Source organism: Cibotium barometz, chromosome 48 (assembly GCF_041138505.1).
Source record: "Cibotium barometz isolate CiBa-2024 chromosome 48, ASM4113850v1, whole genome shotgun sequence".
In the NCBI taxonomy this organism is placed as follows: domain Eukaryota; kingdom Viridiplantae; phylum Streptophyta; class Polypodiopsida; order Cyatheales; family Cibotiaceae; genus Cibotium; species Cibotium barometz.
The window spans coordinates 25,997,628-26,102,200 of NC_141093.1; the positions used below are offsets into that span (position 1 = coordinate 25,997,628).

General features: G+C 41.0%; 4 protein-coding genes across 4 annotated transcripts; 1 reads left to right on the top strand and 3 right to left on the bottom strand.

Annotated features, from left to right (window-relative positions):
* Positions 1 to 30,014: 30,014 nt before the first annotated feature.
* Positions 30,015 to 67,541, bottom strand: LOC147611006 (uncharacterized). The gene is made up of 3 exons (XM_086785651.1): positions 66,862 to 67,541; positions 65,712 to 65,940; positions 30,015 to 30,583 (listed from the first exon to the last, which is right to left on the bottom strand). The coding sequence occupies exons 1-3, from the start codon at positions 67,204 to 67,206 to the stop codon at positions 30,186 to 30,188; spliced, it is 972 nt and encodes a 323-aa protein (XP_086641777.1). The 5' UTR covers positions 67,207 to 67,541; the 3' UTR covers positions 30,015 to 30,185.
* Positions 37,540 to 38,621, top strand: LOC147611007 (uncharacterized; the record flags this gene model as incomplete). Its single annotated transcript, XM_086785075.1, has 3 exons — positions 37,540 to 38,004; positions 38,098 to 38,259; positions 38,355 to 38,621. Coding segments are annotated over exons 1-3 (855 nt in total), but the record flags the coding sequence as incomplete, so codon positions are not given.
* Positions 39,783 to 40,504, bottom strand: LOC147611008 (uncharacterized). The gene is made up of 2 exons (XM_086785650.1): positions 40,373 to 40,504; positions 39,783 to 40,284 (listed from the first exon to the last, which is right to left on the bottom strand). The coding sequence occupies exons 1-2, from the start codon at positions 40,415 to 40,417 to the stop codon at positions 39,829 to 39,831; spliced, it is 501 nt and encodes a 166-aa protein (XP_086641776.1). The 5' UTR covers positions 40,418 to 40,504; the 3' UTR covers positions 39,783 to 39,828.
* Positions 40,618 to 42,688, bottom strand: LOC147611009 (uncharacterized). The gene is made up of 2 exons (XM_086785077.1): positions 41,109 to 42,688; positions 40,618 to 40,975 (listed from the first exon to the last, which is right to left on the bottom strand). The coding sequence occupies exons 1-2, from the start codon at positions 42,629 to 42,631 to the stop codon at positions 40,618 to 40,620; spliced, it is 1,881 nt and encodes a 626-aa protein (XP_086641203.1). The 5' UTR covers positions 42,632 to 42,688.
* Positions 67,542 to 104,573: the final 37,032 nt, after the last annotated feature.

Sequence of the window (104,573 nt, forward strand, 5' to 3'; positions counted from 1 at the left end):
TTCTCGCACATGCTCTTATGCATGCCTTGGAAGGCCTTTATAACATACTTTGCGGTATGAATATTTAGGCTTTGTGCCCAATGAAATAAACATGAGCGTTCCCGACCTTTCATTTCTTGTTCCGCGTCATTGTAGACTTCTCTAATGGCATTCCAATTTGCTTGGGCTTCATCTGCCACCATGAAACCAAAGAAGTTTGCCTTTTCAAATCCGTGTGCCATCATGACATTATTTATGTACTCCCAAAACAATACTTGGGAAGTCTTATCATCCTCTTTCATCTCGTAAATTGCAATAGTTAGAAGCTCTTGCAGGTTGCAACTAAAAGTAATATGCTAAAATAGATAATAATTAAAAAAAAATTTAACAACAAGCCATTGTTACTACCTTGGATCATAAATGTGACAAGCCATTGTTACCCAATCCATGATGTGTTTAGTGTGGTGAAACTGGGTCCAAGCTCTTCTTAGATCACCATTCTATGAATGCCTCATTCTATTGACGAGCTCGACACATGAGGTTTGTCCTTTAGTAGACATCTTGAAAACAAAACAACGTTCAGTTTCATTCCCTTGACCTGAAAATTGGCTCCCATGGAAGAAGTCATAATTGCAATCCCTCTTTAAAATAACGACAAGCCATTGTTACTACCCTGGATTATAAACGTGACAAGCCATTGTTACCTAATCCATGATGCGTCTAATGTGGTCAAATTGGATCCAATCTCTTCTTAGATCACCATTCCCTGAACGCCTCATTCTATTGACGAGTTCGACACTGCTGGTCCCTTAGTAGACATCTTGAAAACAAAACAACATTCAGTTTCATTCCCTTGACCTGGAAATTAGCTCTCATGGAAGAAGTCGTAATTACAATCCCTCTTCAAACGTAGCAAGTCATCATAGCCAAATGATGACTTACGTGGTCCTTGGCGTGCGCGTGCTATTGACCTTCGAAACCTAAAAGAAAGCAAATTTTAATCATTTTGTATATATGGCGTTAACAAATGCTTCTCTAATTTAACTCACCATTTCTCCAACTAGCGGGACGAGTTCTTCTAGCACATTATTGAACTCTTTATCACCAAGCTCATGTCCTTGATCTCCTTCTTGGACTAATGAAGTTAACACCAACTTCTTGGCAACACACATCTGCATCTTCCTTGGACCAGTACTTGCATCTACTGTAATTACTCTTTGAACCATTGCTTTAGTCTTATCAAGCAATGCCTTTGATGTTCCAGCTTGGACACCATGTGAATGAGTTCCGGTGTGTATTAAAAGCCGTGTTAGGCTATCATCACTAGGCATGACATAATACACATAGCACGCACAAGATTCCTTTTGCAAGTTGCTGGCTTTTCGCAATAGTGACAATTGAGCTTTCCATCATTAATGGCTAGGACACCAACTGCACAAGTTTTCTTTATGCACCCTTTGAAATTAATGTCATTTGGGAAGCCATTGTTCAAATACCAAGGGCATGTGGTGTGCAAACAATGCATTTCACCAATGTAATGGCTTATCCTACACACCCCTGTGGAAAGTTGACATTCGATGTAGCTACCTTTGTCCACATGTGGCCATTGTACTTATGATCCATACCATCCATGCCTGCTGGGTGCTGCAGAACCCATGGTGGCAGGAAACTCAAATATTACATCCCCATCATAGAACCTAGGAAGCTCATTCACCTTAAACACCCGTGGTATACGCCTCACCAACATTGTCAAAGTGTTTTCTTTCCTCATGTTCAATAAGAACTCTACAGTGCTTTTGGATATTTCAAAGGTGAAATTACTACATGGTTGGGTAACTGGGTGTATAGAGGCATTGCATGATGTATTGGCTTTTGAGCTTACACATACCTTATATGTAAGAGATATCAGGTCATCAAGGAGGTAGAGCTCCTTGCCTTCTATATCTTGAAGTGGAACAAGGGCAACACATGTCTCTTTATCTTATGTGATTGTGATTGTCTCTAAACCCTTGAATTGTGAAGGTAAACATTTTCGCATAAGAAATTATTTGTTCACAAAGCCTTTGCCATTGCTCAAAGGCACCCTCATCTCTAAAAAGAATGTGGGGGAGAGGGAGAGCTTCAAACCCTAGCAAGCAAACACACACACACACAAGACACACACAAGACACACACACACACACACAAGACACACACAAGAGAGAGCAAGACACAAGAGAGAGATGGATAGCTAAATTTTCTTCTATCTTCTTCTTCTCTACTCAACCAGCATAACATAAAGATAAGAGTACACACTATATGGGTTAGTACTCAACTCCTACAATATACAAGGGTCGGTCCATAATGTGAATCTGATTAAATGATGTGTGTATGTGATGAAAATGGATGTGAATGTGTATGTGAAGAATGGATGTGGATGTGTATGTAAAGAATGGATGTGGATGTATGCGAAAGAATAGATGTGAATGTGTATGTGAAGAATGGATGTGGATGTGTATGTGAAGAATGGATGTGGATGTGGATGTGTATGTGAAGAATGGATGTGGATGTGTATGCGAAAGAATGGATGTGGATGTGTATGTGAAAGAATGGATGTGGATGTATGCGAAAGAATGGATGTGAATGTGTATGTGAAAGAATGGATGTGGATGTATGTAAAAGAATGGATGTAGATGTATGTGAAAGAATGGATGTGGATGTGTATGTGATGAAAATGGATGTGAATGTGTATGTAAAGAATGGATGTGGATGTATGTGAAAGAATGAATGTGGATGTGTATGTGAAAGAATGTGATGGATGTGGATGTGTATGTGAAAGAATGTGATATGATGTAAAGAAATGTGATGTGACATGAATATATGTGGATGTGAAGTGATAAATGTGAATGTATGGATAAATGTGGGTAGTCGTACATGTGAACGATTGGATGGATGTGGATGAATGAAATGAGATGTGTATGAATGAGACATGATGTGGATGTGATGTGGGTGGGATGAATGAGATATGATGTGGATAGATGTGATGTGATGTAATGTGGATAGAATGTATGTGATGGGATGGTGATGAGATGATGAACGTGATGGATATGAATAAATGTGATGTGATGGATGTGAATGGATGGAGATGATGTGATGTGAAATGGATAGATGTGAGTGAATGAGATGTGATGTGAATCGAGATCTGAATGAATGAGATGTGATGTGAATCAGGATCTGAATGAATGAGATGTGATGTGAATCAGGATCTGAATGAATGAGATGTGATGTGAATCAGGATCTGAATGAATGAGATGTAATGTGATGTGAATCGAGATGTGAATGAATGAGATGTGATGTGAAATGGATGTGATGAGATGTGACGGATATGAATGGATGATATGTGATGTGAAGATGAATGTGATGTGATGTGATGTGAGACGGGATAGATGTGAATGAATGAGATGTGATGTGAATGGATGAGATGTGATGGGAATGGATAAGATGTGATGGGATGTGAATTGGGATAGATGTGAATGAATGAATGTGAGGTGATGAGATGTGGATATGGGTAGATGCGAGTGAACGAGATCTGATGAGGTTAAATGAGGAAAGATGTGATCAGATGGAAAATGATGTGATTGAAAAATGATGTGATTGGATGAGAATGGGAATACATATGAAAATGATGTGATTGAAAAAATGATGTGATTGGATGAGAATGGGAATACATATGAAAATGATGTGATTGGAAAATGATGTGATTGAAAAATGATGTGATTGGATTAGAATGGGAATACATAGGAAAATGATGTGATTGGAAAATGATATGATTGAATGAGAATGGGAATACATATGAAAATGATGTGATTGAATGAGAATGGGAATACATATGAAAATGATGTGATTAGATGAGAATGGGAATACATATGAAAATGATGTGATTGAAAAATGATGTGATTGGATGAGAATGGGAATACATATGAAATGGATGTCAATTAAGTAATGTGGATTGATGTGGAACAATGTGGAAAGACGAGAGTTCATTATAGAAATTGTATTTATGACCTATTTTTAAGTGACTGTTTTATGTCAAGAATGCTGGGGAAGCATTTTGACCATCTTGTGAATGAGGTCGTGGAGACCTAACTAATAAAGTTACAACAGCTGACGTAGAATCAACGGAGGACGTCTCGCGTAGCAAGGTTGGCCAAGGTCTTGACCAGCCTCGGTTCGATTTAAATGGTGAGCTTCCGGTACGGTGGATGAGGGACCAAGGAAGCGGCCTATGAGTGAAGCGCTAGGTGACCTGCGAAGGATCCTAGAGGGTGCTGACCATACGGTGCTCGGGCTTTGGGTCACCGAAGATACCCACGCATGTGTTGTGGAAGATATTGGAACAAGGAGTAAGAGTTGTTTTCTAAAACCGGGCATGGATCTGGTTGATTGACCTTGCTGGTCCTCAACGAATGAGTCCATGGCTCTTTTATATGGATTTGTTGGTTGATCTTGCTGATCTTCAATAGAGATTCCATCTTGATTTTTATAAGTGAATATATTGCCGGGTACTATGAGCTAGGAACTATCGAAAAGGCCCCTGAGTGGATAGGTGGTTTGAGCATTCTGGTTACCAATGATGCCATAGGTACACCGATGAAGGAATGAGTGGAAATTAGGATTCAACCGGATATTTGGAGAATTATGATCAATGACACTATGATTTCATTAAATGATTATTTTAAAGACAACTGAATCTGTGAAAAATGAAATTTCATATTGGGTGTGTAAGTGGTGTGACTAGCTTTAAGTTTGCATGAATATCCAGCTAGGGGGCCTCGGAACTCTTTTCCCTGGTACCCGGGACAAAACCTAAGCAAATTCCTGATTGGATCCCATCACTACAATGGTTGGGCAGTTAGCTAACCCATGGGACTGGATGGGGTTAGGCTGGACTGATGGATCCGTAAAATGAGACTCAATTCTGTTATCGTACGATAGATAGTAAATCTCGGATAAAAATTGCTCTATGGAAAAGAATCAACGGTTGTGCCTCTTAATGAGGAAAAAAGCATTGGTCTCTATGATCCAAGTGCAAGTTTCTTCCTCGATCTGACCGAGTGTCTTTGTATGTTCAGTCGGATCAGTTTGGTTAGTGATGACCTTGACTATGTTAGAGTAAAAATATCCGTGGAGGAATCGCCCGTGCTTTTCGGGCGAGGGAAGTTTTTTCGGGTTCGATTTTGGAAGAACCGAGGGATTAGTCTCATGTCCAGATATCCGTGGGGCGAGGCCTCGAGTGAGGGACCCTGCCCCATGCAAGAAGTGCTACTCCCGCTGCTAGCACCCCCCCGAATTCATTGCGCGGAGGGGACAGGGATCTTTCATGTGAGTGAGGTGCATTGAGCAACAAATCAAAACTTGTTTCATCCTCACTAAGTGACGTACTAGAACTTGTTTCATCTTCTGACTTTCCTTGGATCATCAGGTTTTCATTATGTTTGTCCATGATGCGACAAGAACAAACTTGCTTTCAGGCTTTTGTATCTTGTGTCGCACATATCTGAGCATTACATGTGGCATGCCACATGTAATGCCACGTAATACATAAGGCATACCACGTGTGTTGCCCAAGCATGGCCATATGTAATGCCCCAATGTGGCATTACACATGCCAATGATGTGCAAGCCATGTGTATTGCCCACATTTAGGTAATACACGTGGCTCGCCACGTGTATTGCATGGCAGCGCCATGTGTATTGCCTGGGTTTCGGGCAATACATATGGTGCTCCCATGTGTATTACCCATGCTCAGGCAATCCACGTGTGTTACACATGCAACACACGTGGAAATGCCATGAGTATTTCCACGACCTCAGGTAATATACATGGCGCTGCCATACCACGTGTATTGCATGGTAGCGCCATGTGTATTGCATGGTAGCGCCATGTGTATTGCCTAGGTTTGGGCAATACACATGGTGCTCCCACGTGTATTACCCATGATTAGGCACAATACACGTGGTGCTCCCACATGTATTACCTATGATCAGGCAATACACATGGTGTTTCCACGTGTGTTACACATGCAACAAACATGGCAGCACCACGAGTAATGTTCAACCTCGATTAATACACATGGCACTTGGTAGCATGGGAAACACTGCTAAAACGTCTCTCTCTCCCCCATTATTGCGCAACCACCCTCTTGCCCTCGAGCCACCCTCTTGTGCCCAGTCACCCCTCTTGCACCCTCTACTCTCCCCTATCACACTTTCAAGCCCTAATCTCCCTCTCCTCTCCCACTTTCAAGCCCTAATCTCCCTCTCCTCTCCCACTGGTGCCCTCTCCCTCCCACTAGTGCCCTATCCTCTCCCCTCTCATCCTCTCCCTCAAACACTTTCCACTCTCACCCTCTCTCCCTCAAACTCTTCCCACTCTATCCCTCTCACCCTCTCAAATACTCCACATCCCCTCAATCCCTTCATCTCAAACCCTCTCCTCCTGCTGCCTTCTAGCACATATTTTGAAACCCTCTCTTGTACACATTCTCTTTCACTCACAATCTCTCTTGGCATAGCAAGAAAGTAGCATAATGCCTCCCTAAACTTGTTTACAATCTAAGGGCTTCACCCAAAAATCCAGACAAGATTGCACTATCTTAGGATATGGGCATATCACAAGTTGCCACATAAAGCAACATGACCAATACATCTAGATTACAAGTTTTAAAACGAGGCCTGCTTCTACAATGCCCAACAATAATTGTGCCACTAGAGCAGTGCCACACTTAAAGAGAAACCCATAAAGGATAATTTCAGCCACACTTAAAGATCGACACATCTCCACAAATTGGGTGGAGGATCATTTGGTTGATGATCAACACCGTCTTCCTAGAGTACTTCTATGTCACCTCCTCACAAACTCTACAATCTGTATGAACGAGGATTGCATTGAAAAAGGATTGATTAAAAGCATGGAAGAGAGCACCTACCAAATGTCAATTGTCTTGGAGAGCTTCCCGTCCCCAAGCACCTATTCCATTCGATCATCAAAGTGCAATTGGCCCCAACCTATCATTGTCTGAAGAGTTTGATAGGGTACTAGAGCAAGCAGAAGGATGGCAACACATGGTCGGGATGATATTTGTTGTCTAGGATGGCAATGTTTGTCTCAAAGCTTGGCAAGAATGGACAAAAACAACACAAGCTAATAGAGACAAGGATCCAAACGTGAATTGCATGGGTAGAGAAAGTTCTTACGCATCAGGGGACCTAACAAATCTAAATGGGTGAAGCTTCCCATGTAACTCCTCTCTCAATTGGTGTTCAAGGTATGTGTGTGCCTCATAAACACCCTATAATAAGGTTATATTTTGATTTCCATAGATGTTTTTTCTAAAACAAAAATGTATTATAGTCTAAGTTTAATGCACATACCAAAAGAAGGTCAATGGCTTCTGTGAGCAAGGGAGTTAGAGAGTACAATCAAAATGCAAACATGTTCGATAAGAATTACAAAGACATCCTCAAGGAGACGGAGGTGATATTTACAAAGAGAGGACATGAGCTAGCACAAATAGCCAACCCCGACTACAGTAAAGAGTTCTTCAAGAAGGTGATTTCTTACCAGGTTTACGTTGAAAAGGCGAGTCGATTGACTACTCCCAAGCTAGTAGAGATTGCTCGTATGCATATTCCAAATGCAGAGTAAGATCACACATTTTGTCTTGATGCATTAAACTTTTTTAATATGTAGCAAGACACATAAAGTTGGTTCACAATGCAAGAAATGTAGGCTCATGGACATATTGGCGAGTGGTGAGTTCCTAATGAGAGACGCCCAGATTCCTTCTTTGGACAGAGCATTCTTCGGGTGGATACATCGCCATGTATACTGGTTCCAATTGATCGAGTGCACGCTATAGCTCTATGCAAAGTTGGAGGATACCTCACCCGCCATAGCAGACATGCACGAGAGAGAGAGAGAGAGAGAGAGAGAGAGAGAGAGAGAGAGAGAGAGAGAGAGAGAGAGAGAGAGAGAGAGAGAGAGAGAGAGAGAGAGAGAGAGAGAGAGAGAGAGAGAGAGAGAGACAACTCTAGAGGTGGGTATCGTGGATGCCTTGAGTGGATGCCTTGAAAGCTTTTAGGAAGATGTGTTTGAAAAGACATCCTAAGGTGGAAAGGGAAAATGTGTGCCACCCTAGACCCTGACCAGTAACCACACTTATCGTGCATAGCACGGCGCCTGGTATATAGGTATGTAGTAGCATAATCGATACTGTGTGTCTTATTTTATTGTTAGTCTATGGTATTGAAAGAGTATTCGAATGTTTTTATATTAGGTGGTGGAGACATTGTGTGTGTAATCGGATATGTATTCCCAAGCACCATTAGACGCATGGTGCACAATCCGAGAGAGAGGAGACGGGATTGTACCTTGAGTATTAGATCGATGAGATATGGGGCAAGGAGACATGGACATCTTGCCCACGGTGGATAGACTACCCCAAGGGAGACTTTTCTCTTAGGTGAGGCTGAGGAGTTTTAGAGTAAGTATCATTGTACAATACAAGGAGTTTATAATTGCTATATAAGTTGGATGTAGGAGCAAAGAAAGGTAAGAAGCTGGCCATCAAGTAGCAACTCAAGGATAACAGCAAGAAGGCGGCCATACACATCTCCATCATCCACGGCCATGACAGAAACGGCCAAAAAGAGGACATGACTAGAGTGGGAAGGGAAGACGATGATGAGGATGTTGAGGATAGCACCCCTCGATGTTGAGGATGACAAGAGCGTTGGTCGGTGGGAGTCCCATGCCAAGGGGTGATGAAAAGATGATCCTAGAAGGTGAGAGCAAAGAGCAAGGGACGAAGAGTCCAAAAGAAGATGGAATAGACCTTTTGGGATTGAATAAGCCATCTTTGTGTTTTAGTATAAGTTTATCATGGGATTGTTGATGAGGATGGGAACCATGGATGCTTATGATAGCCTTGGAGGCCTACACTTGGTGTGGGGAAATTTTACTACAAATCTTGCTCTCTCCAAGTTCGAGCATGTAGTTCCACGATGGAACATGTCTAAGGAGGTGCGTGTGGAGTTATCCTTTATAGAATTGAGATTCTACATGCCGACAGCACTATGGTTTGTCCTCTACATGCACATCACTTGGGGATTGCAGTGCGAGAGGCAAAAAGTTACAATTTAACATTATGTAGGACTTTGTTCATGTGCCTCCCGCCGCAATACATGTATATCATGTCAAAAGATGGATGAGAAGAGGTGAGTGAAAGAGTGTATTATACTCATTTTATTTTTAAGTGAACCACCATGATTTCCCTAACGTAGTTACATATGTGTGCATGTAGGTCACTGTTTTGGTCATCGCCATCTTTACGCACCCCCATTGCACTACGTCTAGTCAACCAAAGTATGATAGGCGAGGAGGTGAGGTAGCTATTGATCATCCAAGTTTTGAGGTGGATGACGATGCCTTCATAGAGCCTACACCACTAGAGGAAACCTAGCCATATATGTTCGATGTGGACGAGAATCCCATTTGATATGTTGTTGAGCGTAGTGAGGCTTTTGTAAGGTAAGACGAGCTTCGTTTGTGGCATTCACTTCATTGCAATTTGTTTCAAGTAGTATAATCATTCTATATTCATTGGCTTTTATATTTTTATTCATTCATATATATATGTATGTAAATGAAAGAAGCGTGTATGGCCGATGGTTACTCGGGACATTCTCACTAATCGTCGAGGGGATGTAGTTCTAGATTTCTTTGCTAGAACTGGGACCCGTGCTAGAGCATGCAAGGGACTATATCGGCATTGCATTAGCATGGAGTGGGATGAGGTGTGCTTTAGTTCTTGTATAAGACCTCTTTTGCACATTTTCGATGATTTAGGGTGATAATATTTCAAGGGACACATCAGTGATTATGCCCAATGGGAGCAGCAGAGGGACATGGGGACCTCATCTCCACACGTTTAACACCACCCTCCTCCACCCATCACATTACCCATGAGTCCAACAAGGTCTAGTGCCCACTCCTATATTGACCTCTTATGCCACATATGTCCCCCATGGTTCTTCATATGATGCCCTCATCATGGGCACAACGTCGTGAACTAGCGAGGCCGCTATTCCCACCTGTACTATTTGGTAGAGCTCCCCATATGAAACCACCTTACTTCCATCATCAGCCATGGTGTGCCCTCTTTGATGTAATCCATCTCTTATAATGACAAAAAAATGATTTTTACTACATTATTTTGATGCAATTTTGTACACTTAACTTGGTGCTATGACATTATAGTTGAAGTTGCTATATAATTGTCTTAACAATAGTGAGAAAGATGGAGAGGGAGAGAGAGAGAGAGAGATTGAGTGAAAGAGAGAAAGTTTGAGTGAGAGGGAGACTGTGTTGTTATCTTTGTACGTCGTAAGTCGTGCATAGACATTCGATATTTTTATATGCTTTCAAAAGTTATTTTATATTATATTCTGAAACCTTATAAATAGATTAGAGATTATCATGTTCCACTACATTTATTTGAGAGATACATCCCACCCCACACACCCCTTATTTATTTATATTGTCATAGGTTGGGCATATACTCTATTTTCATGGCTTCATCCACCAATCCTCTAATAGTACGATGTTTGCAAGCATCTTAATTAAATCTCTTGCATCTTTCATGCACCTCAAAGAAAAAGAACTAAGAGATCAGATGCCCTTTTGGAGGCATGGACAACAACGTCCGAAGTGTACACAACAGAGAAGGTGGTAGACCTTGTAGACAAAAACATGTTAGAGGTGAAAGCGGAAATAGCCATTAGAATGTGGAGAGCCTTTAACATCATTAAAGAGTAAAAAGAGGCTCATCTTCAAGGACAAGTTACCACTTCATTGTAAACTTTGGGTAGTCAGAGTAGTCAAAGATGATAGTTGAGGCCCAATAGTATTATAAGGTCTCATGTATTGTTTCTTGTGTCAACATCTCGTAGGTGTTTGTTATAATATGCTGAAGTCTTGTAATTTTTCTTTGGAATATAATGGAAGTTTCATCTTTCTATGGTGTCTTAGTTAAAAAGTAGCAACAATGAAGTTGTAGTAAATTGAGGGAAGAGAGAGAAAGATGATAGCTAAGTCCCAATAGTATTACAAGGTCTCAAATGCTTTCTTGTATTGTTGCTTATGCTCACAAAATCTCCTAGGTGGTGGTCATAATATGAAAAAGTCTTGGAATATATTGGAATTTTTATCTTTGTATGGTGTCTTTTTAAAAAATCATGCTATGAAATTGTATTAAATTTAGAGAGAGAGAGAGAGAGAGAGAGAGAGAGAGAGAGAGAGAGAGAGAGAGAGAGAGAGAGATCTCACCTTAAAACCAAAAAGCGCTTGCCAAAAAATGCTTGCCAAAAAAATAGACCAATTTTCAACTTAGTAGACATTAATTTGATATTAAGAAAGAGGTTACGTGTGATACCTTCATATAATCTTAGAAATTCCTTTATCTATGGGTTTAGTTCTTAAAAATAATTATACATATAAATGTGCATATTATAACCATAGTAATGTTTAGATTTTACTTCATTCAAAGGGATTTTTGAATATTAAAGAATGTTATGAGAAGAAAGCATGTGGCTTGAACACAACTAATACTTGAAAACCTGAGGGGGAGTGTATTATTATATAACCTTGAGATCCAAAATTGTACAAGATTCTAGAGAGAGATGAAACTCTAGAAATAGAAAGTCAAGTTGTAATAATTAAGAATTAGAAAAATCAAGGTCAGGTTCAAGCTTTAGAGAAATAAAAGGATTTATGACCTTGAGAGAAGAATAAGGACTAATACAAATGTATGTTTAGGCCTTCGGGAGAAGAATAAGGACTAATACAAAAGTATGTTTAGGCCTTAGAGAGAAATTTAGAGCAAAGCCCATTTATAAGTTAAACCAATGCTATCATATAGTAAATGAGGAGAGATTATCCTAGATGGATTCTCTCCTAGATTTTAGGAATAAATAATGCAAGAGAAAGGTCTTAAAGAAATAATAACAACCCCAAAGATCTACTTTGGAAGCATCAAGTTGGTTGAAGAGATCGAAGCTTAAGATCCTGAATTCAATACCTCAGCATTAAGATTAGAGAAAAATGACTAAAGAAACTCAGTTGAAACCTTGGTGGAGAAGTAAGAGAAGCTTTATGTCGGTCACAAGACTCTAGTGCAAACGTAACCTAGAGTGTCCATGCCTTGGGAAGGATACTCCTTTGAGCACTTACTCATCTGAGAACCTAAGTCACGACCCCACCTTGATCCACCTATGTATTTATTGGTTCTTCTCAATCCAGAAGGACCAATGTTATTTGTGGTACTTTAGCGCGCGAGTGAGGGAGAGTCCATGCTTATTGTAGCTTGACTTCAAGATTCTAGGAGAATGTTATAATGACAATGATTCTCATGTGGCTCAGAGCGCGAGCTATTACTATGTTCTACTCTTAATCCAAAACGTGTTCTTGTTCTTTAGCATAGATTATATAGATTGCTTAGGGACTATATACCCCCAGATAGGATAGTTATTCATGTGGAAGACACAAAGTTTGTACAAGAATATTAAGTCTATAACCGACTCCACGTTGTATTTACATAATTTATATATATATATACGATGTTTTTCTAATTGTAAAAAATATCTTTGTTTTCTTCTTCCTTGTTTTCAAATTGTTTTGTTAAATGAAGTAAATGAAAATTGCAAAATGGTGTGACAATTAACCTAGCCTTACTTGTCCAGTATATCGAGGTTGTCTCGAGAAGATGACATAATAGCATTTGCATTTGAATATCTTCTATCTTCTAGAAATCGACACAAAAGTATCATCTTAATGCATCATTTTGAAGAGCTCTTCTTTCTAACGTGGCACAAATAGAGACAACAATGGTGTATCATTAATGACACATGTTCTAGTACTGTGTCTATGCTTGTTGCCATCAAGTCGGGATAATAAGTATATATGCATCTATACACCAAGATATCTTGTAACTCGGACACATTTGCAAGGCTATTAGTTTCTTTATCCCCAAAACCTAGATCTTTATCTCTCCAAATTTTAATAGCTGCAAAGATGGCATTATAGGAAGAATTGGAGTACTTAACCCAAAATATATTTGAGGAAACAAAGAGACATTGTTGTACAAAAATAAGATTGATATACAAATAAAGCTTTCTCCTTTGTTTAGTAGTGTCTTTAATTTCAAAATGTTAACTATATAGTTGTGTGTGACGTAATAATGGCCCATCATCAACAGATCATTAATCATGAATACCAAGTTTTTAGTGTTGCTTTTCAGTATATAATGAATGATAAGACAAGGATGGCTACATAATATCTCTCGAGTTTAGAGAGTATAATTTTTTACATCCTTACCAGGGACTTCTTATGTGGCCTCATCGTTGGGTTGATGTAAGGAAAATTTTATTATCATCAAGATTAGCTTGGATTTTTTTCCTTTCTGTGCTTCAAATCTAAATTTATCCATGACTACCAAGAAACTCAGTTTAGTAAAGGAATAGAGGGTTAGAGAGGACGGATTCAGTACTTCTTAAATGAATATTTGTCTAGGTTAAAGCATCTAAGCTTGTATCTAACTTATCAAAATTTTGTAATTATGGGATAGTATCAGAAGTTTTTCTTTGTTTGGAATAAGGGATTAGACTTCACTATTGCAATGTAATAAGAGCTTTTGATTGAATAAAGATATCTTACTTTTACAAGAGCTTTTGAGTAAATAAAGATATCTTACTTTTACTCAAGTCACTATCTCTAAGATTTAAGTGTGTAATTATCTTTTTCAAAATTTTCATCATGAGTCGAGTAGGCAAATCTTCCCAATCGGTGGAAAAACTTGATAGTGATATTCGTGAAGCCTTGCACAAACCTCAACCAGGACCTTTTCGAGATGAAGGAAATAATGTGGCCAAAATTGTTCGTAATAACTGGGTGGACACAATGTGGATAAATATTTTTATATTATTGGTTACAATTAATGAAGTAAGATGGCTTTGGCCCGCCGTCTTAAGATCACTGGTCCAACTCATTGATGTTGGAAGAGACTCATGTCAAGGAAAACCATCTAAATCAAGATCAGCTCTAAAATGGGACGACTTAAAGGTGTATCTATTACGAAGATATTGCCCACCAGGATATGAAGAGGACAAGATGAATGAATTTTTAGAATTATCCCAAGATGGAAAATCTATCAATGCATACCATCAAGCCTGTGTAAATCTAATGTGATTCACCCCATTGACGAGATAATACCATGTTGCTTACTAGGTTTGTCAAAAATCTTAATTCACCTATGTTTGTAGTGCGTATAGCAAAAGACTTCGCTAAAGTTTTTCACAAAAAAAACCCTCAATCTAGAAGAATGTTAAACCAGGCTCTATAGTAGAAGCAGTAGTGCATATAGCAGAAGACTTCGCTAAATTTTTTTTAAAAAAAAACCCTCAAGCTAGAAGAATGCCCCTGATTTCTCGTCCCAAAAAGATCATCTGGCCTAGGTGAGAACCAAAATCTACATAGGTCAAAGAAAAATAGAATTCAAAATTTAAACCAAAATTTCCAAAATGTGGGACCAAGAAGAGGGAGCTCCCAAGTATGTGATGTATCCCTACAATAGATCATCAAGAAAGATGTTATCAATGCCCCACCAGCTAGAGCATGTTATGAGTGAATGTCCCAATACCTCAAATATGAATTATTCAATGCAAAGAGCTATGGGATCTCATTTTTAACGACCAGCAGCATCTATCCAAAACAACCAAAGATCTGTTGCTCCCACCCAAAGTTATCAAAGCCCTCCACTCCAAAATTGAGGAAATCAAAGAATGAATTTTTGAGCTCAGCCATTTGCTCGCACTGTCATTGTTGTCAACTTGGAAGAAGATAATAAAGGTAGAATTCATGCGACCATTGGGCATTAAGACTGAAATCACCAATTTTCAATCATTCGAGCACCTCCACAAATTATTAAAATAAGTATTTGAGCTTTTGATTGATTCTCCAAGAAGCACTCATTCTTTCGTCTCGTCTACTTGTGAAATTTAGAGATAGAATAGAAATAAGGTAAACTATTGCAAGTCAAATTGGCCAGTGGGAGACTTTTGCTCACATGCCATGAGACATACAAACTCAAATTTCCTCTAGATGGAAACTCCACTAAATGGAAATTCAATGGCCTACCTTTACAAATTTATAATGGAATTCTTAGAATGGATTGGCTTACTCAAATTCAAGCAGATATACATTGCCATAAGGGAACCATTTCTTTTCTGGATCTTCATCAAAATAAGGTCCAAGTTATTGGAGTTACCAGATCTCCAAAGTTAAAATTGGTAAAGCCATCCAAAATTATGAAGGGGCTTAGGAAGAAAGAAGAAATTTGCCTTGTTTCTTAACTCTACCAAGAAAGACTTGGGTTCATTTGATCCTGAAAAGTTGAGTGAATATGCAGATGTATTTCTTGAGGAATTGACTGAAATGCCCCCAACCCAAGAAGTGGATCATGAGATAGACCTTGTACCTAGAGCTGAGCCAGTTGTGAGAAGGGATTATAAGATGGTTGTACCTGAAGAAATTGAAATTAAGGAGTAATTAAAGTAAATTTTAGAACAAAATTTCATCAAGCCTAGTGTATCCTCGTGGGTGTGCCACTTCTCTTTCAAAAGAAGAAGGGTGGAACTTTGAGATTATGTATTGACTATAGAGGATTAAATCAGTTTACTGTCAAGAATAAGTCTCCCAAGATCCACTAGGATTGGCGAACTTTTAGATCAATTACACAGTGTGCAAATGTTCATCAAAATTGATTTGAAAACTGGGTATTATCAAATCTAGAACAAAGAACAAGACAGATTGAAGACACCATTCAACACCAGATATGGGCACTATGAGTTTACAATTATGCCCTTTGGATTAACCAATGCTCCTGCAACTTTCAACTGACTAATGCAAGATATTTTTAGAGAATATGTGGATGATTTTGTTTTAGTATTCTTTGATGATTTTCTTGGTTTACTCCAAGAATGCAGTTGATCATGAAAATTGTGTCCAAAAAGTCTTAAATACCTCAAGGAGGCACAAACTCTTTGCTAAGAAAAGTAAATACATTTTTTTCATTGATCGCATAGAATAATTGGGCTTTACTATGTCTAAGGATGGTATCTCAACTGACCCTCATAAAATACAAGTCATTATAGATTGGCCATAACCAAAAGTTGTAAAGAAAGTTTAAGGATATCTTGGATTGACAGGGTGGTATCGTATTCATCCCAAGATATGCCAAAATTGCTTCATGTTTGACGACTCTTCTAAAGAAAGATATACCCTTCATGGGATGCCGATTTGCTAGAGTGCATTCGATAAACTCAAAACTGCTTTGGTGGACCAACCTTATACATTGAAATTACCAAATTTTGATAAGCCTTTTGAAGTGATTACTAATGCAAGTGGCTTTGCAACAATTGGTGGAAGCCTTATGTAAGAAGGAAGGCTAGTAGACTATGAGTCAAGAAAGCTCAGGCCCCATGAGCGAAATTATACATTCCATGACTTAGAACTTTTAGCAGTCATTCATGCGTTGATAGTGTGGAGGCATTATCTTCTTGAAAAAAGATTTATTTTGGTAACAAACTTCAAGAGTTTAAAATGGATATTTACGGAGAGTGATCTCAATATGCATCAAAAGAATATGGATGCATATATTACAATAGTTTGATTTTGAAATCAAGTACAAATCTAGAAAAGAAAATGTAGCCATGCAGATGCCTTAAGTCGAAAAGTATCCTTGCTTGCCATAACAGTCATATCAAATCCCCTCATAGCAGAAATCAAAGAACAAATTGAGACAAATGTATTCTTTGCTCCCATTATATCTTATCAAGACAGGAAAGAAAAATTGTTCAAGAAATGAATAAAGTTCAAGGAGATAAATTTGAATATGGATGCTTGTATTTCAATGATCTTTTATGTGTACCAACAAGCGAAGAGAATTTCAAGAATAGAATCTTAATTTAGGCTCATGACAACCCAATTGCAGGACATCCTAGTTATGCGGAGACTTTTACATTAGTTAAGAAAAATTTCTTTTGGGCTAGGAATAAAAAAGGATGTATTGAATCATGTCCAATCAATGCCTTATTTGTCAAAAGATTAAAGCTGAAAGAGTCAAGCTACCTGGAGAATTGCATCCCTTGGATATTTCGACACTAAAATGGAAGTGCATTAGTATGGATTTCATCACTGGATTGCCTTCTAGCTCTGGCCAAAGGTGGTCTCAACATAGGTTTCACATCTTATACCAATAAAGAAGAGCTTCACTACCTCAGACATTGCCAGGATATTCTTATGAGAGATCTTTTATTTACTTCTCGATTCTGGATATCATTTTTTGACGCAGTTGGGACTTCTCTTGATCTTAGCACACCTTATCATACTGAATACGATGGTTAAACTGAAAGGTTAATCATGTTATTGAAGGAATCCTTAGAGCCTTCTGTGGACGTGAGCCAAAAAGATGGTTGAACTACCTACATCTAGTCTAGTTCACCTATAATGCCTCTTATCATCGAAGTGCTGATATGAGTCCTTCCAAAGCTCTATATGGTCAAGATTGCCTTACACCCTTGACTTGGTCTGTCCCTTTAATCAAGATAGATATTTTGAAGTAAATGCTTAATGAAATGGACAGCCAAATGTAGTCTATAAGGAAAGATATCAAAGTTTCTCAAGACATATAAAAACATTATGCAGATCCAAAAAGATTGAGTCACGTGTTTAAAGAAGGCAACATGGTTTTTCTTCATGTATGGCCCAAAAGGAGTTCTTAATCCTTAGGGAAATACAAGAAGTTATAACCAAGATTCTGTGGACCTTATGTTATTACAAGGAAGATTGGAGATCATGTTACAAGTTGCTTCTTCCTCCACATCTTAAGGTTCACAACATCTTTCATGTCAGTTTACTATGCTGAACATTGAGCACATCTGAACCCTGAAGAAGTATCATCCAAACCCTAAGCACATCTTAGAAGATGATCACATCGTCATGCCAACATAAGGATATATGAATTTAGAACATGAAGAGATCTTGGATGTTTGTGAGAGAGGTATACCAAACAATGAGCGAGCATCTTTTAATCAACCACAAGTCAAAAAGTGTTGATATATGAATCGACAGTGGAAAAACAAAAAGCATTAAAAGGTGCTAAACACAATACAATAGCACCACTACATCTAAGACATAGCCAATATTCCCATGCCATTCACAAATCCATACCAATAGAGTCACGGCAATCCACCCAAAAATGTCCTAATAGTAAATGAAATAGTAAAAATAGTGCTAGTGAATATGAGTGGAAGGTGCTTACTAGTCATATGGATTGCTCCCCACCCACTAGTACATCCACCATATCATTGCCAATATGTGAAGTACTGGCCTCCTCACCTCCACTCTATTCTTGATATGAAGAAGAGGCTACACATAAGACGTGATAACCCTATTGTCCACATCCATCGAAATGCACATGTGACAAGTGTGAAGGCATGCCCTCAGGATTGGGGCTGTGCCACAACCTAGCTCCACTGCTATACCACTGACGGCATAATAGCTCCAAATAGCAAGCCATGAATGTGTATGGCTAATCTCCATGCTTCCTTACCACTTAGCACCATTAGGTCCCCTAGCCCTTCTACTGCTGCTGCAGGTGGCAAATGATGGTATACAATAGACTCCAATGGCCGCATCTGAAAGGGACTCAAATAGAGGCGTACTATCTGACAAGTAGATAGGTGGATCCATCCCCCGTCTGTGCAGATCATAATAAACAATGTAGGTGTACTATACTACAAGGACCAAAACAAGACAAAGAACATATACAAAGCACAACATAGCAAAGCATCATTAAACACCAAAATAAGAGTGGAAATACCTCTATTGTAGATCCTGCAAGCTCCACATATCCATAGGCAGAGTGAGGCATGACAATAACTTGATGCCAAATCTTAAGATCAGATACATGAGAATATCACTCAATCCACCCTACAGCATGCCCTAAAAGAAAGCACCTAAATTATAATTTGATTCTTTGAATCACACCAAGGTTTCCCATGCAACAAGAAAAAAAGATCAATCATACCTCCATTGGATGCCATAATGAGTAGCCATCCATGATCAGAAAGCGAAGATTCTAGCACTGATATCCCATAGCGCACGTGCTTCTTTGTGATCATATTCCATGTAGGTCAAGGCAAAGGACCATAAAAAAATCCTCCATAAGGGGAGATCAAGACAAATAAAATATGTAGCCCACCCGACAGGTTTCCCCTTCCTCACACACTCTCTACCTTGAGGCCGATATCTCATGGCATGCTCATGAATCTCTATGTACATGGGATTCTTCTTGTTGCCTACAAAATCTACCCCTATGGGAATGTAAACACCAAGAATAGTTATACACCTATGCTCCATCCCATCATCCATTCTATGCTTAGGAACATAGACAAAAGTACTTCTTTTCTTAGAAATCACTCAGCAAGTGTTGTCCGCACTTTTTCTTGAATAGAGACAACCAATATAACTTTGTCTCATTGGAAATATCACACATTGCAAGCAAGTTTTGCTTCTCCAATGTGGCGAAGCTTTCACCCTGCCACTTCAATGCCAAGACTCTCCTCCACCACTCTTCCCCAAGTGAGGGATCAATAATATTCAAGATCTATCCATAATAAAAATAATTTTAAAAAACTAAAAATAAGATATTATAGCAATAAAAAGAGCAGGGCATATTGTTGAAAGACCCGATTTCCAAGTTGTCATAGAAAGTTACCTTTCTAATCCTGTCATTGTACTTTCTAGTCAATTCATCCATTTCCTTAATCTCTAACTTTCTCAACTCTTCCTTAGACAAAGAAGACCTCATTGGTTCTAGCTTCTTGTGTAAATTTTTGAAGAACTAAACCTATGAAAACCACATTATGCTATCACCAACACAAAATATCCAATTCAAAGAAGACCTCATTGGTTCTAGCTTCTTGTGTAAATTTTTGAAGAACTAAACCTATGAAAACCACATTATGCTATCACCAACACAAAATATCCAATTCAAAGACACTTGATGCTTGTTGCATATGCCCTTGTCTTATTGTATATTTAAACATCTTAAATGGTAAAGTTGCACATGTGAAAATGTCTTATAAACATCAAATAACTTACATTATATACCAATCTGCCCAAGTATAATGGAAACCAAGGCTCAGCTCCCTTGGTGTACTTCTTCCAAATTTTTGCAATGAGCTTGACATCCTCATCGAGAAAATCTTTCAAATAATCTTCTGGATTTGTCAAAAAAATGTTGGATGTGTTCATCAATTCATCCCTCAAAGAGGTGAACATGCACATCACAAAATCAAAATTGGGTTGACCTGCATTTTCTTGGTGGCATGGAGAGCTTGAAGTTCCTGGTCTACATCAAAGAGATGGAGAGATGGAGGGATGAAGAGCTAGGGTTTGTGAAGAGAAGGATTGCTTGTGTTCAGACCAAGGGCAAGAGAAGGGTTTGTTGCTTGCAAAGGACTGAGGGCAAACAACCAAAAAAAAAATCGAGCGCCCACTAAAAATTTAATAAGTAAAACATCTCTTCTCTCTCTCTCTCTCTCTCTCTCTCTCTCTCTCTCTCTCTCTCTCTCTCTCTCTCTCTCTCTCTCTCTCTCTCTCTCTCTCTCTCTCTCTCTCTCTCTCTCTCTCTCTCTCTCTCACACTTTCTTAAATTTTTTGGTGAGAAGCATTTCAAATTTTGTGGTGTGAGGATTTTAAATTTTAGGTGAAAAGCGCTACAAATTCCTTAAATTTTAATTATTTCATGATTTTTGTTGTGAGAAATCTTTTAAATTTCTTTCATTTTATTTAATTTTTTACATCAACATGGCCATCACTCTAAGCATAAATTGAGCCATCGTGTGATGAGATCAAAAGGCCATCTCTCTAAGGATAAATTAGGATTAAAAGGCCATTGTCTAACAATAAATTGTGCCATCATGATGATATAAAAAATAGGACTGAAATGCCATCACTCAAATAATAAATTGGATCAGCTAAGAATAAATTGGACAGTACGAGAGTTGTTTTCCTTGAATACATACCCAATCACACTTTCTAAATTGTTTGTGTGTTGGTCGTCCAGGGAGTTCTTTTTACTATGCCTATATCCTCAATATCTCCATGTTATTGTTGGCATTTTAGAAGTGGAATGATTCAATGTTGAGATCTGTTTGGTTCTTTTTCTTTTCTGTGTGTGTCTATATCAAACAATCAGTAATGCCTTGCTATGTCACAATATATGGACCTGCCAGAGGAACAATACTTGTCCTTTGCTTTAATCATCAATATTGCCAAGGAATATATTTCAGACCTACAAGAGCATTTGAACTGGGAGAAATACAGACATTCTCAATGCATCAATTGACACTAGGTGGTGAGAAAGGAAATATTAAGGTGCAAACTCTAAAGTCCTCAGAAGGATACATTCTTGATGCAGATATACATTCTTTTTACAAACTCCTCCTTGCTTTGGGTCATGATGTCTCGCCTATCGTTGTGGATGATGATGTGGCTATGGAAGAACAAAAACCAATAATGAGGAGAAGAGGAAAATTATAAGTGTATTTGACATGATTAAAGTTCTCCCACTTAATAGTAGCTTGCATGCTGCATTTACTAATGTGCAAGATAAACAGGCAGTGCAAGAGCCCCCATCTACATATGATGGCTATATTACCTTTGAGCTTCCACAATACTTGGGGGACTCCGCAATGATGGGGATGGAACACAGAAATGATGGTCATGTTTGGGCAGATTATGTAACATGTAGCTTTGACTGCTTTCTAGGTATTGTGCAATTGAGTAGATACACTGGTAGATTATGTAACATGTAGCTTTGACTGATTTCTAGGTATTGTGCAATTGAGTAGATACACTAGTCATTTGTGGTGCTACAATTTGGATTACCCTAACTTGTTTTACAATGTTCTGTTGTTGTGAATGAAATACACTAGTTAGGTAAGGCAAGAAAGGTGCCCGGTGGGGGAGGTGAAGGATGAATTTGGATCTTTGGTGTTTTCCTATTGTCGTTTACCACCAGAATGTGTGAAACAGTGCCATGATTCGTCTCTAGAGTACAAAAAAAGCTTGTTGAAGAGAAGGTAATGTCCCATGCAAGAACCACTCCTTATGCCACACTGAAGCAGGTTGAGATTGTTGTGGCGGCCCAAGACATGGTATTGGATTTGTTGCTTAAAGAATCACAGAATGCATGTGGTGAGTTCAGTGAGAACTATTGAGAAAGTGGTTACTCGATTGTCCCAAAGATGTTTGGAAGAGGACAAAAAAGGCTCCACTTATGGAGCCAAGGGGCTAGATGTAATTCTAAAATCTCAAGAACAGAATCATGTACCCATTTATTCACAACATTCTTTTCCCGGGTTAGCTCGATACAAAACTTCAACCTCATGTTTTCAAGATGTCGACACTCGGATCAGGAAGTTTCTTGGATTTGGTGAATAGGATGAGACCTGGAGAAAATTTTCAAGAAATGTGAGTACACTTTGACCATGTCCATAGGGTACAAGGTTGGTCCACAATGGGTGCTTATGTCTATGACCCATACCTCTGTGAATTGTTGACAATTGCTACTTGTGAGTTCAAAGTTGAGGATAGATATGCCCAAATAGAATTTTAAAAGATGTTAAATGCTACTGTGAAGAAGTGTGGATATGAAGTCCCTCAATTCAAAGAATTTATGGTGGCAGATGAGGCACATGCAAATTGGATTGCAATATGTAAAGTATACTTCAAAGGAAAAGAAATGCTTGACAAAGAGCAATCATGTTCATTTCATTGGGAGAGCAGAGTATGATACAACACACGAAAAAATGTATTAGGTGTTCTTCTCATGAAGAACACAATGTGCTTTGTAGAAAATGGAAAAATGCAACCGTGGAGGCTGTAAAGAATTGCAAACAAGAGTTGCAGCAATGGTGGAGAAAGAGACATGCCTTTAAGAGTAAGTTTCCATCCTTGGAGACATAGATTGCATGGTGGGAAGTGCGTGCATTCCATTGGAGTGCCTGTTTTTTGAAGCAAGAAGATGATGGGCCTTTTGTTCCTACCACTAATTTGGCAGAGAGTAAACACTCTAGTAAGAGAGCGGTTGTTGGGTATAGGAAGCACCTGACATTATTTGAGGCCATAGTCGTTGACTTCTCTATGGCGATCCTTCAAAGTGCACACTGCAATGCCCATCTCATTTTGGTGGGTATGCTAGAACAGGCCCAGGGTTGGAAGAAATCATGGAACTCTTTTACTCTAAGAAGGGTGGTGCCTCCTCTAGTAAGAAACTAGCAGACTTGACACACTAGACCATGGAGGAGGTGGGTTTTAATAGTCCATAAATGCAACATGTTCACCGTGAACAAAGAAGTGTCCGATGCGGAAGCAAAATATATGGGCCAGACCAAGTGCTATACTAGAAAATGATAGTCATAGACTAGAATATGTGATAGTCAACCAGAGGAAGGCAACACTTAGCATGCCTACACACAAAAGCGAAATATATGGGCTAGCCAAAGTGTTATACTAGAAAATGATAGTCATAGACCAGAATATGTGACTGTGAACCAAAGGAAGGCAACACTTAGCATGCCTACAAAGTGTTGAAATTAAAGCATTGTGATGAGCTATGGTGGATCAAACACTAGAATCAACATCATTAATAAAGTGATTAGTAAATAATTAAGACGTAATTAGTGGGTAATTAACAAATAGATTAATGTAGGTATGAATAATCAAAAACCAACAAATTCTCATTAGGGCAATGCCTCAATTTATAGCGTTTACATCAAGCATCTAATCCCACTGATTTCTCCATGATTCACTCCACCTCTTTTTCCTGATTCTCTCCACCTCTTCACTTTTCCCAGAATATCTCCACACTTCCTAAATCTTCTCACGCTACCCTTTATTCTCTCCCAATAGATTCTTCTCACCTTTTCACAGGTTCTTTCACATTTACACATCCTCTTTTACAGCTTCTAACCAAGGGCTTGTTCCCGCACACACCCTATTCACTTGTATATTTCAACACCTCCCCTCAAGTGAATACTCCTAGTACACCTCAAGTGAATACTCCTAGTACACCTAGACCCTATACCAAGTTTGCCTCCCCTTACTTGATAGTCCTACTTGTAGTCCGCGACTAGTGCCTACACCTCCCCTCAAGTTATCTTAGCACACCTGGACCCTGTATCAAGTTTCTTTCTTACTTGACAGCCCACGACCAGTGCCTCAAGTCCCTAAACTCCATAGTCCTTGACACACTCTCTCTCTATGTGTCCAAGGCTACTATAAGTGCCCGCGACCTTGACTAAAGTGCTCACACATACATCTACCACGTGGCCTACATCATCGGTGGCTCAGAGGTGGTTTTACTTTATTGGGGCAGGTTACATTGGGTTGTGGGGTCTCTCTCTCTCTCTCTCTCTCAAAGATTTTCACATGGCTCCTCACTCTTTGGAGCCTCACATCTTCTCTTGTCTTCAGTCTTCTTGTCGTGGCAGCTTCTCTCCACGCGTCCATGTCTTCTTTCAGTCTTCTTCTTGTGGCAGCTTCTCTTCTCGTGTCCATGTCTTCCTTTAGATCTTCTTGGTGTGGATCTTCCTCTTGGAAAGAGATATTCTTCTTCTTTCATGGCTGGGGCCATGAGCTTGTCCGTCAGGTCTTTTTGCTCCATGTGAGCAACATGTTTCAATGTTTTGTTGACAATTTCTTTGGGCTTTTGATGTTCATCTTATGTAATTATGCAATGCAAACCCAAATTTATGCGGGATGTCTTACCTCTTGCCTTATTCTGGACAAGGGCAGTGTCTGATCCCATATTTACACTGATGTAATGTGCCCAATACATAATGCATATAGCATCCATTCTTATGCACATTCCCAAATGCAACTCTGGCTGTAAATAATCTTGAATTTGAGTGTAATTTGCAGGCATTAACTAAGGGTTAAATGCAAAATGATGATTTTCACAAATTTATCAGCACAATTTTACCAGAAATTACATTAAATCAAGGGTAACCAAATTTATCAGCATAATTTTACCAAAAATTACATTAAATCAAGGGTAACCAATTTGTACGGGATGGTTGGAGTATCAAACCAACTCCGAATTGCAATCTAAAGTTATAGGGATCTGTATCAGATACCTAATGGTTAATTTAAACCCTCAATTGTACCAAAATATAGTGATTAGCATTGACTAATCACTGATTAGTAAATTAATCCATTGTTTTGTGTGCAAAAAACAGAGTATGCGGGGAGTCCAGATCTGGTGCCTTAGACTTCAAATGAGCTCAAATGCTTTCAAAGCCATCAATAGCAATGAGTCTAGTAGAGGAAATAACACAAGATTTGACCAAATATTGAAAGCTTAATCTCTGTTTTACCAAAGTCACCTGCAGATTTGATGAAGAGCTTGGATCTCACTGTAGACTTGATGAAATTGAATTTTGTCTTCACCAGCTTGTAGAGCATGCTTGAAAACACCTTGGGCTAAGAGGAATTAGAGTTATTCATCCTGAGTGAGTGTAGATCTGAGATCTTCTGCTGAAAAACGGAGTCTGCTAAAACAGCGATTTCTCCTTCATCCGACGGCGGTTTGCTACGTTGTTTGGATGAGCTTGAAGAGCTATGAGATACCTATCATGTGCTAGAAGGGTTTGGCCTAATTTTATGTGTGCAAGGAGAGGGAGCTCCTCCACTCGCTGGGGGTACAGAAGCTAGTTGAAAAAAGAGGAAAAATTATAATTTTCTACTAATCCTAATTAGCAAAATAATTAGCAAGATAATGGGCTCACAAATTAGCATGGCTCTGATACCATGTTGAAATTAAAGCATTGTGATGAGCTATGGTGGATCAAACACTAGAATCAACATCATTAATAAAGTGATTAGTAAATAATTAAGACATAATTAGTGGGTAATTAACAAATAGATTAATGTAGGTATGGATAATCAAAAACCAGCAAATTCTCATTAGGGCAATGCCTCAATTTATAGAGTTTACATCAAGCATCTAATCCCACTGATTTCTCCATGATTCACTCCACCTCTTTTCCCTGATTCTCTCCACCTCTTCACTTTTCCCTGATTCTCTCCACCTCTTCACTTTTCCCAAAATATCTCCACACTTCCCAAAATATCTCCACACTTCCCAGAATATCTTCACACTTCCTAAATCTTCTCATGCTACCCTTTATTCTCTCCCAATAGATTCTTCTCACCTTTTCACAGGTTCTTTCACATTTACACATCCTCTTCCTCTTTTCCATAAATTAAATCTATTAAAATTCTTCTTAAAATTACATAAAAATAACCATTAATTCCTTTAAGCTAAAAATTCCACTTTTCTCATCTAAACATTTGAATTTCAATATAGTGGGAATTCCTCTTTTATCAATTTAAACTTATCTATGCAAAAAGATAAATTTAACTAAATTTTTCTCTTAAAATTTAAATAAAAATCTCCATTAATCCCTTTACACTAGGAATTACACTTTCTTCATTTAATTAATTGGATTCCAATATGGTGGGAATTCCTCTTTCATCATAAAAATTTTTCTATACAAAAAGATAAATTTAACTATATTCATCAGAAGCAACTCTTGCCGATCTAGGATGCGAGCCTTGTGGACTCCTTGTCAAAGCGATAGCACACGTTGGAGTGCTCGGGCTCAGATAGGTGTGTATCTTCTTGGTTCAAGGAGTGGTAGGGTGGTAGCATGGCAGGCTAGACCCACGGGATTGGAAGTGCTTATGAATCTGGTAAAAGTAGAAATTAGATACACCACTAGAAAGTGGGAGGCAAATAAACTGATGCTTTCCAAACAAAACCCAAAAATTGTTTGAAAACTTAGTAAACTTTGATAAAACGAGATTTGTTTTCTAGAAGAGGCATTCCATGATCAAGGGATAGAGTGTCAGTAGTCTCTCTGAGTCATTGATATGACTTGTATCCGTGAAAATTATGGAGGGATATCCCTGGAGAAATCATACGCATTTCCTAGTGCGAAGTCTATTCCAGAACACTTACGAGAGAAGCTGTTGGAATAGCTCACATTAGGATAGTGTCATTGGAGGACACTTACTTGGAGGAATCATTCACATCTCCTAGAGTGAAGTCTATTACATAATAGTTACGAGAGAAGCAATTAGAATAGCTTACATTAGGATAATGACGCCCCGAGTGAGTTGCTCTACCCTTACGCTAGTCTTCCATGGGAGTTGTTATGAGTGTTGATAAGGAGTAGGGGTCTCACAATATGGTTCACATTTTCTTCGTATAGTTGTTTAAACAACATGGTATACCCAAGAGTATTATGAGGGATAGAGGTCATATAACAATTAGTCTCTTTTGGGGAGAATTGTTGGTAATATGGACACCAAGTTGGGCTTTTCCTATCATCGTATCAAATAGATAGTTATAGTGAAATAGCAAGTACATTTGTACTTGATATGCTGAAATTCTTTGTGCATGACCATAAATCAGCATGGGAAAAGTATTTGCCACCAATGAAGCTCACCTATAATAACATGGTTCATTCATCCACCAACAAACCATAGTTCGAGATCTTCCGTGTGGGAAAGCAATGCTACCACCCATCCTTATATCGAAGGATAAGATTTTTCCAACGGATGAGTACGTAACAGATCTTCTTATTGCACTACCTCAAGTGTGGATAGTCATGGAGAGATCTCAAGAAAAGCATAATAAGGCTCGCAAGCAAATCGATCTTAAAGAAAATGATTGGGTGTTTCTAAATTTTCAAAAACAATCAAGAAAAGACGTGATGTATCCAAAGTATGATGGACCATTCAACATCACTCAAAAGATCAACGTTATGGCTTTGAAACTTGAATTGCCCAATCATTGGAAGGTCCACAATTTTACACATGAGCTTCTTGAAGAGGTACGAGGGGCTTGAGATTATGGACTATCTAAGATCCACTAAAAGTTAATGATCTAACGAGGTTTTATTACTCAAGCATAATATTTTTCACAAGAAGCAAAAGCTTGCAAGTGGCTAACTTTGGAGGCCTTACCTTGAGAAGTTCAAGAACTATCACGCCATTCATTCTAAGTGGTAAAATGAAGCATAAATTAAGAAGTATCCAACACTCCTTGAAATGTACTTGGATGCTTTTTAGTTTAAGGAGAAGGCCAACAAGATGTCACTAGCTTAACAATGATCCCAAGATTATGGCTATGTAAGATACTCAGAGAATTTCGGAGGGTACATTGGAGACCATCCGTAGTGGTCTACTATGCCAGAGAATGCTCATAGTTGGTCCATCAAACACTGATGACCGTATTCCCACACTAGAGATAACTCATGTCTTGAATCCATGGCATTGGTGTATAAGATCTATAACCTTTTACCTACCACCTTCGGAAGCGAGGACAATCCACGACAGCATGGGAGGCTATTCTTCATTTTGTACGTGCCCCTTAGCATCTCTTTTAATCAACGCTGGAAACTGTATTACCAATATGATCACCCGTCCAGGCTTGCGAAATCATTACTCTCTTGCTACCTGTACCACTGTACCAGCTTCATTTTAATGTATGTCTTTCATATGCTTGCATAGACATGCACTCAACTCTGCTGCCTGATTTGAAGCTACGCAAGAAGACTTGTTGACTAGTAAGAGCTGCACCAAAGCTGCCTAAGACTTGAAGAACAGATTTGGTATTGCTCGGGATCAGCCGATCTTCAACACCTAATATGTTGCGGCATTGTTCTTGGTAACATTGTGCCATTTCGAATTACCTAGTTGTGTTTGATGAAGTTAATAGTTAAGTATTCCAAAATCCACTCTCCTCATTACACAAGTCAACTAATCAAGAGTTTACACTCCTCTACCAAAAAAATAAATGAAAGCTGATAGTCTAGGCAATGCCTTTAAGAGTGAACTTTAGCAACACCAAGATCACCTATTTAAATGCTGTCATAATAAATGAAACAGCTACCATAATCACCACACCGGCCTCACATCTCAACCCAACACTTTAAGATCAGTAACGACCTCATAAGGTCAACCTCTTATACTAATCTTTCTGTGTGTGAAAACCCAACCACTTCCATACCACTGGATAAGGTGCATTCAGCACCTGCAGAAGCATTTATTCTCACATGATTCATGTATCAGAATCGATGACTTTGCAACTCGTTCCTTGTAGCAGAGCAGGCACTAATGCCTAAGAAATGGACTGGCCTAAGCCATACCTGTAACAAACCAACACAGAACCATGAAGGACAACCCCTTACACTGCTCTCTTCTTTTGTGTACAAACCCACCCATTTCCATTCGACTACATAAGGTGCATTCAGCACCTGCAGAGGCAATTATGCTCACATAGTTAATGTATCAGAGTCGACAACTTTTCCATTCATTCCTTGATACAGCAGACCAGGCACTACTGCAAATGGGAAAGACCTCTAGTCCTATATATCACGCATCAATCTCCCATAAAACACTAAAACCAGTTCCAAAACCACCAGGTAAGACCTCAAGTACTGTAAATTACTCAGCACAAATTCCCAAAGGAATCAACCGAATGAATGCCTTACTTCCAAGGCCAGTCCCTAATAGACAGCTTTTTGGTGCCAATTTGCCAACAAAATCAACCAAATAAATGCCTTACTTTCCAAGGCAAGTGTAAGCTTTGGGTGCCAACTTCCAAAGAATTCAACCGAATGAATGCCTTGCTTTCCAAGGCCAGTCCTAAAATGCAAGCTTTTAGGTGTCAACTTCCCAAAGAAATCAACCAAATGAAGGCCTTAGTTTCAAGGCCAGTAAAGTCCTAGAACGAAGGTAAACCACAACAGACTTACATGGGCATTCAATTCAGTACAGAGACCATGATAGTGGGATGACATGTTCTAAAACAAGCTTTTTAGCTCTCAAGCAAGCTATTGTATTGAGACAGCATTGTATGTTCACATTGAGCACATCATTTGGAAACTAAGGGCACACTCAGTAGGAAATCTGTTATTTTAAACTCTCCTTCCAAACCATTCCTAACGTTTTCAACGCCTACACTCACTCTTCACCTGACAGGCTGTTGGTTATAGTGGCTCTTCTCTTTCTTCTTTGCAGCAGCAAGCTTAGCTGCTCTTGCAGCAGCCTCAGCTGAAGCTGCTTTGGCAGCCGAATCCCCTTCTTTAAAGGATTTCTTCTTCTTCATAGATGAAAGCTTTTTCAAGACTTCCTTTCGGTCTGCAGGCCCTGCATTGCCCTCTGCATCTTCAATGGCCGGTTCATCTTTGGACACCCCATTTGTATCCTGGGCACCCTCTTCTTCCTTGCCCCCTTTGAAAGATTTCTCTTTTTTCGCCTTACGCCTTTTAGAGCTTTTGCTTTCAGCCAGAGCTGGGCCACTTTCTGCTTGGCCGTTGACTTCACCATTTGCATCATCCTCCTTGACTTCAGCTGCTTCCATAGAATCTGCAAAAAAAGACACAGAGAACACACAACATAATACATTCATGAAAAGATCTTTTTGTACACGTCTGAGTTGGCACAACTATAAAACCTCCTCCCCTTGCCACTTCAGAGAGGGTAGTGCATATGTAAAATCCATACCAATTGTGTATGCTACTTCCAAAAATCATCAATCAAACAATTGATGACGTTAAGTATCATATGTATCCATGGAGAATTCATGTTACTTCATCAGCCTCCTAGACTCAGAGTAAGTGTAGATTTACGAGTAAGGATACTAACACCTTAGTGGGCAAACCTACATGCATGCACAATCATGCTAAGTTTCTACCACCTGTCTTGAGGTAAACTGAATTGCTCCCTCAAAGGACCGACTTGTTAATTAAGCCCGTCTTTAGCACAATGTGTCTACTCGTCCATAAAAATTTGGCTCAAAATTGTACTGCTTCCCACTATAAGTTCTCCCTTTTACTAGTGGGATGTGAAGCCTTTCACCATCTAACAAAAACAGGGCCACAATGCACCGTTCTCACAAATGCTTTCATTCAATTATGCTCCCATTGTTGATTATGTCAAACTCCTACTTCCATTCAAGATCTCAAGCACAAAAAAACCACATGTGAGATGACGCAACGCACATGGCACATAGTGCAACAGACACTCTTGCATAGTCACAAGGAACATTTCATACATTTCGTCATTTCGTCGTTTTTAACATGTTTCGTTTCGTTTCATTTCATCTCTACAGATGAAACAGAGAGGTTTCAAAGTGACACACGTCAAATCAATTAAGGAAAAGTGAGAAATCAATGCGAACATAGGAAATTTCAACAATTGGGTATGAAATTACATGTGATAGAGCGTGAAGGTATGAAATTGGGATTTATAAATTAGGGACAGTACGAAACTTCAACGATTGGGTGTGAAATTAGGTGCCATCGAGATTGAAGTACGAAATAAGGATTTATAAATTAGAAGGTGAGAAATTGAAGAGCTAGTGGAACCAAAGAGGTTTCAAAGTGACACTTGTCAAATCAATTAAGGAAAAGTGAGAAATCAATGAGAACATAGAAAATTTCAACAATTGAGTGTGAAATTAGATGTGATGGAGCTTGAATTACCACGAGCAAAAAGCAATACAGAACACACTTGCACATAGTACTTGTGTTAAAACAGTATTTTTCCCAGCCCTAAAAAAGGGGTATTTTTGGTCTTATTTGGGGATTTTTGTCTTAGCTGTTGGGTATTGGACTCACACACTCACACACACAAACCTGCACATTAGGGTTAGGTGCAGGGTAGAGAAGCTCACACATACAAATGAGAGAGAGAGAGAGAGAGCCAAAAGTGTGGTATCCACAAAATGCAAGTCAACCCTTGCATGTGTGCCACATCCATATAATATAGAACTACAAAATATTATATGTGTCCTTTCACACTTGATGTCCAAGGGGAAAAACCACATGGGAAAAAGTGCCCTTGGTTAAGCCCTGTTCACACATAGCACTACTATAAGTGAGCATACATATGCCTACAAATCCCCCCTGTAGTGGAAGTGTGAACCTGTACAAGGGTAGCAGATCACTCTCTGTATGAGAGTAAGCCCAAAGCTTTGCGGAAAGCTTCAAACTTTTCTCGAGGTAAAGCCTTTGTGAATAGATCTGCAACATTATCCTGTGTAGGGCAATAAGATAAACTGATCTCCCCTGCATGTAGCCTCTCTCTGACATAGTGATAATGAATCTCTATGTGCTTGGTACGTGCATGAAATACTGGATTTCGTGCCACGGCCATAGCACTCTGGCTATCAGTGAGAATGGTGGTGGGTGTCTGCTGACACTCACGAAGATCAGCCAATAGTCTCCTCAACCATACACAATCTACTGTAGCTGTAAAGACTGCCCTGTACTCAGCCTCACAAGTAGATGTAGCAACAGTGGGTTGCTTTTTACTCAACCAAGATATGCATGAGCTGCCAAGAAAAAAACAATTCCCACTGGTGGATTGCCTGGTATCATAATCACCAGCCCAATCTGAATCACTGTATGCATAAAGCTGCAAGCTGCCCCCCCGAGATAGAACAAACCAAGATCTAGGGTACCCTTAAGATATCGAAAAATGCGTTTGACTGCTTGCCAATGCTTTGTGCCTGGGCTATGCATGAATTTGCTCAACAAAGACACCCCAAAAGATATGTCAGGCCTCGTGTTACACAAGTAAATGAGGCATCCCACTGCCTGGCTATAAAGGCCGGCCTCAAAAGACTCTCCAATATCATGCATAGTAAGCCGTACACCTAATTCTACTGGAGTAGAAATGGGCTTACATTCATCCATGTGAAACCTTTTTAGCAAACTTTTATGTACTTAGTTTGCTGCATAACAATGCCATCATCTGTATGCATAAACTATATGCCGAGATAGTAGTGTAAAGGCCCCAAATCTGACATATCAAATTCAGCTTTCAAATCAACTTTGAAATCTGAAATTTGTGCTTTGTTTGTACCTGTAATGAGCATGTCATCTACATACAAGATGACTATGAGAATATCGGCATTGGTTTTCTTCACATATAATGTGCTTTCAGCTGGACTATTCTCATAACCTTGGCTGGTTAGATGAGCATGTATCTTATCATACCAAGCTCTTGGAGCTTGCTTTAACCCATACAATGCTTTGTGCAACCTGCATACTTTATGTTCCTCACCAGGAACTACAAAACCAATGGGCTGATTTACATATACTTCCTCCTGTAAATCCCCATTTAAGAATGCAGTTTTGATATCCAATTGATGCACTTTCCATCCTTTATGGGCAGCCAATGCAATCACAAATCTTATTGTGGTCATTCTCGAAGTAGGAGCAAAAGTCTCTTCATAATCTATTCCCTTTTTCTGGGAGTAGCCTTTAGCCACAAGTCTTGCTTTGTACCTGTCAATAGTACCATCAGACTTTCTTTTGACTTTGTACACCCACTTTGTGCCAATTACATGCTTGCCTTTAGGCAATTCCACAAGATCCCATGTATTATTCTTCATGATAGAAGAAATTTCAGCTTGCATAACTTGCAACCAATGCTCATTTTCATGTGCTTCTTCATAAGAAGAAATCTTCCACTTCTTCCACAGAAGGGGGCTGAATGGCTGGCTGTTCCACATGTTCTACATGTGGATTTTCTTGTGTAGGGGCTGGCTGATCTGAATCCCCCCTAATTGCAATGGGTAAAAGTCCATCAAACATGTCCTGTATGCCTGTATCATTATTTTTATACAAGCTGACCATGGGCTGTTCTGAATTTTCAGCAAATACCACATCTCTACTGACAAAAATCCTTCGTGTAGTTGGATTATAAAGACGGTATCCTTTGCTCTCATTGCTGTAGCCCACAAAAATGCATTTAATTGCTTTGTCATCAAGCTTTGTTCGGAGTTGTTCTGGCACATGTGCATATGCCAAACACCCAAATGTACGCATATAATCCACTGTTGGCTTTCGGCTATACCAAGCCTCAAATGGTGTTATGGTTTTCAAAGCTTTTGTTGGACACCTGTTCAACACATGAGTTGCACACATTATAGCTTCCATCCAAAATTTGTGAGGCAACTTTTGTGCTTTCACCATGCATCTTGCCATCTCCATGAGAGATCTATTTTTCCTTTCAGCTACACCATTCTGCTGCGGTGTATAAGGCACAGTACATTGGTGTTTGATGCCCTTTTGAAGCATATAATCCTTGAATGCATTTGACATGTATTCTCCACCTCTATCTGAGCGGAGTGTTTGGACTTTACATGCACACATATTTTCAGCCATTGCTACAAAGTGTCGAAAGCATGTAAACACATCTTCTTTTGCTTTCAAAGGGTAAGCCCAAGCAAACCTGGAGTAGTCATCAATGAATGTGACGAAGTAAAGATGCCCCCCTATGGATGGTGTCCGCATTGGACCACATACATCACTATGTATAAGCTGTAATTTACTTTCAGCTCTAACAGCTCCATCTTTGGGGAATGGTTTCCGATGCATCTTTCCCAAAATACACCCCTCACATACATGTCTTGGCGGAGACTCAAGAGGCGGCATACTATCAACCATATGATGCTTCTGCAAAAGCATCAAACTCTGAAAATTTACATGCCCAAAACGAGAAGTGACTATTTCATAACCCTTTGATGGGTCTTTTACCAAACACTTCCCATCTTCAAATTCAACCTTTAAACCTTGGTCGTTTATGGCTGAGACGGAGAGCAGATTTTTCTTTATCCCTGGAACATACAATACATTTTTCATACATATATTGGCACCATTGGCTGCAATAAGTATGACATTACCAATTCCCTTTACTGGATATGTGGTATGATCTGCACATGATACAGTGCGGCCATTTGAAGCATAAACCAAGTGCTGAAATACATCTTTGCATGAAGTGATGTGGCTCGAAGCACCACTATCAAAATACCATGATGCATTCTGTCTGTCAGATGCAATGCAAGACATATCAGTGTCCGAAGCACTTGGTGTGTCACTAGTGCATGTGACCAAAAAAGTGTACTCTTCCTGGATTACATTAGCTGATTGCTGTGCTTTGTCATCCGAAGAGTCTGCTACTGCATTGCCTGCTTCTTTCTTTTTCTCTTTTGCAATCCTTTTCCTACATTCACTGATGTAGTGTCCAGGCCAAGGTTGATGTGTACGTACTGTACGTACTGTACGGTACGTATTTGTACATTGTTCCGTACAGATAAAATTTTTGTGTACGTAAAAATACGTACCATTGTAAAAAATATCAATCTATATGGCATTTCATATCAAAATAAACATAAAAAGATCCAAATACATTTTAAATTGTGAGAGAGACCTACAAGACAATCTAATAAGGTCTTTGCTAATACGCATTTGATTAGTAATCACAAAACCCTTACCAAGGTTGCATCCGTACGTACGTACGGATCGATCCGTACCGTACGGAACGTACTGTACGGATCCGTACGCGTACGGATCCATCCGTACGTTTATTTTTTTTTTTAAACCCCTTTTTGACCTTCACCGTGCGATTTTGGCCTTGTTTTGGAATTTCGCCTGTTTCGCCTACAGCGCTCTGTTTCGCTCCGTCTCTGCACACTGTGCACATTGCAACAAGGTAATTCACACGCTCTCTCGCTCATGGCCTTGGTCCCTCATGATGCATCTCTATCTCGTACTGTACTCTCTCTCTCTCTCTCTCTCTCTCTCTCTCTCTCTCTCTCTCTCTCTCTCTCTCTCTCTCTCTCTCTCTCTCTCTCTGCCAATGTACTACATGATTAATCTCGTCTCTCTCTCACTCACTCCCGAGTCCGGGGTCCCTCTCCCTCTCTCTCTCTCTCTCTCTTTCCTTCTTTGGAGTATGCTCTACGCTCTCCCTCTCTCTCTCTCTCTCTTTCTTCCTTTGGAGTATGTACTCTGCTCTAAGCTCTCTCTCTCTCTTTGTTTGTGTCACAGAGCTTCCAGGATCCAATATGCCGAAGCCATGCAACCCCTACTGGCAGGAGCACACGAATGTCATCCGTGTTATTAATACGCCGACCCAAGCTGGTTCTGGCACGCGTAGATGGCAGTGCAAGTATTGCAACTTCGAGCTCACGAGCACAATTTCTCGTGTCGTGATACACTTGACAGGTATTGGCACCACCGGCAATTGTGGTGGGTGCAAGCAGGTGCCGCAGGATATCAGAGACAAGCTCATTGCTGAGAATTCATCAACAGCAAAGGGTTCAAAGAAGGTAAGGGGCAGCCAGCACACTCAAGATGCACTTCATGATGCGCTTGTGGGGGAGATGGGTGATTCTTCCACACAAGATAGCCAGTCTACAGGGGGCAGAAAGAGGGCCCGTGTCATGCAGGAGGGTGATGAGGATGATGATGCACATGTGCTGAGACAGAGTACTTTGCCTTCACGTGTGTCATCTCTTTCGTGGGTGAAAGAGAGACAAAAAGTGGCTGAGATGGAGATTGCAAGCACTCTTGTGGAGTGCAACATCTCCTTCAATGTACTGAGGACTGATCAATGGAAGAGAATGGTGAGGGCCATAGCAGAGGTTGGCCACACAGACTCGTGGTCCGGGGTGGAGTATAACAAAATGCGTACCACGATGCTTGAAGAGCAAAAAGCCTTGATAGACAAGGCATTGGTACCTGTCAAGGCAAGATGGCAGTCTTTTGGGTGCACCATCATATCTGATGGCTGGAGTGATATGCGTAGACGACACATTATCAATATTTTGGTGTCCTCATGTCTTGGCACATACTTCTTGCGGGCTGTGGATGCAGGAAAGACAGGAGAATCCATCAGTGCTGAGTTTATTTATCACCACATCAGACAAGCAATTTTGGATGTTGGGCCAGAGAATGTGGTTCAAGTGGTGACAGACAATGCTTCAAGTATGGGTGAATTGGTCGAGGCAGAGTTTCCTCGCATTGCTTGGACTCCTTGTGCTGCACATTGCTTGGACCTGCTGATGGAGGATATTGGAAAGTTGCCATGGGTGCAACCTAATGTTGCAGATGCCATGAAGATTACTACATTTTTCCGAAAAAAACATCAGGCTTTGGCCATCTTCAGGAGCCATAGTGCACTTGATATGGTGCGACCCTCGAAGACCAGGTTTTCTTATATGTTCTTGGTCTTGCAGAGGCTTTTTAGATTGCGGGACCCACTACTACAGACTGTGGTGGACCCGAAATGGAGGTTTATGCACCATGCACAGACAGAGGCCACTAGATACATTCAGCGGAAAGTGCTTGACGAGGCCTTTTGGACAGAGGTACAGAGCTTGACGGTGGCATTGCAGCCTATCCATGTCCTCCGACGAATCACAGATATGGAGGGCTCTACTCTTGGACTGGTCTATCATCTCTTCATGGAGATGAAGCGCCATATTGCCACCTGTACGACATTGACGGAGTCTCAGTGAGTGTACACTTGGATATTGTTCTTGGTTGATTATATTAATATTAAATAATATGCACATTGCAACAATGAACAATATGTTTAAAGTTATATTATATAATGACTGTTGGAATGTTGGCTTGTCAATTTGTAGCCGTGGTGACATCCTGGCTATTGTAGAGTGGCGATGGACATTTATGAGCCGTCCCATTCATGGGATGGCTGCATTGCTTCATCCCTTCTACAAGAAGCCAGAGCTGTTTAGTGAGAGCACTCTGCTCACGCAGAAAGACCAGTACATCAACATAATGTACGACGAGGATGAGCAACTTGAGGTTGATGCAGAGATGGTGAGTTTTATGAACAATCTAGGACCATCCTTTGCTAGAGCGGTGGTTTTGAGAGAGGAGGCGACGAAATTTCCTCTCACGTGGTGGCAGAGCTATGGAAGACAAGGTCTTCCAAAGCTGACTCATCTTGCTCTCCGAATCCTCTCGCAGGTACTCTTGACTCTTTCACAATTGCATCCATCTTTAAAGTTTGATTCATTAAGGGTTTTGACTCCGAAATCGTATTGTGATTCTTGATCGTAGGATTGTTCTGCTGGTGCTTGTGAGCGCAATTGGAGTGCCTACTCCTTGGTTCACACGAAGATCCGCAATCGACTTAGTACCGCTCAGCTGGAGCGATTAGTGTATTGCCGAGCTAACATGAAGCTCGTGCGAGATTATCATGCTTTGGGGGCACCCAAGCAGGTATATTTAAGTTTTAACTGTCGTACGTCTTTTGACACATTTCAATATAAGTCATTTCTTGTGGTTCTGACTTGTCGGATTTTGCTTTTCCACAGGCAGATCCGACCCATGTGAAGATGGTGCCAACCTCTACTGAGGGCGACGTGGAGCAGCGTGTCAGAGACGAGCAGGCAGATATTATACGACTCCTTCATAGAGAGTTGGAGAGCATCGATCGTCGTGTCACAAGGTCACGCGCACGGGCTTTGGCGATACCTTTGCGTGAGGAGGCTGCAGATTCAGAGAGCGCTAGACGGAGGAGCATTGGTCGGGGGAAGCTGCCTGTTCGTACGCAGCGGACTGGGGCGAATGAGGCTGTTACTCTCATTCATACTCAGAGTGAGCCAGGAGATGATGATGTAGCACATGGATCTCATGATACATCTTTCACATCATCACATGTGCCCGTGATGGCAGAGCCTGAGTATGACGACGAGGGCAATGTCTTGGGGACTTGCTCTCTTCTGGTGCATCGTCATCATCATCATCTGATGAGGAGTTTTGACTCTTAGATCATGTTTCATTGTGGAGTCTAGACTCTGGACTAGCCCTTATGGGCCTTTTGAGGACATTTCTATGATGTAGTGTTGCAGCTTGCTATGTAGTATGTGCATTGTATTCAGTTTGTTTTGAATCTTGATGCATTTGCAGCCTTTTGACATGGATGAGAGTCGAGACTTTTGTTGTGTGAACACTGATTCATCAGTTTATATAGAGCTAACTTTTGTTGTGTGAACACTGATTCATCAGTTTATATAGAGCTAACTTCTAAGAGTGGTGATTGGTGATTGAAGATTGATCTCTGTCATCTGATTGAAAAATGGTTTTGGTATCTGATGTTTGATTTCTGAAGTAACAAGTTTTACAACATGCGGCAAGGGTTTTGTGATTACTAATCAAATGCGTATTAGCAAAGACCTTATTAGATTGTCTTGTAGGTCTCTCTCACAATTTAAAATGTATTTGGATCTTTTTATGTTTATTACTAATCAAATGCGTATTAGCAAAGACCTTATTAGATTGTCTTGTAGGTCTCTCTCACAATTTAAAATGTATTTGGATCTTTTTATGTTTATTTTGATATGAAATGCCATATAGATTGATATTTTTTACAATGGTACGTATTTTTACGTACACAAAAATTTTATCTGTACGGAACAACGTACAAATACGTACTGTACATTACGTACAGTACGTACACATCAACCTTGACCCTTACCGCATGTTGTAAAACTTGTTACTTCAGAAATCAAACATCAGATACCAAAACCATTTTTCAATCAGATGACAGAGATCAATCTTCAATCACCAATCACCACTCTTAGAAGTTAGCTCTATATAAACTGATGAATCAGTGTTCACACAACAAAAGTCTCGACTCTCATCCATGTCAAAAGGCTGCAAATGCATCAAAACAGACTGAATACAATGCACATACTACATAGCAAGCTGCAACACTACATCATAGAAATGTCCTCAAAAGGTCCATAAGGGCTAGTCCAGAGTCTAGACTCCACAATGAAACATGATCTAAGAGTCAAAACTCCTCATCAGATGATGATGATGACGATGCACCAGAAGAGAGCAAGTCCCCAAGACATTGCCCTCGTCGTCATACTCAGGCTCTGCCATCACGGGCACATGTGATGATGTGAAAGATGTATCATGAGATCCATGTGCTTCATCATCATCTCCTGGCTCACTCTGAGTATGAATGAGAGTGACAGCCTCATTCGCCCCAGTCCGCTGCGTACGAACAGGCAGCGTCCCCCGACGAATGCTCCTCCGTCTAGCGCTCTTTGAATCTGCAGCCTCCTCACGCAAAGGTATCGCCAAAGCCCGTGCGCGTGACCTTGTGACACGACGATCGATGCTCTCCAACTCTCTATGAAGGAGTCGTATAATATCTGCCTGCTCGTCTCTGACACGCTGCTCCACGTCGCCCTCAGTAGAGGTTGGCACCATCTTCACATGGGTCGGATCTGCCTGTGGAAAAGCAAAATCCGACAAGTCAGAACCACAAGAAATGACTTATATTGAAATGTGTCAAAAGACGTACGACAGTTAAATATACCTGCTTGGGTGCCCCCAAAGCATGATAATCTCGCACGAGCTTCATGTTAGCTCGGCAATACACTAATCGCTCCAGCTCAGTGGTACTAAGTCGATTGCGGATCTTCGTGTGAACCAAGGAGTAGGCACTCCAATTGCGCTCACAAGCACCAGCAAAACAATCCTACGATCACGAATCACGATGCGATTTCGGAGTCAAAACCCTTAATGAATCAAACTTTAAAGATGGATGCAATTGTGAAAGAGTCAAGAGTACCTGCGAGAGGATTCGGAGAGCAAAAGATGAGTCAGCTTTGGAAGACCTTGTCTTCCATAGCTCTGCCACCACGTGAGAGGAAATTTCGTCGCCTCCTCTCTCAAAACCACCGCTCTAGCAAAGGATGGTCCTAGATTGTTCATAAAACTCACCATCTCTGCATCAACCTCAAGTTGCTCATCCTCGTCGTACATTATGTTGATGTACTGGTCTTTCTGCGTGAGCAGAGTGCTCTCACTAAACAGCTCTGGCTTCTTGTAGAAGGGATGAAGCAATGCAGCCATCCCATGAATGGGACGGCTCATAAATGTCCATCGCCGCTCTACAATAGCCAGGATGTCACCACGGCTACAAATTGACAAGCCAACATTCCAACAGTCATTATATAATATAAATTTAAACATATTGTTCATTGTTGCAATGTGCATATTATTTAATATTAGTATAATCAACCAAGAACAATATCCAAGTGTACACTCACTGAGACTCCGTCAATGTCGTACAGGTGGCAATATGGCGCTTCATCTCCATGAAGAGATGATAGACCAGTCCAAGAGTAGAGCCCTCCATATCTGTGATTCGTCGGAGGACATGGATAGGCTGCAATGCCACCGTCAAGCTCTGTACCTCTGTCCAAAAGGCCTCGTCAAGCACTTTCCGCTGAATGTATCTAGTGGCCTCTGTCTGTGCATGGTGCATAAACCTCCATTTCGGGTCCACCACAGTCTGTAGTAGTGGGTCCCGCAATCTAAAAAGCCTCTGCAAGACCAAGAACATATAAGAAAACCTGGTCTTCGAGGGTCGCACCATATCAAGTGCACTATGGCTCCTGAAGATGGCCAAAGCCTGATGTTTTTTTCGGAAAAATGTAGTAATCTTCATGGCATCTGCAACATTAGGTTGCACCCATGGCAACTTTCCAATATCCTCCATCAGCAGGTCCAAGCAATGTGCAGCACAAGGAGTCCAAGCAATGCAAGGAAACTCTGCCTCGACCAATTCACCCATACGCTTGCAATTTGAAGCATTGTCTGTCACCACTTGGACCACATTCTCTGGCCCAACATCCAAAATTGCCTGTCTGATGTGGTGATAAATAAACTCAGCACTGATGGATTCTCCTGCCTTTCCTGCATCCACAGCCCGCAAGAAGTATGTGCCAAGACATGAGGACACCAAAATATTGATAATGTGTCGTCTACGCATATCACTCCAACCATCAGATATGATGGTGCACCCAAAAGACTGCCATCCTGCCTTGACAGGTACCAATGCCTTGTCTATCAAGGCTTTCTGCTCTTCAAGCATCGTGGTACGCATTTTGTTATACTCCACCCCGGACCACGAGTCTGTGTGGCCAACCTCTGCTATGGCCCTCACCATTCTCTTCCATTGATCAGTCCTCAGTACATTGAAGGAGATGTTGCACTCCACAAGAGTGCAAGCAATCTCCATCTCAGCCACTTTTTGTCTCTCTTTCACCCACGAAAGAGATGACACACGTGAAGGCAAAGTACTCTGTCTCAGCACATGTGCATCATCATCCTCATCACCCTCCTGCATGACACGGGCCCTCTTTCTACCCCCTGTAGACTGGCTATCCTGTGTGGAAGAATCACCCATCTCCCCCACAAGCGCATCATGAAGTGCATCTTGAGTGTGCTGGCTGCCCCTTACCTTCTTTGAACCCTTTGCTGTTGATGAATTCTCAGCAATGAGCTTGTCTCTGATATCCTGCGGCACCTGCTTGCACCCACCACAATTGCCGGTGGTGCCAATACCTGTCAAGTGTATCACGACACAAGAAATTGTGCTCGTGAGCTCGAAGTTGCAATACTTGCACTGCCATCTACGCGTGCCAGAACCAGCTTGGGTCGGCGTATTAATAACACGGATGACATTCGTGTGCTCCTGCCAGTAGGGGTTGCATGGCTTCGGCATATTGGATCCTGGAAGCTCTGTGACACAAACAAAGAGAGAGAGAGAGCTTAGAGCAGAGTACATACTCCAAAGGAAGAAAGAGAGAGAGAGAGAGAGAGAGAGAGAGAGCGTAGAGCATACTCCAAAGGAGGAGAGAGAGAGAGAGAGAGAGAGGGAGAGGGACCCCGGACTCGGGAGGGAGTGAGAGAGAGACGAGATTAATCATGTAGTACATTGGCAGAGAGAGAGAGAGAGAGAGAGAGAGAGAGAGAGAGAGTACTCAGTACAGTACGAGACAGAGATGCATCATGAGGGACCAAGGCCATGAGCGAGAGAGCGTGTGAATTACCTGGTTGCAATGTGCACAGTGTGCAGAGACGGAGCGAAACAGAGCACTGTAGGCGAAACAGGCGAAATTCCAAAACAAGGCCAAAATCGCACGTTGAAGGTCAAAAAGGGGGTTTTTTTTAAAAAAAAATAAACGTACGAATCGATCCGTACGCGTACGGATCCGTACAGTACGTTCCGTACGGTACGGATCGATCCGTACAGTACGTACGGATGCAACCCTGGTCCAGGCTTATGACAGTAGTGACATTTGCGCTTCTTTTTGGGCTTGTTTGCATCCCCTTTGTCAAACTTTTCACCACTAGAAGAGGGCTGTCCATGACCAGCCTTGCTAGACTGTTGTCCCCCATGCTTAAAGCTCTTTGCTTTACCCTTATCCTTGGCTGTAAATGCCTTTTCTCCACCACGGTTGCTCGATATGTTTGCTCTTGTTTGCTCTTCCTGCAAGAGTAAACCCACGAGCTCTTCAAAAGTGTTGGGATCACCACCTCCTCTCATCGACGAGAGGTTGAGAGAGGTGTGAAAGCCCAAGTAGGAAGGCGGTAAAGAATGAAGAGTGTTGGTGACCATCTGTCTGTCTGGGATAACCTCATCAATGTTGAGCAATTGTTCCTGCAAATCTTTCACTTTGGTGAGATGATCTGCCATGGAGTCACCCTCATCCATAGAAAGAAGATCCAATTGCCTCTTCAAGTAGGCAACTCTTGCCTCGTTGCGTACCTGATACATTGCTTCCAATGTGTCCCATGCAAGCTTCGATGTCTTGCATGAACGAATGTGCGGAATAATAGTCCTTTTCACTGAAAGGGCTATCAATGACATGGCCTGTGCATCTCTAGAGTCCCATCTTTTCTGCTCTTGTGTGGGAGCAGGATCTACATCAGGAGCTCTTTGAGCACCTCCCCTTTGAGGCGTGGCTGGTTGAATGGTATGTGGGCGTGTGTCATCACCACACACGATGCCCCAAAGCCCTTTGGCTACCAGCAAATTACGGATCATAAAACTCCAGAGGGAGTAGTTAGATCCATCTAGCTTGTCCTCCTGGGTGAGCACACCAAATACATCCGTAGCATTTTGTGCCATGTCAACAAAGTATAGCTGCAAGCAAACCAAGCACCAATGTGCACTGCCAGGCAACCAAATGTCCTGCGCAAATGTATGCATGCAAACCAAAGCAAGTGTAAACCTGCACCAAATTGTCCAATTACACTCAATGTGTATACATACGCGACAAATCGCAGCTGTAATGCCCAATTACATGCTCCAATCAGAAAATCCCCAATTTTTATGCACTCCAATCGCTTCAATGTGCATCTAATTGGCCAATTTTCACAAAAGCCCCAAATTTCTGCAAATGTATGAGCTTCAATTTGCCAATTTTGACCTCAATTTTTAAAACCCCCAAATTTTTGCAAATTAGAGAGGTTCAATTTGACCTCAATTTTAAAAAACCCCCAAATTGCAGGCAAAGCAACATGCCCAATTTTTTTTTTTTCAATTTGTTTTGAAATTGATAAATCCCCCAAATTTCTTGAATCCTGTACCACCTGCAAATTCAAATCTTCCTGGCAAACCCCCAAATTTGTTGAATCTGAAACACAGGTACCTGGGCAGCCGGGAAGACCTTGTTGAAGGTAGTCGTTGCAGGTGAAGGTGTTGGAGGGAGTTGTTGTAGGGAGTCGTTGCAGAGCACACTGAGTGCAGGTGTGAGCCGTTACGATGGCTGTGGGCAGCCGACGGGGAGAAAAGCAGACGGGCGCTGGCTAGCGAAGAGGTAGGCGGACAAGCGAGAGACCAGCGCTGGAGTCGCTAGCGAAGAGGTAGACGGAGTCGTGGGCTAGCGAGCAGGTAAGCGTTGTCATCGGCTAGGCATGCTGGAGTCGTGAGCTAACGCGAATGGCCTGTAACGGTCGACGGTGAGGACGGCAGGCGCGAACGGAGGGCGACTGGAGTCGGAGAAGCAGGTCAAAACGGGAAGCCGTTGTAGTCGCTGGCGGGAGCGAGACGAAACGGAACGGCAGCGCGAACGGGAGACGGTGAGGAGGGCAGCGCGAACGGGCGACGATGACGGCAAGCGCGAACGGGCGTTGGGACGGCCAGCCTGCAGCCGTCGACGGAATGGGACGGCTAACCTGTGCTGAGCGTCGACGGGCCTGGGCTGGACCACGGCAGCCGTTGAGGGCGGCGCCGCCCGCGAGCTGCGCAGCGGTGGTGGGCTCCCCAGTAGTGCCGCCCGATCCTGGCGGCCGGACGGCTGAGCTCCGACGGACGGAAACACAGCGGCGACGGAATCTGACAGACGGAAAAACGCAGGCGACGGAAATTGGCAGCCTGTGGACGGAATTTTGCAGAAATTTTTCCAGCAGCAGATTTCCAAGGCCAGCTCCCAGCTCCCAGCTCTCAGCTCTCATACCAAATGTTGGGTATTGGACTCACACACTCACACACACAAACCTGCACATTAGGGTTAGGTGCAGGGTAGAGAAGCTCACACATACAAATGAGAGAGAGAGAGAGAGAGAGCCAAAAGTGTGGTATCCACAAAATGCAAGTCAACCCTTGCATGTGTGCCACATCCATATAATATAGAACTACAAAATATTATGTGTCCTTTCACACTTGATGTCCAAGGGGAAAAACCACATGGGAAAAAGTGCCCTTGGTTAAGCCCTATTCACACATAGCACTACTATAAGTGAGCATACATATGCCTACATTAGCTGCTGGCCTACAACCTTTAGGCTGACCGACCAGCACTCCCCCTTGGTATATATAGCCTTGCCTCATCAATTCACCAAGAGTACCACTTCATTGCACATATCCGGTACCATATGTTGCTGTTGCTGCTGCTTCTGCCGGGCTCTACACATCACAGCTTCATCCTCCTCACCTGACATTCAGCACATCAGCGTTTCTGGTCTGGCCACACATCCGGACAGCAGCCCACCCTCTGCTACAGGAGCCCTCTCTGCTACATCCTTTACATCATCGTTTTACATCAGCCTTACATCAGCACTGACATCAGCGTTTACATCAGTGCTTACATCAGCATTTATCATCAGCAGATCATCACTGCTTACATCAGCACATCAGCGTTTTCTCCACAGCTCATGGGACAGCAGCCCCCTCTACTATACATAGAGCACTTCAGCGTTTTTGCCTCAGCTCTCACCATCGGGACAGCAGCCCACTCTTTGCTACATCATACCATCGGGATGGCAGCCTACTCTCTACTCATCTTCAGCATCGACATCTCCTCAGGTACGCAGCACCCGTGTCACCATAGCTTGCACCACTCGGGACGGCAGCCCTCTCTCCTCCTCACCTCCTTCAGGTACACAGCACCCGTGTCACTAGAGCTTGCACCACTCATGACGGCAGCCCTCTCTGCTCCTTAACACCTCAGGTACACAGCATCCTTGTCACCAAAGCTTGCACCCCTCAGGTACACAGCACCCTTGTCATCAGAGCCTGCACCCTTCAAGTCTTGCAGCACCCTTGTCATTAGAGCTTACTCCACCACCACCACTTGGAACGGCAGCCCTCTCTGCTCTTCATCTACCACCTCAAGTTCAGCAGCACCCTTGTCAACAGAGCCTGCATCACCTCATCTTCCGCTACCACTACCACCTCGAAGTGACTCTACTTCCACCGACGCAAGCCTTCGACATAGACTACCTCTCGGAGTGCTTTGCCTCACATCGACGCGAGCCTTCGTCATCGACCGTGCTTCAGCCCCGACATCATCTATGCTTCTGCACTGGTCTTTCTACTCTCAGTCACCTCACATCAGAGGGCTCTTGTACATATGTTCACTCACCATTATATGTAGACTCACTCACATATTTCATGCTGTGTTGTTTTGGTATGATCTCTCGTACATCTGGCCCTTTCGTCCTTTTGCCCTGACAGTAATTGTGCATTTTTTTCCTTAAACACACAATATTCATCCTCCCCCCCCCTTCCTTTCAATAGTGTACACCGGATGTTTACTCAATCTGCAAGTCTCAATTTCAAGCTCATTGAATCAACATCTCATCCTTCCAATCTGCCTATTTGACTTCAAAAACAGTTCCATCCTTGAACCTGTCACCATTGAGCTATCTAATGGTCCTCTTATCTTCTTGTGTGAGCTTTGGGCTCTGGATGAGCATACTCCGTAGTGGTGCTCCATCGCTGGGACTGGCACGGCGTGATTCGTAGTGCCAGGGAAGGGTGGATTGCACACGGTGTATGTTTCTGGATTACCACCGCTAGGACTGGCACGGCGTGATTCGTAGTGCCAGGGACGGGTGGATTGTACACTGTGTGTGTACCTGGAATTGACTTTCCGGTGGGCCTGTTTGTGCCCGGAAATGTCAAGTATTGTGCAAGTACATGAACGGAGATTATCCTTTAACAATGTTGCATTGTGCACTCATGTTTGCCTGCCTTTGAAATGTTTTCGCGTGAACTGGTTTCGTTTGCATGCTTGACATGTGTGTCTAGCTCAGGGTTCGGGGACGCCCTCCCGTGAGCCGTGGAATGCCTTGTCTTCTGACAGGTTTTGTGGCGTGTGAACAGGTGGGAAATCCTTATTTTAATAAGAGTTTTAAGTTATAAGTCTTATAACTTACAGGTTTCATACTTCATTAAAAGTAGGTGGACACTTTATAAGTGTGGGCACCTTCTTTTGGCCTGGGCACCCTTTTATAGCATGTGGGGTGGGGGTTGGCCACCTACCCCACCTACCACACCCAATCCTTTGCATGGGAGGAAGGCGCCTCACTTCCAGCCCTCTCCCTTGCATTTTGGAGGAAGAAAACACATCTGCTTGCTGGGATTTAGAGAAAACAGGCTGGAGCACTCATTATTTGCTGATTCTGGTCGTACAGCAGGTACAGCAAGTACAGTACTATCATTATTGATGGGGAGAAAACCATAATTAGGGTTAGAGTTCATTCATAGGAGACATACACAGAGAAGCAAGGGAGAGAGAGAGAGAGAGAGAGTTGTGGGGATAAGTCAACTCATGAGGCATGAGTGTGTGACTCCCCTATCACACATGTATATTGCACTAGTACACATAGTGCACTTAGTACATTAAAAGTACTAAGTGTACTATGTACTATAACTTATGGGCTTGTACACACTATAAGGGTGGGCATTATGCCTTTACCCCAACAACCTCCCACTTAAAGGCAAAGTGCCCTTAAGTAAAGGAAAAGAAAAAAAAATCAGCATGTACATGATAATATACAAGGCCATATCAAGGCTGAAAATAGCCTCATCCAATGCCCATCAAGTGTCTGCAATGAGCAAACCGCTCCGGAGGCAAACTCTTCGTCAACAGATCAGCCGGGTTGTCATCCGTGTGAATCTTAACAAGCTGAATTTGCTTGTTCTCTATCACCTCTCTGATGAAGTGATACTTCACATCCACATGCTTCGTCTTTGCATGAAAAACAGGGTTCTTTGCCAACTGAATGGCACTCTGACTGTCACAATGCAACAATGGAATATCCCCTGTATAACCCAAATCAACCACTAACCGAGATAGCCATAATGCCTCCTTGCAAGCCTCTGTGGCTGCAATATACTCGGCCTCTGTAGTAGATAAGGCTGTGCACTTCTGCATCCTGGATATCCATGACACAGCACCTCCTGTGAATGTAAACACATAACCGGTAGTAGACTTCCGGTTATCTGGATGACCGGCATAATCCGAATCCGTGTAACCATGCACTAATGCATCCTGTTTGCCAAAGCAAATGCACAAATCCTGTGTGCCCTTCAGGTATCTCATGACACCTTTCACTGCTTCCCAATGCTTCTTGCCAGGATTGGCCATGTATCTAGAAACCACTCCCACTGCAAATGCAATGTCCGGCCTAGTAGCAACCATGGCATACATGAGACTGCCACAAGCTGAAGCATACGGAATCTTGGCCATATCAGCCCTGTCTCTATCTGACTGTGGGCTGTCCATAGCACTGAGTTTCACATATGGAGGCAAAGGAGTACTAGCCTTCTTCCCCCCGTCCATATTGAACCTCTGCAAGACTTTGCCAATGTATTCCTTCTGAGACAAATACAACACATGCTGATTTCTGTCCCGAAGTATCCGCATACCCAAAATGTGATTTGCATCACCCAAATCCTTCATATCAAAGGTTTGATGCAGCCTCTGCTTCAAGGCATCCATCTCTTTACGAGATTTCCCGGCAATCAACATATCATCAACATACAAAATGAGAATCAAGAGATTGCCATCCAAAGCTTTCTTGGTGTACAAGCAGTGATCAATGTCACTTCTCCTGAATTTATGAGATTTCATGAATGTATCAAATTTATGATACCATTCTCTTGGTGCCTGTTTGAGCCCATAAAGACTCTTTTTCAGCTTGCATACAAGCTTCTCCTTTCCACTTACTGCATAACCCTCTGGCTGCTGCATATATATCTCCTCATGGAGATCACCGTGAAGAAAAGCAGTCTTCACATCCATCTGAATCAAGTCCAGATCATCATGCGCAACCAAAGCCAACACAGCTCTAAGTGTGGTCATTTTGACCACTGGAGAGAAGATCTCATCAAAGTCCACACCATATTCCTGCTTGAAGCCCTTAGCCACTAACCTGGCTTTGTATCTTGGCTTTGCATCTGGTGCAACTTTGAGCCTGTATACCCACTTGCATGGCAAAACCTTCTTGCCTGCAGGCAAATGCACCAACTTCCATGTTTCATTTTTATGCAGAGAATCCATCTCTGACTTCATGGCACGCTCCCATAGAGCTTTGTCTGCCCTCTGTAAAGCCTCTTTGTAACATGAGGGCTCCCCACAGTCAGTGAGCATCAAGTAGTCAACCCCTGGAACAAACCTGTCAGGGGCTCTGGAGGGTCTAGTGGACCTCCGTACCCAATGACCATCATTTGCAGGTTGCTGTCCAGCCTGCATATCACCCAATGGTGGCTCCTGTTCCATGCCATAAGGCTGAAAAATCATGCCCGGTATCTCCTCTAACTGTGGTATATCCATAGGGATATCTTCTGCCATATCTGGCTGTCCATTTGGACCATTTTCAGCACCATTTAAGGGCTGGTTTTCCTGCTGTAACGGCTGATTTACAGCCCTTTGTTGTTGTCCATGATGTCCATCATCATCAAAGATGACTCTACCAGGCTCCTGTTGCCTTGCAGGCTCCTTATACATGCATGTTTCATCAAAAATGACATCATTGCTGCGTATGATCTTTCTATTTATGGGATCCCAAAGTCTATACCCCATTTCACCTCTGTCACCATATCCTAGGAATATGCATTTATGAGACTTAGGATCAAGTTTGGTGCGCATTTCCCTGCGTATGTGCACGTACGCAACGCAACCAAACACTCTCAAGTGCTTGTATGACGGAGGCTTCCCTGTCCATACTTCTTCTGGCACTTTCCCACCAAGCCTCGTGTTAGGTGACCTGTTTATAAGGTGAACGGCTGTCATAACAGCTTCAGCCCAAAAACCATGAGGTAATGCAGCATGTGACAACATAGAACGGACCTTCTCCTGTATGGTCCTGTTCATCCTCTCTGCTGTCCCGTTTTGTGGAGGATCATAAGGAGTAGAGAGCTCCCTCTTGATGCCTTTAGCATCACAAAAGTCCTGAAACTGTTTGGACATATACTCTCCACCGTTGTCGGAACGCAAAGCCTTCAGTGTTTTGCCAGTTTGATTTTCAACAAGAGCAACAAACTTCTCGAACACTGAGAATGTATCACTCTTCAAACGAAGAGGATAGACCCACACCTTGCGTGTGGCATCATCTATAAAAGACACAAAGTATTTTGCCCCTCCCAAAGAAAGCTGAGGCATCTCACATACATCTGTATGCACAAGCTCTAACTGAGCATCTTTCTGTCCAAGAGCTTTCTTGTGGGGGCACTGTAGTTGCCTACCATATATACAATGCTCACAAAACTGAAAACTTGAAAACTTTAGAGAAGGCAAGTAACCCAAACGAGACAATTGCTCCATTCCCTTGACACTCATGTGTCCCAACCGGCTATGCCACATAGAAATTTCCGGCAGCTCGGTTGCATTTACATTAGCATGGTGACAAACACCTGCATGCATAAAGTAAAGAGTGTCCACCTTAGAGCCTCTGGCAACAACCAGTGAGCCCTTACTAATTTTCCACTTTCCACTACCAAATGTGGTAACATAATCAGCATCATCAAGCTGTCCAGTAGAAAGCAGATTCTTCTTGATCTCAGGCACATGCCTGACATCATGGAGCATAAGCTGTGAGCCATCTGAAAATACAAACCTCACATCACCTCTGCCAAGTATCTTGCATGCATGGTTATCACCCAAATAAACCACTCCTTCATTGCCAGCAGTGTACCTGACAAACAAGTCTCTGCAACCTGTGACATGAAAGGAGGCACCTGAATCAATGATCCATGAGTACATACCATGACCACCTGTAAGAAGTGAATGGGCATCAAGTGAAGAAGTAAAGAGGACCTCATCCTCACTGCCACCTGCATGTGACACATTGATTTCTTCGATCTTGACTCCACTTTTGCCCTTTGGCTTTATATCTTTGGCTTCATCTTTCTCTTTGTCTTTGCCTTTTCCCTTTTCCTTTTGATCATTTTTCCATTTGTAGCATTGCTTTTTGATGTGTCCCTTCTTGCCACAATAATGGCATTCCAAATCCTTTTTGGAGCGAGACTTGCTCCTTCCCCTTTCTTGGCTTTTCCCCCTTTGCTGGGATCTCCCACGTGCATTCATTGCATTGGACTTTCCAACAGAGTTGTTTTTCCTGTTCATCTCTTCTTGAAGAAGAGCACCCTCAACATCTGCATATGACAGCATAGCATTCGAATTGCTAGTGGCTGTCCTGAATGTGTCCCAACTCTCTGGCAAAGTGCATAACAAAAAAGTGGTTTTGAACTCATCGTCCATTGCCAACTTTTGATTGATGACCTGGCTGACAATACCATTAAACTCATTTAGATGGGCTGTCATAGAAGCCCCTTCCTTCATCTGAAGACCTATGAGTTTCTTCAACCAATACACTTTGCTTGAGGCACTTTGTTGGGCATACAAGTCCTGCAATCTCTGCCACATTCCCCAAGCTGTCTTCTCTTCACGAATGCTGAAAAGTAATGAGTCTGACACAGACAACATGATAGTAGATCTTGCCAGCTCATCCATATCTTCCCACTCTTCAGCTGTAAGAGAAGCGGGCATCACACCCCTTTCTTTGATAGGCTTGTGCTGCTTTTTCTGGAGCAACACATTGTAGCACTGGGTTTGCCAAATATCATAGTTATGCGAGCCTTCAAGCTTCTTGATGTGAAGCAATGAAGAGCTCTCACCTGTGGTTGCCATAGCAATATGCAACCTTTCAATGCCTGACTCCCTGCAAAATGTGCAAACACTGCACCAAAAGCACACAAAGTGCTCACAAATGTTCTCCCAAGCTTTATCTCCCACAGCGGAAGCAAGAATGCAACTTTTCTCCCACTTTTTGTGATGAAAACACCAAAATCTGGTTGCTGCAGATTTTGGACAGCACCTCAAATGTGCTCTTTTGCCCTTCCAAAGTACTGTACAGCAGTACTAAGTGCTCACCTGTAATGTACCAAACCTGTCCCGGCAAGTACAGCAGCTGAAATTGAACCTTTTGGTCACTCAAAACAGTGTACAGCCATGCCAAAACATGCACAAAGCTGTGCCAAATCTGTACCAGCAGGTACAATAGCAATAAATGCTCTCCTGGCTGTCCAAATGAGTGAAAATCAGACTTTTACAGTCCTGTACACTGCATACAACAGTCCCGAACAGAAATTGGGCAAAAACCCCTTGACTGCAAGCTGATTTTTGAGGATTCAAGGCATAAATGTCTTGCCTGCTGCTTTGCCAAGCTCAACAAGCATACGAACTTGAAAAGCCCCTTGATTTGAGATCAATTTCTGATCATGCATGGTACATTGGCGCACATGAAGGCATCCAGAGTGTTCACGATGCTTCCCCCTGGCCACATATACATCAAATACATGAAAGCCCCTTGATTTACAGGCACATTGAGTGCTTGTAAGGCATCAACACATTATCCACAGCATCAAATGCGATTGCCTGCATGCAAATCAACCAAATCGGCACAAAAGCCCCTTGATTTGCACTGCAATTTGCTGCAATTTTGCCCAAATGTGCGATTTTTCACATCATACAGCATGTATGAGTGCTTAATTGCACAATTACATCAAAAGCCCCAAATTTCGACATCCAATTTCCTGCAAATTGATCCTGATTTGACCAATTTCCTGCAAATTTATTCTGATTGTGACCAATGTCACCCAATTTTGCCAATTTTGCTCAAAAAATTGAGCAATTGGGCACCTGTACCTGCTCAATTGTTGATTGTACTTGCTCAATTGCAAATCCCAAAAAAAAAATTTGAGGCAAATACCTTGTAATTTCTGATTTTCCTTCAATTTGCAGGCTGTTGCAGGAAGAGGGGGCGTCGATTTTTGCTGTTGATGAGGTGCTGCACACACTGACTGTGTGGATGTTGAAGGTACTGCTGATGCGAGGACGACGTGCTGCTGGTGACTAACTCCTGGTTTCCCCTCTTCTGAAGAGCCTCAAGAGATTCCAAAACCCCAGCTTCGCTACTTCTTCTCCTTGCGATCAGCCATCCATTCGAAAACACGGTCTAGCGAGGAAACGGCGAAGTAAGCAACCCCGACCATGGCAACAAAAGTGTAGGTTCGCACCATCCTTGGAGCGCAGTGGAGAAACGTTGCCTCCTGATTTACGCCTTCGCTGTCTCCTTCGCCTAGCGCACACGTTCACACGCTGCTTTCGCCTAGCGCTGTGCGCTGGAACTTCACGTTCGCCAGCTTCACGCTGTTCGCCTGGGTTCGCTACGATGCGCCTTCGCTCGTGTTTGCCTGCGCCGTGTATTCGCCTAGCGCCTTCTATGCCCAGTTGGCCAGGCGTCTAGCGTTCAACGCTCAGCCAGACAGCACACGCCTCACCACGTTTAATTTCTCCACGTAACCAGTGATTACGTTGTGCTCGCTTTGTAGAGCTACCCGCTTAGCGCCAGTGGGCAGCCCGCCTGGCTGCTGGGCAGCCCTCGCTTCTGGCTGCTCTCTCAACCCACCTGCCTGCGACTGGTCACACAGTCGACCAGTAGCCAGTGCTGCACAAAGGCGACTCACAGAATGAGCAAACGATTCTTGATGAGAGGGAGGGGAACCTGGTGACCAAAGCTCTGATACCAGTTGATGGGGAGAAAACCATAATTAGGGTTAGAGTTCATTCATAGGAGACATACACAGAGAAGCAAGGGAGAGAGAGAGAGAGAGAGAGTTGTGGGGATAAGTCAACTCATGAGGCATGAGTGTGTGACTCCCCTATCATACATGTATATTGCACTAGTACACATAGTGCACTTAGTACATTAAAAGTACTAAGTGTACTATGTACTATAACTTATGGGCTTGTACACACTATAAGGGTGGGCATTATGCCTTTACCCCAACAATTATTTGCTGATTCTGGTCGTACAGCAGGTACAGCAGGTACAGCAGGTACAGAACCATCATTACTTGCTGATTCTGGTCGTACAGCAAGTACAGCAAGTACAGAACCATCATTACTTGCTGATTCTGGTCGTACAGCAGGTACAGTACCATCATTATTTGCTGATTCTGGTCGTACAGTAGGTACAGTACCATCATTATTTGCTGATTCTGGTCGTACAGCAGGTACAGCAGGTCAAACCAGTGGGGTTATCCGCGTGGATTTAGGACATACGCATTTCCTACAAGTGGCCCAGGTTGTTTCACTCTTCCTACTGGCTGTACGGTGGCTCCAGAAGATTTTCATCGCGAAGAATGAGGAGTTCTCCTGCTCTCCTATGTCTGGACTCCTCTTCCATTCACCGAGTCAACTCCGTGAGGGTGCCCCATCGCTAGGACTGGCACGGCGTGATCCGTAGTGCCAGGGACGGGTGGATTGCACGCAGAGTGTGACTCTGGAAGGTGCTATGGACGGGGCAGCCCTTGGTGACTGCAGACTCGGCATCAACAAACATGTTTGGGTTTGATACTTTGTTTTTTTCATCGTGCATTGCTTATTGGAAATCTGGCCTTGGGCCCGTGTACTTGTAACAAATTCTCCCAAGTAATAATAACAATCCTTGGGGGGGCCGGCCGTTCCGGCCTCAGTGTGGTGTCATCTATCTATGCTCAGAGTTGTTAATTACTTTTTATTGCTACTTTGTCTTGTGCTATTGTCTTTTAAGAGTGTATATTAAAGTGCTAACTGGAGAAGTGAGTCCAGGAAGGGGTGACCCCTGCTTGGGTCTCGTTTCAGTGGTATCAGAGCACGGATCTTCCTTTTTCTACATGGGGAGACGATCCAAAGGCTTCCTGACCACTCTCCATTAGTGACTTTACTCTTATTATGGCTAGCCAAGCAAGTAGCAAGGAAGTGCCAAATTCAAAGGGGCACTCCAGTGGAACTCAAGCAAGTGGACGGATGCCTTATGCCCGTGATCATGTATGGTTGGGACAGCCGTCCCGTGGCAAGGAGAAAATGCAGGAGCAAGAGCAAGAGCCAAGTGCCATCAATGCTGAAATTCAGCGTATGCGAGAGCTTCTCCATGCCAGGGAGATGGAATTGGCCAGCCTACGTGAGGACCCACACATTCAACAAGTGCTAGATGCAAAGAAAAAGGAGGCAACCATCTTTCAAGACTTTGAAGCTTTGGCTCGTGGATCAGGGTTGAAACCTTGTGAGCTAGCTCTTTCATTCTTAGTGGAAAAGGGTGATGTATTGCAGGGCCAGGATGGGGAGCTTGTTATAAAGAGATCTCCATTGGTGGACATGCCTGGGATAGCCTCTCCAAAGCTGAAATCTGCTGTCCACAAAGAGGAGCCTTCCATTACATCCCGACGTGATTCTACCTTATATGGGAGGCATAGCCATGCCTATGAAGGTAACATTACTTCTAGAGATGATCGTTACAAGCCTCATTCTTCATCATTGCAGGTTTCTCATGGGCTTAGAGAGCACCGACATCCCCGTACTACTACTTTACCTGTTGAACTCTCCCATGAAGAGCTATTTCTTCATGCTCCCATCTCCACATCCTCTCCGGATCATGCTTATGCTGCAAGAGAAAGTGGTGGGGCTACACACATGCATGCAGGTACAGCACATGGTTCACGTCCACGTATGCCACCTAAGTATGCAGGAGCATCTATGGATGCCAGGGCTGATCCACATGAACGTGGAATCAAGAGGACGCATGGGGATTATGAGCATCATGTTCATAAGCAAAAGGAATTCAAAGCCGGGGACAAATCCGTCAAGTTCGAGACATATCATGGTGAGTTTGATGCTTCCAAGGTTATGTCATTTGTTTCCCAATTTGACATTGCTTTTAGTGATGAGGATTTTTCAGAAAAGTCCAAGGTGAGGCATGCCAGCATGTTCTTGAAGGGCACGGCCGCTCATTGGTGGCTTGCCGAAAAGCTCTCAGGCACTCCCGTGGACACTTGGGCTGAATTCAAAACTAGATTCTATGTCCAATTCTTACCCCCTAATGCCAAGAAGAACATCCGCAAGAAGTGGGATTGGGTTAAGCAGAATGAAGGTGAGTCAGTTCATGCTTATGTATCCAAGTTTTGGAAAACACTCTTGGAAGTTTCCCCTATTATGCAAGTAAATGATGAGGAACGCAAGAGAAAGTTTGAATCGGGACTCCAACCGGTTTATCAATCGGGCTTGGAGTTGTACCCAAACCACACTCTACAACAACTCATTTCAGCTGCTTTGGCCACCGAACAATTGGAGCAAAAGCTGAAGCAAAATTATAGAGATGGACATGCTCAAAAGGGGAAGGACAAGGCTGTCCCAAATCTGCATAAGGGTGGACAGCCACCTAAAAGGGACTCCAATGAAGTTAAGGAAGCTCCAAAAGCTGAAAGTACCTCAGAGAAGAAGCGTCCCAACAAAAGGCCTAACTATGGACTTACTCCGGAACAAAGGGTGCAATATATACGTGACGGTAAGTGCTTTTCTTGTGGTAGTAAAGATCACATGGTCCGGCAATGCCCAAAGAAAGCAGGCAAAGAGGATGCAAAGGAAACCAAGGTTAATGTGCATATGGTGCCCGATGTACAAGGGGGACAGCCCATGATGCTTTGGATAGGATGGTATGCAAGGCATGGGGACAGCTCAAAGATCAACCCGCATTATTTATGTTTGATGATTGTGCCACGGACAACTTCATATCATTGGAAATGGCTACAGCATTGGGCATTAGTGTGGATGACATGGGACCGGAGATTGAGGCCGGAAGTGCATTTGTTGGCAAGAAAGTCAAGGTCACACCCTTTATTGGCAAGCTTCGCATGCATATTCAGGGATATTTGGACCATGAGAATTTCCTCATTGCACCATTAAATGGGTGTGATGTATTGCTTGGAAAGCCTTGGCACTCCCGTCTTGATCCTCGCAAGGCTTACAAGACCAACCGGATCACATTTATGCATAGGGGCAAAGAGCATGTTATTGATGCCGGTGTGGAAGGGAATTCTATCCCTATTGTATCCCACATTCAAATAAATAAAGCCATGAGAAAGGGTCTTTGCTCGTACATGATTTTTGTTCGTGATAGAATAGACCATGTTGATCATTCTCTTGATTCTCTCACATGTGATAGGCTGGAATTTTTGAAACAATATGCAGATTGCTTTACAGATTCACTTCCAGGGGAGCTACCACCACCACGGCCGGAGGATCATCGTATAGACCTTGTGCCTGGCAGTTCTCCACCAAATAGGCCGGCATACCGTGTGAGTGCATCACAGCAGGAGGAGATCATGAAGCAAGTCAATGAGCTCATGCAAAAAGGTTTGATCCGCCCTAGCTCTTCACCGTATTGCTCTCCCGTACTTCTAGTGCAGAAGAAGGATCTCTCTTATCGTATGTGTGTGGATTATCGGGCTCTAAATAAACTAACCATCAAGAATAGGTTTCCTATTCCTCGTATTGATGATATTTTGGATAGATTGGATGGCTCGGCATATTTCAGCCGAATTGATTTGAAGAGTGGATATCATCAAGTACGGGTAGTACCAGAGGATGTGCATAAGACCGCTTTCAGGACAGCATTTGGTTTGTACGAGTATCTTGTTATGCCTTTCGGTCTTACAAATGCTCCTGCCACTTTTAACCGTATGATGGACAGAATTTTTAGAGATCATCGATCGTTCACTGGAGTTTTCTTCGATGACATCTTGGTTTATTCCAAGAGTGAAGAAGAGCACAGAAAGCATTTGGCCATAGTCTTTGAAGAACTCCGAAAGCATAGACTTCACATCAATGCTAAGAAGAGTGAGTTCTTCCTCTCCGAAATTCATTATCTTGGGCATATTGTTTCTCAAGATGGCATACGAATGGATCCCGCCAAGATTGAGGCTATCAAGAATTGGCCTGAACTCAAGTCAGTACATGAGGTTCGTAGTTTTCTTGGGTTATGCTCATACTATAGACGGTTCATATGGCATTTTGCTTTGATTGCTGCCCCTCTTCATCAGTTGACAAAGAAGAAAGTCCCCTTTCAGTGGACTTCATTGGAAAGCAAAGCTTTCTATTCACTAAAGGATGCAATCATATCTGGGCCCGTGTTGATCATTCCTGACTTGCACAAGCCATTCTTTGTGGAATGTGATGCATGTGGAGATTGTTTAGGTGCTGTCCTAAACCAGGAAGGACACCCCGTGGCATTTGAGAGCCGCCGTTTGCGTGATACGGAGCTTTCTTTGGGGATCTATGAGAAGGAGCTATTGGCAGTGATTCATGCATTGACCATTTGGAAGCACTATCTTCTGGGTGCAGAGTTTATGGTGAAGACCGACAACCAAAGCTTACGGTATTTTCTCACACAAACTAAGCTCTCAGAGAAGCATATGCGGATGGCAAATTTCCTCTCTATGTTTCATTTTCAGATTGTGCATACACCGGGAAAGAAGAATGTGGTGGCCGATGCATTGTCTCGAAGGCCGTATGTAGCTTCTATCTCAATTGCCTCTCATGGAGACTTGTCGTCTATGCAAAATAAGTACCATATAGATGCTGATTTTTCAGATTTATGGGCTGATTTGGTGGCTGGTCATACTCATGCATCATATGTGATCAAAGATGGGTATCTCCTTAAAGATAATTGCCTTTGTGTGCTCACAGATTTGAGGCAAAAAGTGTTGGAAGAATGCCATGCTCCACCGTATGCAGGACATAGAGGTATTCTACCTACTACTCATATGGTTGAACGCTACTTCTTTTGGCCAGGGATGAGGAAGGACATTGAGGCTTATGTACGTGCTTGCCTCATTTGCCAAAAGGTCAAGTTTGATCGTCAGAAGTCTCCTGGATTGCTTCTACCATTGCCTATTCCCTCGCAGCCATGGGAGAGTATAGCTATGGATTTCATCATGGATTTGCCTCGCACTCAGCAAGGTAATGATGCTATATGGACTATCGTTGACCGGTTTAGCAAGCAAGCTCATTTCTTGGCGGTCAAGAAAACGATCAAGGCAGATCATATGGCAAAAGTTTTCTTATCACAGGTATTCAAGCATCATGGTATGCCTAAATCTATTGTGGGTGACCGTGATCCTCGAACTACCAGTCTCTTCTGGAGAGCACTTTTTGACAATATGGGCACAAAGCTGAATTTTTCATCCGCTTTTCATCCTCAAACCGATGGTCAAAGTGAAGCAGCAAATTCAGCCGTATTGGACCTTCTCAAATGCTATGTAGCTGATCAAAAGACTTTGTGGGAAAAGTATTTGCCACTTGTGGAGTTTGCATACAATAACACGGTGCATGCTTCTACTGGGAAGGCTCCCTTTGAGATAGTTTATGGCAAAGTGGTATTGCCTCCCATCCTACGTACTAAGGATGAGATTTTTGCTGCTGATGACTTTGTCAGGGACTTGGATGTTGCCTTTGCACAGGTACGGACAGCCATAGCCCGTTCTCAAGAGAAGCATAAGAAGGCTGCCGACAAGCATAGAAAGCATTTGGATGTCAAGGTAAATGATTGGGTATTGCTGAAATTCGAAAAAGCTAGACTCCGTAAGAGATCTGGTAAGGAGGGGATGTTTCCCAAGCTCTCATCCAGGTATTGTGGGCCTTTCAAGGTCATTGAGCAGATCAATGAAGTTGCTTTTCGTTTAGCATTGCCATCCCATTGGAAGATACATAATGCTTTCCATGTTAGCCTCTTACGAAAGTATGTGGGTCCGGAACCAAGTCTTCCTATCATTGAGGATCCACCAGAAGTGGATGAGTTGGAAGAGATTTTGCAACCAGAGCAGATTGTGTTTCATAAAGAGCGTAAGCTATCTGCAGGCAAGCTTGTAAGACGCTATTTGGTGAAGTTCAAGAACTATCTCCCCATTGATGCTAAGTGGGTTGATGAGGACTACTTCAAAGATTATCCGCAGCTTCTCCATGACTATTTGGAAGCTTTTCAGTTGCGGACAACTGTTTAGAAGACGGGGAGATGTCACCATTGAGCTATCTAATGGTCCTCTTATCTTCTTGTGTGAGCTTTGGGCTCTGGATGAGCATACTCCGTAGTGGTGCTCCATCGCTGGGACTGGCACGGCGTGATTCGTAGTGCCAGGGAAGGGTGGATTGCACACGGTGTATGTTTCTGGATTACCACCGCTAGGACTGGCACGGCGTGATTCGTAGTGCCAGGGACGGGTGGATTGTACACTGTGTGTGTACCTGGAATTGACTTTCCGGTGGGCCTGTTTGTGCCCGGAAATGTCAAGTATTGTGCAAGTACATGAACGGAGATTATCCTTTAACAATGTTGCATTGTGCACTCATGTTTGCCTGCCTTTGAAATGTTTTCGCGTGAACTGGTTTCGTTTGCATGCTTGACATGTGTGTCTAGCTCAGGGTTCGGGGACGCCCTCCCGTGAGCCGTGGAATGCCTTGTCTTCTGACAGGTTTTGTGGCGTGTGAACAGGTGGGAAATCCTTATTTTAATAAGAGTTTTAAGTTATAAGTCTTATAACTTACAGGTTTCATACTTCATTAAAAGTAGGTGGACACTTTATAAGTGTGGGCACCTTCTTTTGGCCTGGGCACCCTTTTATAGCATGTGGGGTGGGGGTTGGCCACCTACCCCACCTACCACACCCAATCCTTTGCATGGGAGGAAGGCGCCTCACTTCCAGCCCTCTCCCTTGCATTTTGGAGGAAGAAAACACATCTGCTTGCTGGGATTTAGAGAAAACAGGCTGGAGCACTCATTATTTGCTGATTCTGGTCGTACAGCAGGTACAGCAGGTACAGTACCATCATTATTTGCTGATTCTGGTCGTACAGCAGGTACAGCAGGTACAGAACCATCATTACTTGCTGATTCTGGTCGTACAGCAGGTACAGCAGGTACAGCAGGTACAGAACCATCATTACTTGCTGATTCTGGTCGTACAGCAGGTACAGTACCATCATTATTTGCTGATTCTGGTCGTACAGCAGGTACAATACCATCATTATTTGCTGATTCTGGTCGTACAGCAGGTACAGCAGGTCAAACCAGTGGGGTTATCCGCGTGGATTTAGGACATACGCATTTCCTACAAGTGGCCCAGGTTGTTTCACTCTTCCTACTGGCTGTACGGTGGCTCCAGAAGATTTTCATCGCGAAGAATGAGGAATTCTCCTGCTCTCCTATGTCTGGACTCCTCTTCCATTCACCGAGTCAACTCCGTGAGGGTGCCCCATCGCTAGGACTGGCACGGCGTGATCCGTAGTGCCAGGGACGGGTGGATTGCACGCAGAGTGTGACTCTGGAAGGTGCTATGGACGGGGCAGCCCTTGGTGACTGCAGACTCGGCATCAACAAACATGTTTGGGTTTGATACTTTGTTTTTTTCATCGTGCATTGCTTATTGGAAATCTGGCCTTGGGCCCGTGTACTTGTAACAAATTCTCCCAAGTAATAATAACAATCCTTGGGGGGGCCGGCCGTTCCGGCCTCAGTGTGGTGTCATCTATCTATGCTCAGAGTTGTTAATTACTTTTTATTGCTACTTTGTCTTGTGCTATTGTCTTTTAAGAGTGTATATTAAAGTGCTAACTCGAGAAGTGAGTCCAGGAAGGGGTGACCCCTGCTTGGGTCTCGTTTCAGAACCCAAAGGTTTGCATAAACTAATTTTCATGGACTTAAAAAGCAGCAATGTGACAATGGCTACGTGGCTAGAGAGTCGTTGTCTTGTTTGACAACAACAACACGAAGGATGTGGTCACAAAACAAGCTGCTCAAGCCCGTTTCTTGCTGACTTCAGTAGACAAGAAGGTTGAGGGTTTTCGCACACAAATGACGAGCATCAAGTTTGGAGCTCAAGGTGCTAAATTAGTGATTTAGGGCATAGAGTTTGTGCGAGATTTTATGGTTGCCCCTTTTGTAGGAGGAGGGGCAAACATAATTCTAGGAATTCAATGGTTTCACAAGTTCCAGTCAGATATTGATTAGGACACGCACACTTTTCAGACTGCCCGGAATGATGTGTCCAAAGCTCCATCAACCATTAAATGTGAGCCAAGAATTTTGAACTTTCCTCTTATAAGCCACTTGCAGGCTGAACGAAATCTCCCCCCCCCCCAAAAAAAAAAAATCCGAACTTTCCTCTTATAAGCCACTTGCAGGCTGAACGAAATCTCCCTCCCTCACCCCCAAGATAGACCTCCTCCAAGGCTCGGATCCCCCGAGCAAGTTTCCATACCACCTATCTAACGTAATGGAATCAAAGTTAGATCACCAACTCCAAGAAATGTAATCTATTTGAGGCATCGGAAACTTACTCTTGATAGTGAGCTTACTAAGTACATGATAATCGACACACAATCAAAAAGACCCATCTTTCTTCCAAATAAACAAGTTCGGGGCTGCAAATGGTGGCACACTAGGGCATATGAAGCCAGATTGCAACAATCTCCAGAGACTGAATGGAGCCAAGATGTTCTCAAAACTAGATTTGGAGAGTGGGTACCACCAAGTTAGGACTATTGAGGGGGACATCCCCAAGACAGCCTTCAATACGGAATGAGCTCGCTATGAATTTGTGGTCATGCCTTTTGGCTTTGCGAACGCCCCAACCACATTCAACCGCATGAAGATGTGGATATTCAAGTACTTAATTGAAAAGTGTGTTCATATTTTTGGACGACATACTAGTATTTTTAACTACGGTTGGGCAACATGACATTGATGTATGAGGGAGACATCCCCAAGACAGCTTTCAGTACGTAACGAGTTCACTATGAATTTGTGGTCATGCCTTTTGGCTTGACGAACGCCTCGACCACATTCAACCGCAGATGATGCAGATATTCAAGGACTTAATTGAAAAGTGTGTTCATATTTTTAGACGACATACTAGTATTTTTAGCTATGGTTGGGCAACATGACATTGATGTGAAGAAATTCCTGAAGGTTTCGGAAAACAACAAGCTCTATGTCAATGAAAAGAAGTCGTAATTTATTTGTTCGAGGTTCACTACCTTGGATACATAATCAATGTCAAGGACATCTGACTTGATCCGGCCAAGGTAGCCAAAGTAGTCAATTGGGAGAAACCACATACCGCATACAACATCCAATCCTTTGTGGGCATATGCCACACATACTCCACCCACATAGACAACTTCTTTGACCTCTCGACAGATCTCACGGATCTACTCAAGGATAGAAAGCAACGGATCCAAATGACTCCACGGGCGTTGGAGGCATTCAAAAACCTCATGGTGGCTTTGTCAGAAGCTCCTTGTCCAACGCTTGCCTCATGGAATGAGCCGTTCCAAGTAATCACCGATGCAAGTAACATTGCAATTAGAGCTATGTTATGACAGAACGGCCATCCCGTAGCTTACATGTCTCATAAGTTACTGCCCACAGAAAAGAATTACTCGGTCTGCGATCGCGAACTCCTAGCCGTAATTCAAGCCCTGAAACATTGGAAGCATTTCATTTATGACCGAGAATTTGAGGTTCACACTGACCATCAAGCATTTTGCTAGATTCAAACAATGCCAAGTGCACAGTGAAGTGACCGTCAGCACCTCTATAGCCAAATCTTCCAACAATTTGGTAGTATGGTCGAGTATCTTCCACGAAAGACCAACCCAATGGCCGATGCTTTGAGCACGAAGAAAACAGTGACCTTGATTCTGAACACTAGACTCGACCTTATTGTTACGGGACTAGACAACATAAAGCACACGTACGCGGATTTCGAGAAATTTGGAACATAGTGGAAGCAAGCATTGGATGCCACAAGACCATGCCACTTTTTGGTACAAGATGGTTGGCTTTTCTACAAAGGCCGACTTTGGGTCATGAAGTCATTCAAGCAAGCTCTTCTCCATGACGCCCATGACGCCATCACTAGTGGTCACTCACTGAGACATGAACTCGACTCTAGAGAAGCTAAAACGCAATATTATTGCCAAGAATAAGGCGAGATGTGTTCACTCATATGGAACACTGTGATGTTTATCAAAAAGTGAAAACTCCTCGTGGAAAGAAGATAGGAGTGCTACAACCTTTACTCATTCTCGAAGAACCTTTCCAAGATATATCAATAGATTTTGTCACAAATTTGCCTACCAGTCCAAGTAAGCGTCATACTTAGTGCTTAACTATTGTTCATAGATTTAGTAAATTTGTTATGCTTATTTCATGCAGGGCCAATGTGACCGCCGAAGATATTGCCCATTTGTTCATTCGGCATTGATACCTGATTGGCAGGATTCCTAGGACCATAGTGTCAAACTGAGATGCCAAGTTTACCAATCATTTTTGGCGAGCATTGTTTGATAATTTTGACAACAATGTAGAATTGTTAATCCAGGACCATATTCAAATGTCCAACAAAGCATAAAAATCCCCAAGCACTATTATGACTCCACCCCAATAATGAAGTAAGGAAAAATGTTGCTCCTTCTCAATGGTGGCCCCTTCTACCAACAATCAACCGAACTCTTGAAGTGAATCTCTTGTATCATTGTAGAGCAGCCGTTGCACTCCGCCAGTGGCATACTAGTACCCAACAAGCCACTAGAGTCTAGAACAGCACATTAGAATCATACTTTTCCGTTCTCATTTTTTGGCACGTTAGTTTGCTATCATCCATTAATTTACCAAGCCCCACGGAAGCCACTCGTCTTCTGGCATGAAATGACTTATATCGTGCTAGTTACAAATGCCACCATAAGACCCAAATTGGGGCTATCAACAGGGGATATCCCAATGCTTAAGCAAGATGTTTGAATCTGATCACATTATGGCTGCCTTAGCATTCTACGCTTTGCTTTGACTTCATTGAGAAAGATCAAGCAACATTATAAGCATCATGGCTGCACTCTGCGACTAATGGGATACCTCTAAAAGGTATCATTAAAAGTTTACTACTTTAGCTCCTATTGTCCAAAGGGTAAAGCTTCCTGGACATTCGGAAAATCAGGCTGGCGAAGACACATATGTCTGTACACACTAGAACGTAGGTTCAAACTAGATCCCAAACAGAGAAACCCTATTCCCTCTTCTTGTAATAATCAAAACTTCATTTAAAAATAACTCTTACAATCAGGAAAAGCTCGCAGGCTACTTAATCTCTTTGCTTAAGCCACCACCTAACATCTCTGGAGATACACACACCACACTCCCAACAAACCATTTAAACTAGCCATGGCATTTGTAGCTCAAAACCAGGAAAATAACATCACCTGTATCATCTTTTTGATTGAGGCCCAGCTCAGCCAAGACAGCTTCCAGCTCAGCCAGTTCTTTCTTTTTCAGCTCTTTCTTTGATAGCTGCCTGTCTGGCTCCCGTGCAGCCGCTGCTACAGAAGGGGCCACATTCACATCAGCAGCAGACTCAGTTGTTTCAATCTCTGGTTCTCCTTCATTTTCTTCATCACCTTCCTCCTCAACTTCTTCATCCCCTTCGCTTTCCTATTGCTCACACATCATAAGACAAACCATTTAGCACTGAACGTAAGCTAGAATTGATGAATTCTCCAGAATTTTATTTATTTAAAATCTGACAGTAGGAACTGGGCATGGAGTAGTCATTGAACCAGTAAGTCGTTTGCTAAATATAGGACATAATTACCAGCACTTTCTAAGCAAAGTAGCTACTCAATAGACTGATTACTTTGAAACGTCCTTAGCTTTAATCTCGGATGAGGTCAACAAGGGGCAGAAGTACATGGAGCAAGCCTATCTTTCATCAGAAACTTGGTAGAGTTCACAACAAACAAAATTAATGTGCATGCCCATCACCGTACAAGTAATCTGAGTCCAGCTTGCTTCACAGGTGTAACTGTCCCACCCAACATCAGAGACCTACTAAGTACCTTAGGCAGCTATGTTGACTATTAGGGGCATCCTTTTTTGGCCAATGTCCACACCCAAAAAACACTGTTTTTGGAGTCCACATCTCAAGTGCCTTACATAGTCAATGATTCAATCCTCAATTGTTTTGTTGGATGACCCATCAGCCTAATCAGCCGCCAGCATTACTTGGGGATCTCCACCCACCTAGCATAACTGGGAGATCTCAAGGTTCACCCTAATGACAGATAAAAACTAGCAGCTAGAATTCCCCTCAACACTTCTTCTCTTTGAAAAAAGAGCGTGTAGAGAGAGAGAGAGAGCTTGAGAAAAGACTTGCATAGCCAGGTATTCATTCCATGGCTAGAAAAATCCAGTGATTTCAAGGCATTATTAGATATTGATCAAAATCCTCTTTTATTTTAGCAGATGAAATGAGATTAGGTATTTAGCCTTGGATGGAAACCGCTGCATTCCCAAATAGCCCTGCGCCTCATGGTGCACGGTTATATGGGCAAGATTGGGATGAGCACAGCATACCTCTCCGTGGCTCAAATCGTCCTCCTCCTCCTCTGCTGCATCATGAGAAGTTTCTGCGGGTCGATCTGGGAGAGGGGGCAGCGCCGGCATGGCGAAGTAGTCATCATCGTCCTCGCAATCGGCCCAGGACGTCACAGACACCGGCGTGGGCGTCCAGACCTGAGGCGCAGGCTGCGCTTCCTTGCTATGTGAGGCGGAAAACGATGTAGAGTCCTTAGAATCCCCCTTCTCCTTGTCTGATCTCTTCTTGCTCGATCTCTTGCGGCGGCTCTCGAGGGCTGAAAAGATGTTGGTGCTGCTTATCGCCGGCAATCCATCGTCTCTCTTGATACCTCCTCCGACCATCCTAACTGTTTGCGCCCGGGGTGAAGCAGACGAAATAGCTGGAGAACACAGAAAAGATCTGAGTCAGGGTTAGAGTTCAGGGTGAAGGCAAGGAGGAGATAGGCGAAATGGAAGGTGTGCAGCGTTGAGGGAGGGTTAGGGTTTTGCAGAGATGACTATGTGGAAATTCCAGGTCAGGGTGTGGGTATGGGTTTGCAGAGCCTTGAGGCAAGGTTAGGGTTTGCAGAGGCTGGAGAGAGGATTAGGGTTGTGGTTGGAATGACAGACATGTATGTAACAGGAGCCCAAATAGGGCAAAGAGGAGAAGAGAGAAAACACCTAAGCCTATGGTATTGGGCTTAGAAGGGCACATAGATTTTTGTTAATTTATTGGCAAAATAATAAATAGTTTTGGAGTACAATCCTTTTCAAATGATAAGCGAAGCTGACAATTGGCAATTGACCCTTGGTGATTTCTCAAGTAAGTCCCCCCAAGGTTTAACAATTTTACCCCAATACTGTTTTTTTTTTGGGGGGATGGAGGAATACACACACAATTTCACCCCACTCAATAGTGTTTTTTTTTCTTGGAAGGAGAAATACACACAATTTCAGCCCACCCAGTATAGTTTATTCAACACAGTCATGTGCATTTTGTATCGCATCTTACTATGTGCTTTTGTAGGCTCCAATGTAGGTGGGCTACATACATGGCCGTGTTTTTGTTCTTTCGGAGATTAGAAGGGCATGTCACGAGGTGATGAGACTTGCTACATAAGGGTACATAACCTAATGGGTGCATAGGTCTCGATTGGGTTTCCTAGCTTGGGAGATTAGAAGGGCATGTCATGAGGTGATGAAATCCAAATGGGTGCAGAGGTCTCAATTAGGTTTCCTAGCTTTACTTCTACACTCCATAAGAGATAGGTGGTGGGAGGGTTCCAAAGTTGTAAGATCCCATATTAATTGACATAATAGAGTACATAATATGATTGATTATATAAAGCCATAAGCCTAGATGAATAAAGAAGCCGTTTATAAGTGAAGTATTCATTGAAATAAAATTGGCATATTTTTTGTATTTCGAGTATTAGAAATGTGCCCATATTAATAGGATTCCAACGGTTCAATAAACAGCTGTTTGGAGCTAGGATATTGTTTAGAATTCATTTATAAATAAAATATTAGATGGATCTCATCTTGGGTTGAATTTGGCTTATATAAGCATCTATAGATTGTTTTTAAAAGAATTTGGAAGAATATGCATTGGTTAATTTTACAAGAAAATGAAGATGAGAGATTCCTTTAGCAAAAAAGGTGGGTATAGTTTTGGATAATTAAGCAAGAAAATTGTTGGAAACAAGGTTGTAGGAATGCACACACACTTACACACACACAATGGAGAAGCTCAAGGGTGGTAGCACACAATGAGATAATAGATGAATGTGTGCTCTACAAAGATAATAAGTGTACCCCAAGATGGGTGTATACTAGCACAAGGGAAAAAACCTCCTAAAGAGAGAAAAAGTGCCCCGGTTGATCCTAGTGTGTTCACACACATCACTACCAAATATGGCTACAAAACCCCCTAGAGTGATGATGCAAACAAGGAGTGACTGGCACTAGAAGAATAGAGATGTGCCAGGCTCTTTGAACTATGGTATGGAGCCCAGACTAGTCCCCGAGGAAAGTAAGTTTAAAGCTTTGCGAAAAGCTTCAAACTTCTCTCATGGAAGAGCCTTTCTGAACAAATCTACCAAGTTGTCTTGTGTTGGCAATAAGCCACTACAAAGCATCTCTCCCTAACATAATGATAGTGCACCTCAATGTGCTTTATGTGAGCATGAAAAACTAGATTCCTTGCAACTGCCATAGCACTTTGACTGGTCAATGAAGATGATAGTGGTGAGGAGTCGCCAATACCCAAATCAGGTGACCACAGTGGGTTGGTTCTGTTGAAATTTGAGCATAATGATGAGCTATGGTGGATCATACCCTCAATTGCACCAAAGTACAGTGATTAGCACTGATTAATCACTGATTAGCAAATTAATGCTCTGGTTTGTGTGCAGAAAACAGAGTATGCGGGGAGCTCAGATCTGGTGCCTTCCACTTCAAATGAGCTCAAATGCTTTCAAAGGCATTAATAGCAATGAGTCTAGTAGAGGATTAAGCCAAGAAACACAAGATTTGACCAAATAATGAAAGCTTAATCTCTGTTTTACCAAAGTCACCTGCAGATTTGATGAAGAGCTTTGATCTCTCTGTAGACTTGATGAAATTGATTTCTGTCTTCACCAGCTTGTAGAGCATGCTTGATTACCCTTTGTGCTAAGAGGAATTAGCTCAATTTGATTTGATGGAGTGTAGATCTGCATTTTACTCAGAAAAAACAGCGCTGAAGAAAACGGCGATTTCTCCTAAACGCCTTCGCGTTTTGCTGCGCCGTTTGATGTGCTTGTAGCTAGATGTATTAGCTAGCTTGTGCTAAGAGGGCATAGCCTAATATTGATTGTGCATGGAGAATAGAGTCCTCCACTGGCTGGGGGTGAAGGGGAAGAGTGAAAGCTTACTAAAAAATTGATTTTTTGCTAATTATTTTACTAATCCTAATTAATTCACTAATGAGCTCATAAATCTGGTTGATTCTAGGCATGGCTCTGATACCATGTTGAAATTTGAGCATAATGATGAGCTATGGTGGATCATACACTAGAATCAACATGATTAACAAAGTGATTAAGAAATGATTAAGACGTAATTAGTGAATAATTAGCAGATAGATTAATGTAGGCATGGATACTCAAAAACCAGCAAATTCTCATTAGGGCTATGCCTCAATTTATAGTGTTTACATCAAGCATCTAATCCCTTTGATTTCTCCATGATTCACTCCCTGAATATCTCCACCTCTTGCCTGATTCTCTCCACCTCTTCTCTTTTCCCTGAATATCTCCCAGAATATCTCCACACTCCTAAATTCCCTCATGCTACCCATTATTCTCTCCCAGTAGATTCTCCTAACCTTTTCACAGGTTCTTTCACAATTACATCTCCTCTTTTACAGCCTCTATCCAAGAGCTTGTTCCCACACACACCCTATTCACTTGTATATTTCAACAGGTTCTTGTTGAGCTATGATATACATGAATCGCCAAGGCAAAAACAAAAACCACTCGTGGGCACGCATGTGTCGTAACATCCAGCCCATTCTGAGTCTAAATGCATGCAATTGATAAAACAACCCAAAGTGCTTGGTGCCCTTAAGGTAGCGCAACACTCGTTTGATAGCCTTCTAATTCTTTGTGTCTAGGCTATGCATAAATCTACTCAATATTGAGACCACATACTGAATGTCAAGCCTGGTGTTACACAAAAAGATAAGGCATCCAATAGCTTCTTGATACAAGCCAACATCAAAAGAGTCACCTGCATCTTCAAGACTTAGTCGTAAACTCGACTCCATAGGTATAGCCACAAGTTTACAATCTTCAAGATTGAACCTCTTCAACAAATGCATCTATGTATTTCCTCTATAGCATAATAATGTCATCATTACGCTGCCAAAATTCAATGCCCAGATAATAGTGCAACAGTCCAAGATTTGACATCTCAAAAGACTTCTCTAAATCAGTTATAGAAGCTAAAATATGATCATCATTAGGGCCTCTGAGCAGCATGTCATCAACGTATAACACAATGACTAATTAAACATCCTTAGTCCTCTTATATAGAGGGTACTGTCAGTTGGGCTATTGCAAAAACCATATGCAACCAAGTATGCATGTATCTTTTTGTACCATGCTCTGGGAGCCTTCTTAAGACCATATAAAGCTTTCTTCAATCTGCATACTTTTGATTCCCGACCTTTCTGAACAAAACCATGAGGCTGAGATACATAGACCTCCTCATGCAAATCTCCATTTAAGAAAGCAATTTTGATATTCAACTGACATACATTCTAACCTTTATATGTTGCTAATGCAATGATACTCCACATGGTAGTTATATGACATGTGGGTGCAAAGGTTTCACCATAGTCAATGCCTTTCTCTTGTACATAACCCTTTGCAATAAGCCTAGCTTTGTATCGCTCACAACATTGTCGTCCGCTCTACGTTTGAGCTTGTAAACCCATTTCGTACCAATGGCCTTCTTGCCCTAGGAGGCAAGTCTACCAAATCCAATATATCATTTTTTAATATTAAATCATACTCATTGCATAGCACTCATCCAATTTTTAGATTCCTTTACTTCATTAAAGGAGAGACAAATTCCTCTTCATTATATAAACTAGCAAAATAAGAGCATGTCCTACATCAACATGAGATGTGTGATGAGAACTTGCACATATTTTCCTAGGCAAAAGGAGTGGCCAATTTGATGTCACGTAGTGTTTGCACCAGCCATGCTGGCATACTTTTTGACTCCTCGATTTCCCTTCTTTCCTCATCAACTACATCCTCCACATTTGCCTCATCAATAGGCTGATCCGTGGGTTGAAAAACATGCTGATTTTTAACTTATGTGGGCTGATTTTCACCATTCTTCGAGTACCTAAATCAAAGGAATGCTCATCAATTTCCCTTCTTTTCTTATCAACTACATCATCCACATTTGCCTCTTCAATAGGCTAATATATGGACTGAAAAACATGCTGATTTTTAGTATTCCTTTGAGTACCTAACTACTCTATATCAATGTGTCTTGCATTGAACAATGGAAGGAGAGTGTCGAATATGTCTTACAAACATACATTTTGTTGTTTTTTATATGAAAGTAAGGACTGAATTGCATCTTCCACAAATACAACATCCCTACTCACAAGAATATGCTTAGTAGCAAGATGATAGAGACAGTAACCTTTACTTTCCGAGCTATATCCCACAAAAATACATTTAACAACCATGCTTATGTAAACACAACAAACTACCAAAGTTTAAGTGACCAAAGCATGCCACAACTTAGCATCACCCATTGCCTTTATGGACAGAGACTATACATATAGCATGATTTTGTCTTTTACATGCATCTAGCCTGTAAAGGCCATGAAACAAAGTATCAGAAGCAATAGGTATATTACCATCACTGCGATCATGAACAATACGTCTGTCATCCACAAATTGAACCACTAAGCCACCCTTAGTAATGGCAGAGTCAAATAACAAGTTCTTCTTGATCCCTGGTATATATAATACATCTGAGAACATGATTGTTCCACCATTTGCAGTAATGAAAACAATTTTACCAACTCCTTTTACATGATATGAGGAGTTTTTTACACATAAAATAATGTTTCTCAATGGAGCAGATTTAAGTGATGAGAACAAACTGCGATGAGAAGTAATATGCTTACTAGCACCATTGACAAAATACAAGACATGCACATCTGTAAACTAAAAGATACAGGGGAGAAGAGAGCTTGAGCTCTTGCAAGCACACACACACTCACAAAACCCTAAAAGAGAACACACAAGGTGAGAGACTGAAAATCTTCTTCTTCTTCACACAACACTCAACACACCATATACAAAGATAAGAGTACACACCATATGAAAAGGTACTCAACCAAATACATACTAGGGTTCTCTATAGTGTGAACCCAACTAAATTAGCTGGCGCTATAACTATGCCAGTCTCTAGAATGGCTGTCACACAGCCTGTCATCCCACTGGCCGCATATCACCCATGATCTCACCAACCATGCTAGTGGTGTAAGTGTGAGGCCAATCCCCCAGGCGGGTCATCAGTGTCCACCGCCTCACTAGACGAGCTCGATATCTCAACACTCCCTGTTGAGCTCAACTCCATCTCATGTACACCAAGCGAAGCCCTGAATCTACGGAGCTTCTCTGTACCCAATGCTTTGGTGAAGATGTCAGCGACCTAATCCTGTGTGCTGACATAAACAAGGTCAACGTCTCCTGCCAAAACCTTCTCTCTGACAAAATGGTAGGACCTCTATATGCTTCGTGTGAGCATGAAAAACTTGTTTACTGGCCAACTGTATACTTCTAATGTTGTCACAAAATATGACAACTTGTCTATCCACTAATTGACCCAAATCTGTAAGTAGCTTTCTCAACCAAGCTACCTCACATGCTGCCATAGCAGCACCTCTGTACTCAGCCTCTGTACTGGATAGAGAAACCATAGGCTGCTTCTTGCTGCTCCAAGTCACAGCAACACTCCCCAAAGAAAACATGAAGCCACTAGTAGATCTTCTATCTGAGATACTACCAGCCCAATCAGCATTTGTGTACCCATGTACACATATCTCTGTCCCAGTTTCATAAAATAGTCCACAATGCAAAGTAGACCTCACATACCTCAGTATGTGTCTCAAGCATCCAAATGCAGCTTCCATGGAACCTGCATAAACTAACTTACCAACCCAACAGCATAGCTCAAATCTGGCCTGGTGATCGTCATGTAGATCAAGCTTTCTACTATGTGCCTATACATAGTAGGATCCTCCAAAATCTCTCCTGAATCTGCACTCAACTTGCCATTCTGATCCAATGGCACTGAGATAGGCTTACAGCCTGTCATACCATACTTGGACAACATGTCCAAGCCATACTGTCTCTGCAGTAATCCAATACCATGTGGTGACCTAATCACCTCAATGCCCAAGAAATATCTGAGCTCCCCCAAATCCTTCATCTCAAACTTCTGTCTAAGCAAGATCTTTACATCAAAGATCTCTGCATCATGGTCCCCCATAATGATCAGGTCATCTACATAGATGACAACAAGCACAACCCCTCTATCATTGTGTCTCACATACAGCGAGAAATCTGCATTGGCTACATGAAAGCCAATAGTGACAAGATATTCAGAAATCTTGTTAGACCATGCTCTTGGTGCTTGTTTTAAGCCATACAAGGCTTTCTTCAACTTGCAAACATGCTCTCGGGGTGACTCACATCCTCATAACCAGGTGGCTGCAACATATACACCTCTTCTTACAAATCCCCATGCAAGAATGCATTCTTTACATCCATCTGATGTAAAGACCATTGCTTTGACGTAGCCACTACTGCCTATCACAACTCACTGTTGCCATCTTGGCAACTGGGCTGAAAGTTTCCTCATAATCAATGCCATATGTCTGCGCATATCCTTTGGCTACCAATCTAGCCGTGTACCTGCTTATGCTTCCATCACTGTTATGTTTTACTTTGTACATTGGAGTCCTGTTCATGATGTAAACTGCTATAGAAACAGCCTCAGCCCAATAGCTATGCGGCATATTCTTCTCTCCCATCAATGCTCGCGTAATCTCAGCAATGTGCCTGTTTTTCCGCTCAGCAACTCCATTTTGCTGTAGAGTGTATCTGCAAGTATACTGTCTCCGAATACCATTCTTCTTCAAAAATTCAGAGAACTCATTGGAGAAGTACTCTCCCCCTCCATCTGACCTTAGGCACTTTACATATTTCCCTGTTTGCTTTTCAACCATAACTCTGAAATTCTGAAAATGAGTGAACACCTCACTCTTCTCCTTCATGAAGTATACCTACACTTTCCTTGTGTAGTCTCATCGATAAATGTCACATAATACCTGTAGCCTCCCATAGACATGGTCTTCATAGGACCCCATACATCTTAATGCACAACATCTAGTGCATTTCTGCTCACATTTTTGTTACGTGGAAATACATGCTTTGTTTGCTTTCCAAATTGGCATGCTTTGTTTGCTTTCCAAATTGGCATGCTTCACATATTTTCTGCATACCTTCAACTTTAAACTTTGGCAGCCCTGTCACAATTTAGTCTGCATAGACTTCATTCTTTGCACATTCACATGTCCAATTCTTTTATGCCAAATGACTGTGTCTGCAACAATTCCTAAACCATTTGCAAACATTGCAGCACTCACTGCAGGCATGTTTACATTCAATGTAAACATTCTACCCACTCTATTGCCTTTTGCAACCAACCTGCACTTGTCTTTAAAGTCTTCAACATAACAACCATCAAGGTTAAACCGAACCTACAAACCCTGCTCAATCATCTGGCCAACTAAAACTAGATTCTTTGTTATGTTTAGAACATGAAGTACATCTGCAAGGTACTTCACTTTGCCATCCTGCATAGACAATGGCACATCTCCAACATGGGCAATTGGATGACCAATGCCATCCCCTGTTTCCACAAAACCTGGTCTTTCAAGGTTTTCCATCTCCTTGAGCCACTCCCCATGACTTGTCATGTGGTTCGAAGCACCTGAATTAACGTACCATACATCATCTTTATGTGCTGCTTCAACATTTTCAGACATGGCATTACCGATGCTGCATAACAAACAACCTTTCATTATCCTCATTGTTTCTGCTCGAGGATGCATAGTTATTTTGCTGTAATTTTCCATTTTGCATGTCAGCCGACTTCTTATAACAATCTGCCTGCACATGTCCAGGCTTACCACAATAAAAGCATCCACGTGTATCATTATACTGCCTTTGCCAATTTCCACGACCTCTTTGACTCCCCTGCCTCTGAATTGGCCTCTTCCACTTGTGTGTTGTTGTTGTTGTGAATTCTGGGACTGTTGTTGTTACTGCTGCTGGCCATAATTCTAATTACATGTTCGGCCACCTCCTTGGCTACGTCCACGGCCTCCTCTACCTGTTCGGCCACCTCCTTGGCTGCGTCCACGGCCTCCTCTACCTCGTCCTCTTCCTGAACTTGTGTAGAAGGCCTGTTGCTCTGAACTATTTTTGTTTTGTGAAGGCAGTTGGTCTTCACCCAAGCTCTTGTCTTCTATAATCAACATAAACACCAAATCTGTGAAATTGGGAATGTTTTCTCGAGTCTGAATAGACGTCTTGAACGCCTTGTATTGTGGCTCGAGACCACATAAACAGACTTCCACCTTATCATCATCATCTACTGAAACGCCAACAATAAATGCAAGGGATTCCATAATATCCTTGATCTTCAATGTATAGTCATTCACAGACATACTCTTTTTCTCCACAATATGAAGTTTATTCTTCAACAACTGTATCTTTCGTGCCTTGGTATTCATTTCATAGAGTTTTACCAAGGTGTCCCACGCCTCCTTGGGGGACTTGGCATCCTGTATGTGCCCAATCATGGTGTCCTATATACTGATAGAGAGCCAATACATAACTTTTCTGGCTCCTTGGTTCCAATCCCTTGAACTCTTTCACATCTGCAGAGCAGTCGAATTGATCTCCGGTGCCTCTTCATGCTCACCTTCTATATAGTCCCAGACAGTAACCCTTTCCCATCAAGAAATTTGTCAGCCTGAACCTCAAATCATGGAAGTTGTTCTTATCAAGCTTCTCAGCAACAATCTGGTTTATGCCATCATTTGACATCTTGCCAGACACACAAATTTACCAGAAACAGCACTCTGGTTTGTTCTGCACAAACTGTTGTATTTCATGCAGAGCGGTATTGTACTACACTCAAATGTCACAACCAGTGAGCTCAATGTGCATACATACACCCAATGGCAATTGTTGACCTCCTTGCAAATGTCTACACAACCAATCTGTCTTCCTGCAGTTCTTAAAACAGAGTTGTGTAGAGAATCGATGACTTACTCGCAGTGCTCAAAATCACCTGCTTTTTGAAAAACGGAGGTCCTAACTTGCCCGAAACGCGTTTTTGGCCTGAAAATTTGAGTCCAATAGGACAATATAGTTGCCCTATAGCTTTACTCCCGCGAAGAAAGGTCCTCAATCAGAGATCGTTTGCCGGTGCCTCCCGTAAAGCTCCCGACACAAGGGTGTAGTCGCCACCAACACAAATAGGGAAGAGTAAAATGAAGCTCTTACCCTCGTACCGCTTCTCTTGCTTCTCTTGCTTCTCTTGCTTGCAGCTCAGCCCTTAGCATGAACGAGGCTCTGATACCATAAAAAGATACAGGGGAGAAGAGAGCCCAAAGCACATGCTCTAAGAAAAAGCCTAAAAGCCAAACTAGTTTCTAAGCTTCCTACCAAGCCTAATCCAATTAATAGGGATTTATGAGTTTCTTTGGAGGTATTCCAAGATGTTTCCAGTGTGGTAGGTTTTGGCATTTTGCCAAACAATGTTTGGTGCCTAAGGAAGAGGGCATCAAGAGAGAGATTAAAGATACAAGGGAGAGTGAGCTAAGTGGCAAGGGGGATGGCAAGCTCACTAGCTAAAGACTCAAATTCTCTAAAAGAAGAACCGAACATGAATCCCTGACTATTGGGAAAGGTACCTAAGTACTCGAATAAAGAGAAAGGCAAGGCAAAATTTATTAGAAGCTGAGAACACTAGCAATGGGGAAGGGTACGTAAAATAAGGGGATCGGTAAGAGAAGGACTGAGAAGGTTGGTCCTAACTGGATGCAATATTTGGGGAGCATAAGGCAAAAATCACCAAGAAGAAATCTCTAGTGTCCTCTCCCATTTATTCCAAAAGAACACCTTTAATGCCCACTCTACAAAGAAGAGGAGAGTGATTACTCATCAACTCCAACAAAGATTTGATTAGAATGTTGACAAAATCTGAGTGTAAATACTTATCCGAGTACTTAGGTTGAGATGAGACATAAGATCTAAGTAAATCAACAATTGCACTATTTGTTACTTCAGTTAGTCCATTTGATTCAGGATGAAAGCAGTAAAGAAATCAAGTTTTGTTTCAAGATTTTCAAACAAAGTAGTCTAAAAAATCACTATAAAACTTTGTATCTCTATTAGAAACAGTGATCTTTGGTAAACTATGATGCACAAATGCTTGTTTAATGAAAGAATGTGCAACTTGATAAGTAGTCAATGTCTTTTTGCAAGTAATTATGTAAACATGTTTGCTAAATCTATCTACTATAGTCCAAATCATATCATTCTTGTTACTAGTCAAAGGAAATCTAGTAGTGAAATCCATATGTAGGAATAAGTAAAGGCATAAGCAAACCAAATTTCTTTCCTTTACGACTCTTAATCTTTTGACAAATAATACATTCACTAGGAATAGGTAAAGCAATAAGGAATACTTCTTTGTTTTGCAAGTAATTATGTAAACATGTTTGCTAAATCTATCTACTATAGTCCAAATCATATCATTCTTGTTACTAGTCAAAGGAAATCTAGTAGTGAAATCCATATGTAGGAATAAGTAAAGGCATAAGCAAACCAAATTTCTTTCCTTTACGACTCTTAATCTTTTGACAAATAATACATTCACTAGGAATAGGTAAAGCAATAAGGAATACTTCTTTGTTCCCATGGTTCATTAGAAATAGGTAAAGGCATAAGCAAACCAAATTTATTTCCTTTATGACTTAATCTTTTGACAAATAACACATTTAGACACAAACTTAGCAACATCCCTATACATAGTAGTCTAAAAGAAATCTTTGGCAACTATTTGTAAAGTGGATAAAACTCCTCTATGACCAACAAAAGGTGGTTGATGAGATTCTTCAATAATAAGTTGCCTAAATGGTCTAGTAATACACAACTTCTTTTGAAAGAAAAGAAAACCACATTTAGACACAAACTTAGCAACATCTCTATATATAGTAGGCTAAAAGAAATCTATGGCAACTATTTGCAAAGTGGATGAAACTCCTTTATGATAAACAAAAGATGGTTGATGAGATTCTTTAATAATAGATTGCCTAAATGGTATAGTAATGCACAACTTCTTTTGAAAGAAAATATCTGGCAACTATTTGCAAAGTGGATGAAACTCCTCTATGACCAACAAAAGGTGGTTGATGAGATTCTTCAATAATAGCTTGCCTAAATGGTCTAGTAATATAGAACTTCTTTTGAAAGAAAAGAAACCATCATCATAAGAATAATCCAAATGGGGTAACTAATCATTACCTTTCATCTTGTTGTATGTATCAAAAAATTAGAATCATTTTCATATGTTCTTTTATGTTATGAAAAGAAAATCCCTCAATAACATATAGATTATTAATGATACGTCTCCTAGTCAAAGCATCAACAAAACAACATTCTCATGACCAGGTATATACTGAATAGCTAGCTGAAAACTTTGAATAAAAGATATTCACTTAATATGTATATCCGATATTAAAGGTTGTAAAAGCAAATGTTTAAAACTTTGTTGATCAATCTTGATGATAAACTCAAGATAATATTTCCAAATTTTTAATGCATAAACAACATCAAATCGATTCTTTATCATCATAAGTACTATACTTAAGCTTAGATGGTTTCAATTTTCTACTTTGAAAAGCAGTTGGATGATTATCTCGCATAAGCATAGCACCAATACCATGTCCAATAGCATCAGTCACATCACTACCACAAAGAATGGTACAAGAAAACTGGGTAACATCAAAAAAGGTGCATGGGTAAGTGCGTACTTAAGTGCATTAAAAGGATTTTCATGCATGTCAATCTAATGAAAAAACTTTATCCTTTTTTGACAATTCAATCAAGTAATGTGCTTTAAGAAAAGTTTTTATTCGTAAGTTTGATAGACACACCCATAATACCAAAGGGGTTGTTTCTAACAACAATAATAATCGAGGTGCTTAACAACAACAACAAGAAGGGCGATGATGCAAAGAAAAAGTAAGATTCTATACCTAGAAATGTGACATGCTATAACTATCAACAAAAAGGACATATCACACCCAATTGCCTAGAGAGAAGAAGAAGTAATCAACTACATGAGTCAATCATGAGGATCGCGACTTCTCTCTTGAGGGAGAGGGTAATTTCCAACATGAAAATATCTCTGATTATCCATATATGCCTAAGAAGACCAATTCAGTGGTTAAGTTAGCTTTGAGATTTTATGGACCTTTCAAGATTACTACCAAGATAAATGATAATTCATTTAAGTTAGAGCTACCCTCTAATTGGCATATACATAGTTCTTTTCACGTTCATCTACTGAGACCTTTTAGAGGACCTAGACTTTCTCATCCTATATCAGATTAACCTCCTGAATTAGTAGATGAAGAAGATCTTATGTATGAGTCTATCATTGACCATGAGACCATCACTACACACACAGGTAATACTTATGTTAAGTATCTTGTGACTTTCAAGAATCATCCTATTGAAGATGCCAAATGGATGCTAGAAAAGTTTTCCTGTTCTTTACCAAAATCTCATCCACTTGTATATCATCCACACAATTGAGGTCAATTTGCAACCCGAGCAAGACAAAATGTTAGTCATAACCTCTATGGAGAATGTTAATCATAACCTCTATGGGGATGCCCGCTATTTTATTGAGAATATTTTGGGGATATTTTATTTTGGATGCATCTTTTATTTATATCATTTTCTAGGATTAATGTGTTTAATCAGTTTATGTGTGTTGTTATGATATAGTCAAGATTAATCTATTTAATCAGCTTTGTGCGCACTGACTAATATTATTTTAAATATAGGTGATGAGATTGAGTGGTGGATTATTTGTTAATCACATGAAGAACATTTGTTGGACCACAATGGGATATTTTGGAAGACATGTGAACACCTATTATGATTTCATATTTTGGCATTAATATTTTTGTAAGGCTAAGGCCTCAAACCTTTGTACATACCAATTAGTATTTATACTTTTAATAGGCCTAAGACTTTATATTTGTATCTTGCTATATTTTTGTAGGAGCTTTTATACGCTCAAAAACTCAAAAAGAACTTGTGTTGTGTTTTTGGAGTTATCTTTTTGAAAAACAAGCTTTAATACATATAAATATGGGTAAGTGGTATGATGGGCCATGCTCATCCAGGGGATATTCAACCCAATCTTGTGTTGATGGTGATTTATTTCTATTTTCAAGTTCTCTTGTTTGTGTAAGGTTAATGATTTTAATTTGTTCCTAGTCTATGGTTTGCTCTAAATTTTAAGCTTGAGAAATAGAATTCCAAGTGTCATAAAAATCTTGATAGAAGAGCGATGACACAAAGAAAAAGCAAGACTCTATACCTAGAAATGTGACATGTTACAACTATCAACAAAAAGAACATATCATATCCAATTACTCAGACAAGAAGAAGCAACCAATTGCACGAGTCAATAATGAGAATCATGACCTCTCTCGCGAGCAAAAGGGTAATTTTGAACACGAAGATATCTCTTATCATCTAGGTATATAAAGAAAGGAGACTTAAGTCCATAAAAGACCATTTAAATGGTTAACTCCAAGATTTTATGGACCTTTCAAGATTATTTCCAAGATAAATGATAATATATTTAAGCTAGAGCTACCCTCTCATTGGCATATCCATAATTCTTTTCACATTCATCTTTTGAGACCTTTTAGAGGACCTCTACCTTCTCATCTTATATTAGAATAACCTCCTGAATTAGTAGATGAAGAAGAACATCTTGTACTGAGTCTATCATTCACCACCATGAGACCATCACTACACATGCACAGGTAACACTTATGTTAAGTATCTTGTAACTTTCAAGAATTATCCTATTGAAGATGCCAAATGGATGCCAAAAAAGTTATCCCATTCTTACCAAAATCTCATCCACTCATACCATACATGCAATTGAGGTCAATTGTAAAACCCAAGCAAGAGGGAATGTTAGTCATAACCTCTATGGGGATGCCCATTATTTTATTGAGAATATATCGAGGATATTTTATTTTGGATGCGTCTTTTATTTATACCATTTTCCAAGATTAATGTGTTTAATTAGCTATGTGTGCTGGTATGATATTATTTTGGATGTAGGCGATGAGTGTGGTGGATTATTTGTTAATCGCATGTGGAACATTTGTTCGTGACCACAATGAGATATTTTGGAAGATATGTGAATTCCTATTATGGTTTTATATTTTGGCATTAATATTTTTGTAAGGCTAAGGCCTTGAACTTTTGTACATACCAATTAGTATTTATATTTAGTAGGCCCAAGACTTTAGATTTATAGCCTACTATATTTTTGTAAGAGCTTTTACGCTAAAAATTTCAAAAAGCACTTATGCTTTGTTTTTGGAGTTATCTTTTTGAAAAGCAAGCTTTAATACATATAAATATGGGTTAGTGGTATGAAGGGCCACACTCATCCTCCAGGGGAGATTCAACCCAATCTTGTGTCAATTGATGATCTTTTTGTATTTTCAAGTTCTCTTGTTTATTTAATTTTATTTATATAAGGTTAATGCTTTTAATTTTTTCCTAGTCTATGGTTTGCTCTAAATTTTATGGTTGAGAATTCGAATTCTTCTCAAGTGTCGTAAAGATCCTGATAGAATATGAAACCATAATAAGTGTTCACATGTCTTCCAAAATATCTCATTGTGCCACATGCTATTAACAAATAATCCACCACTCAATCATCGCTCACATCTAAAATAATATTAGTCAGCACACACAAAGCTGATTTAACACTTTTATCTTGACTATATGATACCAATGCACATAGCTGATTAAACACATTAATCGTCCGAAAATGATATAAATAAAAGGTGCATCAAAAATAAGATATCCCTGAAATATTCTAAATAAAATAATGGACGTCTCCATAGAGGTTATGACTAACATTCTGTCAAGATCTTTATGACACTTGGAGAAGAATTAATTCTCAAGAACAAAAATTAGAGCATAGCATAAACTTTACACAAATTAAAATTCATAAACCTTAATATATAAAGTTTAATAAACAAGAGAACTTGATAAATAGGAACAAAACACAACTCTCTCTCTCTCTCTCTCTCTCTCTCTCTCTCTCTCTCTCTCTCTCATTGGGTTGGCAAGAGTTACCAAGGAACCAAAGTCGACTGGGTGTGTGGTGGAAGAGGAACATGCATAACAACCAGCTCTCCAAAGTTCGTTCCACCTTCTCGTGCTCTCCCCGTGCTTACAATCGATGTAAGATTCCTCTCCAGCCTCTCAAGATGTCCAGCATCTTTCCCTGTAATCAAATCCCTCTTCAGAAATAAAAAAGATCTTGTTTCTACCTGTTTTGGCCTAGAGAGAAAAAATGTTCTAGAGAGAGATTATTCAGATTTTGAATATTTTTGATGGAAAAATATCTCTTCTTATTAAAATAAGTTTCCTCAAAACTGAAGTTCAAAAAAATTTTCAGAAGGTGCATTAGAAATCAAGTATAATATGTTCAAGAGGCCTTATCCTAGGAGTCCAGATTTTCTGAAAATTTAAAATTAAGGTTTTGAGGGACCAATCAGATTCATCCAAATGTGTGGAGAAGATAAATAGAAGAAATAAAGAAAATCCCCCCAAAAATGAGTAAATACTCACATAAGATGAAGAGTGGACTAAGGACCAAAGGAAATACTAAAAAAATGGATTTTTGACACCTCACAATGGGTGCCTACTTCACATGTGTGGTGGAGTTTAAAATTATCAAAAATTGAGATATTTCATCTCTCCTCTCTCCTAATTCAAGTCTAGTTTCAAAAAGTAAGCTAATTCATCTCTCCTCTCTCCTAATTCAAGTCTAGCTCCAAAAAGTAAGCTAAACTAACCTAAAAATGGTCAAAAATTGACCAAACTGATCTGGAAAATTCTAGAATCAGTTTGCTTCGTTAGAAGCTCACTACTTCGTTAATATAAAAGCCTCCCCCTTTGTTGAAGCTTAATAGTGTTTTATGCACTGTTACTCTACTCCTCCCAAGAGCCAAGAACTGTGAATTTCTTAATAATTCACTAGTTTTTGACCATTCCCTCTTCTAAAGAATTGGTGGCCACTCTTGTTGCAAACAAGAGTAGATCCCTCAAACCATCAAGCCAAAGGAAAGCTCCCAGAATTTCATGTAAGTAAGAAATGTTACTTTTTCATATTCTTTTCATGGTTTTCTAAATTGTTTGTTATCTTAAAATGATAAACAGATGCTATGCCTTCTTGGAAAGGCTTTCCCCCTCTCTCATTCTTAAAATCAGCCCTTCTTTATCCTAGTTAAGTGATCTAATTGTTCGAATTAAACTTTTCATATTGTTTCTCTCTTAAAAGTGAAAATTGATTAGTTTAGAATGTTTTAAACCAATTGGGGATAATTCCTAAGTAGATTAAGGTTAGAAAAATTAAAAAATGGTCAACCATACAAAGGAGGTTATGGCAAAATTTTCTAAAAATTTATGAAATAAATTTCATCTTTTATTAATCAAAAAGAGTAATCCCCATCGTTTGTGTATTCTAAAAGTGTCATTTTCATTCATGCATAGAAAGATGCATATTAATTATTATTTTTTTATAAAAGAGTGATTTTTAATAGAATTAAATTCTATGCATAGAAAGATGCATATTGATTATTTTTTATTATAAAAGAGTGATTTTTAATAGAATTAAATTCTATGCATAGAAAGATGCATATTGATTATTTTTTTATTATAAAAGAGTGATTTTTAATAGAATTAAATTCTATGTATAGAAAGATGCATATTGATTATTTTTTTAATTACAAAAGTGTTAATTTCATCAAAATGGATTTTATGCATAAATAGATGTATAAAAGAATATTTTTTTAATTATAAAAGTGTTACTTTCATCAAAATGGATTTTTATGCATAGATAGATGCATAAAAGAATATTTTTATTATAAAAGTGTTAGTTTCATTAAAATGGATTTTTATGCATAAAATGGTGCATAAAAGAAATTTTTTTATTATAAAAGTGTTACTTTCACTAATATTGATTTTTATGCATAAAATGATGCATAAAAGAAATTTTTTAACTGTAAAAGTGTTACTTTCATTAATATTGATTTTTATGCATAAAATGATGCATAAAAGAATTTTTTTATTACAAAAGTGTTGCTTTCACCAATATTGATTTTTATGCATAAAATGATGCATAAAAGAATTTTTTTATCAAAATAAGAGTTCACTTCAATCCTATGTTTAAATCCCATGAATATTGGAAAAATGAATAAGTAAATACTCAATGAAGAAAAAGTATACCGTTTTATATTCTCTAGGATGGTAATGAGAAAATTCAAAAAAACTATCGAATTCGAAATTTTAGATAAATGACTAATTTATTCCTCATAGGAATTCGTGTTTAGTTTTGAATTCAGTAAAGTGGTAATTGAAATATTACCTTCGAGAAAGATAGTCCAGGGAAAACCTTTCCAGACTCAAATCTTGAATCAAACTACTATGAGCAAGACGTAACTCCTTCGTCTGTTTCAAGAAACGACGATGTGACCAGTTCAGTAATCTACACTCAAATCACCCACCGAATCTGAAACTAAGTTGAGATCTTTGATTTTGATCCGAGGATCAAGATTACTGAATTCAAGGAATTCTGTTTGGGAATCCAGACCTGTGATCTAGAAGTCTTGGGATACGGAATTAAGATATACTCATTGTATTCAAAAGAAAATCAAATTTGAAAACTTGCATAGAAACCCTGTTTTCTTAAAGGACTGTCTTACGCCAGAATGCTGGAGGGAGCATTTGGTATATGTGTGTTCTAAGGGAAGTTCGGTTGTAACAGCTAGCGTGGGGAGTGTTCAAAGGACGGCTCACGCGGTAAAGCCTGCCCATGTCTTGTTGACCAGCCTCGGTATGGTTAAAATGGTGCGCTTCCGGTATGATGGACGAGGGCCGATGAAGCGGTCCCTGAGTGAAGTGCCAGGACACCTAAGGAGGATCCTGAGGGGTTCTGACCAGGCGATGCATGGGCTCGCAGTGCCGAGGACACCCATGCGTATGTCGTGGAAGATATATATGTATGATGATGAGAAACTTATTGTAATCTGTTACTGGATCTCGTTGCTGACCTGCTGGTCTCAACAGAGAGTCCAGAGTGATACTATTTTGTGAGAAACAAGGATTGAATGGAAATTTTGAGTTGTGACATCTATACCCAGTAATTGTTTGTCAATGGATTGTTTTATAAATTAAAGTTTAAAGAGGAGTGTGTGAGTATCTGTATTCTAAAGCAAAAGTTAAGAAAGGCTTTCAATTATGGGTGGGTGAGTACTTGTCTTGTTCTTGGATTGTTTTATAAATTAAAGTTTAAAGAGGAGTGTGTGAGTATCTGTATTCTAAAGCAAAAGTTAAGAAAGGCTTTCAATTATGGGTGGGTGAGTACTTGTCTTGTTCTACTATTCCAGTGGTTGGGCGGTGGCTAACCCATGGGCCGGATGGGGTTAGGCTAGAATCAGTAGAGTTTTAATAATAAAATTGATTAATACGATTACGCTTGGAACTCGAATAGTTAAATAATAACCTAAAGACTTCTCAAATGAATAGATCAACGGCTGTGCCTAATTCAATTAGGAAAAAAGCGTTGATTCCTTCAAGTTAAGTCTGTTATAGTTTCCCTTCTATATTCGGTTTATTCAGATGAAGGCTAGTTCAGTCTTGACCTTGTTAGAAAAATTCGTTAAGAAATTCAAAATGGTGGAATTGTCCCCACTTTCCGGGCATGGGAAATTTTCTCGGTTTTGGTTTTCGGAATGACCACCAACTTAGTCTCGTGCCCGTACAGCTTAGTCTCGTGCCCGCACATTCGAGGGCGAGGCCCCGAGTGGGAAACCTTGCCCCACGCAAGAGGGAGCTGCTTCCGCTGCTCCCAGCAATCGGGAATCCGGTGCGCAGAGGGGGTAGTGGGATCTCATAGTTGGTATCAGAGCGCTGTTGTAAATTTACGTAATTGCAACAGAAATTGCTTAAAATTTTTAAAGTAAATCTGGGAAATAATGTTTTTGTTGCCATATATATATAGGCAGTGATGTGTGTGAACACACTTAGGACCGCCGGGGCACTTTTTCCCTCTTTAGGAGGTTTTTTCTCTCAGCTTGTATATATGCCCATCCTTCTAGGGCTAACTTATCTTTTGTACATTGACACAATCTAATACATTGTGTGTTGTGTGCATTCTTGCTTCTTCTTCTCCAAGCTTTGTGTGCTTTCCTGCAACCCTAATTCCAACAATTGGTATCAGAGCAGGCATCGGATCCCAGGGCTACCGCCAGCACCCTCCGACTCACGTTCTCCGATTGAGGTGAGCTTTCACGAGCGCTTGGCAGGTCCCTATACTTTGCAAGTCAGCCCCTAAGGCTATGCGTTCTTAGAAATCGCATCTGAGGTCGTTTCGGGCTCCGTTTTTGCATTTCAAGTTCTGCATAGGTGTTTTCGTCATTTTGTGCAGAAATTTCGACATTGCAGTTTTCTGCAAAACAGGCATATGTACTCTATTGTGGACCGTGCTACATAGCACGAGTTGTTTTCTGTTCAGTCTTTGCTTCATTACAGGTAGCTTTTGCATCAGTTTCAGTCAGTGGCCATGGCTGATAACAGCAATGATGTATTTCGCATGTTATCTGCTGATGACAAATTGGATGGAGACAGCAACTACCCACTTCGGGCATACATGATGCAGCATGTTTTGGTTGCAAAAGGAGTGTGGAACATTGTGAAGGGTATGGATGTACGTCCAGGTTCTGTGGATGTAGGATCTGTTGAGGATGTTGCAGGTTCTAGCAGCTCTACTGTTGTTGTTGTTTTACCCACTGCTGAACAAGCTCATTGGGATGGTAAAGATGCGCAGGCTCATGCCTTGATTGCACTTTCTGTCAAACGTAACATCACCCCACATATTCGTTCAGCTAAAACAGCAAAACAGGCTTGGGATATTCTAGCTGGTTTGTATGCAGGTCGTAAAACGAGGCAAAAATCTCTTACCTGCGTAAAGAGCTAGAATCGAAGATTATGCAGGAAGATGATGACATGAATGTTTTTCTTATTGAGATTAAAGATCTCAAGGAACAGTTGATTTCTGCAGGTGAGATTATTCCTGATCATTCTCTTGTGCAGACTGTTCTTGATGCTTTACCTGAGTCATATCAGACTTTTGCTTCCACGTGGAGACTTGTTACTGAGGACAGACCTGATGTTGTCAAGTATGATACTTTAGTCAACAAGCTCTTGCAAGAAGCGCAGTCTAGGCAAAACAGGGCTAGGCAGCGTGCAGTTGATCAGGCATTTATTGCTGCCCAGCAGAGAAGAAGTGGTAAGGCAGCCCCTTCCACTGTTTCTTCTCCTATTAGTAGGTCTGCAACTTCTTCTCCTTCCACAGGTAGCAACAATAAATCTGAGAAGGCTCTTGATAAAGGCAAGAAAAAGATCAGGTGCATCTATTGTAAGGCAAATGATCATGTCATTAAGAATTGCCCTAAGCTAAAGGCTAAAGAGGCAAAGAAGAAAAAATCAAATGCAGCCACAATAGCGGATGCTTCTACAAATGCAGATTCTGCAAATGTTGTGCAAGATACAGAAGCAGGATACAGAATGGGCGTTTAGCGTGTATTGCCAGTATGACCCATCTATACATAATGCATGTTTTGGCAGTTTCTGTTGACTCTAATGTATGGTATTTTGACAGTGGTGCTACAAAGCACATTACCTCGTATCGTGATATGTTCACTTGTCTTGAGGCTGTCTCTAATGGGAATACTGTCACATGTGCCAATAATGCTTCTTACCCAGTGAAGGGCATTGGTAAAATTATGCTTACTACTGCAAATGGCAGCGCTTTCACACTTTCAGATGCTTTGTATGTGCCAGGGATAAAGAAGAATCTATTGTCTGTCTCTGCGCTTGCTAGACTTGGACGTGTAGTCAAATTTGTGGATGACAGATGTACTGTTCATGATTTGACTTCTGGTGATACAATTATTGCATCTGGCACCTTGTTTCGTGGGCTGTATAGGCTCAATTCTTATGACAAGTGTGTGGAAGATTCAGCAAATGCAGTTTCTGATAAAAAAGCAGTTTCAGATGCACAACTATGGCATGCTCATTTTGGTCATATTTATTTTGCTAGTTTGCTGTGTTTGTCGAAATTTGATATGGTTGCTTCATTGCCCCCTCTTGAGGCACCATTGAAACATGTTTATGAAGGCTGTATTTTGGGCAAAATGCAGCGTTCTGCGTTTCCAAAGGATGGTTCTGTGCGGGCCACTCGCAAATTGCAACTTGTACATAGTGATGTATGTGGGCCTATGCAAACTCGGTCATTTGGTAAACACTTGTACTTCGTGAATTTCATTGATGATTACTCAAGGCATGCATGGGTATATCCACTGAAGGCAAAGTCCGAAGTGTTTTTGTGCTTCAAACAGTTTTTTCTTATGGTTGAAAATGTATCCAATTGTACTGTGGGCACCCTCCGTTCTGATTGAGGGGGGGAGTACTTGTCTAAAGAGTTTGATGCATTTCTGGCTAGTCGTGGGGCTAGTCGTGGGATAAAACACCAATGTATAGTGCCGTATACCCCTCAATGCATATTGATTATTTTTTTATTATAAAAGAGTGATTTTTAATAGAATTAAATTCTATGCATAGAAACATGCATACTGATTATTTTGTGGATAAATAGATGTATAAAAGAATATTTTTTTTTAAAATAAAAGTGTTACATTCATCTAAATGTATTTTTATGCATAGATAGATGCAGAAAAGAATATTTTTATTATAAAAGTATTAGTTTCATTAAAATGGATTTTTATGCATAAAATGGTGCATAAAAGAAATTTTTTTATTGTAAAAGTGTTACTTTCACTAATATTGATCTTTATGCATAAAATGATGCATAAAAGAATTTTTTTAATTATAAAAGTGTTACTTTCACTAATATTGATTTTTATGTATAAAATGATGCATAAAAGAATTTTTTTTATTACAAAAGTGTTGCTTTCACCAATATTGATTTTTATGCATAAAAGATTTTTTTTAATCAAAATAAGAGTTCACTTTAATCCTATGTTTAAATCCCATGAATATTGGAAAAATGAATAAGTAAATACTCAGTGAAGAAAAATTATACCGTTTTATATTCTCTAGGATGGTAATGAGAAAATTCAAAAAAACTATTGAAGTCAAAATTTTAGATAAATGATTAATTTATTCCTCATAAGAATTCTTGTTTAGTTTTGAATTCAGTAAAGTGGTAATTGAAATATTACCTTCGAGAAAGATAGTTCAGGGAGAACCTTTCCAGACTCAAACCCTGAATATGACTATGACCAAGATGTAACTCCTTCGTCAGTTTCAAGAAATGACGATGTGACCAGTTCAGTAATCTACACTCAAATCACCCATCGAATCTAAAACTAAGTTGAGACCTTTGATTCTTATCTGAGGATCAAGATTACTGAATTCGAGGAATTCTGTTTGGGAATCCAGACCTGTGATCTAGAAGTCTTGGGATATGGAATTAAGATATACTCATTGTATTCAAAACAAAATCAAAATTGAAAACTTGCATAGAAATTCTATTTTCTTAAAGGACTGTCTTACGCCAGAGTGCTAGAGAGAGCATTTGGTATATGTGTGTTTTAAGGGAAGTTCGGTTACAACAGCTAGCGCGGGGAGTGTTTAAAGGACAGCTCACGCGGGAAAGCCTGCCCATGTCTTGTTGACCAGCCTCGGTATGGTTAAAATGGTGCGCTTCCTGTATACGATGGACGAGGGTCGATGAAGCGGTCCCTAAGTGAAGTGCCAGAACACCTAAGGAGGATCCTGGAGGGTTTTGACCAGGCGATGCACAGGCTCGTGGTGCCGAGGACACCCATGCGTATGTCATGGAAGATATATATGTATGATGACGAGAAACTTATTATAATCTGTTACTGGATCTCATTGCTGACCTGCTGGTCTCAATGGAGAGTCCAGAGTGATACTGTTTTGTGAGAAACAAGGATTGAATGGAAATTTTGAGCTGTGACATCTGTACCCAGTAATTGTTTGTCAATGGATTGTTTTATAAATTAAAGTTTAAAGAGGAGTGTGTGAGTATCTGTATTCTAAAGCAAAAGTTAAGAAAGGCTTTTAATTATGGGTGAGTGAGTATTTGTCTGGTTCTACTATTCCAGTGGTTGGGCGATGGCTAACCCATGGGCCGGATGGGGTTAGGCTGGAATCAGTAGAGTTTTAATAATAAAATTGATTAATAAGATTACGCTTAGAACTCGAATAGTTAAATAATAACCTGAAGACTTCTCAAATGAATAGATCAATGGCTGTGCCTAATTCAATTAGGAAAAAAGCGTTGATTCCTTCAAGTTAAGTGTGCTATAGTTTCCCTTCTATCCGGTTTATTCAGATGAAGGTTAGTTCAGTCTTGACCTCGTTAGAAAAATTTGTTAAGAAATTCAAAATGCTGGAATCGTCCCCGCTTTCCGAGCATGGAAAATTTTCTCGGTTTCGGTTTTCAGAATGACCACCAGCTTAGTCTCGTGCCCGGACATTCGAGGGCGAGGCCCCGAGTGGAAAACCCTGCCCCGCACAAGAGGGAGCTACTTCTGCCACTACTGCCAGCAATCGGGAATCCAGGCAGTGGGATCTCATAATTGGTATCAGAGCGTTGTTTATAAATTTACGTAATTGCAACAGAAATTACTTAAAAAAATTAAAGTAAATCTGGGAAATAATGTTTTCGTTTGTTAATATTATGTTGAAGGAACTTCAAAAATTGAAAACTCATAAATTGAATTGGAATTTATAGATGGATACCCCGAATCTATCTGGCATTCCTGAACTCTACCAGAGTCATGATATGATAGCCTTTGCATTTGAGCACCTCATCAACGCTGCTACGACCCGAGTGAGCAGAGTGAGACTCGCGCGTCATTTTGAGAGTCTTTACTTTCCTGATCCTCTTGAAGCGACGTCGATATATGTGGTTCTATGGAGGACGATGTATTAATGTCAGTACCAGTCAGCGTCAGAGGCTCAGGCATAATATTTCCTTAGCCATGATTCTGATAAGGCTAGGGCTTGTTCAGCATGTGCAACTCTTTGATGATCATTCACCCAAGAACTTCAAAACTTCATGCCGAGTTTTTAGACTTCTTAGCTGCTTTATCCCTAGAGATAGAATTACAGCACCTCTTTCTGTAATGAATCGTGTGTACCATGGTATGTCTCATTCATAGTTTCGCTTCTTTATGCGAATACAATTGAGACAGTGATTTTAGGAAGCATGATGCTCTATGTATAGATCAAAAACTTTTGATAATAAATGATGTTTTGCAAAAAATTCCAAGTTGTTTTCATGATTGTGAATATGGTTAGTAAAATTATCAGAGTAAATCTTGTTTCATGAAGTATGAAGAAATAATTATCTGTTTAAAGAATAAATTACAAAAATTAAATAATCATAAATCTGTTGTCCAAGTTAAGTCGACAAAAATCTCATTTTGTCTCAGAGTCATGAGGCGCATGGCCCATGCAAGGTAACTGAATCCTCTAACCGATGACAAAGAGTTAGATTCGGATGTTTGAAAAGCCCTGCACAGATCCCAACATGGTCCCATCAAGGGTGAAGGGGAACAGTTAGGTGAAGTAGTGGAAAAGTGGCTTGAAGCAATGCAGGAATACTTTGATGTAACTGGCTACAATCAGAGAAGCAAGATGGCTCTTGCCTGGTTAAAGATTGTGGAGACAACCAGGGTCGCTTGGAGGAATCACTGCGAGACTAACCGTCTCGACTGGAATACCCAGACCTGGACCGATCTTAAAGCTTACCTCAGAAAGAGGTTTTGTCCTATGGGCTTCCTTGAAACTAAGATGAATGAGTTCTTGGAACTAAAGCAGGATAGCTAGACAATTGAAGAGTACCATCAAGCTTTTTCCCCTTCTCCTCAAATATTCCCCCCCTCAGTTGGATGAAGAGCAGCTGATGGGCCAAGTTCATTCGAGGAATGAACGAGCCATTGGACACCTTAGTAAAGAATGCCGAACCTGTCTCAATGGCCGAAACAGTAAGAATGGCAAAGGACTTTGCCAAATCCTTTGTTGTTAAGGTCCCGCCAAAGCCTGCACCCTCTAACTTTAAAAGATTCCAAACCCCGGGAAGTACTTCAAATGGCCGAAACAGTAAGAATGGCAAAGGACTTTGCCAAAGCCTTTGTTGTTAAGGTCCCGCCAAAGCCTGCACCCTCTAACTTTAAAAGATTCCAAACCCCGGGAAGTACTTCAAACTTTCCTCCCCCAAAGAGGTAGCAAGGCCCAATTCAGAATCAGGATGCGGGAAGATTCAGAAGTGAAGGGAGACCCTTCCCCCATAACACTTTCTCAGGAGCCCCACCTATTTCAAGGATTCAGAGGGATGAGCTCAAAAGTGAGAACCGGTGTTTTGGATGCAAGGGTTTTGGTCACCAGCTTGAAAGATTTCCCGACTCCTACCATGTCAAGGGGACAGGGAAGTCAAGGACCGAGAGTGCAAAGACCAACCCCTTCCTATCAGTCCATCTCACCCAAATCAGGGAAATCCCAGGAGAACTCCAGCCCATCAGCCATCTGCCTCTGTCCCAGAGTAGCCTCTGAACTCCTTCCCAGAACTGGGGCAACTAGAGAGAAAGAGTTTCGCCTCAGACTACAGCAACCAGAGCAGTCACAATTGCAGAAGTAGTGGAAGAGGAAAGAGGACAGATTTATGCTGCAATTGAAAACCAAGGGCCAAACCGTCAATTCTCCGTCATTCATACTACAGCTGAGTATCAGAGTAAGCCTTTTAAGCTTTTGATTGATTCAGGCAGTACTCATTCTTTCATTTCCCCTGGATGCTTGCATAAGCTAGTCTTAGATCAAAAATCAGGGAAACCTATTCAAGTTGAATTGGCAAGTGGAAAGATTCTTTTTACTCACCTTGAGACAGATCGTATTCAGTTCAATCTAGATGGGAATTTAACTGACTCTCAGTTTAAAGTTATACCTTTGGGAGTTTTCGACGGGATCCTTGGAATGGATTGGCTCCATAAAAATCAAACTGACATTCACTGTCATAATGGAACCATTTCCTTCTATGACCTTCACGGAAACAAAGTTCAAGGAACCGAAATTTCAGGATCCCCTAGTTTGTAGTTAGTAAAAGCTTCTAAGTTACTAAAAGGACTTAGAAAGAAGCAACGCATTTATCTTGTCAAAATGAATCCGGTAGACTCAAAGTTAAAAGCTAAAGAACCTGAATGGTTAAGTGAATATGATGATTTATTCCCAGCAGAATTAACAGAGATGCCTCCAATTCGGGAAGTAGATCATGTGATAGAATTGACCCTCGGAGCTCAGGCAATAGCCTTGCGCACGTACAAACTACCAGATTCTGAAGCCATCAAACTCAAGGAGGAACAGCTTAGACAGTTGTTGGAACAAGGGTTTGTAAGACCCAGTGTTTCACCTTGGGGTGTGCCAGTTCTCTTTCAGAAAAAGAAAGATGGAACTCTAAGACTCTGTGTGGACTACAGAGGTCTCAATCAGCTGACAGTTAAGAATAAGTATCCTATCCCCAGAATTGGTGAGCTTCTAGACAGGCTAAGTGGAGCCCAAATCTTCACAAAGATAGATCTCAAATCAAGATATTATCAGATCAGGATTAATGAGCAAGATATCCCGAAGACAGCTCGGTATGGGCATTATGAATTCACTGTCATGCCATTTGGATTGACAAATGCCCCAGCTACATTCAATCACTTAATGTAGGACATTCTCAGAGAATACTTGGATGATTTTGTTCTTGTTTTCTTTGATGATATTCTGATTTACTCAAAGAATGCAGCTAACCATGAAGCTCATGTCAGAAAAGTTCTTGAGATTCTAAGGAAGCACCAACTCTTTGCAAAAAAGAGCAAATGTACTTTCTCTATCGACCATGTTGAATACTTGGGCTTTCTGGTATCGAAAGATGGAAATTCTCCAGATTCTACAAAAGTCCAAGCAGTCATAGATTGGCCTGAACCCAAGACAGTGAAAGAAGTCAGAGGATTCTTGGGATTCACTGGTTGGTATAGAATTTTCATACCAAAGTATGCTCTCATAGTTTCCCCCCTGACAAATCTTCTCAAGAAGAATATCCCGTTTTCAAAGTGCTTTTGATAAGCTGAAGACCGCCTTGGTAACCAATCCCGTTCTAAAGCTGCCAGATTTCTCTCTACCCTTTGAGGTAGTAACTGATGCCAGTGGTTTTGCCCAGGGAGGTGCACTTATGTAAGAAGGTCATGTAGTGGCCTGTAAATCCCAAAAACTCAGAACGCATAAGAGAAATTATGTTGTCCACGAGACGACCTGGAACTACTTTCAGTAGTAGTATATGCCCTAAGGTTGTGGTGGGTGGAGACATTACCTACTGGGTCAAAGATTCACTTTGATGTTAGATCATTAGAGCTTAAAGTGGATCTTCACTCAGAAGGATCTCAACATGCGCCAGAGAAGGTGGATGCAGACCCTGCAGGAATTTGATTTTGAAATCAAGTACTGCCCAGGCAAAGAAAATGTGGTAGCAGATGTCCTCAGCAAAAAAGCCTCCTTGCTTGCAATTACTGTAGTGTTAAATCCTTTGATTATTGAAGCAAGAGAGAAGACCATGCAGGATAGATTCTTTGGCCCTATTACTACCCTACTTATGTAGGAAAGCAAAACTCCACAGGAGTTGAACCGAGTTCAAGGGTATAGCCTGGATGATGGAATTATGTATTATAATTGCAGGCTATGCATTCCCAATGAAGAGGGAACTAAGGGTTAAATTCTGAATGAAGCCCATGATAGCCTTATTGCAGGCTATGCATTCCCAATGAAGAGGGAACTAAGGGTTAAATTCTGAATGAAGCCCATGATAGCCTTATTGCAGGACATCCAGGTTTCATCAAAACCTACATGTCTGTGAAGAAAAGCTTCTTTTGGCCTGGTCTAAAAAAGGATGTGCTTAATCATATACGTCAATGTCTGACCTGTCAGAAAGTCAAGGCCGAGAGAGTAAAAATGCCTAGGAAGTTACATCCATTAGACATCCCCCAGATGAAGTGGGAATGTATCAGTATGGATTTTTTTACTAGATTACCTTCAGTGCAATCAGGTTACAACTCCATCTTCGTGGTAGTTGATAGACTAACCAAAGTTGCCCATTTGATTCCAGTAAAAGAAACCTTGGATGTGGCCAGAGTGTTCCTCAAAGAAGTCTTCAGATTGCATGGCCTACCCAGAAGAATAGTAAGTGATCGAGATCCCAAATTCACATCAAGATTCTTGATTGCATTTTTTGAAGCAGTAGGAACTTTCTTGGATCTCAGCACAGCTTACCACCCTGAGACCGAGGATCAAACGGAAAGGGTAAACCAAGTAATCGATACTCCGGGTCATGCTCTGGCACGGAACCCAAGAAGTGGCTAAGCTATCTGTACCTAGTCGATCTAAAAATTTATGAAATAACTTTCATCTTTTATTAATCAAAAAGAGTAATCCCCATCGTTTGTGTATTCTAAAAGTGTCATTTTCATTCATGCATAGAAAGATGCATATTGATTTTTTTATATAAAAGAGTGATTTTTAATAGAATTAAATTCTATGCATAGAAAGATGCATATTGATTATTTTTTTATTATAAAAGAGTAATTTTTAATAGAAATAAATTCTATGCATAGAAAGATGCATATTGATTATTTTATTATTATAAAAGAGTGAATTTTAATAGAATTAATTTCTATGCATAAAAAGATGCATATTGATTATTATTTTATTATAAAAGAGCAATTTTTAATAGAATTAAATTCTATGCATAATAGAAAGATACATATTGATTATTATTTTTATTACAAAAGTGTTAATTCCATCAAAATGGATTTTATGCATAAATATATGTATAAAAGAATATTTGTTTTATTATAAAAGTGTTACTTTCATCAAAATGGTTTTTTATGCATAGATAGATGCATAAAAGAATATTTTTATTATAAAAGTGTTACTTTCATTAAAATGGATTTTTATGCATAAAATGGTGCATAAAAGAAATTTTTTAATTGTAAAAGTGTTACTTTCACTAATATTGATTTTTATGCATAAAATGATGCATAAAAGAAATTTTTAAATTGTAAAAGTGTTACTTTCACTAATATTGATTTTTATGCATAAAATGATGCATAAAAGAATTTTTTTAATTACAAAAGTGTTGCTTTCACCAATATTGATTTTTATGCATAAAATGATGCATAAAAGAATTTTTTTATCAAAATAAGAGTTCACTTTAATCCTATGTTTAAATCCCATGAATATTGAAAAAATAAATAAGTAAATACTCAGTGAAGGAAAATTATACCGGTTTATATTCTCTAGGATGGTAATGAGAAAATTCAAAAAAAAACTATCGAAGTCGAAATTTTAGATAAATGATTAATTTATTCCTCATAGGAATTCGTGTTTAGTTTTGGATTCAGTAAAGTGGTAATTGAAATATTACCTTCAAGAAAGATAGTGCAGGGAGAACCTTTCCAGACTCAAACCCTGAATCAGACTATGACCAAGACGTAACTCCTTCGTCAGTTTCAAGAAATGACGATATGACCAGTTCAGTAATCTACACTCAAATCACCCACTGAATCTGAAACTAAGTTGAGACCTTTGATTTTGATCTGAGGATCAAGATTACTGAATTCGAGGAATTTTGTTTGGGAATCCAGACCTGTGATCTAGAAGTCTTGGGATACGGAATTAAGATATACTCATTGTCTTCAAAAGAAAATCAAAATTGAAAACTTGCATAGAAATCCTGTTTTCTTAAAGGACTGTCTTACGCTAGAATGCTGGAGGGAGCATTTGGTATATGTGTGTTCTAAGGGAAGTTCGGTTGCAACAGCTAGCGCGGGGAGTGTTCAAAGGAGGGCTCAAGCGGGAAAGCCTGCCCATGTCTTGTTCTAAGGGAAGTTCGGTTGTTGCAACAGCTAGCACGGGGAGTGTTCAAAGGAGGACTCAAGCGGGACAGCCTACCCATGTCTTGTTGACCAGCCTTGGTATGGTTAAAATGGTGCACTTTCGGTACAATGTACGAGGGCCGACGAAGCAGTCCCAGAGTGAAGTGCCAGGACACCTAAGGAGGATCCTGGAGGGTTCTGACTAGGCGATGCACGGGCTCGCGGTACCGACAAGGACACCCATGCATATGTCGTGGAAGATATATATGTATGATGACGAGAAACTTATTGTAATCTGTTACTGGATCTCATTGTTGACCTGTTGGTCTCAACGAGGAGTCCAGAGTGATACTGTTTTGTGAGAAACAAGGATTGAATGGAAATTCTGAGTTGTGACATCTGTACCCAATAATTGTTTGTCAATGGATTGTTTTATAAATTAAAGTTTAAAGAGGAGTGTGTGAGTATCTGTATTCTAAAGCAAAAGTTAAGAAAGGCTTTCAATTATGGGTGGGTGAATACTTATCTGGTTCTACTATTCCAGTGGTTGGGCAGTGGCTAATCCATGGGCTGGAATCAGCAGTAGAGTTTTAATAATAAAATTGATTAATAAGATTACGCTTAGAAATCAAATAGTTAAATAATAACCTGAAGACTTCTCAAATGAATAGATCAATGGCTGTGCCTAATTCAATTAGGAAAAAAGCGTTGATTCCTTTAAGTTAAGTCTATTATAGTTTCACTTCTATCCGGTTTATTCAGATGAAGGTTAGTTCAGTCTTGACCTCATCAGAAAAATTCGTTAAGAAATTCAAAATGGAGGAATCGTCCCCACTTTTCGGGCATGGGAAATTTTCCCGGTTTCGGTTTTCGGAATGACCACCAGCTTAGTCTCGTGCCTGGACATTTGAGGGCGAGGCCCCGAGTGGGAAACCCTGCCCCGCGCAAGAGGGAGCTGCTTCCGCCAGCCTGGGAATCCGGTGCACGGAGGGGGCAGTGGGGTGGATTAGGGGGATTTTCTCATATGTTGTCCTCCGTTTTCGCCTTGTTCTGGCCGCGAGCTTGACCATATTCGTTAGGTAGTGTCTACTCACCAGACTAAGATGACGTAATCTCCTTTGAGCTCGTGAGGTACCAGGGATATTCCCATTGATGTAGCTTCTGATGTTTCCTTGTCCTCCGTAGATGACCCTGTAGGCCTATCCACAGTGACGGACACCATGGAGTTAGTGGTTGAATAGTCCTTGCAGGCTGACAACACTAATGAGAATTATTCCAAGGATGATCTTCTTGATGATGAGGATGCCTATTTGGAGATGACACTCGACCCATGAATGTGGAGTTAAAGGCCGTGATAGATATCTCGAGGGGGTCTATAACCCATGTGTTTGCAAGGACCAATGCATTGGAGAGAAATCAAATGTCCATGCTTAGGATTATTCATGCTCATTTGGACGCCAATCCTGCTACTCCTATAGGGAATGTTGTTTGCACCAAGATCTGCACAAAGAAGGGTGCATTTTCCTCCTACCGAGAGGAAATAGTGCCTCGAGTAGGATCAGGGGCCGAAGTGCCTACAAAGCACTTTGCAGTGACCACTAATCTCCTCAATGACCTCAAGCCACCGAGCTATAGGGGAGAGGAGAAAGAACGCAACAAGGACTCGGTAAACATCTTTCTACAGAAATGGTCGGATATCCACAACCTTAGGTAGGCGCCAAAGGATGTGAGACCCATAGAGGCCAGCCTATCATTGAGATAGGTAAGGTGTACAAATGGTGGAGGAGTTTGGCTGAGAGCACCAGACTTCTGAGTATCTGGGTAGAGTTTGAAATGATGTTTCGAAAAGAGTTTTCACCTGTGAATGAGTTACAAAGGTCTTGGCATAATTGGGATAAATTCTCAATGTAGGGCATCTCCCTCACACAGTACATCTCCAACTATTGTGAGATTGTGTTGAAATTAAAGGGAATTGATGAATTCCAGACTTTATGTAGATTCATGAGAAGTTTACACCCAGACTATGAGGCTTTTGTGGACCCTAATTAGTCGACTGATTTCGGTGAGGCTATAAAGTATACGCAAGTTTATGATGACATTTCATGTTGCTCTAAATCCAATCTTAGCAAGACAACTGAGGGTAAAGAGGGCTCCAACTTTAAGTTTCTTTCGGGGCAACAGGGGGCAAGGGGCTAGAGTGAGCACTAGAGAGGGCAGAGTGGGCATCGGGCGAAGAAACCGTGCTATTTTCAAGAGAAAAACCAATCTAAATCCACTAAGAAGGAACAATACAAGAAAGCTAGAAAGGAAAATCTATGCTTTAACTGTTTCAAGGCTGGACATTGTAAGGTAGCATGTAGTTCTAGAGATCCCAAGAAGGATGGTAAATCCTCTAGGCAACTACATACTATTCAATGGTTACCTCTTAGTTCCACAGAGTTTAGAGAGGTGACTGTAGCACACATAGATAGTACCCACACTTGCTGCTTTACCCAGGCAATGTGGCAGCTTAGTGGGATCACATGATTTGATTACCTCTCCGCAGCTATATACTATCCAATGGTTACCTCTTAGTTCCACAATTTAGAGAGGTGACTATAGCACACACGAATAATACCCACACTTACCCAGGCAATGTGGCAGCTTAGTGGGATCACATGATTTGGTCCACTTGTATGGCAAGTTAGGTGGCCTTAGTCATTTTCATGATTGATGATGGAGTCACTCACAAATTCCTTAACTACATGCTAGTTAAGAAGTTCTGATTACCATAGACTAAGAGCGCCCATAAGTACATTGTATCATTGGCTAATGGTCGTGAGATAAGACTGTTTGGGACACAGTGGTCTTGGGGGTACCTTTAGCTGTGTAAGGCTATGAGGCATGTTTGGATTTTTAGGTTGTGCACTTAGCTAGAGCCAATATTTATCTAGGCAGGGAGTGGTTGTATAACCTCGGCCCTACCCTAAGTCGTAGCTACCAAGATAACATCCTAAAGTTTGTGCATGAGGGGAGAGTAGTGAGGCTACAACTAGGAAGGATGAGCAGGAGGTTCTAGCTACACCCATGATTTTATCCTTGAGAGTTGTGTTGTGCCATTGACGTTGATGATATACAACAGGTATATATTTGTACTCTCTTGCATCAATTTAGATGAAATAAATGTGATTGATAAAGTTATCGTAGTTGAAACTAATTAAGTTGTGATAACTTAAATGGCCTTAGTCGAGACCACTATTTTTCAAAACGTGTTTTGTCTTCTTATGAACAAAACGTAAATACCAAGACTAAAATCAAGATAATAAAACAAAAGTAGGTAGTTTCTTTGAGTGATTGATTGTGAGAGTTTAGAGATGTGTTTCTCGATGATCTCCTAGATGGGGTTCCATCATCTAGGGAGCTTGGCCATGGCATTGATGTGCTACTAGGGTCACAACCTATAAGCTTAACCTGTTTACAGGTTAAGCCACTCTAAGGTAAAGGAAGTGGAATGCTGAGTATATGAAGAAAGCGTTTATATGCCTGAGTTCTTCACCATGGGCATCACCCATTCTTTTGGTAAAGAAGAAAGATGGGTTTATGTAGATGTGCATATACTATCATGCTCTTAATCAAATTATGATTAAGAACAATACCCAATGCCACATGTTGACAAGCTGTTTGACCAACTTAATGGTGTGAAATACTTTTCTAAGATTGTTCTTTGATTGGGGTATCACCAAGTTAAGATAAGGGAACAAGATATTCCCATGATGGCATTTAGGACTCGTTTTAGACATTATGAGTTGCTAGTCATGCCATTTGGCTAACAAATGCTCTAGTGACTTGGCAGGTAACTTCTTAGTATCACCGAAGCTATACCAGCCCTTTTGACTAGCTATATGTTGCGATACTCGAGTGTTGATGATCCATGAAACATCAGTTGAGGAATGTTTTGCCTTTAAATCTCTTCGATTACCACAAATAACTTTAATTCTAGTTTAACACTATTATTGGACTCCTACAAAGGCTTCAAAGTATCATTCTTCTCATATCCTTCCTTTAGTCTACATGACTATAGGCTTTTCATTGTACAAACACTTTGCCTTTGATTTCTTCTTCTTCTCAAAATCATTGGAGTTAGTGGAGCCCTTTCCCACGCCTTTCTTTATATTTATAGAGAATGCTGTGTCATCTCTAGCTTTAAAACACATCTCCTCCACCACCAACATTTACACTAAAATCCTCAAAAAGTAATAGGTGGTTTGTGTACCTACGTGTTCAATGAGGCCACTAAATTTTGGGGTAAAAAAACTAATGCATGTGCATAGTACCAATGTGCTAGCTCACTATAGTGCCAATGTGCTAGCTCTCTACTATAGTGTGCCAACTCTCCACTGATCCTTGTCACCCCCACCACCATGCTCTCTGATCTCATAGATTCTTATCCGTGTTATGACATGCTCTGCTTCAAAATGCTCTTTTGCTACAAGATTATTCTCAAGGTTTTGTGTCCTTATTTGAATCCTCATCTCATATTGGTTTTTAAAAACTTGCCATACTTCAAAAGTCATGGTTTAATCAAGATCATCACTAAATTTGTGATGCATGATGACAGAACATAACACATTTGTGTTATGTGTTGTTATCATGCATGATGATGGCACATAACATGTAACACATTTGTGTTTTTTTACATCCATGCCAAAGTGCAAGTAAGATATAGTGGTATGGCTGTATGGATCTAAAGTAAGAACTCGACTTTGCATCAACCCCTATTGTAATTTTCAACAACTCATTTGAGTCAAGAACGACCCTGATCTTGAACTTCCAAAGAGTAATTTATCCTCAACTTCCGATCACCAAAGGTGGAGGGCTGGCACAAGCGGCTATGTTATTTGCACGTTGGGACATCTCTCCAAATCTACCTTGAAAGAGAAAATTTTCAAAATAAACTTTAGCTAGAGCCTAAGCTATGATACCATGCAAGAAAACACAATAGTAGAAGTTATGTGGCCCCTTTGAGGATAGCTAATAAATGCAATCACATAGCCCACATAACCACACATCCTACTTGGCACTCTCACATCCTACTTGGCAGAGTGCCAAGTAGGATGTGCTCGCAGATACGGCCACATAGCTAGCTCAAGCATACATCATACTTGGTAGAGTGTCAAGTAGAATGCATGCTTATATAAGCCATCTCCTAACCATGTGGCCACATTTGGTCACCATCCAATGTCTAAACTGGGAACTACCATGTGCTTCATAATGGCTACTCCTAATCTAGGGAGAACTATCACAATGGCTACTCCTAAATAGAGGGGACCTTGCACGTCACTCATAGTCGCAACATGAGGGTAGATCATTGAGAAGGCATGTTTGAGGATAACTAACAAATGAGGTCACATAGCCTACATAAGCATACATTCTACTTGGCAAAGTACCAAGTAGGATGTTCTCATATAGCCCACACAAGCATACATCCTATTTGGCAAAGTGGCTAGTATACATCCTACCTGGCAAAGTGCCAAGTAGGATGTGCTCACATAGCCCACACAAGCATACATCCTATTTGGCAAAGTGGCTGGCCTACATTCTACTTACTTGTTGGTGGCAGAGTGTCAAATCTACATAAGCCATCTCTAATCATCTAGCCACATTTGGCCCATCATCCACCCAAAGTGGCTACTCCTCCTATGGGACCTTACAAGTAGAGCAAGTCCCCGTAACCCGTAGTGGTGACAGCATGAGGGTGGATCATTAAGAAAATTCTTTTCCAACATAAAGTTGATAATTGAATATCTACCTTGTCTTCACGCATGAGTTAAACACATTTAATGGGTTTGTTATATTCACCTAGTCTATACACTAGTCATGCGTAGACTTGTGACAATATTGGAAGAAACCTATCGACTAAATTTATTTGGGAAGTCTCTTAAATCAATTTAATGATCGTCTCTCCATATTTTGAACATGTATAGGATGGCCATGAGAAGAAGATACTTCTTAAACTTTTCATACAGTTTTTTCTTTCTTGGCCTAAAGAGATGTTGCATTTAGCATTAACAAGGAGGTTATTTCGATCCCATCTAGTCATGCAAACCTTGTTCCAAGATTTTGTGGAAGAGTGTCCAAACCAAGACATCAAGCCAAACCCCATAGTTGTAAGGCTCTAGGGGAGGTTCATATCTTCACTCTCCAACGACTTGTTAGAGCATTTACACACGTTGGCCGAAGTGGTTCAAACAATTGTGTTACTCATTGACAAGAATGCATCAACCCATGTCTAGTGATAGAGAAGAAGAAACCCATAGATTATGAAAACCTTGCAAAGAAACTCAAGAAGTACTCAAGAAGCTCCAAAGATGTCTCCCTTGCAAGACATGGTAATTGATATACCACACAAATCCGCTCTTTCCAAAGAAAAGAAACCCATAAATTGCAAAAACTTTCCAAAGAAACTCAAGAAGTACCCCAACCCCGTGTCAATGAAACAAGCTCAAGACTTGTGAGGAAGGTGGAGGTTAAACTAGAGCAAGTGATCAAGCACAAACCACTGACCCCACCTAGCCGATACTAGAGCAAGTGATCAAGCACAAACCACTGACCCCACCTAGCCGATACTAGAGCAAGTGATCAAGCACAAACCACTGACCCCACCTAGCCGATACTAGAGCAAGTGATTAAGCACAAACCACTAACCCCACCTGAGCATATCCAAGATTTCAAATAAACCCATAACCATTCTTAAGAGGATGCAAACAAAACCAGTTCCGAAGTCTATGCCTCTGGAACC

Excerpts from the sequence above, each read along its gene's own strand:
- LOC147611008 (XM_086785650.1), bottom strand. The coding sequence starts at position 40,417 with ATGAAGCTCGTGCGAGATTATCATGCTTTGGGGGCACCCAAGCAG. Across the intron at positions 40,285-40,372 it reads CTTTGGGGGCACCCAAGCAG|GCAGATCCGACCCATGTGAA; the intron begins GTATATTTAACT and ends GCTTTTCCACAG.
- LOC147611009 (XM_086785077.1), bottom strand. The coding sequence starts at position 42,631 with ATGTACTCTGCTCTAAGCTCTCTCTCTCTCTTTGTTTGTGTCACAGAG. Across the intron at positions 40,976-41,108 it reads ACGACATTGACGGAGTCTCA|CCGTGGTGACATCCTGGCTA; the intron begins GTGAGTGTACAC and ends GTCAATTTGTAG.
- LOC147611006 (XM_086785651.1), bottom strand. The coding sequence starts at position 67,206 with ATGGTCGGAGGAGGTATCAAGAGAGACGATGGATTGCCGGCGATAAGC. Across the intron at positions 65,941-66,861 it reads ACGATTTGAGCCACGGAGAG|GAAAGCGAAGGGGATGAAGA; the intron begins GTATGCTGTGCT and ends TGTGAGCAATAG. Across the intron at positions 30,584-65,711 it reads CAATCAAAAAGATGATACAG|ATTCTATGGAAGCAGCTGAA; the intron begins GTGATGTTATTT and ends CTTTTTTTGCAG.